At 36.3% G+C, this 135,577-nt stretch overlaps 25 protein-coding genes and 1 non-coding gene across 32 annotated transcripts; 16 read left to right on the plus strand and 10 right to left on the minus strand.

Annotated features, from left to right (window-relative positions):
* Nucleotides 1–6,094: 6,094 nt before the first annotated feature.
* LOC107429688 (ethylene-responsive transcription factor ERF113) lies at nt 6,095–9,349 on the plus strand (the record flags this gene model as incomplete). Its single annotated transcript, XM_048462089.2, has 2 exons — nt 6,095–6,491; nt 8,442–9,349. Coding segments are annotated over 2 exons (1,050 nt in total), but the record flags the coding sequence as incomplete, so codon positions are not given.
* Nucleotides 9,350–13,693: 4,344 nt separating this feature from the next.
* LOC107429696 (uncharacterized) lies at nt 13,694–15,957 on the plus strand. The gene is made up of 5 exons (XM_016040431.4): nt 13,694–14,082; nt 14,206–14,569; nt 14,697–14,767; nt 15,350–15,448; nt 15,594–15,957. Exons 1-5 carry the CDS (start codon nt 13,825–13,827, stop codon nt 15,702–15,704), a joined length of 903 nt encoding a protein of 300 aa, XP_015895917.1. The 5' UTR covers nt 13,694–13,824; the 3' UTR covers nt 15,705–15,957.
* Nucleotides 15,958–16,491: 534 nt separating this feature from the next.
* Nucleotides 16,492–21,069, plus strand: LOC107431797 (glycine--tRNA ligase, mitochondrial 1). Its single transcript, XM_016042795.4, has 9 exons — nt 16,492–17,137; nt 17,481–17,863; nt 18,108–18,225; nt 18,394–18,588; nt 18,673–18,897; nt 19,218–19,277; nt 19,400–19,480; nt 19,568–19,973; nt 20,685–21,069. Exons 1-9 carry the CDS (start codon nt 16,643–16,645, stop codon nt 20,921–20,923), a joined length of 2,202 nt encoding a protein of 733 aa, XP_015898281.3. The 5' UTR covers nt 16,492–16,642; the 3' UTR covers nt 20,924–21,069.
* A 325-nt stretch (nt 21,070–21,394) lies between these two features.
* Nucleotides 21,395–23,901, plus strand: LOC107429697 (cytochrome b-c1 complex subunit Rieske-4, mitochondrial). Its single transcript, XM_016040432.4, has 2 exons — nt 21,395–21,885; nt 23,054–23,901. The coding sequence occupies exons 1-2, from the start codon at nt 21,672–21,674 to the stop codon at nt 23,695–23,697; spliced, it is 858 nt and encodes a 285-aa protein (XP_015895918.2). The 5' UTR covers nt 21,395–21,671; the 3' UTR covers nt 23,698–23,901.
* A 669-nt stretch (nt 23,902–24,570) lies between these two features.
* LOC107429698 (uncharacterized) lies at nt 24,571–27,000 on the minus strand. Its single transcript, XM_016040433.4, has 6 exons — nt 26,664–27,000; nt 26,320–26,572; nt 26,106–26,142; nt 25,719–25,824; nt 25,398–25,508; nt 24,571–24,947 (listed from the first exon to the last, which is right to left on the minus strand). The coding sequence occupies exons 1-6, from the start codon at nt 26,832–26,834 to the stop codon at nt 24,831–24,833; spliced, it is 795 nt and encodes a 264-aa protein (XP_015895919.1). The 5' UTR covers nt 26,835–27,000; the 3' UTR covers nt 24,571–24,830.
* A 2,418-nt stretch (nt 27,001–29,418) lies between these two features.
* On the plus strand, nt 29,419–32,726 carry LOC107431772 (probable beta-1,4-xylosyltransferase IRX10). The gene is made up of 4 exons (XM_016042762.4): nt 29,419–29,866; nt 30,504–30,892; nt 31,281–31,522; nt 32,062–32,726. The coding sequence occupies exons 1-4, from the start codon at nt 29,770–29,772 to the stop codon at nt 32,573–32,575; spliced, it is 1,242 nt and encodes a 413-aa protein (XP_015898248.1). The 5' UTR covers nt 29,419–29,769; the 3' UTR covers nt 32,576–32,726.
* Nucleotides 32,727–34,554: 1,828 nt separating this feature from the next.
* LOC107429684 (uncharacterized) lies at nt 34,555–37,528 on the plus strand. The gene is made up of 7 exons (XM_016040413.4): nt 34,555–34,993; nt 35,086–35,257; nt 35,537–35,586; nt 35,810–36,110; nt 36,409–36,597; nt 36,697–36,879; nt 37,071–37,528. Exons 1-7 carry the CDS (start codon nt 34,809–34,811, stop codon nt 37,314–37,316), a joined length of 1,326 nt encoding a protein of 441 aa, XP_015895899.3. The 5' UTR covers nt 34,555–34,808; the 3' UTR covers nt 37,317–37,528.
* Nucleotides 37,529–38,336: 808 nt separating this feature from the next.
* LOC107429708 (peptidyl-prolyl cis-trans isomerase FKBP19, chloroplastic) lies at nt 38,337–41,687 on the plus strand. 2 transcript variants are annotated; one of them, XM_016040446.4, is made up of 11 exons: nt 38,340–38,568; nt 38,658–38,736; nt 38,824–38,940; nt 39,133–39,218; nt 39,310–39,360; nt 39,661–39,741; nt 39,830–39,874; nt 40,240–40,295; nt 40,852–40,927; nt 41,015–41,155; nt 41,238–41,687. In XM_016040446.4, exons 1-10 carry the CDS (start codon nt 38,479–38,481, stop codon nt 41,114–41,116), a joined length of 783 nt encoding a protein of 260 aa, XP_015895932.2. In that variant the 5' UTR covers nt 38,340–38,478; the 3' UTR covers nt 41,117–41,155; nt 41,238–41,687. The 2 variants fall into 2 exon arrangements, 1 of the variants encoding a protein (XP_015895932.2); XR_001582467.4 differs by lacking the exon at nt 41,238–41,687 and having other exon boundaries at nt 38,337–38,568; nt 40,844–40,927; nt 41,015–41,088.
* A 263-nt stretch (nt 41,688–41,950) lies between these two features.
* Nucleotides 41,951–45,287, minus strand: LOC107431761 (sterol 14-demethylase). The gene is made up of 3 exons (XM_016042748.4): nt 45,016–45,287; nt 44,043–44,522; nt 41,951–43,127 (listed from the first exon to the last, which is right to left on the minus strand). The coding sequence occupies exons 2-3, from the start codon at nt 44,502–44,504 to the stop codon at nt 42,129–42,131; spliced, it is 1,461 nt and encodes a 486-aa protein (XP_015898234.2). The 5' UTR covers nt 44,505–44,522; nt 45,016–45,287; the 3' UTR covers nt 41,951–42,128.
* A 3,416-nt stretch (nt 45,288–48,703) lies between these two features.
* On the plus strand, nt 48,704–52,052 carry LOC107429687 (protein NRT1/ PTR FAMILY 6.1). The gene is made up of 5 exons (XM_016040415.4): nt 48,704–49,469; nt 49,645–49,906; nt 50,000–50,217; nt 50,331–50,911; nt 51,019–52,052. Exons 2-5 carry the CDS (start codon nt 49,660–49,662, stop codon nt 51,902–51,904), a joined length of 1,932 nt encoding a protein of 643 aa, XP_015895901.2. The 5' UTR covers nt 48,704–49,469; nt 49,645–49,659; the 3' UTR covers nt 51,905–52,052.
* Nucleotides 52,053–52,862: 810 nt separating this feature from the next.
* Nucleotides 52,863–55,578, minus strand: LOC107431773 (E3 ubiquitin-protein ligase At3g02290). Of its 4 annotated transcripts, none has more exons than XM_016042763.4 (6): nt 55,402–55,578; nt 55,050–55,086; nt 54,657–54,944; nt 53,597–54,035; nt 53,360–53,469; nt 52,863–53,150 (listed from the first exon to the last, which is right to left on the minus strand). In XM_016042763.4, the coding sequence occupies exons 3-6, from the start codon at nt 54,774–54,776 to the stop codon at nt 53,124–53,126; spliced, it is 696 nt and encodes a 231-aa protein (XP_015898249.2). In that variant the 5' UTR covers nt 54,777–54,944; nt 55,050–55,086; nt 55,402–55,578; the 3' UTR covers nt 52,863–53,123. The 4 variants fall into 4 exon arrangements, with proteins under 4 accessions (XP_015898249.2, XP_024922328.2, XP_015898250.2 ...); XM_025066560.3 differs by lacking the exon at nt 55,402–55,578 and adding an exon at nt 55,251–55,391 and having other exon boundaries at nt 54,657–54,934; XM_016042764.4 differs by lacking the exon at nt 55,402–55,578 and adding an exon at nt 55,251–55,391.
* A 1,067-nt stretch (nt 55,579–56,645) lies between these two features.
* On the minus strand, nt 56,646–57,891 carry LOC107431751 (uncharacterized protein At4g14100). Its single transcript, XM_016042740.4, has 2 exons — nt 57,247–57,891; nt 56,646–57,040 (listed from the first exon to the last, which is right to left on the minus strand). The coding sequence occupies exons 1-2, from the start codon at nt 57,773–57,775 to the stop codon at nt 56,847–56,849; spliced, it is 723 nt and encodes a 240-aa protein (XP_015898226.2). The 5' UTR covers nt 57,776–57,891; the 3' UTR covers nt 56,646–56,846.
* Nucleotides 57,892–58,339: 448 nt separating this feature from the next.
* LOC107431796 (uncharacterized) lies at nt 58,340–64,859 on the minus strand. The gene is made up of 4 exons (XM_016042793.4): nt 62,740–64,859; nt 61,036–61,607; nt 60,733–60,952; nt 58,340–60,217 (listed from the first exon to the last, which is right to left on the minus strand). Exons 1-4 carry the CDS (start codon nt 63,997–63,999, stop codon nt 58,868–58,870), a joined length of 3,402 nt encoding a protein of 1,133 aa, XP_015898279.2. The 5' UTR covers nt 64,000–64,859; the 3' UTR covers nt 58,340–58,867.
* A 1,894-nt stretch (nt 64,860–66,753) lies between these two features.
* On the minus strand, nt 66,754–69,921 carry LOC107431775 (indole-3-acetic acid-amido synthetase GH3.17). Its single transcript, XM_016042766.4, has 4 exons — nt 69,184–69,921; nt 68,980–69,081; nt 68,006–68,856; nt 66,754–67,579 (listed from the first exon to the last, which is right to left on the minus strand). Exons 1-4 carry the CDS (start codon nt 69,471–69,473, stop codon nt 66,981–66,983), a joined length of 1,842 nt encoding a protein of 613 aa, XP_015898252.2. The 5' UTR covers nt 69,474–69,921; the 3' UTR covers nt 66,754–66,980.
* A 5,302-nt stretch (nt 69,922–75,223) lies between these two features.
* On the plus strand, nt 75,224–77,516 carry LOC107428972 (uncharacterized). Its single transcript, XM_016039579.4, has 3 exons — nt 75,224–75,463; nt 76,261–76,409; nt 77,253–77,516. Exons 1-3 carry the CDS (start codon nt 75,364–75,366, stop codon nt 77,328–77,330), a joined length of 327 nt encoding a protein of 108 aa, XP_015895065.3. The 5' UTR covers nt 75,224–75,363; the 3' UTR covers nt 77,331–77,516.
* A 6,140-nt stretch (nt 77,517–83,656) lies between these two features.
* Nucleotides 83,657–85,484, minus strand: LOC132800268 (chaperone protein dnaJ 15-like). The gene is made up of 3 exons (XM_060813598.1): nt 85,211–85,484; nt 85,011–85,061; nt 83,657–84,267 (listed from the first exon to the last, which is right to left on the minus strand). The coding sequence occupies exons 1-3, from the start codon at nt 85,442–85,444 to the stop codon at nt 84,256–84,258; spliced, it is 297 nt and encodes a 98-aa protein (XP_060669581.1). The 5' UTR covers nt 85,445–85,484; the 3' UTR covers nt 83,657–84,255.
* Nucleotides 85,485–87,103: 1,619 nt separating this feature from the next.
* Nucleotides 87,104–87,184, plus strand: TRNAL-AAG (transfer RNA leucine (anticodon AAG)). The gene has a single exon. It is a non-coding gene; the product is annotated as a tRNA-Leu (tRNA).
* A 5,567-nt stretch (nt 87,185–92,751) lies between these two features.
* Nucleotides 92,752–93,971, plus strand: LOC107424606 (ethylene-responsive transcription factor ERF087). Its single transcript, XM_016034452.3, has one exon. It carries the CDS (start codon nt 92,958–92,960, stop codon nt 93,969–93,971), a length of 1,014 nt encoding a protein of 337 aa, XP_015889938.3. The 5' UTR covers nt 92,752–92,957.
* A 1,068-nt stretch (nt 93,972–95,039) lies between these two features.
* LOC107431782 (U-box domain-containing protein 44) lies at nt 95,040–99,484 on the plus strand. The gene is made up of 3 exons (XM_016042773.4): nt 95,040–97,171; nt 97,264–97,561; nt 97,642–99,484. Exons 1-3 carry the CDS (start codon nt 95,954–95,956, stop codon nt 99,192–99,194), a joined length of 3,069 nt encoding a protein of 1,022 aa, XP_015898259.2. The 5' UTR covers nt 95,040–95,953; the 3' UTR covers nt 99,195–99,484.
* A 728-nt stretch (nt 99,485–100,212) lies between these two features.
* On the minus strand, nt 100,213–102,900 carry LOC107431783 (DEAD-box ATP-dependent RNA helicase 21). The gene has a single exon (XM_048462102.2). The coding sequence runs from the start codon at nt 102,755–102,757 to the stop codon at nt 100,535–100,537; it is 2,223 nt and encodes a 740-aa protein (XP_048318059.2). The 5' UTR covers nt 102,758–102,900; the 3' UTR covers nt 100,213–100,534.
* A 4,158-nt stretch (nt 102,901–107,058) lies between these two features.
* LOC107424605 (potassium transporter 5) lies at nt 107,059–110,401 on the plus strand. The gene is made up of 5 exons (XM_048463020.2): nt 107,059–107,320; nt 107,489–107,963; nt 108,065–108,417; nt 108,543–108,657; nt 108,774–110,401. Exons 1-5 carry the CDS (start codon nt 107,135–107,137, stop codon nt 110,102–110,104), a joined length of 2,460 nt encoding a protein of 819 aa, XP_048318977.1. The 5' UTR covers nt 107,059–107,134; the 3' UTR covers nt 110,105–110,401.
* Nucleotides 110,402–113,462: 3,061 nt separating this feature from the next.
* Nucleotides 113,463–119,713, minus strand: LOC107424623 (probable protein S-acyltransferase 7). Of its 3 annotated transcripts, none has more exons than XM_016034469.4 (6): nt 119,037–119,713; nt 117,480–117,711; nt 116,930–117,106; nt 115,954–116,259; nt 114,551–114,784; nt 113,463–114,461 (listed from the first exon to the last, which is right to left on the minus strand). In XM_016034469.4, the coding sequence occupies exons 2-6, from the start codon at nt 117,582–117,584 to the stop codon at nt 114,021–114,023; spliced, it is 1,263 nt and encodes a 420-aa protein (XP_015889955.2). In that variant the 5' UTR covers nt 117,585–117,711; nt 119,037–119,713; the 3' UTR covers nt 113,463–114,020. The 3 variants fall into 3 exon arrangements, with proteins under 3 accessions (XP_015889955.2, XP_015889954.2, XP_015889953.2); XM_016034468.4 differs by having other exon boundaries at nt 117,480–117,735; XM_016034467.4 differs by having other exon boundaries at nt 117,480–117,855.
* A 411-nt stretch (nt 119,714–120,124) lies between these two features.
* Nucleotides 120,125–121,714, plus strand: LOC107424619 (protein vip1). The gene is made up of 4 exons (XM_048462677.2): nt 120,125–120,591; nt 120,775–120,859; nt 120,959–121,060; nt 121,150–121,714. The coding sequence occupies exons 1-4, from the start codon at nt 120,449–120,451 to the stop codon at nt 121,426–121,428; spliced, it is 609 nt and encodes a 202-aa protein (XP_048318634.1). The 5' UTR covers nt 120,125–120,448; the 3' UTR covers nt 121,429–121,714.
* A 3,130-nt stretch (nt 121,715–124,844) lies between these two features.
* On the plus strand, nt 124,845–126,115 carry LOC107431778 (uncharacterized). The gene has a single exon (XM_016042770.4). The coding sequence runs from the start codon at nt 125,250–125,252 to the stop codon at nt 125,835–125,837; it is 588 nt and encodes a 195-aa protein (XP_015898256.2). The 5' UTR covers nt 124,845–125,249; the 3' UTR covers nt 125,838–126,115.
* Nucleotides 126,116–127,501: 1,386 nt separating this feature from the next.
* LOC107431799 (DNA replication licensing factor MCM2) lies at nt 127,502–132,891 on the plus strand. Its single transcript, XM_048462322.2, has 17 exons — nt 127,502–127,995; nt 128,112–128,293; nt 128,429–128,610; nt 128,722–128,911; nt 129,040–129,259; nt 129,346–129,553; nt 129,679–129,813; nt 129,904–130,095; nt 130,185–130,357; nt 130,488–130,676; nt 130,775–130,891; nt 131,191–131,275; nt 131,347–131,499; nt 131,601–131,726; nt 131,820–132,002; nt 132,388–132,552; nt 132,658–132,891. Exons 1-17 carry the CDS (start codon nt 127,769–127,771, stop codon nt 132,772–132,774), a joined length of 2,844 nt encoding a protein of 947 aa, XP_048318279.1. The 5' UTR covers nt 127,502–127,768; the 3' UTR covers nt 132,775–132,891.
* A 211-nt stretch (nt 132,892–133,102) lies between these two features.
* On the minus strand, nt 133,103–135,548 carry LOC107431801 (pentatricopeptide repeat-containing protein DOT4, chloroplastic-like). The gene has a single exon (XM_016042799.4). The coding sequence runs from the start codon at nt 135,249–135,251 to the stop codon at nt 133,251–133,253; it is 2,001 nt and encodes a 666-aa protein (XP_015898285.2). The 5' UTR covers nt 135,252–135,548; the 3' UTR covers nt 133,103–133,250.
* Between the last annotated feature and the right edge of the window lie 29 nt (nt 135,549–135,577).

Genomic DNA, 135,577 nt, shown 5'->3' on the forward strand with positions numbered 1-135,577 from the left:
CTTATGTTTGGCCGAGCTAACGCCGAGTTAACCGATGTCTGGCCGAGCTAAGTTGTGTCTGGCCAAGCTAACCGATGTCTGTCCGAGCTAAGTTGTGTCTGGCCGAGCTAAGTTGTGTCTGGCCGAGTTAACCGATGTCTAGCCGAGCTAAGTTGTGTCTGGCCGAGTTAACTGATGTCTGGCCGAGCTAAGTTGTGTCTGGCCGAGCTAACTGATGTCTGGCCGAGCTAACTGACGTCTGTCCGAGCTAACTGACGTCTGTCCGAGCTAAGTTGTGTCTGGCCGAGCTAAGTTGTGTCTGGCCGAGCTAACTGATGTCTGGCCGAGCTAAGTTGTGTCTGGCCGAGCTAAGTTGTGTCTGGCCGAGCTAAGTTGTGTCTGGCCGAGCTAACTGATGTCTGTCCGAGCTAAGTTGTGTCTGGCCGAGCTAACTGATGTCTGTCCGAGCTAACTTATGTCTGGCCGAGCTAACTGATGTCTAGCCGAGCTAACTGATGTCTGGCCGAGCTAAGTTGTGTCTGGCCTAGCTAAGTTATGTCTGGCCGAGCTAAGTTGTCTCTATCCGAGCTAAGTTGTGTCTGGCCAAGCTAACTGATGTCTGGCCGAGCTAACTGATGTATGTCCGAGCTAAGTTGTGTCTGGCCGAGCTAACCGATGTCTGGCCGAGCTAAGTTGTGTCTGGCCGAGCTAACTGATGTCTGGCCGAGCTAACTGACGTCTGTCCGAGCTAAGTTGTGTCTGGCCGAGCTAAGTTGTGTCTGTCCGAGCTAAGTTGTGTCTGGCCGAGCTAACTGATGTCTATCCGAGCTAACTTATGTCTGGCCGAGCTAACTGATGTCTGGCCGAGCTAACTGACGTCTGTCCGAGCTAAGTTGTATCTGGCCGAGCTAACTGATGTCTGGCCGAGCTAAGTGATGTCTGGCCGAGCTAAGTTATATCTGGCCGAGCTAACTGATGTCTGGCCGAGCTAAGTGATGTCTGGCCGAGCTATGTGTCTGGCCGAGCTAACTGATGTCTGGCCGAGCTAAGTTGTGTCTGGCTGAGCTAAGTTGTGTCTGGCCGAGCTAACTGATGTATGTCCGAGCTAAGTTGTGTCTGGCCGAGCTAACTGATGTCTGTCCGAGCTAAGTTGTGTCTGGCCGAGCTAACTGATGTCTGTCCGAGCTAACTTATGTCTGGCCGAGCTAACTGATGTCTGGTCGAGCTAACTGATGTCTGGCCGAGCTAACTGATGTCTGTCCGAGCTAAGTTGTGTCTGGCCGAGCTAAGTTGTGTCTGGCCATTTTTGGCTTGCGACCACTCGATTCGATCGTCTCTTGAAGAGACACAAGCCAAAGTGATGGAATGGCAGAAACGAGGAACACAAGGAATGGGGCGGGCGAGAAAAGAATGCGTAAAACGATCGGAAAACTTTGAAAGGGCATAACTTTTGATCCGACCGTCGGATCGGGGCCCATAATATAGTATGCTACATTCATTGCCGCGACAAAGGAGTGTCCAGCTGAGGAGACGGCACGGCTATTTTTCAAGCACGTGGTGAAGTATTGGGGACTCCCAAGATCAATTATAAGTGATCGAGACTCAAGGTTCACCGGAAGGTTTTGGACGGAGTTATTCAAGCTCATGGGCTCGGAGTTGCATTTCTCTACAAGCTTTCATCCACAAACCGATGGGCAAACCGAGCGAGCTAATGCATTATTGGAGCTATATCTACGGCACTTTGTGAGTGCCAATCAACATGATTGGGCAAAGCTGCTAGATGTTGCCCAATTCTCCTACAACTTGCAAATGAGCGAGTCCACCAATCGAAGTCCATTCGAGTTAGCCACGGGGCAACAACCACTCACTCCACAAACACTTGTTACCAAGTATGGAGGAAGGAGTCCTGCCGCATTCAAGATTGCCAAAGGTTGGCATGAACAAGTGGACTTAGCAAGGTCGTACCTCCATAAGGCCACCAAGAAAATGAAGAAGTGGGCGGATGTCAAAAGAAGGCATGTGGAGTATCAAGTGGGAGACTTGGTGTTCATCAACATCCTTCCATCCCAACACAAGTCTACCCGAGGGCTACATAGAGGCCTTGTTCGCCGATATGAAGGGCCATTTCCGATCATCAAGAAGGTGGGCAAGGTATCTTATAAGGTAGAGTTGCCTCCTACACTCAAACTTCACCCGGTCTTCCATGTAAGTTGTCTAAAGCCATACTACAAGGATGAGGAAGACCATACAAGAGGGGAGTCCAAGCGAGCACCAATAGGGGTCTACAACACTTATGACAAGGATGTGGATAGTATATTAGCCAATCGAATAGTTCGTGGAAGGGACAACCATCCGAGTCATGAGTACTTGGTGAAATGGAAGGGACTTCCCGATAGCGAAGCAAGTTGGGAACCTGCAACCGCGCTTTGGCAATTTGAAGATCACATCAAGAGGTTCCATGAAGCAAGCTCGACGAGGACGTCGACGGCATAGGTGGGGGAGAATGTCACGGTTGGGGCATTTCATCAAACACTTGGTGAGCATTCTCTCCATTTTGGGCCTTATAATCCATTTTGGGCCTTACAATGGGCCAAGCACCTAGAGTAGTGTAGAATTCTCTAGAACCTTATGGAGAACTCTAGGTCAAGCCATGTACATACCCATTCTAGATGTTTCTTTAGATATTTTTGTAAAGGAGGTGGGAAGGATCTAGACACCCATTCTCCTCCGTAGGATTAAAGCAATCATAGCCGTAGGATTAGACTTTGTATGCCTATAAATAGGTGGAGGCCTCATTTGGCCAAACCATCCAAGAATCCAAGAATTCCCACATTCACTTGTAAAGCTCTCCTCTAAGCAATATACTTTCATTCTCCCAAACGCTCTTTGTGCTCTAGCTTTCTTTGCTTAGCTCTCTCTTTTAGTGGGCAAAAGGCTTACTTAGTTGCAACAAAAGGTCGGAATAGCAACTAAGGCCGCACGGCTTGAAGGGTAAACAAACAAGTCCGTGACAATGTGCACGCATGAAGCATCCCGTGTGAATGGTGACAAGGATCACATGATCATCATCAGCAAGCTAGCTACAGACATATCATAGTTGCATTTTTATACGTATATGCACTGTATATACACTGTTAGTTTTAAACAAAATTTATTTTATGTTATTAATAATAGTTGGATTTTCATCTAAAATTTAAAATTTAACCAAAATAAATCTTAACTTAATAAAATGAGATAATTTTTTTTAAAACTGATTGTGTATTATGTGTGTATGTGTGTGTGCAGTGGGCAAGCCATGGACATATATTAACTTAATTTTAAATTTTTTTTTTTGGGGTAATAATTTAATCGGATCTTTCTACGGGTGCGTGGGATGTGGGCATAAATGTATGTATTTATGAAGGGTACTTATTGATAGAGGTTCTGAGGGATATGATACCTGATGTGTACGGTTGAAATTTGATTATGCATGTACATGAATTTGCCGCGTCACACATGATCGTGTGGCTGTGAATCAATGGAGCATTAGGGACTGCGATGACGATGATAAAGATACATAAATGTGTGATTGCATGTGGAATATTTGTCCATCGATCTTTGCACGAATATTTATTAAGATCGCTATATAAATATATATATATATATATATATATATATTTTTTGCTTAATTTAATATATATGTATATATATATATATATCTTTATTATATATCATGTTTAATTATTATGTAAGGTAAAACAATAATGATATGTGGACTTTATGCTTTGTCCGTATATGTATATATGCATACATGTGCAAGTGGATGTATTCTCTCTCTTATTTTATTGGGGTCAGACAAAGATGTTCCAAGACATGCATGTATGTAGGCCTAAATCAATATTCTCTTTTTATTTATTTATCAGAGTCAAAAACGAAATTGTCCAAAGCTAAATGTATGTTTAAAATAATAATTTATCATTAACCAATAAACAATCATATTATATGATAGCAAATCTTGCATCATCACGTTTGTCTTCAATTTTAAGTTTTTAGGCTGTTTTTTTTTTTTTTTTTTTTTTGACTTTCGATTTAGAACTCACTATCATTCACCTAGGGCAAAGATTACAGTTGCTATTAATTTAATATTTACCATTATTTTTATTTTTTCGTAGGGCAAAAAACCTGATTAAGAAAGTTTTGTTGTATTGCTATGTATTAACAAATATTTTGTCATGGTACTTTCATCAGCTAATTATATCCTTCCCCATGATTCCCAGGCCGTCAAATTGAACACTAACCTTATAGGAAATGAAGCCAGGGTACATATATAGAAAAGCTGCTCGGAAACTGCAATTCCTACACAGTTATCAGCAAGACTCTATATATACATGTGTCTTATGTGTATTCAATGGAGAGATGAGTAGACGCAAAAGATCTAGCTAAGAGAGAAAATGATAGCAAGGAATGTCCATAAATTCTTAATATATATATATATATTATACAATAGTTCAATAAATTAAAAAAAAAATGATTATGTGGATAACTGATAAATTCTAAATAAAGTCAAACATTGATTATATTATTTTATCTAGTAATTAAACTTTTTCAGATATACATTTGGGTTAAATAAGAGATTTCCTAATAAAAATTAAATTTAAGCTTTTTCTAGGTACATATATACAATATTTTCCTAGGTACATATATACATATATACACTCTTAATTTCCAGAGGATGAATCTAGACTATATAAATTTGTCTACATATATATACATATGTGTAAGTCTCCTCAATTTTGTTAAAAGCAGAGATCAAGGTTAAAAAGAAAAGGACAGTGGAAGCGTATAGAGGCACCGCCGGTCTATTTTTTCCTGGCTAGGCTTTTCTAGACTTGATAATTATAGTGGCTTCTGCAACCAATATATGTGTTTTGCCTCTATCCAACTCAGAGATCCAATTTCACACGATTTATTCAGGGAAAAAATAAAAATAAAAATTAGGTAGTCAAGCAACAGTACTAGGAAATTAAGAGGGTCCATTAAGATCTTTGTTGAAGTTTAGGTAAATATATGAAGAGAGAGTGTGTTTGTATAATCAAATTCAATTAGGACTTTTTGTTTTTTTGTTTAGTCATTGTATTAATTTAGAAATTGACATTTAACAATACATATCATTTTTAATTTTCTAAGTTTCTATAAGGTTTATTTTATCCAAATAAAAATTTTAATATATTTTTGAATCTATAATTAACCACTAATTAAATTTTAATCTTAATTTTTAATTAATTTTGATCTTAATTTTTAATGTAAAACTATAAAATCGATTTAATTTTATAAATATAAATACTATAACAATTTTTTTTATAATGCAAATATTTAAATAATTTTAACATACAGACATATAGAGATGACAGTTTTTACAGAAATAACTATCAATATTATCGAATAAAATCTACAATCTTTTCAAAAATAATTGTTTTTATATATATTCACATGTTAAAACGAGAGCCACTCCGAGTTGGATCGAGGGTGCATTGTACTAGCAAAACAACAAAATATTATTATTATTATTTATTATTTTTTTTTGGTTGATAACTAGTTCAAATTTTTTTAATGAAAAAAAAAAAAAAAAAAAAAAAAAAAAAAACGCAGTAGAACTCTCGGTCATGGCTTTCCCTGGCTGAAACCTAGCTAAGCCATAATTAGTTAATTTGGAATGGTAAATGCTATAAAGCAAAATTAAGTGTCCAAAAAGATTGCTTTCTTAAAAGTAAATAGTATACAGGTAGAGAAAATAAGGAATTAATTTTGGTGGATGTAGAAATCCTGGTGCCACTTGTCGGAGAGAAAGAGGGGTTGCACGAAGAAACGGTAGTACACGGGCAGGAAGGAGTCAAAACTCTCAAAATTTACATCTTTCATGTATGTTTGGCAAAGCAAGCATAAGAGGATAAACTAGAACGGAACAAAAACCAATAAAAGCCCTTGTCTATCTAACCCTATTTTTTTCCCTTTTATTTTTATTTTTAGTTTTCCTAGTGCTTTTTCATCTCTTCAATACTTCACTGTTTAGCTCACAAATCCACATCTTGGTTGTCTTTGATCCGATCTTTGTTCCTTGATGTCTCAATCTTAAACTTACCAAAATATTCCCAAAAGAAAACAAAAAGAAAGCAGCAACAGAAATAGATATCAGGTGGGAAGTAGAAGAGTGAAAAAGGTGGATCGGAGGCATGGCAAGCGGCCACTTCCTTCAGAAGCATCGGAGGAGAAAGCGAGACAGAGAGAGACTCATCAGCAGCATGAGTTATTTCCTGCTTCAGCTGCAGCAGCAGTAGCTTATGAATCATCATGGCCTGAAACTGAATTATCAGCCATGGTTTCTGCTCTCTCTCAAGTTATTGGAACCGGCGAAGATAACAATAATAATAATAATCCACCATCCCGGCCAGCTTTGAATTTGGTGCAATCCAATCCTTCCTCGGCTCCAGTCAAACAAGAACCACCCGATCCTTCTCTACCCGTACAAGGTCAAGGTACACAGTGCCACCTGCCTCATAATCACTTAATTTCATTCCCACTTGTTTTCAATTTCATTCCAAGATTTAACTTCTTCATTTATGTTTCTATTCTATGCTTCTAAAAATTTTACTGCGTGCTATTACTGGGTTTTTATATTTTATATACATAGTACTAGCTAGCACTTCTGCAAAATATATATATATATATATATATATATATAAAATAAAGAGAAAATAGAGAAAGAAAGAGATATTCAACTGTGATCTAGTGAGTCAAAATTACTTGTCTGTTAACCTATCACGTAGCTGCATTGTCAAAGTTTTCTAGATCGATCTTTGTACTCTTTCTGCGGAAAGCATAATATGTAGATATGCATAGGATGTAAACCTCGCCAGATGCAGATGGGACATGAGAGACTCTTGTATGGTCAAACTTTCTCACTCCGCATCCATAAAAATCTTTTAAATATTAATATATATATATATATATATATATATAGGAAGTAGATGTGTTTACATTACAATTGTTGCTTGTTCAATGTATCTTGCTTTCCGTAAAGAGCTCTATCTCTCAACTAAAATCGATTGTTATGTCTGGCTAGGACACGCTATAATTTTTTTTCCCTCTGGAATCTTGCCGAAACAAAACATGTACATGTTAACTTGTTTTTATTCTATACGTGTGAGTTGGTTCACGTCACATTTTCTTACATTAGATTACCATATCATATGCATATATATCTATACGCACACTTGAAATAGCTAGGCATATATGTATATTTATATATTCCTGGTTAAAGAGATATATACGACTTCCGTGAGTTACTATCCTGCTATCATTCCCTTCTTTCACCATCTTTAGGTGTGGGCCTTATCTTTTTCCTTCCAATTGTTAGATATTTACCAATTGTTAGATATTTACCTACCTAATCAACCATTATCCGATATTGAAAGTGACAGCGCTTTAATTGTTTTCTGCCATGTTTTGTCCATGTTTGCTTCTTTCTCAATTTTTTGTGTTGAAAGCTTTCTGGAGGACTTAGATATTATCAATATATATATATATATATGGTATTCCTTGCCTTCTACTAAGATTAAGACATTGATATGGATGCATAATTTATATATATGAAGAATATGGTTAGAACGCTTATATATGTTTTCAATAGTTAATTGCTTGGAAAATGAGGAAAGGACTACTACTGGGGGTTGGGGGGCCAATGGTGGAAGACTTAAAGTTGCCCATAAATTTAATGAAAAAGGTTTGAGAGCTAAAGCGAAAAAAGAAAGCTCCTTTTATATCTCTTTGATGGGATAATATTATATGCGCATTGTAGGGTAGGGCACGCACTTGCTGGTGACACAAACACACACACACACATGTTTATATATGCATGCACCAATTCTTGCTTCCTTTATTGAAAGTAGTGCATGCATGGCAAGAATATGGCAACTATATATATATATATATATATATGTGGTAAGAGACGGCATGCGTTCATATATGAAAACATAATTTAGGAGTAATAATATGGAAAAATTCCAACAAAGAAATAAAGCGATTTCTTGTTGAAGCACATTATAGCATTGGCTCTTGGAGTATAGAGAGAAAAACTATTCATTTATATATATATATAGTATCTTATGTATCTTATGTTTGTTTGTTAACTTACATGCCCATCCAATATCACGCAGAACTTAACACATAACTTCCTATTATTAATCATTTATAATCTCTAAGTGATTTGCATTTGTTTGGGAGTTTTGTTCATTTTATGATTTCAACAGATACATATAGTATTTATATCACTTGCTTTATATTTATTCATTATTTTCACATTAAATTTGTATTCATTAATTTCACATTAAATGTGTATATATTAATCATTGTGTCTAAATTGGATGATTGTATGCTAAATTATTAATATATTTTTTTTATGCGTATACAACTGTTTGTGTGTGAAGAGAATGCAAGGAGACGACATTATAGAGGAGTAAGACAAAGACCATGGGGAAAATGGGCAGCCGAAATTCGTGACCCGAAAAAAGCAGCTAGAGTTTGGCTTGGCACATTCGATACAGCTGAGGATGCTGCCATTGCATACGATAAAGCAGCTCTTCGATTCAAAGGCACCAAAGCGAAGCTTAATTTTCCCGAAAGAGTTCAAGGCAAGACTGAGTTCAGCTATCTCACTCCTAGTTCAGCTGATAAAACTACTACTACTGCTACTACTACTCTTCCTCATCATCATCATCATCAACAAAATCATCCTGGACCAGTTACTACTACTCCCCCTCATTCTCATCCTCATCCTTATCCTCATCCAGCTTCCTTCTCACCTGAAGTTTTCCCAGACCTTTATCAATATGCACAGCTTCTCACCAGTAGTAGTGATTCTAGTTTCCCACCAAATTTAAATTACTACTCTCCCTCTACTCTATTCACTCAACAACAAGCTTTTTCTTCTCAGTTTTCAACAACAACATCATCTTCCACATCTTCCTCTTCATCCTCGCATCAACGATGGCAAAAACAGGAAGATGATCACTTTCACAGCGGCTCCAGGAATCATCCAGCAGATGATGATGATGATGATCGCGATCATCATCATCACTAGTACGTACGTACTTAGTATATTTTTATCGATCATAACTTTTCTTCTGTATTCATCACGAGGAAAAGTGAAGAAGGAATTCCATCATGTTATTTATTATGCGGCCATATTCACCTTTGCTATGCATCTTCATTTTTAACTACCGTTTTCAGTACCAATTAGTAATCCATCAAGATGAACTTCATTTTATATATAAACTAAGACTTTCTAGTTTTATTTTATTTTTTTATAAAGCCCTTTTGAAGTTTGGTTGGTCTATTATTAGAGTTTTAAGAGATTGAGTTCAATTTTCCGATCTGGTGGGCAAGGGAAGAACGTTGACATGCATATGATATATTGACATAATATATATATATATATATATATAGGAGGATTATATGGTCAGGACCATCCGGATGGAGTTGTGTACGGTACAAGAGTAAAGCCGACGTTTTTAGAAAAGCCAATATTTTTTTCTCGTGTAATGTCGGCTTTTTCTCTTATGTTTTTTTCTGATCTGCACGCGATTCTTTCTATCTGAATTGTAAAAGAATTATATATATATATATATATATATATATATATACCTATCAGCATAGCCTTATGGTTTTGATATCAGATCTTTTATTATTAGTTATTGAATTACAGAATAAGTTAAAATTTAAAATTAAAAAAATAGTTGCATTTTTATTTAATGGTACATTAAAATTATATTTAAGAAAAATGAACCTTATTAAAATTTGATAATTAAGAAATAAAATAAAAAAAATCTAATATTATTCTTAATAATAAAAATCTGATTGAAGTATAATTAAGTCCATATATATATATATATATATGATAAATCTAGAGTGATAAATTATTTTTATTAAAATTTTGATATCCATAATTTGACAATTTTTAAATGATTTATCTAAAACAATATTAATTTAACACTATTAGAAAACTATCACATAATTTGTTATCAAAATTTTGATAAAACAATTTAATACTTATAGCATCACTTATATATATATATATATATATATATATATATATATATATATATATATATATATATATATGCTGTACTTATATATATATATATATGCTGTACTTAATTTCTCGGCTGGTCCAATTGATTGTAATCAGTAAACTACTACTTATATATATATATATATGCTGTACTTAATTTCTCGGCTGGTCCAATTGATTGTAATCAGTAAACTACTAGTTAGGAAACCACCCAAAAAGGTTCGGGTTTTTAATTTATCGTCTTTTTCAATGTTTCGGCGCTTGATCTCTTTAATAGCGTTGGTTACGTCTTGTGGAATTTGGTATACGTAATGGGACGTGAGTTTTGAAAAATAATTAATATAGACTAGGACTAGAGCTTTTCTTTTTTTCTTTGTTTTAATGATTAATTATGAATGAGCCCAAAAAATGAGGTTCATATAGAAGTCAAATATTTGAGCTTGTTTGCATTTTATACTCAATTTTGTTTTCATATGGGGCTTTCAAAGATTCCTAGAAATACAGAATTCACATTCCTTTTTTCGTTTTGAAATTAAATTTGTTGAAATAATACTTGCAATGATCGACTAGGAAAATGATTAACTTTTTTTTTAAAAAATAAATATTAATCATCGTCAACTTTTGATGTTAAGTGACGGGTCTTCTCATCCAACAGCCATATGTTTAAAGGGATTAAAATTTTCATTGATTAAATTAAATAGAAATTGAACTACTCTAGCTTTCTTTAACCTCCACCGCTTTTGACTGGAAATTTGGGTTCTTTTAATTAAATTAAAGTACGTAAGTGGAGTCTGCAGTCGTCTAGAGACTTTATTGCGTACAGCATTGATAATAATCCCTCAACAGCAAATCCACTGGTCAAGGACTTATCTCTCTCTCTCTCTCTCTCTCTCTATATATATATATATATATATATATTCAAGAAATTGAGTGTTTATATATAAAATGACAATGTCTAATATAATATACGGCCTGATCTAAATAGTGATATATAATTAGCTGGCCTGATTTGAATAGTTGATATATAATTAACATTTAGCAGAATATGTTTTATGATCACGACCAAATCTCAGTCGCATCAAATATAAATCTGAAAATACAAGGTGCTAGCTGTCATTTCAAGAAATCAAAGATGGCAAAAAGAATATTTGATTAGAATTTGGATTCCGGCCAGCTTCAATCAAATCATTAATATAACATACTACTCCTTAAATATGGAACATCCTATATATTCTTAAAAACAAGCACCCCTCCCCAAAGCAAGACCTTTTTTCTTTGGCAGATATTATAGATATATAGAGGGTCTGGATTTAGTCATTGAGTTATAGACTAATTGCGAACGTGGTTGTGAAAATGATCATAATCTCAACTTTTGGAAGCACTTTAATTAGCCGCACGCTTATACTTTAAGATACACCAATCATGAAACTTCAAGCAAACTCATACAAACTTTACAAGGTAGTGCCAAACACATCAAAGTGAAATCGACCTGTGCAGTACTACTTCCCTCATTACTCCTCTACCGCCACACAAAAGTTATGTCATTTTGTACCAAAAAATGGGATTCATGCTCTTTAATAGGCTCCACCTAAGTACTTTATGTGACACATTAAAGTGTGGTATCATTGTGTATGGTTATCAAATTCGTTTATTAAATTTTAAACAACTGATGTCCTTTTTATATTATACATTAATACTCGACAGATCGTTATAATATATTATCATATTAATTATTAATAAAAAAATTTCATTTATGGGTTAGGGATTAATATTATTTGTTAAAATAATTAAAATTAGGATTTCCAGTTGTTAATCTGGTCTCATTATAATATATGTGAATTGGGTCCTGGATCTTTTTACTTTTTTATTTTTTTATTTTTGGGATTTTTTTATTTTTTTTATTTTTTTTTAATCTGTGTTTACAGGGCCAGTACTGTTGGAAAGCAGCTACAAAGATTACGCATGCTAAAGCAGCAGTGGGCCTTTGCCCACTTGTTCTAAAAAGTTGGCTTTAGTGGGCCAGGCACAATCGTCTAAAGCCCAAAAAAGGATGATTTTGCGTTCAATTTCAATTGATAAGAGATCAGAAAACGACAAAAGAAAAAAGCGACATACAAGAAGAAGCTTCTTTTTTACATCGCATTGCACACGCGTGAGCGCTGTCATGTGCGCGTTTATCGAGGTGAAGCATGTTTTTTTTTTTTTTAAATTTAAATTTGTTTCATATTTAGGAGGGAAAAAAACCACTAAAAAAAAAAAAAGGCAAAAAAATTGAAGTTGGTTGGGTAGGAAAAATGTGGGACCAATTTTGACAGTGACGGGGAGAATTGGATTTTTGGTATACTTTCGGCTAACCATGTCAATTTTTGCGGCTCTACGGCCCATTTATTCAGCAAAATGTTCTGAAACTCTAATTATTAGGAATCTTAAATCACTGCCACCACTTTCCACTTCCATCGCTCCCTTTCACATTTATCCAACAATATCAATTTTATTCCCATGTTTGTCTCTGTTTTTACTCGCATTGCATAAAGCATGTCTTCTTACCTTATTTACCTTCCTTTTCATATTTTTTATTTTTCCCTCTATTGCTTAATTTTTAATAAATTATTTTTTTTTACTTTTTATTTATTTATTCTATAAACACCATAAAACATTATTAATAGTGCAATTAATTTCACGTAATTGTATTTTATTTAATAGTTTTTGGTAAGCCTTTTTCTCATTGTAATACAACATGTAATGATTTCTGAGAAACTGCAAGGCTGATATGCACTCTTTGGTACGGAGGGTGCTAAGTTTTAGGCCTATGCGTGGTTACCTTTAATGTTAAATTAAACACACATATAATGTTAAGTAACTAATTTAATGATTGGTGCTTTTTACATAGTACCATTTTATATTGATTAAGGCTGTGTTGTAATGTTATTCAATTCAATATTAATACAATAGCGATGTAGTAATTTCTTCATAGTTATACCCAACAAATTAATTTCACCCTCCAATCTGTCCAATGGATAGTTTTTTTGAGCAACAAAAAGAGATATACTATTCTCTTACTTTTGCTTTCTTATCTTCTCTATGACCTATCAAAATAAGGGGATGAGATGCCAGTCTCTCCTCACCCTTTTCTTCCATTCGCTTTGCTTCTCTATCATACAACGAATAAAATTTATGTTGGCAGAGGGAATCCAATAAACAATGCCATATAAAGAGAATGAAATGGCAAAGAAGAAAGGAAAAAAAAAAAAAAAAAAAAAGGAAAACAAAAATTTGTCTCATTTAGCAGAAAACAAGCGAAATGGAAGTCGAAAGATGATATTGGGTCAAATTAAGTTAAGTGGTCCAAACATCAAAAACAAGCAAGAAAGGTTAGGGACCCGTTGAAAAGGCCCAAGTATTTTTTAGGTGGTGAAAACCCAGTTGAGAATTAAGACTAGCCCAGATAAGCCCAACTTATGGTGCCACTTCCGGAGTGCTCTAAATGGGTTATTGGGTTGAAGCTAAAGCCTAGAAGATTGAATTTGTAATGTTTGGCCCACATGGCCGCATTTCTATCTAAACATCATCTTTCAATTCAATTCGCGAACTCAATTGGATGGCAATCCTTTGCAATCCCAAAGTCCCACTGGATAAATTTATTTTACTTCCACAAAAAGAAAATGGAAGAGGAGTTGGTTTTAAACTTTTAATTAGATTAGGTTCCGGAGCGTATAATAAGATCCGGGTCAGGGTCTGAGATGGCGACCTCCAGATTGCTCTGTTCAACTGCACCAACAATCTTCGTTCCTCTTCCTCCTCCGAAGCTCTGCCTGCGAGCCAGAGCTACCAAAGGCGGCCCACTTCATTCCAAGCCTTCATTCCCTCGCTCATCATCATCATCATCATCATCTTTCAAGTGCAAGGCCGTGGGTGATAGCTCCCAAACATCCTTCGATCCCACTGTTTATCAGGGAATTTACGGTCCTTGGACCGTCGACTCCAACGATGTCCGAGAGGTTATTATTATTATTTTCGTATATCGCTTTTGTTCATGTATTTATTTGTTGCCACAATTATTTTGCCATTTTTGGTGTTGAAAAATGGTTGTGTTTTGTCTTGGGTGGTGGGGCACTGGGCAGGTGATATTATACAGAACAGGGTTAGTAACTGCAGCAGCATCATTTGTGGTGGCAGCCTCTGCTGCTTTCTTACCAGATAACAATTGGGCAACTGATTTAGTGAAGCAGAATCTTGATTTGCTTTACGCAATTGGAGGTGGTGGATTGGGGGTATCTTTGGTTTTGATTCACATTTATGTCACTGAAATTAAGCGCACTCTTCAAGCTCTATGGCTGCTTGGGGTTGTTGGGTCTTTCTTGGCATACACAAACTTGGCTGGACCAGCTGGGGAGGGCTTGGTTCCATATGTTGTTCATAACCCGGTGGCTGTCTGGTTTGTGGGTCCTCTCTTTGCTGCACTCACTGGACTTGTGTTCAAGGAAGGTATTCATTTGCTCCATGCTTATGTTTGCCAAAATGAATTAAGAATTCCTTTCTTTGTGGTGCCTCTGAAACATGAAAGGCTAGCTAGATTATTCTTTGATATTCAAATCCCTGTTATTCCAAATAGGTCTCTGCTATGGTAAGCTGGAAGCGGGACTTCTTACATTCATTATACCCACTCTTCTCCTCGGGCATCTGGTATTCTTATTTCCTGTTGTTTGTACTACTTTCTTTTACCAAGCGTTTGTGTATAAATTTGTGTTGAAGATAAACTTTCAGTGCTTTAAAATGAAACATTGCATTTGCCATGTATCATTGAATAACCTCATTGTAGCATGCACAAGTAAATTCTACCAACAAATTTCATGCTGTATATGTAGTATTTCTTCATTTTTCCTTAATGTTAATATGTTATAATGTGGGGCAGCTTGAATATTGTGGAATATGGGTTCGTGAAGTACATTTCCCATATCTTGTGGCTTTGGTAGCAAGTTTGCAATCTAGATTTCTCTGTATAAGATAAAGATGTAGTGGTGCCTCCCTCAACCTTTCGTCACGAACCTAAAATTTGCTGAATGATAACGAATAGGTCTAACTATTTTCCTTAAAAACTTGTATACCTCCATGCCATATTTGAGCTGATGGTGAGTGTTATAGAATGTCTCATATATCAATCACAGGTTGCATTTTATTGGTTCCTTGTTCCATGATTCTTCGATTGCTAGCTTTTATATTCTGTTTCATCTAGACATTTAATCAGCAACTTCATTGGAAACACAGACTGGTTTGATGGATGATGGAGTGAAACTTGCTCTACTCGGTTCATGGATGGCCCTTTTTATCGTATTTGCTGGAAGGAAGTTTTCTCAGCCCATTAAGGTAGTCAGTCTTCTAAGTTGTAACTCTACCTAAAGAAGATCTGAGTCTTTTCTTCTTTGGTTGGAAAGGATTCCTTTGTAGTCAGTGTTCTGAAAGCAGGTAACGCCCAGTGCATATACACTGACAAGTTGCTGTCTTCTTTCAGGATGACATTGGCGACAAATCCGTGTTCATGTTCAATTCTCTACCAGAAAATGAAAAGAAGGCTTTGATTGAGAAGCTTGAGCAGCAAAAGTTGAGTCAGAATCTCGATTAAGAAGGAAAATGTGAGCCAAAAAGAATGTAGTCTGAATAGGAGTAGCTATACAATTATCATAGCCTAGCCTGCAATGGTTCCTTCATTAGCTTTTCAATCTTTAGATATGGTGCACTATACATACGTACATATTTACCGTTTTAGTGGATCAAGTATTCCTTCCTAAATTCATCACACGAGCACATTTTGATAATGCGAAACAAATGTAATGATAAAGTTTTTGTCAAGTGCATATATATTATCCTTTTTTTTTTTTTTTTCCTCAGTTGCATATTTTCAACAGAAGTCAAATTTAATCCATAAAAACTGGTTATTCATGCTAGTTTCAATAATATTGACTGGAAATTAAAAAGGATCAAAAGTTGTGTGTTATACTTTTTTGTCTTTCGACCAGTTATATTTTCAATAAAGTCTTAAGTTTAATCCATAAGACCTGGTTTTTAACGCTAATTTCAATAACATTGACTGGAAACTAAAAGTTCCGCGGCTCGTTGGGGGAGAAGAATCAAAGTTATATATAATCCTATTTCTTTGTTTAGGACCGGGATTTTTCAAGCTAATGTAAACAAAATTCACAGTTAGCTTAAATTGCTTGGTGAGAAAAAAAATCAGAGTTCGCATTGAATTTCAAGAACTAGTGGGGTTTGGATGGCTGAGGAATGACTTGAGTGGGCCCCGCCGTTATCTACGAGGCAAAATATCGCGTTGTAAGTTGTGACCAACAATCAATAGTTGGCGGGGCAGACCATTTTCTCAGTTGGATTGCGTTAACCCGCTTTCTAAACAGTTTCCAAATAACAAAAAAAATAAACATAAAAAAGGAAAATGTCAAAAAAAAAAAAAAAGCCACTATTTCTTTTTTGTAAAAAAACCCTAGTCATTCAGTGACTAAACGGAAGTGGCCAAAGCTCTCATCGCATCGCATCGCATCGCATCGCATGCGCGTTCTCTCTGCGTTGATAGCCTCATCAACTTCCACTGGTCGTCATTTGTTCTCTGCTCACACCTTCAAATCCCGAGCTTCTTCGCTTGCTCAAATCTTTACGAGCCGCCAATCACCATTCATGGCTTCCGAGGACTCGCTCCGCCAAGCACTGGCTTCTAAGCTGGCTGAGATTGAAGCCCAAGGCAATAATGTCCGGGCCCTGAAAGCCTCTGGCGCCGCCAAGCCTGATATTGACGCTGCCATCGAGGCTCTCAATGGCTTGAAGTTGGAGAGGGGTTCCATCGAGAAGGACCTCCAAGCTGCTGTCAGTTCCTCCGGTGATGGCTCCGTTAACAGGGAGCTTTTCCGTCAGACGGTCGTCAACACCCTAGAACGGCGTTTGTTTTACATTCCGTCTTTCAAAATATACCGTGGTGTCGCTGGGCTCTATGACTATGGGCCGCCTGGTTGCGCCGTTAAAGCCAATGTGCTTGCTTTTTGGCGTCAGGTTTGTTACTAGCTCAACTCTGTTTATGCTGAGGGTTTTAATTAGATTGATCAAAGTTGGATCAGAAAACGGGAATTCATTAAGCAATGCGGTTGGGTTTAGGGGTTTGGATTCGTGGGGTTTGGATTCGTAGGGTTTTAGCAAAGTGAGAAAGCTGTGAGGGAATAGTAGAGATAAGCTGAGAAATTGAAATCCTTAAAATATTATTTAATGGAATGAAAATATTATTTAATGGAATGTCATTTTTCTGTTAGTTTGTTTCCTCTTAACCTTAATATGTGTAATGTAATAAAGCAAGAGAGTGGAGTGCTAAGAGATGGTTTATTTTTTATTTGCGTTGCAGCATTTTGTTCTGGAGGAGAACATGTTGGAAGTTGACTGCCCGTGTGTTACCCCTGAGATCGTTCTCAAGGCGTCTGGTCATGTGGATAAATTCACTGATCTTATGGTCAAGGATGAGAAAACCGGGACCTGCTACCGGGCTGACCACTTGATCAAGGACTTCTGCAAAGAGAAGCTTGAGAAAGATCTTAGCATTACTGCTGAGAAGGCTGCGGAATTCAGACACGTACTTGCTGTGTTGGATGATCTCTCACCTGAAGAGATGGGTGCAAAAATCAAGGAGTATGGGATTCTTGCCCCAGATACAAAGAATCCACTGTCGGATCCTTATCCGTTTAACCTCATGTTTCAAACATCAATAGGTCCCTCTGGCTTGAGCCCAGGGTGAGTATCTTGCATGTTACTTATTAATTTTACAATGGCTTTGGAGTTTTTGGTTTGCTGGATATCAGTATCCAAAGGAGTTAAGAGATAAGTGTTTTTTGTTGTGTTCTTTACTTATTTATTTATTTTATTATATTTGCTCTATCTACATTTTCATGCAGTACAACTTGGATATATTTTGAATGTCAAATGTCGGTAGCCTTTTCTTGGTATTGAAGTTGGTCTTCGACCTCATGTGTGGCAGGTACATGCGTCCGGAAACTGCACAAGGCATATTTGTAAATTTCAAAGATTTGTACTATTACAATGGGAGCAAGCTTCCTTTTGCTGCTGCCCAAATTGGGCAGGCTTTCAGAAATGAGGTTTGAATCCTTCTTTTGGGACTTCAACATGAGTGCACTTATACTTTCATGTGGGTTTTTGTTTCTACAGATGCCAATATAACTTTTCACCCCAAAAACCAATGGATGGTTTGGTTCCTTTGAGCGAAACTGTAACACATATCTCTGTATGTTGTTTTTTATCTGCAGATTTCTCCTCGCCAAGGTCTTCTGAGAGTCCGTGAGTTCACTCTTGCTGAGATTGAGCACTTTGTTGATCCCGAAGACAAATCACACCCAAAATTCTCAGAAGTTGCAAACTTGGAGTTTCTAATGTTCCCTAGGGAAGAACAAATGTCTGGTCAATCTGCAAAGAGAATTCCACTGGGTGAAGCAGTTGCTAAGGTTGTTTGCATAATTTTATGTTCTCATTTGTTCTTTTCCACTCTTGCATGTTATGTGACAATGGCGTGGTTCAATGTCAAATAGGGAATTGTGAACAATCAAACTCTTGGCTACTTCATTGGGAGAGTATATCTTTTCCTAACTCGTCTTGGTATAAACAGCGACCGTCTACGTTTCCGACAGCACCTTGCAAATGAAATGGCTCATTATGCTGCTGATTGTTGGGATGCGGAGATTGAATGTTCCTATGGCTGGATTGAGTGTGTTGGCATTGCTGATAGATCAGCGTATGACTTGCGTGCTCATTCTGTGAGTACTGGGTTTGATATTCTCTAAAATTGATAACACTTTCTAATGTTAGGCCTAGAAGGTTATGCAATCTTTCTTTCTAATGTTAGGCCTTGAAGGTTATGCAATCTTTCCATCGTTGCTATATTGATAAGATGGCTGGAGTTCTAACTTCTGAAAATATATTGATTAGATTACATTTTCTTTTACTTGTCTTTTGGTTTGGATAGCTTGCTATGGTGAATGTTAGAAAAATATATTTTAAGAACATATCGTACTTTGCTGAGCAAATATATGAAGTATAAATACTGATAAAGCACTGCTTTATTATTTTATAACAGGAGAAAAGTGGTGTTGCTCTTGTTGCTGCTGAAAAATTTTCCGAACCTAGAGAAGTGGAGGTAATTTGAAATTCAAATCATGCTTATTGAGTCATTTCGCTGTATTTACTAATTGTGATTGTGAATAACCTACTTGAGAAATGACCTTGCTTATGCTTATTTGACTCTATGTGTGATTTCAGAAATTGGTCATAGCTCCAGTTAAGAAAGAGCTGGGCCTTGCATTTAAGGGGAGTCAAAAGAATGTGGTTGAAGCTTTGGAGGTAAACTAGAGTTACATTTACTTTGGGTCCTTGATTTTGTCTTCTATGGAATGTATTAATCTGTTGATATATTGTTCTTTGTTTCAGGCAATGAATGAGAAAGAAGCTTTGGAATTGAAAGCCAATTTGGAAGCCAAAGGAGAGGTGGAGTTTTTTGTCTGCACCCTTGGGAAAAATGTATCTATTAAGAAGAGCATGGTGACAATTTCCAAGGAAAAGAAGAAAGAGCACCAACGAGTATTCACACCTTCTGTAATAGAACCGTCTTTTGGTATTGGGCGAATCATTTATTGTCTCTACGAGCACTCTTACTACATGAGACCAAGTAAAGCTGGGGATGAACAATTGAATGTCTTTCGCTTCCCATCTCTCGTTGCACCCATTAAATGCACAGTTTTTCCACTGGTTCAAAATGAACAATATGAAAAGGTTGCAAAAGACATTTCCAGGTCATTGACTGCATCTGGCATCTCACATAAGATTGACATTACAGGTATGCAACCAATATATAATTGTCATTGTTTTTTTTCTAGGCATGTAAAATGACTTAAGATGGGGTTAAAAGTATTTTTTGCATGTGCATATCATAGTTGGTGATTTTGTTTTTCATTTTCTTCTTTATCCTTCTTTGGGTTAAAAATGGACTAGTAAATGTAATTTTTTGTTATGGCCTGATTGACTTGATTGCTATTATCAAGTTCTTATTTGCGTTTTCAGTTAAAAGTGCTATAAAAGGAAATATGCAGATGTATCCATTAGTGACCTTGTTAGTTATTTTTACATGGACGATGAGAATCAGGAAAATTTATACCCTGTTAGATGATGCGATACAGTGTTTGCATTAATAAAGATGGTTGCATAATGCATTTCTGAGAATCCCTCAGATTAGATGTTGGAATAGATTAGTTGTTTTCACCCACGTTTTAGGGTGGGATCACAAGTATACTCAGGGAAGCATCTGTTAACTTTTTTGACCATGGAAGTCTAAGGTCATTGTGTTCTGCATAAAGCTTTTATAGCTTGACTGTACAACGTTTCATATTATTGTTTCACTGAATACAAGACTTTGCTTAGTTTGACCCCTTTGGACATTCTGTAATATATGAACTACATATTATTTTTCCCAAATCTAAACGACCTATTTTATATATTTGTGCTACTCAACTTAATGGGGTTACTTTTTTATTTTGGACCGAGTTAACAGGTACCTCAATTGGAAGAAGGTATGCACGAACAGATGAACTTGGTGTACCATTTGCAATCACTGTTGATTCAACATCATCTGTGACAATCCGGGAGAGGGACAGCAAAGATCAAATACGGGTGAATGTGGAAGAGGCAGCATCTGTTGTGAAGGAGGTCACTGATGGATTGAGGACATGGGCAGATGTTTGGTCAACTTTTCCTCATCATTCCTCTGGCTCTGCAGAAGATGATGAATGATTGAGTTCTGTTATTTTTAACACCAAAAGAGATTTAACATGCTACATATGACTTTTGAGTTTCAAACGGTTTGTATGACATTACAAAAGCCTACAATGTTGATGATAAAGATACTCTTTTCTATCTACAACATAAATTGATTGGAATCAGAGTGCAACACATGTTATATGTTCTGTTGAGGCTGGGAGTTCCATCCCAAAAGGTTTAACCCAATAGGGGATTAATCCAGGCCTCTTATATACCCTGTTTATACCATGTTTAGCCCATGTGAGATTTTATTCATACTTAATTTGTAAAATCTAAGATTAGATTTTTGAAATGAGAAAAGTTATTCAGACCTTGGTCTATACCGCAGTACAAGCAGAAAAAGCGGAAAGAGCAGGAAAAAAAAAAAAAAACTGGAATCTTATTCACCACCTCTACTTCCAATGAGGATAACAACAAACAAAATAGAAAGGTAAAAGAAGGCAAAATTCTGGTGAAAAAGAGGTATATAAAGTGAAAAGTTGTTGTGAGAGAAAACGGCGTCGGGGTAGGGTAAGGTAAAGATCATACGACGTAGTTTAGGAATGAACTTAAGCACGGGTTCCTTCCTGACTCCAATGAACAAACGAGAGCCCCGAGTGTTATAATTCGAGTGGGAAGTCATAAAGAAAATTGGCGTTTTGAGTTGGAGGGCCCTTGCGGTGTGGAGAGAGAGAGACAGAGAGAGAGAGAGAGAGCGATAGAGAGAGAAAGAGAAGAGAAGATGCTGAGAGTTGCCAGGAGGAGGCTGTCCCCGTCAGCATGGAGGAGCGGGTCGCAGACAAACCCAGCCCTCGTCTCCTCCACCAGAGCCCATCCGCTAACATCCACTGAAGACGACGACGTTTCCGTTCCATCTCCCCATGCTTCTTCCAATTTCAGATCCCCCATTCATTTTTCCCACCGTGTTTCCTATGCTTTTCCTTCTCTTGTCAAAGGTCTGTTCCTTCCCTCTGATTTAGATTTATCTTGTTGCACTTTCTCTCTCTCTCTCTCTCTCTCTCTCTCTCTCTGCTTCGTGTTTTTATTCCTGTGATCTTTGTTTCTATTTATACCGAAGATGTTATCAGGCTAGTTTTTTAATTGTTCTTGGCTGTTAATTTATTTTCGTATTGGGAATAATTTGGGATTATAGCGTTTCCATATTTTTCTATCATGGGTTGCTCTGCTTTTAACGATTAAATCGAACTGCTCTATATGTAATGTTTTTAATTAGCAACATATTCCCAATGCCAACATTGTGCTGTGAATGATATTTGTCACTAAGAATTAAACGTCTCTTCTTTGAAGCATGCTTTCTTTTTCTACAAAACCACATCGCATAAACAGTATGTTTAATGCCATAATTTCCTATCCATCTTGTGTTTCTTGTATGTAAGCCAGTAGTGAGTTTGTAAACATGTACAATTGTATTATAAAGCTCTCTTTTACCAATACACGAGACAAATTATTATTATTATTTTTTAAAAAAGGTCTTATTTTCATGAATCATATTGGTTCCCAAAGACACTATACAGGACAGCTACGCAGTCCCTATCAAGCTTCAGTTATTAAAAAACTTACTGGTCCACAGCCTCATTGAGCCTCCATGGCTTGCTAACTTGACTACCTAGGCATTTCCTCGAGTCTGCTTGTGATGAAGTGTTGCATTTTAGTTTTTTGAAGTGGCTATGTCAATTGCTGGCAAGCTTGCTTGCCATGCAGATCTAATGGACTAGAGCTTCTATCATTTCGACACTTTCTTCCTGAGTTGTCTTACTGATCAGATCATGTAAAACCATCTTCTTTGCAAGTATTCTGCTTATTGGTAGATTTTACTGCATAAGTTTGTTTGTTTGTTTTTTTCATTTTTTTTCTTTTCTTTTCTTTTCAAATTTAGGCTGAAATTAGTAGATTTTGCTATCTTAGGCTACTTACTGATCAAATTGATTGTTAAATGCCGTGTGGATGTTTAATATCTGGCTTGACCCCCTCTATTCATTGGAGAGACATAATGTTTCTTTATGTATCAGTCTTGGATGTTGTTGTTGTTGTTGTCTTTTCCTTGTAAATCTCTGGTTGCCTATGCTAGTTGGTTAATGAATGGTTTTGGTTCTTTAATTCCAGGGTTTTCCTCTGAAGCTCTATCTCCTGGACATGATATTGGTGCGCTGTCAGAATACTCAGCTACTGTGGCTGCTGTGAAGAACCCTACTTCAAAAATTGTATATGATGAGTACAACCATGAACGTTATCCACCTGGTGATCCCAGCAAGCGTGCATTTGCCTATTTTGTCTTGTCAGGTGGCAGGTTTGCATATGCCTCCTTGATTCGGCTTCTGGTCCTCAAGTTTGTTCTTAGCATGTCAGCCAGTAAAGATGTCCTTGCCCTTGCTTCCCTGGAGGTTGACCTATCTAGCATTGAAGCTGGTTCTACTGTTACAGTAAAATGGCGAGGGAAGCCAGTTTTCATCAGACGTCGAACTGAAGATGACATCAAGTTGGCCAATAGTGTTGATGTTGGTTCCCTTCGTGACCCACAACAGGATTCAGAGAGGGTTAAGAATCCAGAATGGCTAATTGTTGTTGGGGTCTGTACTCATTTGGGATGCATCCCCTTGCCAAATGCTGGTGACTTTGGAGGTTGGTTTTGCCCATGCCATGGTTCGCACTATGACATTTCTGGTAGGATCCGGAAGGGACCAGCACCATACAATCTAGAGGTACCCACTTACACCTTCTTGACTGAGAACAAGTTGCTGATCGGTTGAGAGAATTGATAAGGAATCATTTTATGGAGTTGTATGTCATTATTTGGAGGTTTCATAATTGTTAGTTTCCTCCATACGAGGGAAAGATGACTTGAAAATTTTAAGTTCTTTTTTCTATTCACTGTTCTAAAATTTTGAATTATGTATGTTCTGTCCGGTTCAGGATGGTTTCAAAGATTGAATAATACAACAAATTTTTGTTGAGCTGTTTTGATTAAAATAGTATTTCCAGTTGATTGAACGTATTGTGAAAGCCTGTAAAAGCTGTTCTTACAATATTTCCCTCATTAAGGATTTCCACAGTCAGAATGCATCTACAATACACTTGGACTTCTCAAACCCTGGAGGTGTCATTTGCTTCCAGATTTGCATTATATGAATGCTTTGCCTTGTTGGTAAACAACTGAAAAATTTATATTCACATCCTCAGGATTAGCTAAGGCTTCTGTTAAGATACCATAAAAGTAGTTCCAGTCTCCTGGGCTAATGGAGCCTATGATATCTTGGGTGACACCTTCTGCAACATGTTGCAAGACATTGTGTTGCATAGGATATGTAAGGCTCCGTCGTCCAGTAGAATATTCCCCATCATAAACAGGTATTTGTAATTCCTATCCTTAACTGTGGATCGATTTTAGTTATACATTGGAACCTGAAAGCCCCATTAATTATAATACGGTAAAGTGGATCCTATAATGGCCAAGTTTCAACATAACATGTATGTTGTGGTTATAGGCAACGAACTTTCTCTTCATCATTTCTCTTAATCGGAAAAGTTCTTTGATCTTCATATTTTTGTGGACCTAATTGATCAATGGACTTGTGTCTGATTCCGTAGAACAACTTAATCAAATCTGACATGAGTAGGTACTGTTTGTTTATAATGTGCTTGAGACAGAGGGATTTATTCAACTGCGGAGGCCAAGCAAAAGTACACAGGCGTACATGTATGTATCTCAAATTGTTGTGTAAAATACTAATGCCCTTACAATGGCGTAGGGCCAATAAATAATACCATGTTGACTAAAATAATAATAAGAATACAATTGTATTATGCTATGTCATTGTTATAATGTTAAATCTACTAGGACGGAAATATAGAACTTCTCATGACTTGACACGGAGTCGAGAAGCTAGCAGTCTTGTATAGGAACCAATGGCATTTTGCCGCCGTATATATCAGGGAGCTGGCTCTCGTCAATGTCATCAAGCAGAGCAGACTTCATCTTTTTCTTCTCCAGAAATATTATCTGCAAGTTAGCATATGATGAACAAAGTCAGATAAAGCTGGAAGGCCTGAAGCTACATATCTTCTCATCTTTCAGGTAGTAAATATTAACAAGCTAAAGTGCATGCGAAAAATTTTCATCAGACTTAGCATGCTGGCACCATCTTTGAAAACACTACCTCTTCTTATTAATTGATAAATTGGAAATCTATGAAAAATGTGTTATGCACAGCCAGATTAAATATCTTACTACTAAATTTTATCCTTGAACATATCAAACATGTTCAGGTAGAATGAATGGGATGACAACATATTCTTATTTTGTTTTCTTTTAACAATATAATTGAACTTGAGAAGGATGTGTGGAGTAATTCCAAAAGATGGGAAATTTAGGCTAAGGGATGTTCATGTTGTCCAAAGTTTAGCTAGCATTAATGGAAAATGCGGCTTTAGAAACAAGTTTCTCCTTTACCTTCTTTTTGGTTTTTTTGTCAATAAATGGGTACACCATCTTCCAAGCCGTCATGAAGACGTAGGGAGCATGGACAATAAATAACTTGCCGAGCCTTTCTGGGAAGCAATCCTGTAGCCAGATAGTCCAAATAGACGATATAAGCCTTTCTGGTAAATACTAATTTCTTAATACTACTGGCTATTGCTGCTTAGGTGTTTAATTTAATATGCAGATTTGAGAGCAATATTCCACCAACAAAGTAGTGCAGCACATTTTGTGCAACTAATTTTGAACAATATCAATTATCTGGCATAAACTTGTGATGAAGAAGGATCCAACCTGCAAAATATGTAAAGCTGCTAGGTATCCCCGAACATCGCTATTCGAATATCCCCATCCTTGAAGATCTGCTATGGACACAAACTTTTCCTGTCCTCTTGGCATTCTGAAAGTATAGTATGTAAGTGTATAACATAAGCATAATTTATGCAGTATGCACAACATACCCATTTTAGAAACAAAATAATGATAATATTTTTGACCAAAAATAGGACATTCAAAACAAACTTTTGCTTCTGTTTATACGTATTAGCAATAAAATGATCTAGGAATTGTGTCGAAAATTCACACTGCCATCTGCTCAGGATAAAAGAAGATGGCTTTGTTACTAATTATTGATAGCATTGAAGGAAAGCAGCCATTCAGATAAGAGAAAGTTACCCTTACCCGGAACATATTTTGTCAAGACAGAATACTACAAAACCTGCATAAATTTCGTAAATGGCACGTCAGTATAAACCAATGCACAGCTCAGAAACACATCTTTCGACTAAAAAACTCTAGAGATGTTTAATTCACAGGGAATGAAAACCAGTGTGTGAAAATTTAAAAAAAAAAAAAAAAAAAAAAAAAAAAAGAAAGAAGAGAAAGAACTGGATACGTTTGAAGTCGTCAAGTTTGGCTGCCTTATGCCTGGCACCGAAAACAACGACAATGGGACGTCCGGTCTTATCAACACCTTGCATAAACAACTTGTTATGAGAAAGTTCATCCGGAATTTCTGAGGGAGAGATGGAGCCGTTGGGCACAAAAGATCGCCTCCAGCTTAGGTACTTTAGAAATAGGGCCGAAGCTTTCTCAATGTCCTGATCACGAGCCCTAAGAAATCTCCGGATCATCAAATCATCCTCTTCCTGCCGATAACAATAATGATAATCAATATATATATATATATATATATATATATATATATATTTAATACAATAGAAAATAAAAAATAGAAACCTTGCAAGAGGGATCTTGGGCTTCCACGAAGGCTCTCATTATCCCAACTTTACTCCTCTCAATCTCATCGCTCTCCGTTTCCGTTCCAGTTTCAATTTCCGAGCTGCTGCTTCCGTTCTCTTCCTCTAATTTCCCATTCTCTTCCCAACTTTCTCTCCCTTTGAATTCCATTTCCTTTTCTTTTCTTTTCTTTCTCTCTGTATTTTCTGTTTGGCTTGCGCTTCTTGCCAAGGCCAACTCACTCACCACACCCTCATATTACATATCCCCACCCTCTCTCTGTTTCTCCCTGATTTCTAAATATCTGTGGGACACAGTCTTCCCTGGACTTTAATGCAGAAAGAGAAAAGCAGTTGAAAGATTTTATTTCCATTTTTTTAAGGAAAAAAAAAAAAGACTTTTATTTGTTATTTGTTTATTTTTATTTAAAAAAAAAAAAAAAAAGTGAAAGAAACGTTGAAGAAAGAAACCAAAAATAGAAGCATCAACCTTTTGGAAGTGGAAAATGGGAATGGAATATCCAAAATGCAAATAGGAAAGAGGTTTGGCAAACCAAATACTTTCTAAAGGTAGGTTTTGGAGGCTAAAAAACTTTTCAACTCCATTTGTGAAAATCTTCACAAGGAAATGGGTGGACTGGTGGTGGTCCTTTTGCCTCGTAAATTGTTCGGATTTTTTTCATTAAAATTTCGGCTTACATTTTACAATTATAAAGAGAGTTAGTTTCATTCAAATTTGAGCTGGCATTTCACATTTGGTAGTTGTTCATATTGAATTGAATCGGTTAGTAAGTTTGAGCGGTGTCAGACGCATATACCTTTTAAGATGTTACAATTATGTTGGTCCACTACTCCTCCCCTACCTAATAATATGTATTTATCATAATTACAATACATTATATTATAATCAATCAAATATCATGTCTTATTACCCAAAAAAAAAAAATATATATATATATATATCATGTCTCCCTCAACCATCTGCCTCAATCTTGTTAGATATAAGTATAGAGCTAATCCAATAATAGTGAATTTTATATTATTCAGTGTTGGCCTTGGTGAAGTTCAACATTTGTGGAAATAGTTGTTTTTAGAAATCGAATTCAATATGATTTTAAAATAATATTTCATTATTTTTGTTTGTTCAAGTAAATACATATTATTAAGCTATATGCACATTTAATCAACTGAAATATAAAAACGCAATTTACTAGCACATTCATGTGGAAAAAAATGTGAGAAAGATTGGCTATGTGGATGATGAAAGACGACTAACACTTTTTGTCTTCATTGATGGAATATGCCCCTCAATTTTTTCCTTAAAGCAAAGTGGAATTTGCGCCTCTCACTCAATCACAAAATATGCTTTTTTTTTTGGTATGTACTTTTAAATCCGAATGTGCGTCATATGATATATTCATGTTAAATTGTAGTTAGCATTTTTCTTTTTTTTTTGGGGGGGTATGTGCGTTACTCGGGTAATTAATTGCCAAATCATTTTAGTTTATATATAACGTATCATGTGCACATGAGAATTTCCTTGTCCATTTTAAAAACTGAAGGGTTCAATAGCATGAGTAAAATATTTAAAATCTTACCTAGCTTGATCCAAGCTTTTGAATTGTAGCCATTTTTCTCTTTATATGTATATATTCTTCTGGAACTAGCAGTTACACCTTACAAAAGGAAAGCCATATTGTTTTAGCTTTGAAACCATATCAATCCTTTTATCAGCAACATGAAAACACAAAATTGACAAAAGCAATTAATTATTATTATTATTTTTTTGGTAGTTTTTGCAGCATTTGCTGCACTGCCATTCGAACTTGGAGAAGGAAGGGACAGAAGCATGGATTTGGCCAACTCGGCTGCAACTGCCACGTAAGCAATCAATTAATTAATTAGTACATAAGATGGTGGATTGCATAGTTAATTGTCGAATCTGGCCATCAATAATAATTTAAGAAAATGAGTAATAAGCATAATCCGTGGTAAGATTATTTTCATAGTCAAGCTCAACGTGTTATGATTTATCATATATTCTCGTATATAAATGTGGTTTTGAACGGTTTAAAAAATCTTTATATTCTTGTTTATTTAAATTCTACAAATAATTGTTTGCAAAAAAATTAAAAAAAAAAGGGGCTCTACAAATAGGTACAGATAAACTAGACTTGATTTTGTTGGTCCTCTATAGACTACATCTAGATTTTGCATAATTGTATATTCATATTGTATTTTGTTTTTGATATTGGAAAGAAAAAAAATGAAGAAAAAATAGCCCAATGTTCTTCACCTCCAACCCTCTTACTGCTCTACTAGCAAGTAGCAACTACTGAGATAAAAGAAAACGCATTAAATTCAGTATTGGGCTAGTTCCTGCATATTCATTAATTTGGTCTTGCCCCAAAATAAAAAGAAATATGTTTCATATGCATGTGATTCACGCACTCCATTTTATAAAAAAGAAGAAGAAGACAAAAAAAAGATAACTTTGATTTTAACTATTTTCCAATTTATAAATTCATTTGAATTTTTAGGAACGGTTTGTGTTTTTTAACGGTCTTTTAATATTATGGAGATTAAAAAAAAAAAAAAAAAAAGAAGTACAAATATAGATTTTAATTTTCGTTATAAAATACGTGGATTAATTTTTAATTCTTAAAAAAAGTTTAATTATTTTTATTTTTTAAAATGACAAGAGGTTTCATTAGTCAGCTAGTGAGATGGACTTTCCATCAAACCGGCAAAGCAAATACAGCTTTCAATTACCCACGAAGATTTGTACGTGCTTTCTGCAAATTCATTTGTAGTTTCTTAAAAAACATGTGTGTTCCCCGTTTCTTAAAGCAATTCTTCTTCTTCTTGTTCTTCCTCTTCGTATTCTCTATCAGCGCCCACCTCATAACCTCCCATTTCTTATTCCCTCCCAAAAACCTTCACTCTAAGAAAACTTCCCAACTAATCCCCACATCATGACGTCCCAACCATACTCTCTTCCTCTTCTTATATAATGCATTTCCTGTCCTCACTGCCCACCAACCAAGACCTTTTTTCCTTTTCTGCTCGGTTTTAGCTCTCAAATTTCGTCTCTGTTTGAGGGCAAAATGAGGTCTTGGATTCGGGTTCTTGCTCTTCTCACTTTTCTTGCTTTTGCTTGGGCGATTTCAGCTGATCACAATGTGCGCACTGAGAGAATTTCAGGTGGGTGTATCTCATTCTTCACCTTTAATTTGGTTTCCTAGCTATCCGGATTATTTGTCCGAATTGCATTGGCTTCCGGGTATATTTATTTGGTGGGTTTTTGTTGTTTTGGTTAGCTGTTCTTTACATTCAAACATCTGGGATTCCAAAAATGCTGATTTTATCCGTCTGTTAAACGCATTGATCCCAGAAAACTTTGATTGAAAAGATAACATACATACCATTAATCCAATCGAATATTAGAGAAGAAGACCAAAATATCAAAGTTTTCATGGCCGCATTGTCTGAAATTTTATTTGTTGGATAAGTGGTATTCTGTACTCTGAGTATTAGAGGAACACTAAATTATCGAAGAATGACAAAGTTTATTCTTCTTGACTAAGTTGTCTTCTGTACTTTGAGTGCTTAATTATCTGCGCAATTTCAAATTATCTTGAATTCTTATAGAGGTAACAAAGCTTCAGCACTTGGTAATTATCTTATGGTAACCGAGATGATTCTGATTTTGATCTATTCTGGATACCTTTTCGTGAATTTTATTGGTTTTTCTTGCATAAATCAAGGCACAGTGCAAATTTTCTGGAGAAACTAATCTCCGCCCTTCCCACAGTAAGTCTGATTTATTTATCTGTTGCAGGAAGTGCTGGTGATGTCTTGGAAGATAATCCAGTAGGAAGGTTGAAAGTTTATGTGTATGAGCTTCCTAGCAAATACAACAAGAAGATCCTTCAGAAGGACCCCAGATGCCTCACTCATATGTTTGCTGCTGAAATCTTTATGCATAGGTTTCTTCTATCCAGTCCAGTTAGAACTTCAAATCCCGAGGAAGCAGATTGGTTTTATACTCCAATATATACCACTTGTGACCTTACTCCCACTGGATTGCCATTGCCCTTCAAATCTCCACGGATGATGAGAAGCGCAATACAGCTCATCTCTTCAAATTGGCCTTATTGGAATCGGACAGAAGGAGCAGATCATTTCTTTGTTGTACCCCATGACTTTGGAGCCTGCTTCCATTATCAGGTAAAAACCTCTCGAATATTTCCTGTCTAATCATTTATCTCTCAGAAGTCCTTTTGAGGTGCCTTTATATAAGTGGAAGTTTAGCATACCTTAATAGTTCGTCCATATGTCAAGTAAGACAATCCTTTTGCATTTCAGTGCTACTCTAGCCAGTAACATTTTTGATTTGGTGTGCTTGAATTTCGTACCAACATCAACGATTTATGATGCAATAAGCTACTTTTAGATGAAATGCCTTAACCATTATTAGGCCAGATCTGAAAATTCTACACTCGGTAAATTCAGAGAAATCAAACCTAGCTTAAGCCATTAAAAGTCTGTACCCCTAAAACAAAATAAAAATTTGAGCATTCTGTTGCATTGGACATGCCTAATGTGTACTGTGTAGGAAGAAAAAGCTATTGAAAGGGGGATACTTCCATTACTCCAGCGTGCAACCTTGGTTCAGACATTTGGACAGAGAAACCATGTGTGTCTGAAAGAGGGTTCAATCACTATTCCTCCATTTGCTCCACCTCAAAAGATGCAGGCCCACCTGATTCCACAGGAAACTCCAAGATCTATCTTTGTCTACTTCCGTGGTTTATTCTATGATGTTAATAATGATCCAGAAGGTGGTTACTATGCCAGGTATGCTTGCAGGTCTTTGGTGCACTTTCTGGAAGCATGTAGTTACAAAGAAGTGATAGATTTTGGTTAGGCAATTTTCTTGTCAAAGGAGAAAACTAAGCTGCACGAATTTGCATTGAACATCCAATCTTTCACAAAATGATGTCATTCTATCAAGGCAATAACCAAGTAATTTCATTCTACCTTGAGTCTGAGCTGAAGATAATATGATATTATCTAATGGACTCTGCTAAAACTAATTGGTATGATAATCAAGTTTGTTGCAGCATTGGGGTCTGGTGATCAGTTAGCATAACACATTACAAAGGGGTCTAGTTCAGTCTCAAACCATAAGAACGCTTAGACCTGCACAAGATGTTCCATAGTAAAACTACCTTAAAGTATTAGTCTAATGAATCTACATCTGGAATTGATGCATGCCTTGTACTTATTACTACACCTTCAGTCATCCTCTCTATCTAGGAACGCACTCAAGTATTTGTAGGTTAGTTGTTAATCATAACTCATAAGTCATTTTTGACCTTCCAATTGAACTGCAGGGGTGCAAGAGCGGCTGTCTGGGAGAATTTTAAGAACAATCCACTCTTTGACATCTCTACCGAGCACCCAACTACATATTATGAAGACATGCAACGGGCCATATTCTGTTTGTGCCCTCTGGGATGGGCCCCATGGAGTCCTAGGCTAGTTGAAGCAGTTGTATTTGGTTGCATCCCTGTTATTATAGCTGATGATATTGTTTTACCCTTCGCTGATGCCATCCCTTGGGAGGAAATAGGAGTGTATGTAGCGGAGGAAGATGTGCCAAACCTGGATACCATCCTCACTTCCATTCCACCAGAAGTTATTTTGAGGAAACAGAGATTGCTTGCAAATCCTTCGATGAAACGAGCGATGATGTTCCCACAACCTGCACAACCAGGAGACGCTTTCCATCAGATACTGAATGGACTGGCTCGCAAGTTGCCACATAAAAAGCATGTCTACTTAAAGCCTGGTGAGAAGATTTTGAATTGGACTGCGGGACCAGTGGGTGATTTAAAACCTTGGTAATGGAAGCATTATCAACAATGAGGGAGGCATTATTTTCGTACTCAGTCTACTTTTTGGCCTAGGTCCCAAGTTACATGAAATAGGGAATTTGTTGGCCCGCAACTGAGTTGTAAATTTCTTCTCAATCTTTATTAAATTTTAATATTTTGTAGAGGCAAAGCATTGTGCAACAATTTCTTCATTTCTTGTTGTAAGATAGCTGATTTGAACAAAATGAATAGTGAAAACTCTGTACTTTTTGATATAACAAAATGGTTCATAAATTTTTGGATGCTTATTAAGTTGCCATCATTCCATACACTGTGTGAAAGTGAATGTGAATGTGAAGTGGGAATGATTTTAAATGGCTAGACTGTAATATTTCCTTAATTGAAGGGGGGAGATTGATTGCATGAAAACCACTGTGGAAACCGGTGCTAACCCTTGAGGTATCATAAGGGTCGGATTTAATATCAATAATTAATTGATGGGTTAGATAAAGATAAAAGCCAATTGAAGCATTTGCCCTCTAACTCTTATTAGTGTTTTGACTGTTGTTTTGCGCTGAATTTTGACCATAGCCCCATTGTTATTGCGCCTAACATCTTCACCCGGATTCAGGGTTTGTACATATTACCTACATTTTTATTTATTTATTTTTTTTGGGCTAAGGATTTTATTTATTTTTGTCAACAAAAAGGTTAGCTTTGACGTGCAATTGACGTATAGATTAATAACCACCAAAAAAAAAAAAAAAAAAAAAAAAGAAGGACAAAAGAAAAGAAAAAAAGGAAGAAAAAAAAACTGTAACGTTGCTTGAATGGAAGAGGGCATTCTGGTAGGTAGGTTGGCGCCATGTTTTGGATATGAGGTGAAGGTGAAACATCCTCAGAGTGCTTAAAGCTTTGTATCATTGCTTTTTCTTTTGTTTTTGATTTTTTGTTTATTTATTTATTTCTAAAAAGGTATAAAATCTGGGTGGTTTGAACTTTGAACAAGGTTATATACAAGACTCTAGAGTAGTTGTGTCCTAATTATCAAGGTTTTCCATTAAAGATATGGTTATAAAATCACTTAAGTATATTGAATTTGCGTCTAAATCATACAAGCCTTTCATGTAATCTGATATTTTGTAATTGTAATAATTGCATTTTTAATTTTTTTTATTTAATTTTTGTTTTCTGATATAATGGATTAATTCGTACCATTTCTATCCTCTTCCATATTTTAATAAATTTTCTCTTCAACAACACAAATAGACATGTTCAACTTTCTTTTTTTATTTATTTTAGAAATATATGAATATAATGAATTTCAGATTCCATAATAATAATTTTAATATAACCATGTTTGTAAATACATTAATTTTAATAAATTCAATAATGTAGCTGTTATGGTCTCCTCTTTTTCTTTTTATTTTTATTTTTTCTTGAAATAGTAGCCACAATGACCTAATAAATATATGAAAGTAAAGTAAGAATAATTAATAATAACGAAAATTGGTTGAATCTCCCTTTTGAAAAACTGGAAAAGACTATGCAAAAATATAAGATAAGAATGATCCATTGTCATATAAATTGATATGGTTTTTTTTATTTATATTTGGTGAATATTGAAAATGATTTAGAAATAGAAGAATTGGTATAAATTTGAAGAAAGAGAGGATACGTAAGTCGAATTGAAAATTTCAAAAATAAAAGAAGAAAGAAGTTGAATAGAAAAAAGAAAAGAAATAGGAAAAAGGAATAATGTGAAATGAAAAAGAGACGTAAAACAAGAAAAAAGAAATGACGTAAGAAGGGAGTAAGAGAGACGGCAGCGGAAGAGGAGCAAGGGGCAAGAAAGAGAGAGCCACCAAAAATTACCACCGCCACCCACCTCTCAATGTCTCCACCTGCCCCTACGCCACCCTGGGGTCAACCCAAAGCAACCAACTATATACATATATATATATATTATTTTATTTTGTTATATTATTATTATTATTTTTAATTAAAAAACAAAAAAAAAAAAGCAGAGACAGACTGCAGACAGACGCTTGGGAGTTTGGAATCATTTTTTCCTCGTCTATATCGCATCATATACAAAAACGCAAACAGGAACGGAGAAAAAGTAAATAGAAAAACCCTTCTTACTTCCTTTTCCACTCTTCAGTCTCTCACCAAACCCCTGCCTTCCTCTGTATCTCTCTTGTATTGGTTTTCTCAGTGCCTCTGATCGATCCCCTTCTCCGTCCATATCCATATCCATAACCATGGCTTCGCTGTCAAAGCTTTCCAATCCAAACCCTGCTGCTGCTTCTGTATCGTCTTCCTTCCGCACTAGATCTTCCCACCCCAAGTCTTTCATCGGTTTCCGCTCCCTTACCAATTTCCACGCCAAACTTTCATCTTCTAATCTCTCTTTTCCCTCCGCCTCCGAACCCAAACCCTCCTTGATGTAAGTTTCTATCTTCTTCGTCTTCTCTGCTGTTTCTAAGTAGTTGTTTGGTTTTTATTTAATTTGTTTTTTATATGAATAATATTTTGTAGCGTTCGATGCTCCCAAGTGGATGGTAACGGAAGTTCAGCCAAGAGAACAGTGCTTCATGATCTCTATGACAAGGAAGGCCAGAGCCCGTGGTACGATAACCTCTGCCGACCTGTTACCGATCTGCTTCCTCTCATTGCTAGTGGTGTCAGGGGTGTTACTAGCAACCCTGCGGTAATTTCTTTTCTTTTTTAATTTTTAATTTTTATTTTATTATTCTTATTATTATTATTATTATTTTGACCTTTCTATTATGCTAAGGACATGCAATGTTGTTTCGTCACCAAATTTTTATCTCTCCTTTTTTTTTTTTTTTTTTTAAAACCCCCTTTTAAAACAAAAAGATGGGATTTTTAAGTTTTTTCTTCAAATTCGTGGATACCCAATTATTGGAGTTGTTTCTCAGACTTGTCTTATGAACGTGCTTTTTGCAATACAATGTTGTGATTGCAGATTTTCCAGAAAGCAATATCATCCTCAAATGCTTACAACGACCAGTTCAGGTACTTTCTTCACTCTCATTGCTCTCTTCACCATGATTCCTTTGTTATTAAAGAGAGAAGTATGATCGAGCTCTCTTTTGTATCCATGCACAAATGATTGGGAGATTTAGATAGCTCACCCATTTCTTTCATTGTTGGAAGAGTGAGGGGACGATTTTCTGCTTCACTTTTGTTACAAAAAACTTATTTGACTAATAATAACTTGAACTAATGGAATTTCCAGGGAACTTGTACAATCAGGAAAAGACATTGAATCTGCATATTGGGAACTTGTGGTGAGGGACATTCAAGATGCCTGCAAGCTTTTTGAACCAATTTACGATCAAACAAATGCTGGGGATGGCTATGTTTCTGTTGAAGTGTCTCCAAGACTCGCTGATGACACTGAAGGGACTGTCGAGGCTGCAAAATGGTTACACAAAGTGGTTGACCGCCCCAATGTGTACATAAAGATACCTGCTACAGCTCCATGCATCCCTTCTATTAAGCAAGTTATTTCACATGGCATAAGTGTCAATGTGACTGTAAGTAATTTTACATGTATATAATTGCTTACCGTAGATACTAAGCCTTTAAGAAAGCCAAGTTGTTGAAGATTTGGTCGTATATTTCTGTAGTTTGTCAGTTAGATTGTGAACTGTATGGTGGTGTTTATTCTCATACCATTTGTCCATAAAGCTTGTCTGCGTTATTGTTGTTGGGAAAGAGCACCATCATTGCAGTTGAAAAATTAAAACTCTTTAGGATGTCTATATTCTCATTTGTTGTAAGATATTGATTTTCACATGGAAGTGTTTTAAAGCTCAATATCTTGCTGTGCAGCTTATATTCTCTCTGGCTAGATATGAAGCAGTTATTGATGCTTACTTGGATGGCCTAGAGGCTTCTGGGCTAAATGATCTCTCCAGAGTAACTAGTGTTGCTTCCTTTTTTGTCAGTAGGGTAGACACCCTTATTGACAAGTTGCTTGAGAAGATTGGAACACCTGAGGCCCTTGACCTCCGAGGAAAGGTAACTTGATCTTGTATCCTAGTCATTTCTTTTTGGAACAAGCGATTATAACTGAGAAGGGAGCAATTTGCTGAGATCATGACTCATTGGTTGTTTTAGGCTGCGGTAGCTCAAGCAGCTTTAGCATATCAGCTCTATCAGAAGAAATTCTCAGGTCCAAGATGGGAGGCTTTGGTGAAGAAAGGTGCCAAGAAGCAGAGGCTGCTTTGGGCCTCAACCAGTGTGAAGAATCCTGCCTACCCAGACACCTTATATGTTGCTCCCCTCATTGGACCTGACACGGTGAGCCATCTTGTAGTTGCTAGATTATTATTTATTTATGTATTAGTGTCAGTCGATTTATGTGTATAGGAATAAAGCAGTATGGTTTGTGTACAGTTTTCTTGATGAAAGTTTTATATTTGTGACTTTCGAGCTTCATTGATTGATTTAAATAGATCCTGCGTGATTCTTGTTGTCATTTTCTGATGTAGGTGTCAACAATGCCTGACCAAGCTCTGCAAGCTTTCATCGATCATGGTGCAATCTCAAGGACTATTGATTCAAATGTATCCGAGGCTGAAGGCATCTACAGCGCACTTGAGAAGTTGGGAATAAACTGGAATGACGTGGGTATTCAACTGGAAGATGAAGGAGTAGATTCATTCAAGAAGAGTTTTGACAGCCTGCTGGACACCCTCCAAGAGAAAGCAAACTCTCTGAAACTGGTGAGCCTGTAAGGCATTGAGGTTTAGTTTGAAGATGCGATTGCTGAGCCTACAAAAGCCTGAAGGTTGGATAATTATGGGTATTTCTCAGTGAATGTGAATTAATAATAATAAAAAACTGGCGGGGGTTCAGGGTTGGGATGGTTGCTGTAAATGTAGCTTTGAGTGCTATGTAAGACATTTAACTGATATATGATTTGAGATTGTGGCAGCTCCATTTTCAAGTGAGAGATTTACATTTTATTTTTATTTTTATTTTTATTTATTTTTTTAATAGTTTGGCACTGCGCTTGGTTTGATGTGGATTGGTGCTGTGGCCAGTGGCATTGTTGTTTCCCCTATCTCGATGGGTATTGTTTTGTATGTTGCTTTTCAAATGGGATAGAGGGAGTCATGGGACTTAGGAGTGAGCTGGTGATGAGGCCTTGTCACTTTGCATATATGTATGCGAGAGAGAGAGAGAGAGTTCTTCGTCTTTACGTAAGAATTCGAATATCGGAAAGCTTTTAAAGCGTTGATTTTTGGCTGCCTTTTTTATGTGGGGAACTACTGCTAAATACTTTTGAGTCTCTCTTAGTACCCCAAGCAGAAGCAGAACTTCCGTCGGGCGTGGCCTAGACAACATGACGTGTTAATTCAAATTTATAATTTCATTCAAAATAAACGAATAAAAATTTATTACTTTTATTTTTATTTTTATTTTTGAGACATAACACACTCTTGATTTTGTAATTTTACAGATATGACTTTATATTTATGAAAATGGCATGAGTTTTTTTTTTTTTTTTTTTAGGTATAGTGACGCATTTTTAATAAAAATTTAACGTTCATGTTTTTTTCTGTTTTTATATGGTTACAGAAGAATTAAATAGACATGATTACGAAAAAAATAAAAAAGGAATTAAATGGATCTATTGGATTTTACTCTATATAAAATTCACATGTAAAAGAAAATAAAATAAAATAATTGTGGGTATAATAAAAATGTGATATTACTTTTTTTGTTTTAAAAAAAAAAAAAAAAGAAAGAAAAGAAAAGAAAAGAAAAAGGAAAATGGAATAAGGAGGAGGTTATATTTATAAGAAGAAGGTGAGGCCGTTATCTTCCCGCGAAGCGCAGCAGCAATTTGCCCCAACTGAAGGTAGGGGGTTTATCAGGAAGAAGAGGAGTAAGATGGCAGTGGTGTCACTATCATTATCATTATCAGGCGTTGGCTGTGCAGTGCAATCGCCAATATTATCTGTTCCAAAAGCTTCGTCGCCGGTAGGTGATTCTGGCACTCTACGCTGGGTATGTATGTAGTGAGTAATGTAAAATTGGCGTTTTACTTACTAATTCATAAAAATTTTCAGAGATGGAGATGGTGGCGCAGCCTTCAGGCTCAGTGCGTTCAGGAACCGGAGAGATTTGGAGGGCCAACAAATGGCTGCGGTTAGTGACTTATAAACTTTGATCCATTTACTGATCCGAGATGGTGGAGTTTTTTTAATGGAAATGGATTATAATGATTTATTATAGGCGGAGGAATTGAGCGAAGAAATTTGGTGATATCATGGGCTGCTATGTTAACCGCAGGCCTCTCTAATGTTGCTTCCGCTCATGGAATCGCCGCCTCGGCATCTCAATTTGCCGACAGTAATTCCTTTTTCCCTTTTTGATTTTTTGATTTTATATATTTTTTTAATTCGTTTGGAAAATTATAAGGTAGTTGCATACTTGGAATGTGTAAAAATAAGGTGCAAATGATGATATTTTGGATGCAACAGAAGGTATTGGTTTGATAAGTATTTATAAATCGAGTAAAGTGGGATTGAATTTGAAATACAGTGCCAGCACTTAGAGGGAAAGACTATGGCAAGACGAAAATGCGTTATCCAGACTACAAAGAGACAGATTCAGGTCTTCAGTTTAAGGTTGTTGTTGGAAAGTGTAGCCTCTTTATTCATATTCACAATTTCCATTCTTTTATTGTCTCTTCCAATAACCCCTCTCAGAAAATTGCAGGACTTGCGAGTAGGAGATGGCCGCACTCCAAGTCCTGGAGACATTGTAGTGGTAAACCACCGTTTCTTTCAATTCAGAATCACTCTTTCTACTATTTTATGATCATGAAGAGGGTTTTTTCATTCATTGTGATTTTGCCAACATTTGACCGACAACTATTAGTTTGGCTAAAATTTGAACTGAGTCAATGGAGAAAAGCGCTGGTTAGAGACAATCCTATATGTTATGCTAGCTTAAGCCTAAAGCTTTGAACATACTTTTTCAGCAACAGGGGAAAATTTGTTCTGTCTTACATGCTACTATTTGACCTCTAACTTGGGAAATCAATGGTTTGTATGGATGCTTTTTCAGGTTGATTGGGATGGGTACACCATTGGATATTATGGCCGAATATTTGAAGCTCGAAATAAGACAAAAGGTGGTTCATTTGAGGTACTGAATGCTCCTTTTCCTTTTAAATGGGGATGTTTTTCCATAAGCTTGATTAATAGATTATGCATTGTTGTGTCTCCATTTGCAGGGTGACGACAAGGACTTTTTCAAATTTAGAATAGGATCGCAAGAGGTAAGATATTTGCTGTGGATTTGAAAGAGTAGAAAAATTATTGGTGCCATGTAAAAGCTCTTCTGTGTCTCTTTCGTCTTCTAGTTTGTTTTGCGCTTTAAATCCCCTCTCTGAAAGTTGTCTTTGGTTGACATCCATGCTTGTGCATGGTCTCATTTGTTTACAATAATATTTCAGGAAAATAAAAAAAGGAAGGTATTTTTTGTTGTCTTGGTATATAACAATTTATCCTAAAATTTCACTGAATAGGGAGTAAAAAGGACAAACCAGTCATATAAATGATACTGTCTTCTCTTTTGTGGTTTCCTTAAATTAATAGCATTTTGGATGCTTCTAAAGTTTCTATATGGTTCTTGAATTTTCAGGTAATACCAGCTTTTGAAGAAGCTGTTTTGGGCATGGCTCTTGGTGGCATTAGAAGGTGCTGCATCTACTTTACTGAAAACATATAGTCTTTGCTATTATAAGGATTTGCAAAGCAATTATATAGGAAATATTTGACAACGAATTAATTCAATTAAGGCTGAAAGATTGAAATCTGCATAGGTTTAGTTAGTTGTCGGCCATTTCGGTTAAAGCATCTAGTCTTGTCCAGTCCTCATAGCGTCACCATTTCAGTGTTCGGATGTATCTAGGAATACAGAATTAAAAATACAAAAGAAAGAAAAAAGATAAACTATGGTGGTTTGAAGAGGAAATGTCTTTGGTATAGATTTTAATGTGCTCTTTTACAAACCAAATGGTTGAAGAGAACAGAGGCCGGTAAGGTTTAGAATTTCATTATTAGGACATCTTTCTGTCAATTCATACTTTATGGGTGCAATTATGCTCCGGGAATATCTTAATAGGCATGTATCTCCCTGTCAACCGCTAAAGTCTCAACCCTAGTAATAACAATGGCAAAAGTGGTTGCAAGTGCATTGCAATATAAATCTGTTTGTTATGCAAATTTCACAATCTGGTTCGCAGCGATGCAGGATTATAGTGCCCCCAGAATTAGGATATCCTGACAATGACTACAACAAGATGGGCCCAAGACCAACAACATTTTCGGTAATTCTTGAGTGCGGTTTTCGGGATAATGATTATTATTATAATTATGTAAATTCTGATTTAAGGGGCAATTCTGATTTGTCACAGGGCCAAAGAGCCTTGGATTTTGTGCTAAGGAATCAAGGGCTGATAGATAAGACACTTCTATTTGATATTGAGCTCCTTAAGATCATACCCAACCGGACATAATTCACCACACCACATATAACTATCTTGAGGAGTTTTGAGGTTGTTTTTCATTTTGCACTATCCTGTTTAGTTGGGAAAAAAAGGCTTGTATAGCAAATTTTCAGTTAACTTTTTGATTCAGGATGCGGCTTAGAGACATCAATAAGTTTTGGAAGCCGGTTATTCATCAAAGAGAAAAAGGTTGAGGAAGCTGGTTTGTTAAATATCATCTATCTAGGTGAAAGGGAAGGCTTATTTGGAGTGGGTCTTTTTATTTTATTTTATTTTTGGGTGGGGGAGATGGAGGGTGTTAAGAAAAGGAAGAACATTGGAGCTAAGCTAAGTTCTTTTGTTTCTGAGTTTTCCTTGCTCATCAGAATACCAAGGATATGCAGGGAGCTATATTTGTAATTTATACCCACATATATTAAATTTTTCTGTGATAGTCCTAAAAAAAAAAAAAAAAAAAAAAAAACCAGAAAAATGTTGTATTGTGATAGTTCTGCATCATGAAGGATTATAATGTTTATTTTCTCAATGGATATGGCCAAGGATCGTCATCTCTCATTTATTGTTATTATTATTATTATTATTTTGTTGGAAAATCTTTTGTTGTTAGTGAGAATACCTTAACACAGAAAATACAGAAACATCATTTGCCGGATGGTTACTCCTTAAATGAATTACCATGGAATGGAACAACATCTGTAAAATTCGGCACATATATTGAAACTAGCACATAACTTTTTTACTCTTCACCTCAAGAACTATAACATTAAAGATTTTGAAAGTTCACTACATGAGAATAAATTCAATATGTCCAGAGAACCTTAAAACGACTGAGACAAACTTCAGTGAAAAAACTGGAAGAAAACTTCATTCATCATCATAAATATATTATGGCAACTAAACATCAGCAATGGTCACAATAAAAGCACGCCTTTTTCAAAGATAAAATAGACGACATACGGAAGAGGGCCCAAAAACGTCCTACATAGCAGTTAATGTTGAAGTACCAAGACACCCTTAGCCATTAGTTAATGGAAAGTTCCCTTCGTTTGTATCGAATCATCACCTTTCCCTTCACACCCACCACCATGGCATTCCAGTCGATCTCCGGGAAAGGTGATATCAGCTCCAACTCAAAATTCCTCAGCAAATGGCTCCATATTGCCTTTATCTGCAAGTATGCAAATGGCTCACCAAGGCACCCATGCCTGCCACCTCCGAATGAGATATATGAGAAAGCCCCTGCCACCTTGTCCTCTTCTCTCCCAGCTGCGAATCTGTCAGGATCATACCTATCTGGGTTGCTGTAAATATGAGGAAGCCGGTTAGCAAAAGCAGGTGATGTGGCAATTATGTGGCCCTTCGGAATGTCATATTCTTTTCCATCTCGGGTTTGTACGCTAAAATCACTATGTGAACTTCGCATAAGCATAATTAGTGGGGGATGCAGCCTCAGAGCCTCCTTAATACACCGGTAAAGGACATCCATTTCAGACAGGATATCATGATCCACCCTCTTCCCATGCTTTTCCATCAGGTTCTTCTGCTCCTCCAACACAGCAGATAGGTACTGCTCGTTACAGAGGAGATAGGCCCCGGTCCAAGCCGAGGTGATAGAACTCGTATGCTGTCCTGCAAAGAGAGCAGCAATGAGCAATCCAGTCACCTCAGCTTCAGTTGTTGGGCGACCATCTTTGTACTTCGACTCAATGAAGCACTGCAGCATGTCATTCTCTGATTTTCCACTCTGCTTGCGAGAAGCTATGATGTTTGCAAAGATTTCTGCTAGCTTCTTCCGTGCCTGGTCACGGCGGCGGTGAGCTGGGATGGGTAGGTATGGAAAGATGACACTGATTGGAAGCATCCCATTGTCAAGGTCATGGAACAAGGCAGAAACATCATCAAAGAGCTTGTCACGAACTTCTCGACCCAGGAGACATCTGCTGGCCGTCAATATAATTAGATGCTCCAGTTCAAACTTTAGGTCCACTTCACCACTATCTCCCCATTTAGAGAAGTAATCCTGCCCAGTACCAGAACAAAGAGGAGAATTAATTCTGTGACTTTTGAGGTAGATACACTGCAAAACTTTAAAATCTATAAAAAAAGTTGCTACCTCCGGTCAGGCAATAAACATAATGCAGATACCCAACCGACAGACTTTGAAACTAACAGTCAGTGCCCTTTTTGAAGCAAATTGCCAATTATTGACAATGTGAATTAACGTGTGCACAGTGGTTGGTTGTTCAATTGAACAATTAAATTTAGCACCTTTTAATACCAAATTCAAGTCTTAATTGCTTAGCACATGGTATGGAAAAGCCTTTTGTACATCAGACATCATCTTAACCGCAAATAATCATCTTTCTCTCAAGTTAGTTAAGCAATTGTATATCATACTTGAAGCAAAATTATTACTAAGTGTAAAAGAGCTGTCCAATTGTCTTGATTTATCAAAAAGGGTTCCCAAAGACAAACCACGACAAAATGCAAAGATTTTCCAGCTGAGCCAAGCTTGAGCCGTCTAATTCTACAAGCACCTTTTGGTGGAATGTAGATCTTTCACTCCAAAAAAAAACCAGCAGGTTTGTTGAAGATTACATTATCTATACTCTTAAATTTGAAGCTTATGAATGGGAAGCATATATAAAAATTAAAAAAGTTAGTTAGAACAGAAATTTTCTTTTAATCCTTGCTCCTACCAGAACTTGTGGGATATTTAATGTGGCTGCAGGGTAGCAGTTTTGTTAAGAAAGTGTCCATCCCATAAAAAGAATTCCAAATTTTCAAATATTTGGACTTTTAGGACCTTTTCTACACACACACAAGCACATATATATATATATATATACACACACACTAAATACAAACATGCCAAAACGAAACAAATCAGCCACAAGTTGAAATGCAGAAAAACTATTAAACCCAATTTGCTAACCTCTGCTTCTGTAACCATCTGATCCACATAACCCTTAAGTTTGTTCACTCGAAGAGACTCGGTGAAGAAGCGAAACTGTTCTTGGCGCACCGAGTAATCAACATCAAACACAACTCCAGGTCCAAAAGTGGGCACATTGAACTGGTAAACCTCCTGCTGGCTAAGATCAGACTCGGGGGCCTTGAAGAAGTGGGCTGAAACTTCAGGACCAATCAAGAAAGTGACGTGCTTGTGCAAAAGGTTCAATGTGAACACACTGCCAAGCTTTGGGTACTCTTGGCGGAGCATCACAATTGGACCTTTCAAGAAACGGATCAATCCCCCAATGAAGGGGAAAGCTTTTACCACAGGTGGAAGACGCTTGCCAGATCGTGGCATTATAAGCACTGATACAAGCTTAGCCACAACCAGAGTGGCCACTATGAGCATACCCATTGTGACCACTTCGCTATCCACAACCATCTTTAGGGTACGGTAAATCTGACAGATTTATACAAACACAACTCAAAATTCAATTCATAAGGAAAAAGGAAAATCCAATCACATTTGGAATTAGAATTAACCCTAAAAACAACAGCTTTAACTAATAAGATCTAACACCAATTTTTCACCCAATTGCTGTCAACGTTTGAATGATTGAAATAACACCTCAAAATCGAGAATGTTTTTCAACTCGAGTATCGTATAAAGAAATTTCCCTGATCATTTCCGTCGGTCGACGCAAAAATAATGGAAAAAAAATGTACCTTTTTTCTTCTTTTTACCAAAAAAAAAAAAAATGTCAAAGACATGGAGCAGTAAAATCAGATTGCGAGAATTGAAGGCACAGAAGAGAAAGCCAGCGAAAGAAATTTAGGGAAAAAAGAAGAGCTTTTCTTTTTTTTGACTTTTTTTTTTTTTAATATGTACATATATATATATATATATATATGTATAACAGTATGAAACAGAGACGAGGGGTGTAACAGTATACCTGTTTACGATTCGATAGATTTGTGGGTTTCAAAGCAAAGGGAGACAAAAGATAGGAGAAGATGGAGAAGCTAGTAGCAGAGAGTATAATGTCGTTACTCTCTAGGCTGCTGCCATTAACATCTGCTAACACCCATTAGGCCTAACATCTGCTAAATCATTAAGTTTGAAAAGACTATTGAACCCCTAATAGCATCACCGGCGGCAACGCCCAAAACCCGAAAAAAGAATAGGCAATGGGAATTGTGTGTTTCTGGTACAATGGGTAATTAAGTACATTGAGTTAAGGCTTTAATTAGCAAGTGGTAAATAGTGAATAGAGTCCCAAGAGGATTTGGCTCACTGGATCGGGGAAACGGTGGGTCTTGGAAAAAGGTGGTTTTGGTCGTGGACGTGGCGTTTGTTAATTGGATATGAGTGTTTTAAAATATCCTTGCAGCACGTGCGCAGTTGGGGCGAGTAGAGACTAGGACAAAAACAAGTGGATGGTGGAGTTTGATTGGTGCACAATTGGCACTTGGTGTGCAAGTTTGCTGCTGATGCAAAATGACTATAATTATAAAGGAAGAATCATGGGTACGCAATTGCACAAGTAAGCAATTGCACAAGTAATGGATATGATAAAGGAAGAATCATGGGTACGCAATTGCACAAGTAAGCAATTGCACAAGTAATGGATATGATATATCATATATATATATATATATATATATATACAGATATGGAAATTTTACGGTGAGGACGGTTCATATGAGAACCGTAATATTAGTGACGAGTTTTTATATTATTAACAATGATTTTTTAGAAAATTATCATCAATATTATAAAAAACCATCATCAATATTATGATCTGCATGAGGACCGTCAACACCATAAACGAACTGTATACATATATATATATATATATTGTTGTATACCAAGAATGGTAGCTCAGCAGAAAAAAATCATTCAGCAAAAAGCTTTTGCATATGTAGATTTGAAAATTGAAATTTGAATCTTAATAAATCAATTATTGTTTTGATATAATGTTCAAAAGGCATTTTGAAGATTGAAGAGTAATATACATTAATTAATTTGTTAGTTTCCTTTCAAAGTGCTAGATGTGTATAATAATGCAATTAGTGTCGTATTAAGAATCAAAGTTCTACCTTGTTTTAAGGGGCATGCAAAAGTAATTGATTGCCACTTATCCTCGTATTGTTACAAAAGGCTTGAAAATGGCTAGCTCAGTCAAAATAACAATGATGGTGATATACTTCTCATTCAAGTTCATCAGCGAATACCCAGTGAATTATTTGTGACAATAGCAAGACCAAAAGCATTAAATGAAGAGTTAATGGTTCAAGTTTCAAGCCAAACGGATAGATTCGGTTACAAACCTATATATGTGATATAGGATTAGGTCCTGTATCAACGCTGACTTATTACAAAAACCTACAAACAGGGCTACGTAATGCCATCCTGATTGAGCTATCTAAGTCATACAATATCATTGTAAAGCTTTCACACACCATGGCTTGTATGACGTGGTATTTTCAAAAAAACAAAAATACATTGATTGAATGATACTCACAGCTAGCTAGCTTTCTTTTGGTAGAGGGTCAAGCCAAAAATATGCACAAGCACAAGTGATTTCCTATTGTCATGAACTTGTTTGTTTACCCTCCAAGACGTGCAGCCTTAGTTGCTATTCCAATCTTTTATTGCAATTAAATAAGTTTTTTCCTCACAAGAAGTAAAAGCTAAACAAAGAAGACTAGAGCACAAAAGAGAGTTTAAGAGAATGAAAGTATATTGTTTAGAAGAGAGCTTTACAAGTGAATGTGTGGATTCTTGGTTGGTTTACAAATGAGAGTTCACCTCCTTTATATAGAGGGCTTGGCACGTAATACGAAGATACAACATTCCTAGATAATTCTCCTAGATATTTCTATGGACTATTCTAAAAAGCTATCTTACTACATAATCTTAGAATGTTCTAGAAATGTACATAAGTCCTAGATTGTTTTATAGTGTTCTAGAACCTTCCAGAGGTTTCTTGAATTATCTAGAATTTTCTAGACTTCTCTTGAATCATCTATAATTTTTTAGAATCCTCTTACCTAGAAGCTTCTAGAATCTTTCGGACACTTTTAGATTTTTTTTGAATTATCATGAATTCTTGAGGAGAGTCTAGAATATTCTAGATTTCTATTGAATTATCATGAATTCTCGAGGAGAGTCTAGAATATTCCGGATAAACCTAAAGGATTCTACCATTTTCATACGGAACGTGATACTATGTACCATGCCTTTGATATATATAGACGGCGTTTTTGCCCATGTGATTCTTAACCTTAGCATTTAATTATATATAATTTAAAAGAATATATCTTATAAATTACATATAATTACTTGCAAATGCTTACTATAATCCAACTATATATGTAAATATCTTTGTCAAGTTGTTATGGATGGCCTGTAAGTGTAACCGAGTATAGCAGCGGAATTAACAGCCATTCTGAGCTCCAATCATAAGTTACACACTCACCGCCCATAAAAACATTAATGGCGTCCTACAAATTAAAAAAAAAAAATGGATATGAGCTGCAGCACAGCGCAAAAAAGCCCTGACGAAGCTAACGACAGCATCGCTGAATGTTTCATCATCTTCCTCATCACCCTCTACCTTCTATCCTCTACCCGCCTTAGCCACCTTCATTAATAATCCCTTTCTTTTAATTTAAGCACAGCCAACATTACTTGGTATTGTATTTTCGAATTTTATTTATAATTTTCTCAAATAATCAAATAAAATAGACTAGTAATATATATATATATATATATATATATATATATATATATATATATATATATATGTATATATATGTATGTGGGAACAATTTTTTATTTTACCAATTATATTAATATATGCTATGTACATAAGGTACGTAGGTTGGTATTTAGTGTTGGAGAAAATAAATTGTTTGGGAGTACATACTGCGTAGCATTTGCTTTTATATGTTAAATTAGATAAAAACTAAAGCCGAATATACAGTTAGAACAGTAGAGAACATGTACAAATATGAATGTCAATGGTAATTTAAGGAGCTGCCACTATTGTTCACCAAACCCTACTGGCCCAGCATTCCATGAACCACCAATCCCATACTGTTTAGTGTGTTTACATTAAATAAAATGTTCATGTCCATACCGACACTAACAACAGCGAAGGTTTCAACTTTTAATTGATTACGCGATAGATGCTGTGCACCATCCAATTATATCCCACCAATTTCAAAAGCAAAACGGTTTCTTCCTGCATCTGGCTTTTTCATTGCATTCATTTTTCCACTATTCAGATGAACAGGACTACTCTCAAGTGAAATTTTCAAGTGACTTTGCATACATGAAAAAAAAAAAAAAAAAAAAAAAAAAACTCCAAAAATCTGTTAATTGCATTGCATGATTTCAAACTATACCCTTTCAAGTGTTTAAAACCAACGAGATTTTCTCAGCCAAAAAAAAAAAAAAAAAAAAAAAATCTAAAGGAAAAACCATCAAATTTACAAAATCTAAATGATCTAGCAATAATAGGTAGTTATCTTTCACAGCACTTCTCTATAAATATCCCACTTATATCAATCAATCCTGTGAGCAAATCGGTTTTGAAAAACAATTGCTGTTTGTCTATTTCTACAGAAAGTCAAGAGAGTGGCAAGAAAAGGGAGGGTAAATCCGAATTCAGTTACAGTACATATTGCGTGCAAAACGGATCGAAAAGGCTGTGTGTACCAGTAAATATTGCTTGGCGGATGAGAATTGAGAGAAGAGGTGACAGTAAAACGCGGAGAGTACAGGAGAGAATAACGATGGATGTACTTAATTACTTGAATGCAAAAAGAAGATAAAGATAGGATAGGAGTAGGACATAAAAAAAAAAAAATTATATATATATATATATATATAGCTTGAAGCTTCCGATGAATAAGATTGAGCTTGTTTCTTTCTTTCTTTATTTCACCTTCCAACAATATATCGATCCCAATACGTACACATACTACAGGTGGCTATTAATGCCCTTTCGCTAATCCATATACTTTTCTTCATTTCCTTTTCCCTTTTTAAAACATAAACATTCAATTCCTTCCTTGCAGGTGGGAGTGGGACTGACCTGCTTCTCTCTCTTCTCTTCTTTCTCTCCCTATTTAGTCGTCACGTGTTGGTTGGATCCCATCCACCTCCTTCATTAACTCCCTACATCTTCCTTGCTTTTCCTTAATTTCAATTCAGACATAAACTCGATCTTTTCTTCTTCTTCTTCTACTGCTACTACTACTTATAATCGCTTTTAGTGCTTCACATGTTTCTTCTCAGTATCAAACCCTCCTTTTCTTTTCCTACAATTTACTTACTTCTACTAAAAACTCATCTTTTCTTACTCTCCAAATTAAGTGTTGAAATATATACTCTGAGGTAGTGAACAAATTCTATTTACTTGTTAAGTTTTGGATAAGGTTGTATATGAAGCTAGCTACTGCCACTAGTTTTAATATATATATATATATATATAAAATTATTTTGATTGATAATGACTAATAATGTTCTGAATTGCATATTTCATCGAGTATAATATAATAACCATTATCAGGAAGTTGAGGTAGGCATGGGAACAAGAGAAATCAAGTCACCTGAAGGTGGGCAGGAGACACCAGGAACAGCTAGTCTGGGTGGAGTTTCTGCAGACTCAATCCGGAGAAAGAAACTGGGGATCTACTTCATTGAATCCGATGATAGGCGAACAGCTTTTGGTCGGGGTTACACCGGAGGAACCACTCCAGTTAATGTTCACGGCAAACCTATTACTGATCTTTCAAAGACCGGTGGTTGGACTGCTGCCTTCTTCATATTTGGTATACACACTCTGCCTTGCACAGTTGAAATGTTTTCTGCCTGTGTTTGGAGGTGTAACGACTGAAATATATATATTTTCTATTTTTGTCCAGGAAATGAAATGGCAGAGAGAATGGCTTACTTTGGGCTGTCTGTTAATATGGTGGCCTTCATGTTTTATGTTATGCACAGACCCTTTACCAGTTCATCAAATGCGGTTAACAATTTCTTAGGAATATCACAAGCTTCCTCTGTTCTTGGTGGTTTTCTGGCTGACGCGTATCTGGGTCGATATTGGACTATAGCAATCTTCACAACAATCTATCTTGCGGTAGGATCCATTTACACGTTTTTAATTTGAATTGCTAACCATGTGGCTTAACTGGAATCCAAGAGAGAGACTGATTATTTCCCACACTTTTCTTTTTGTTTTATTTTCTGGAGGGTCTGACAGGAATAACTTTATTTGCTACCATGGATATTTTTTTACCAAACCAAGATCAATGCAGCCAGATATCCTTGCTTTTGGGTAATTGTGAGCCTGCAAAACCATGGCAGATGCTTTGCCTCTACACTTTTCTTTACATAACTGGATTTGGAGCTGCTGGTATAAGGCCCTGTGTTTCTTCTTTTGGGGCTGATCAGTTTGATGAAAGAAGCAAAGATTACAAGTCTCACCTCGATAGGTTTTTCAATTTCTTTTATCTTTCAGTCACCATCGGGGCTATTATCGCCTTCACTGCGGTGGTCTATATTCAGATAGAACATGGATGGGGATCTGCCTTTGGCTCACTGGCAATAGCTATGGGCATATCAAACATGGTATTCTTCCTTGGAACTCCTATTTACAGGCATAGGTTGCCAGGAGGCAGCCCTTTGACTCGGGTTGCCCAAGTTCTGGTTGCTGCCTTCAGGAAGCGAAATGCCTCTTTTTCTAGCAGTGAGTTAGTAGGCTTGTTTGAGGTTCCTGGCAAACAATCTGCTATAAAGGGCAGTGGAAAGATTGCTCATACTGAAGATTTCAGGTATGGGAATCTCTCTGTTTTTGTTCTTTGAAATTGCCTCCTCAGATCTAGGGACCTTTTTCAGTTTCTTTTTCTGGTTCGCTTAAGGATGTCTGTTGACGTTGTAGATGTTTGGACAAAGCAGCACTGCAGCTAAAGGAAGATGGTGCTAATCCAAGTCCTTGGAGGCTTTGCACTGTAACTCAAGTAGAGGAAGTGAAGATCCTTCTGAAACTCATTCCAATACCAGCTTGCACAATAATGCTCAGTATGATCTTAACAGAGTTTCTGACTCTCTCAGTGCAGCAGGCATATACAATGAATACCCATATGGGTCATCTGAAACTTCCTGTGACATGCATGCCAGTGTTTCCTGGCCTCAGCATATTTCTCATACTTTCCATCTATTACTCAGCATTTGTTCCACTTTCCAGACGCATCACCGGTCATCCTCATGGTGCTTCTCAGCTTCAGAGGGTAGGAATTGGTCTGGCAATCTCAATTCTATCGGTGGCATGGGCTGGAGTTTTTGAAAGGTACCGGAGAAATTACGCAATAAAGCATGGATATGAAACTATTTTCTTAACTCCAATGCCAAATCTAAGTGCATACTGGCTGCTGATCCAATATTGCCTCATTGGAATTGCTGAGGTATTTTGCATAGTAGGATTGTTAGAATTCTTGTATGAAGAAGCCCCAGATGCCATGAAAAGTATAGGATCTGCATATGCTGCTCTAGCAGGTGGTTTGGGTTGCTTCGCAGCCAGCATATTGAATAGCATTGTTAAGTCTATCACGGGGAACCCAGAAAGAGGCCAGCCTTCTTGGCTTTCCCAGAACATTAATACAGGTAGATTTGATAATTTATACTGGCTGCTTACAGTCATGAGCATAATCAATTTCTGCATTTTTCTATATTCGGCACATACTTACCAGTACAGGGCAGAGCAGAAGTTTAAGATGGAAGAGCAGGTTGAAACCAACAAAAACAACAATCCATCTGCAGTTAGCTAGTTAGGAAATGGATATTGTATTAGTAGGATAAGTGCCATTTCCCATGCACAATTCCCTTACAGAACTTACTTCTTGAAAGAAAAGAAACTGTAGCATCTCATGTACTGTATGTAGCCAATCATTATGCAAATGGTGTTTTGACTGGTCACGGTGTCTGTCCTAGTTTTTCATTATCACCGTTTCAAATCTGAGTTCCAATGTTATATCAGACCAATTTCTCTATAACAGCGCTGGAGTTCTTAAAAACAGGATTATTAAGTAGCATTTTCAATAAACCTATATATTCATACCTCAGAATTAATAAAAGTAAAACAGATTGTGACATATGCTATTCCTACTCTGCCAAACCCAACTTTGGCCAACAGATTATCAGTTAACGCTTTGCAACTAAATTTACATTGCGTAAAAATAATATGAAGATTGATGGTTTAAATGACACAATTAAAAAGGCGGTGGCTTGGGCATGCAAAACAAGTTCTGATAAACTTTTGCAAAGAAAATGTCCATAAAGTGCTAACTGATTGACAGACAGCAAGCATGAAGAATAATTGGTTATTCGTAAAGTGCATGCATCTGCCTTGTTTTGTTCAACATATTCTGAAAAAACTTGTACACTAAGGGTTGTTCTATATCCGATGATCTTGTTCAAAAATATAATGTTCACCGACCACAAAATAATTGGACAACGCAACTCTCTTATGAATAAACGTGTGAATCTACATCTATGAAATTTAATTTAAATGTGGGTGAGCTCAAGGTGCAAAAGGACTTTAACAAGACTGTAAAACATCTAACCTGCTTTGCTTCAGATGCATGGCTCCTCACCATATTTTTTTTTTTTTTTTTTGGGCTGCTATAATCAAGCTCAATAAAGGAATTTAAACCCTCTCGTACAGTCAACACAAACTGTTACATGGATTAAGGAAACAAACAGCAAACTAAAAGAAAGAGTTCAAAGTAGGAGAAAGAAGGATTATTTCACAACAATTATGTTTACAACGATTTTATATGATTCAACACCCATTTGTGGAATTATATACATGAAACATAAAACATCCAAACATTAAAACATGGACAAACATCATAAGTTATTTAAGTATAAGGAACTAGTGAACCATTGCTTAACTCTATGCATGCCTGTATAAACAAGGCAACCTTTTTTACAGACAGTTGCTGCCGCTATATTTGCTGTATTGCTTTGGGATCAGAGGCACAAATGTTAAGGACTTTCACAGAACTCCATCTCCTGATATTTCAGAACAAAGTAGGCTGAGTGAGATATGATAAATGAATCCTACTGTCAAATCAAAAAATCAAAAGTTTTGCTCATAGAGCTGTGATGTAGACATTTCTGAGAAAGTGTCCACTAGTTCAGAGGTGGGGGTTTTCTAGAGAAGTCTTACAAACTAACCCTATCCATGTATTTTCAAACTAAAAGAACAATGCCATGCATACCTGGCCACAAATTGGACAACTTTCACTTCTTTCCAGCCATTCATAGATACAGCCAAGGTGGAAATGATGAGAACATCGGGTTGTGATTTTAGGATTTTCTGGAGTATATTCTGCAGTAAATAATTTAACATCTTAATGTAGGTTAAGAAGCTTTATACAAATTAATTTTTAATTCCAAAAAATCCAGTTTATTAATATGGTTATACGAGTAATGGAATATTAACATGGTCAAATTACCATCAAGACATGTAGGGCAGACATCTTCATCTTCAGAAGATGGTTGAGTGTAAGTTAGTCCACAAGCAACTTTTGTTGCTAAAGCCTTTTCCGAGGATTCTGAGTGGCAAACTTTACAATCTTCTTCGGCATCCACTCCATTCCATTTCTTCCCGAAACCCAGAGATTCTATTCCAGAACTACTCATATTTCTTCTTAGTTGTGAATCCTCTTGCAAATGAGTCAATGACTTGTCACGTCTAGATACCAAGCCATCACGCTGTGAGCGAGAGTATCGCTGATCATTATCATATGCTAATGGCCTGGACACTGAGATTTGACTGTCACTTGAGGAATTTTCTGATAGTGTTGGACTTATTGCTGATGATGCCAAAACGTTAGCACCATGGACAGGTGATGAAACTGAACGGGCATCAAGTCTTTGAAACATTGCACCATACTGCATGTGCATGAAGAATGGAGTACCAAAGAAATGGATTACATTCACTTTAATGTAATTATAAGTAGCATATTGGATAGGGAATCATCAGGTAAACTAGTAAACACTATGTTAGCCAGGGAATGTCTTAATTCCTAAGTAAATTTTTGTAGGTAATTGGCTAACCAGTTCAGAATGTATAGCCCAAAAATCAATATGATAGCCTAATTTGGACGATTGATGCACACACTATGACTTGCATTAGTGCCTATCTTAGTTTGACACATTGTCTGAAAAATTAAGAATTTCATTGCATATGCATATCCAAAGTAAAATAATTACTAAATTATAGGCTGCTTAGATTAACCCTAAGTAAAGCCTAAGCAATTCCGATGTAGAAAGGGAAAGGAAAGTTCAGATTCAGTAGTATTTCAGGGATGCCTAACGTTTCTCTGTCTCAAAAGAAGAATGTTTAGAAACGGAATTCCTTATCCGTGAAATGTGCAGCAACCAGACAATGTACCAGTGAAAGCAGGCCAATCAAAAGATTCAAAACTACGATATTTGTTTACAATATTCCATGCAGGTAACTTGAACAGAAAGTGAAATAATGCCCAGTTAGCTCAGACATATAACACATACCCCACTGAAAAGCTGGTGAAGAAAGAATCTCAGGCATATGCAGTGCCTGTGCATCGGATTGCTAGGAAGTGCATATTCGTCAAATTCATCCCCACATGGACAGCAGCAAAGAGCACCCATCTTTTTTGCTTTCCAAGTGACAGTTGAACAAGCAATGAGCAGCAAATTGAGAACAGAAACGATATATTACAAAAATTCTTGGAAATTTCTAGTTTGAGAAAAGCTCAGATCAGAGAAGTCCACAGAAACATGTTAAACTCCAAACGCTGGAATCATCCCTGCAAAACGCTGGAACCATCATGAGAAGATAATTAACTTAACGAAGTGGAGAATAGAAACGAAATTAAAACCAAATAACAAAATCTTTTCATCAAGACTTCAACTTTACAGTACCTGAAAAGTTCCACTTCTTCAGCAATTAAAAGTGAATCTAACAACAGGAAAAAAGAAACTGATTTCAGTTTTTATTTTTTGGACTGCATTGTCATAACGAGACCCACTTAGCTAAACATACATAAATAGAAACCACAACATCAAATTCGAAGTGGGTATAGAGAAAAATAGCGAAATTCCACTCTCATATCGTAGACCCACCTCCAGTAAAGGCCAAAGCATAAAAATGGAAAATTTAGAAATGGGTTTGGTTGTCCAAACGCTAAAATCAGTTTCCCCCGATCACAGAAACGAAGAGGAAGAAGAGGAAGAGCGATTGATTGGGTGTGCAGTTTGACGGTCGTGAGTTTACCTTATTAGTTATAGGGATGAGACATCGACGAAGAAGATCCCCAGAGAATGGGAGTTTGTGCTCAAGGTCAAGTACGCGCCATTGTACCATCACTTTCCACTTCCACCAAAACAAACACAGGGCAGGCCTTCAGTTTCTGATTTCGGGAACTTTCTTGGATGAATAAATATTTTATTTTTTAGCTTTAACAAATATTTTATTTAATACGTTTGCAGGTGAACGGAATCTTTTATATTTTTATCAATTATTATTATGTGGTAACTGTATTCCATTCCAAAAAATTTTAAAAAATAAAAATAAATATGGAAGCCAGTCCTTTTGCAGCACTAAAATTATTATTTATTTGATCAATAATGCAAATTTATCTTATTTTCAAATTCTTTTTTCTTTTGGAAAACATTATTTCTAAAATTTATAATGTAAAACAATTGTCAAATCCGCCATCCATCAATTCATATAGTATTTCTTTTAAAAAAAAATGAAATAAAAAATTGCTGAATATGTAAATAATTGGATTGAATTAAAAAAAAAAGTAATCCGAGAAGACAAGAGGCAACCGTGAACAGAAACTATTGGTATTTCTTTAATTTGGAAAGATTAATTTAAGTATTATTTATCCTCAAAATAAATGGATTTCTTTAATTTGGAAAGATTAATTTTTAAGTAATATAAATCCTCAAAATAAAACGGCACACAAAAGATTTTTATCATATTAAAACTGATATATATTATTTTATCTTTCACCAACCTTAATCCTCTTCCTCTCTTTTACTTCCTTTATTTTCACATTTGGAATGTATATTCAAATTATAAGGTGAATATACAATATAATAATGAAATGTTTGCCACTTTAGTTGAAATGAATAGAAAGGAACCCATGGGCATAAACATTACCCCATTGGGATCCTCAGCGATTGTCAGCCTAATAAGCTCCATTATATTGACCTCTAGTCTCTTCAAGTCGGCCTTCTCATGGTCGTTACCATTTTTTTGGGTTTTTTTTTTTTTTTTCCCACCCATCATTGTTTATCAATGGTGGGTGTTGTTTGAAGGGACAGTTCATCTAATATGTCTAAATATGGAGTTGAAGAGTCCACTTCACTTCAAAAACGGGACAATGCTTGAGCTTATATGTTATAACTATTAATTCCATTAATAGCTAGCTTTACACGTATCCTATACACTACTTTCAGCCCAATTCCGAGTCGGGGATTAATTAAAATAAAAATATAAAAAGACCAAAATTCAGAAGACGATGATGATGATGAGCTTATATTTGCCAAAGACTCAAAAACTGAACACGAAAGTAACTTAAAATACTAAAAAGCATTGTCCGGATAATTGAACATGAAGGAGCAACACACTTGTGGGGGGTTAGGTTTTGCAATTTGGTCCATAAATAATCCAGATTTTATTAACAGTAGAGAAATGCGAAGCTTTGGAATTTAGATAGCCATAGAACCTCGCAGAACCCCATCATGGGGAAAAAGCTGGTGGTGTGGTGGAGTAGTGGGGATGGAAAAGGCTTGGGATTGTAGAAGAGGTTTGTTATCATCATCAAAACAATAAGCAGGGACCTGCCACTTAGAATCCTCAAGCACTGCTCCCACTTCAAATGTCATCACATGAGCTTCCCTCCCTGCAATATTATAAAATTATTGGATAAAAGGATTCCTTTGTATATATAAAATAATTTGCAGTTTCTACAATGGAATTGCTACAATCTTTCAACTTCCAATTTATTTCCAATAAATGCTAAGTCGTAAGATGGATAGATTATATCAAATTAAACTAAGAAAGAAAAGAACATATTATTAATAGGATTAGATTGGTATAAGAGCACACCAGTGTAGAAGACCCAACTAACAGGCCTCTTGGTGAGGACGTCCTCATAATACCAAATGAAGTCGACCTTCTCCCAGACGTTGCAGAGGAAGCCATCCACGTGGCGTTGACCCAGATAGTTGGCGCCGTCGAGCCAATTGGGGCGGAGGATACCCACCTCCAACTGAGCGGATCGGCACTCTCTGTTGGAGTCCAAGGTGTAGAAGAAGGAGGTGCCGTTGTTCCACTCCAGGTCGTAAAGGAGCTTACCCAGCTGGTGCTGAATTATGTTGAAGTTTCGACCATTGGGCCAGTCGTACCACAGGTCGATCACCTGCAGGATTCCGCTCTTGTTCATCACCAGTATGGAGTGGAATTGGTGGGGCCACGGCGTCGGCACCGGGTCCTCCGACGACACAGCCAACGTTGCCGTTGCCATTGACAACCACAAGAAGCAGACTATCAAGTACTTGGAGTAGGAGAAGGCCAAGGCCATGGTTGCTTTGCTTTCAAAGTTCAGAGAGAGTGTTTTGAGAGGACGCGTGGTCATCGTGATGGTGGTGCAGATGGTGGGTAAAGTTTTATCTATTATTCATTTAGTTATTTATTTTCGCTATTTGATACATCTCACAATCACAATAAAATCTTACAACACTTATGGATATCACTTCCAAAATCCAAACTGCCCGTTACTTTTTTTGAGTGACAGACCAATGACACTGCTTGTGCGTACATTAGCATTTCGTCGACAAATCTCAGGTTTACCAATCCTCTCCTATTTTCTCCTATTCCTGGTTGCCATTTTTTTGAAGCAAATCAAATCGGTACTTGCACACTTTTTCTCTCCCTTTCCCAACAATTTTATTATTGTCATTATTATTATTTTCTCCAATGAAATAATGTAGTTAACGACTTCCTTTTCCTTCATTTAAAAAGAAAAAGAAAATAATAATAATAAAAATAAAAATAAAAACTATTTGGCATCTTAATTTCTGTTTTCCAGGGAGTCGTTATTGAGAATGTAAAATACTCATAGAAATAGAAGATTGATTTTTAACAGTATAATATGATTTTATGTCGAATCCTACACCACAAACCATCCAACACAGAATACTGATTCAATCCTGTCGTTAACTACTTTCTTTCCTTTAATAGATGCAAATTAAATACAAACTACAACAACGGATCTCAGCATAAGAGAGTACATATACAACATTTCATAACTATATTTAAAATCTTCCAGCCAAAGTACTCATAATCAACATCCATGTTATTCCAGATATGGTACTTGGGGCAAACCTTTCTACATATTAACAGATGATGATAAACTCTACCTTATGCAAGGCATCCAATTACTGCACCGTCTAAGAAAAAGACGCTCAATCAAGTGGCAGATCACGCATATGAAACCAACAAAACCCATCAATTCAAATGGCTTCAAATTTTAATTCATATATTTGAAAGTTTTGTTGTCATCATGTCTTTGCCATATTAAATCAAAGGGTAGTGTATGGTTCAAGAATTTTTGGCGCATGCACAACACCAAAGAAAAAGATAAGAACCGAAAATGTGAGAACAAACCTGAACTTTCACCTCACTTGAAAATTGCCCAAAACATATTGTACAGAGTATGTGTTTTTATCTAAATATACTTTAATCCTGAAAGGTACTGCTGTCTAGAGATTAGATACTGGGCCAGGGAATAAATAATTCCTAAGAGCCCCAGTATCCTAACCTTAAGCACATCTGTTATGATGGCAGACGGCAGATTAAGGGGCATGGTTATCAATGGTGTAGAGTCTGTCTGCTTAGAGTAACTCCACACAAACCTATTGAAAAGGATATGGCTGGGGAACGTGAGAATGAGGAGGGCCAAATTCTTTACAGCAAAGAACCAATCTGGCCCCCCAATGTCCAAGCCCCATCCTGCATTCCCATGCCACACATCTTCCCATATGCTGTACAAGGCTGTCAGTACTAAGTAGGCTGATATGACTACTGTGACAGGAAAATACCTCTGTTTGTCCCCAAATCCAGCAACAAAATCAGAGTCCTGGTTGAGAAGAAGCAAGATAGGTGCCAGGAAGAATATTGCACGGTTTGAGCCACCTGTGAGATTAACATTCAAGATTAGGCATATAGCAAAGCACATTACAGTAGCAACGTTACCCACTGCTGGCATCCAGGCTCCCTCAGCAGTCATCCTCTTAATTGTAAAGGTTGACACAGAAGAGGCCCGCCGTTGTTGCATGAATCTCATTCTTGGAGGAAAACTAGCAGACGTGCTTTGACCATATTGACTATGTCTAATTCCACCCCTATCCAAAGCCTTTTCCCGTACTAGTGATGCAAGTTCAAATTTTATCTCCAAGGCTATAAGCATAAAGATAGCAGCATACAGACCAAGAAGAGATGTCCTTGCACCCTCAACAGCCAGTAGAGTAGTGAGCTTCTTCTCTTCTTCTCCCATGTCTCCAACTCCACTATCTCCAAGGATGCTTTTAATTCTCACTTGGCCTTCTAGAAGATACGTTACAGGGAAAAGAGCCACAAGTAAAGCAAAAACCCATGGTAGGAGCTTGGTACTTGAGGCAGAAGGAAAATGAGTGAAGACTACAAACACTGAGGCACTAACCATGGTTACAACTATGAGGGCCTGCAGGACCGCTGCCTGAAGGAAGTACTCAGCAGAAATGTAGACTCCTAAAGCAATACCCATAGCTATTGAGTAAAATACTCTCAACTCAACCATGTATTTAATGGGTATGATGGATGTAACAGCTGCCAGAGTAAGCATGATAGCAACAATAAGCAACCATGATGGCCATGTAGGCTTTGGTGCCACAAAGCCATAGATGGAGATATCATCGGTAGATTGCCGGGCAGCTTTAATCAGATCAGATCGGTAAGTCCACGTCAACGGAATAGGTGGTTCCATCAGGATAAAGAGCAGACCTGTTGCAACTATCAGCACTAGGCATCTCTTAGCAGTCTGCAAGATGACATGGAAAAAGAGCATGATTAATATGATGATAACTGGTGAACTGCTCTTCACAATGCTGTACTTTCAAAAAAGTATTTACATATTACTACCTAAAAATAATCATTAGTTCACCAACAGTGAATAAAAGATAGTAAAGGAAAATTTTCCGACTAATTAGGAATTAAGTTATTCAGCATTGACAACACATTCTGGTTCTTCCAAATAGTACTTGTGTTCAAATAAAAGCTCAACTCTGCATAAAACAAGCACTGGACTATCAAACCCACAAGGGTACAAGTGTCCTTGATAAATTTCTTGAATCACATCATGCTATTTGCAAATATACTCAGGAAGCGTGATAAATGCACAGCTTAATTAATGATTTGAAAAGAATAACAAATTGGCATTCACTTTCACTTTGAATTTTTTTTTTTTTTTTTTTTTTTTTTTAAAAAAGATCTATGTTCAAGGATTAAAAAACATAGTTAACAAAAAAGGAAAAGAAAACAAAATACGGCATATACCAGAGAATGGGAAAAGTGGAGCGCAACTATTGGTGCACAAGCCAAACCAGTCAAGACAATACAGAAACCCAATAGCAAACCGTCAGATGGAGGTCTCCCATTCCACCATTGAAGGGCTTCAAAGATTGTTTCACGACAAAACCACACAGACAATGCAACCACCGCAGCATGTACATAACCTTGCCAAACTTTCATCTTTGAGGCAGTTCTTGACTTATCCCTGGAGATCCCAAAAATTGAGAAGATTAGCAATTTTGATCAATCCACACTAAAGAAGAACACCAAGTTAAACAGAAAGCATACTTGTAAAGAAGCAGTGGAGGAGAAACAGCCAACAAGAGGACAGCCGAGACCCATACAACAGATTTTGATGAAATAAACAACATAGCAAGCTTGGAAGAATACAGGCATGTCAAGATCCAAACTGCCTTTGGGCCAATTCGATGATCCACAGATAGTCTTCTTGTGAGGGCCACACCCACAAATGTAGTCAAGATAACCATGTAGCTTGGATACATCACATCATCCTCAAAGCCATAATAGTATATGCCAGAATAATTAAAAAACCTATTCTCAATGTGGCAAAGTAGCAATGCATGGCTGATCAAACCAATCTCGGCCAAAAATTGAAGTTTCGAAGGTAGAAGTGCTAGACCAGGTACAGCCATTGCCAAGACAAAATTTACAACTATGAGTTTACAGAAGGATTTAAGAGGCATGCCTGCCATCCAAATATTTAGATCCCAGAAATTATGCATTATAAACCACATAACCATCAAGCTCCCAAGCACAACAGAGGCAAAATATGACAGCAGACACTTCTTTGTAAAAAAACGAGCCAGGTAGAAGCCAGCAACTGAAGGCAGTGGAAGGAACTACAGGAATGAGGACAAAAAGGCAAAAAAAAAAAAAAAAAAAAAAAAAAAAATCGTTAATACTAATTGAACATTTGATGAGAGTTCAAAGAGGTACTACAGTACTATAATACATTAGAGTCACACATTCAATTTCCAAATTGAAAAAGCTAAAATAGACAATATTATGGCCTCAAATTGCGAAAGATAACCAAGAAATTATCATCACGATCCAGTCAGGAAGAAGCACATCATGACATCAAGTGACAACACTTTTCCATTGGCAATGGAAATACTGCTGCATTGGTGTCTTGTACACTAACCTCATAAGCATAAACTATTCTGGCTAAAATTTTCCAACAGCATAGAGGAAGTGGTAGATGACTTCATTTTTTATGATCATCCAAAAATTTAATTAATTTTTTCAGCCATCCAAAAATTTGATTGTTCCAGAATAATCAAATTTCTCATAACAACAAAGTTTGTGGCTGCCAAAAACCAGATTGTTATCTTTGATCATATATGCTGCTGCAGATACCATAATCTAATAAGCATTGATTATCCTAAGCCAGAGGAGTAATCCAACTTAAATTTGAACATTAGAGATAGTTTATCTTAGCAAATGTATTTGAACCTCTAATCCCTTAATTAATGCAAACAAATTTGAAAGCTACCATTCAAACTATAAAAAGATTCGGCCACCTCAAACAACTTTTTCTTATAGATTCACACCCGGATACATAAAAAAAAAGCAGCGAGTGCTGATGTTGTAAGTAGAAAAGACCAGTTTACCAAACAAAAATTGATCGATGAAACACACATGAATGTTTGCTTCCAGTAAGCCCACGAAATTTCAACCATGGTTCAAAGAATAGGTACAATGTCATCATTATCAGGGCAACAGATACCAAGATCCTTCAAAGTTTTTGGCAAAAGGTAAGTAATAAGCAATCATTCTATTCCAAGATCAATATCAAGCCTGAATAGGTATGCCTTACTTGATGGAAAGCTAATTATGTCCAATCAATAAAGCCCGGTATTTGCACTGAAATTAATTATGACAAAGAGCAATCTTTTACGATGCCAATGCAAGGAGAATCTGATAAAAATGTAAAATATTAAAACTGAAGAGCAACAAGTTTGAAATGCATACCATTATCGGAAAGCCCACAACGATAGCTCCAGCAGCACTAGCTACTACAGCTAACGCGGTGAAAGCCATGGAGCTGAATGCATCAGAAATCATACCCAACGCATACGCACCAGCCGCAGCTGCTCCTCCAAGCATTGTAGTCGTCACGAGAAGGTAATTCAGCGGTGGCGGTACCTGAATGTATCGCCCAAATGAATGGAAAACAACTCTAATCTCCAAGCAAATTACGACGACAACCAAAGCAACAGCACCGTTAACCACACGAATGCTATGCAGGTGGTGGGCATTCTTGGTGACCCACCAAAGCCCACCCCTGGTGGACGCATACAGTTGGAACAGGAAGGGAACGAAGAAGAGAAGAAAAATATCAGAAAAAGAAGCGGCGGAAGAGAAAATGACGTTGTGGTGAGAGGCAATGTGGAAGAGAAGAGGAAAGAAAAGCAAATAGAGGGTGTGAAAACAGCTCTCGAGAGGGCCAAGTATGAAACTATCATCTGGAACCTGGCCGCCGTGGTACTTGGCTTCGTGCTTGGTTTTGAAGGAGGAAACGCGAGGAATGGAGTAAAGCCAATAGAAGAGGCAGCTGAAGGCCATGAGATAGTAGGATGCATGGTTAATGCCGAGGGCTGCGATTGTAGCCCAAGTGAAGATTGCGGAGGCGGCCAAGGGAACGCTGGCGAAGAGAAGGCGCTCAAGGGCAAGAACAATTGAAGGGTTCTCGATTTGAATCCACTTGAACTGAAGGGAGGCCCAGACTCCTATTAAGAAGTTGGTCTCGGCGCAGAGGAAAGAAGCAAGAGTGGCCAGAGGAATGGAATGGAAGGTGACGAAGATAGAGGAACTGAAGAAGAAAGCGATCTGAGCGAAGAGCAGGGAAAGCCAGACGCCGAAGAAGGCACCGGACTTGAAGTTGAGGGAATCGACGATGTAGGAGATCATGAGGCCCAGGGTGAGAGTGGCGATCACCGGCGTGCCGCCCAGGTCGAGGAGGAAGGCGGCGCAGGGAGCGAGAGCGATGGCGATCCTGGTGTTGTGAGCGAAAGACGCCGGAGCGAAGCGAGAATTCTTGAGAGATCTAGAGGAGGAGGAGGAAGCACCGGGGTCGTGGTGGTGGTGCTGGCCGTCTAAGCTAGGGTTAGGGCTTAGACTGGCGTCGGAGGAGTAGGGGGAGCCATTGTTGAAGGACGTGAAAGAGGGGGCGCTGACGGAGGCCGAGATGTAGGGCCGGAAGGAGCGCGATTGGAGCTCCGGCGGCATCATTTTCTTCGCCGGTGGGTCCAATGACACCGGAGATTTGTTAAACTCAACTCACCACTCTGTCTGTGTGGGTGTGGGTGTGGGTGTGGGTGTGTGAGGGTGTCAGTTTGTGTTTTCTTCTTCTTCTTCTTCTTCTCCTGTCTGTCCGATTTTCTTTTCCTTTCCTTTTTTCTTTTCTGATGGATGACGATGGGGTTTAGGCTCAGCGTAACATTGTAGAGCATTCAAAGTTGAAACCAAAGTCAGCTCCAGTGGCGCTGTTGAGGTGGTGGGCTTTTGACACTTGCTTGGGACAATGGGACTGGACACTAGAATTTCCATTTAGAAAGCGCCCGCCATGAATCATGATCCGTTTGGAATTCGCTATTCGTTCGGTATAAGGAGTAGGACTTTCTTCCGCTTCACTTTGACTTGGATCAATATTATTATTGGGCCAATCGTGTTAGAAAGATCCTTATTTATTGGGCCTGATTATCTTTCCCACGTTTCTTCATTGGGACGAGAGTGTCTATCTGCAACCTTTGGACACTATATACACTCATCCCATGTAAAATCATGTAGAGATTCCAAATGGTATTATTGCTTGCATGAAGAACGCGCACACACACACATGTTATTGGGAGTTTGTTTTCACTTTTGTTTTGGTTTTAACTGGAATTTGGAAAACCTGTAATGGTGTTAGGTGTTGACTTTGAATGTTATGTGGATAAAGAAAAAGCAAATGGTAATTAGAGAAACAAGAGCTTCCTTTTTTGCCTTCTGGGGACATAATCAGTAGTGGTGTTTGAAGTTCGATTAGAATTCAAAGCTGAATGCTTCAGCACATGCCAACTCCACAGAATTGAATTGAACGATAAATGAAAGCCCATGGCCTAGTTTAATTTAGTATTGGTTGTTGAAGAGGGTAGAGGAATTGGAGAGGAGCCTGAGGGAATAGCTAGTATTGTAGTTTTGTCGCTTGCAGTACTAGTAGCACATATGAATCATGATATGGGTGGCTGTGATTGAAAAACAGAATATGGATAGGATAAGTTGAATGTGGCAATGGGTAACAGAGGGTTATTAACATTGCAGCAAATGGAAATTAAAGAAGCGGGTGGTGGTGTGTGTAATGTGTATAATGTATATAATAATGTAGACAAAAATAAGCAACAAGGACCCCAGAGGCTCATTGTCCAATCACTTTCAGTACATGAGGATGCGTGAGCTAAGGGCCTTATCCCCGGGGGAGGCAACCTAGATCCAAGAAAAGTCCCTATCTCACTTGGTTTCTGGCAGATGCATGGGATTGGGAATGGGGATTGTAGGCCTATAAAAAGGGACGCCCAAGTCCCAACCCTCCGGGGGATTCATATTATATATTTCTAAGTCAAAACAGACAGCTACGGAATCCCAACACACGTGTGCCCTCTCTCTGCTTTTCCTACCTCTTTCTCTTCCCTCTTTTTTAACTAACTTCCAAATCCTCCACTCTTTCCATCGTTTTCCACTTTGTGGACAATATTCATTAATATCCATCTCCTCTCCTCCTGGACCTTCTTCATTCATTTCATTTCTAAGGTGTCATCCCCATCCATCACTCTTTCCTTTCAGCTCACCTCCAATCACCATTTGCCATGTCATTTCTCTTCTATTATTACCTAACTAATTTATTATTTTTTTAATTGAACATCCATACATATATAAAACTTTATTATTTAATTTATTACTACTACGTTTAAATTAGAAAATAATCAAATTTTAGGAAATTAGAAGAAATACTCGGTGAAGCCATGAGATAGTTATGTATACGTGAAGGGAGGAGGAAGTCAGTTTGAGATTGGAGGTGAGTGGTGAATTATAATGGGCGTGAGGGGGTATAGGTGGTGGTGGTTAAGACCACATGTTCCCCATAAATGCAAGGAGACAGAAAGCAAAAGGCTTGGCTTATGCAGACTTCTCACCCTTGCTTGTACAGTTCTTTATGTCTCCCTTGGGTTGCTCTCACTGTCCCCATCCCCATCCCATATATGCTTGCTTATGTATTTGCCTAATTTCCTATAGTCGTGGAGCCATGTTAGCCTTTGCCTTTCCAATCTCTCTTTCATAAATCCTGTTCTATGTATGCCCGCTTCTTTCATTTGCTTCTCTATTTTTACCATTACATTTTTATTTATTATATATCTTAATTATATGTGGTAGCTAGAGCTTCCTCTACCTCTACACGATGGATCATCATCATCATCATCATCATCCATCTTCCTCATATGATCATTTTCTGTCTCTCTATCTCTTCTTTTTTCAAAAAATAAAAATAAAAAATAGAGGAAAAAAAAAGAGGGTAATTATATTAAGGAATTAATATTACTCAAACATAATGGCTTTTTTTTATTCTCCTCTCTTGCCCTCTCTTAAGAATTAGAAACGAGGGGTATTCTTGTAGAAACCGCAGTAGTCTGTTTTGTTATATATGGTTTTGTTTGTGTGTTTTATAAGGCATGCACAAGAATTATTTTGATGTGAATTTGTTCATATAATTAACACAGTAGAAAACGATAGTTTTAGAAAGCGACAGTGAAATGACACTTAGAAACCACATGAATTGAACATTATCAATCCATGCATGCGCATTTGAGCAAGCATGTGCTGGATGATCGTCACTTTCCTCGTGTGTATCATCAATATAAATACAGCTAGCTAGCTAGTTGTAGTTCTGCCTGTTAGTATTTCACACGCAAACGCAATTTATTTTGCAGTTGCATGAGCACAGCCATCATATCTAAAAACTCTTATATATCTCTTTTTCCATACAAATCCAAAATACACCATCTGAATTAGGCAAACATAGAATAGCGACAATATCTTTTACAAATTTAATGTTTGTTATTAAAACTCTTAAGAAAAAAGAAAAGAAAAAGGAAAAAAAAAAGAAAGAAAGAAAGAAAGAAACATGGAATGCAATGCAATTATCCCATACCATTACATGAACATGTGGTTAACATATATTACTCAGAGATGATATCCATTCTAAAAGGCTCCCAAGAAGGAGTTTTTTGACTAAAAAATCTTGCCACCACCCTTGAGTCCAAAATCCTGATGGCTTCCTCGGATTTAATGCATCTGGGCGTCTTGTATTGGTTAACTGAAGACCCCTGACACACACAAAAGTCCATCAGAGCATCAAAACCTCCCTGCTTCACAACTCTTATCTCTAGTGGTCCAATCGACTTGTCCTTTTTCCTGCATCTTCTATAAATCGAATCCAGCCATTCTTCCACCGTGGAGCAGCACTCTTCCATTATATTACCATCCAGCTCTGCTTCCACATTGATGTTTTTACCTTTCATTTTCAGCTCCCAAAATAGCACATAATGGCCTGGGATTGAGCTGGTGTCTGCGTAGCTAGTGTACTCCGTTAGAAGGAACCCCAGTGGCTCCAGCACCAGTTTTGCCTTTGTCACTGCCTTTAAAAGGTCATCTTCACTGGTTTTGTCTGTATCAATGCTTAGCACCACGTTCCTTCGGTGTACAAAACGGAATTGAGGAGCATTGTTGTGGAAACCGGTCACCATTAGAATATCTCCAACTCTGTATCTGTATAGCCCTGAGTGACACATTTTTAAATATAGCACGAATGAGAAAATGCTAGCTAGTTCTTCATAATTAATTTAATTAACTTACAAAGATTCTAAGATCAGTAATTGCCATATCTTTCATTGATTCCTTCAAGCAAGTAAAGTTCTATATGGTTAAACATAAATTGGTGCAGAATGGTTACAAAAGAATATTACTTGTAGCGTACTTAAGTAGAGTGAAGTGAAACCAAGTTGAAAATTTTTTCCATGGGAGATGAAAACATTAATAGAGGGAAAGTAGACTACAAAAGGGTAGTATGAAATACCCGGTTACATATATGGCGATTTTTACAATGATTGAGATAGGTTCTTTCTGCTTAAGAAGAAAGAGAGGAGGAATTAAATGAAGCATGTGGGTCAGATCTGATGAGAGAAAATAAATAAATAAAAATCACCTGTGAAAGTTGTAACGACAAGTTCATAATATTGACCAAGCTTCACATCCACCAGATCAACCAGTTTATCATTTTGGTCCTCCTCTAGGCAATTCTGATCAGAAACAGTACCATTGCAATGGACCACCTGATCTCCAACGTTTCTCTGAACAGGTAAGAACTCGAAATAGGCCATACTGGGGATGAGGGTGTAAGAGACATCACAGGGCTTGCTGAGTGGCTTGAAATTGATTCCAAAGTAGCATTCGGAAGAAGCATACATTGTGGATACCAGAGGGAGTCCTCCACCGAAGAATTCAAGGGTTGGGATGTATTGGGCCATGGACCCTGTAACTATAACTTCAATGAATTTTGTTCTCGGCCAAAGCTTCTTGATTATGCCTTCCCATGAACTCCCACTGCATTCACGCTCAATCAAATCTGCCAAATCTGAATTGGCTTTGTTGAGGAGGAGGATCTCAGACACTGCATTTCTGCAACTGAGGTCCGTGATCCAGTCGCTGACATGGCCTGATCTTATGTTGGAGCACAACTCGTTCCAGTAATCCTCTAAGAACTTGATAGCCCTCAAGAATGCAGATGCAAATACAGCACCGACCCTCAGAACCTCGTCCCGCTGTACCAAACCACAGAGTAACTGGCAGTACATGCTCTGCTTGCTGTCCGAACACAAAATGGTGTCGTCTGGGCTGGTGTATATGTTGAACCGGTTGAAAGGCCGGTTTGTGAAATTTTTGCTCTTGTAGTAGCTGGTTAGGACAGGCCTTGCCATCAAACCAGAGGGTGTTGTAATTTCTGGTTTGATAAACAAAAGGTACATTCCTTTTCCTTTGTCCAAATCTTCTACATACCTGAACTCATTATACATATATATATATATATATATATATATATAGGATACATAAGAAGAATTGTTTTAATTAATATACTGTTACATTAATTATTCAGAAACGAATACAAACTGAACTACTTACTTGTTAAGCACAGGCACAAGGAGATTATAAAAGAATGTCTTTCTGTCCAAGTCTTCAGCAGTGGAAGGCATCATCTTTGGCTGCCCTCCTGAAGTGCCAGAGCTGCGTGATATTGAAGTAACTTTGAAAAATTATGTTGGGAGGAAAATATATATATAATAATTTAAAGCATTTAAGCAATTGGGTACATGTTATCATTCATACCTTGTGAGAAGCTCAGTTATTTTCTGAGCAGAAATGATCTCCGAAGGCTCTCCATTAGCAATTCGTTCGATATAGGGCTTGACATCTTCATAGCTCACAACAGGGACTTTCTTCTTGAAGAGTTGCTTGTCAGATTGGCCACTGAGAAACCCCATCAAATATTCTGTACCTGCATTTGTTGCGAGTATCTGCTGCAATACCTGTTGTTGTATTTGGTATGCATTTGAAGTGAGGTCCTCCAAAAGCTTCATACCGGCTTCGCTGTCATTTGGATCGAAGAGGGGCAACATCCTTCACAGTTTTAGTAATTGATGGAAAACGCCAACTTATGATAGAATTCGGAATTTAATACTAAACTAGTGCTTAATTTTGGTAGCTAAAGGAGTGGTACTGCATACAAGTCATTAACCGCTGCTCTACATAACATCAAAAAGAAATTAATTAAGAAACATATACAAAACTAAATAATTCCAAGTGAGCAAAAAGGCCTTATCTGAACTGAATTGAATCAATTTAATTAGCATGGAATGAGGGAAAGCAAGAGCTGCAATGAGAAACGAACATATGACATTCAGGACGACTTCCTAATCTATCTATCTCACTCTCTCTTTCTTTCTCACTTGGAATTTGGAAGTGGTTTTTGCAGTGTAGCTTCTAAGAGTACTGGATGAGGGGATACGATTAAATAATAGATTCTGGAGGGGATTTTGGGAAATGACGTATATTCAAATTCTTAAAAATAGAGCAAAATTAAAAAAAAAAAAACAAAAAAAGAGAGGAAATGTAAGGGAAGTAGAGGCTATGGAGGTCCTACACACGTGGCCTTGTCTGGTAAGCTGTGAATCTAATAAAAATAAACTATTGGTCAAACTCAAAACCACCTAGCTAGAGGTGCCATTTATTCATTCAATTTTTCCCATTCAATTACTCTAGTATTGCTAGGGGTAGTATTAAAATAAAAATAAAGCTCTCAAAATTTCAAACTCAATCAATGGGTTCGTGTTGTACTGTGTTGCTTTAGATAAGCTTTGGTCAGCAATAAAGCATTAAAATTCAACCCATAAAGAGAATAGTGTGAAATAAAGGAGTGTAATTAAGAAAATAAAAAGTAATAATAAAAAGAAGATAGTTGTGAAGAAGAGTAGCCCCCATGGACGGAAGAAATTGAAGAATGGGACAAAACAATGCCACGAAAAGGGCAATCAAGGAGGACTCGCTTTACAGCTCTGGTTAGTGTGTTGAGCGAAGAGAGCGCAACAGGAAACATATTTTCAAGAGGTGGGCCCAGCTTTCTAATTTTTTTGTTTTTGTTTTTGCCTTTTTGGCTTAAGTTTGAGAGAGATGAAAATCAAGTAAGAAACAGAAGGTTTTGCTAATATTTAGTAAGGGGTTTTAGTTTTATGTGGCAATTGAAATTGATGATTGATGATGTGCAATTGATAAGCATGCAATTGCATATTTGCAATTTGCAAGCACACTAGATTACACAGTCCCCATGACCTCATTAAAGCGTTGGCTGACACATTTTAAGCCAAACATGGTGCTTGGAAACAAGGGGGTGTGTTTGGGCTCATTCCCTAATTGATTTCAGGCTGACACAGGGCGGTTGCATTGAGATTTTGGAAGTTTCTCCTTTCCACCACCACCAGCCATGTCCCCTGAGAGAGTTGAGTCCCACATGAAAAACTAGTTTAATTTTTGTGGCTATAACAAACTGAAATCTTTTTCTTTTCTTTAAACTCTCAAATCAACATGTTATTATTCTTAATCACCCAATAATCCAACTGCAACTTCAAAATCATAACAACTTTATATAAGTTTTGTCAACATCACCAAAACAAAGCAAAAAGCCTATATATATATATATATATATATATAAATTATAATGACTTTCAGTTCCAGGTGGTAGGATAGTCACAATCTCTCGATCAACTTCACGTGTTACACCATATATCTTACAACTTTATACATAAACTATTGTCATTTAAATAGTTTGTTCCTTCATTCAAGTGCCACTTTTACTCTATGTATAATCTATATCCATTGTGTATATGCCGTGAGACAATATACATATATATATATATATATATATATATATATAAGTGTGTGTGTGTGTGAAAGCCAATAACTTTTAACTTCACCCATTAAAAACTATAACATATATACTAGCTAGCAATCGATCATTATAAGACAAGTTCTGTTTTACAGCTTTAGCATTGACATGTTTTCCATAAAAGACAAAGAGAGATGGATAGGAGGATCATATGCAAAAGAAAAATTCAAAAACTTAAAAAAAAAAAAAAAAAAAAAGGTAATATATATATATATATGTTTTCGATGAGAGAGAGAGAGAGAGAGACAATGGTTGTCATGCTAGCGAATCATGTGTCATTTCAAGGACCCTACAATGAAATCATAAAAATTATGATTGGAAACCATTCCAACCAATGAAACAAAATTTATCGGGATCCTGACAAGCAAAGCCTTGTTGGATTATAAATTTATAATTTTGATTGCTACAAGTCAAGAAAGTTTCTGGTTTGCATCTGATCCATTTTGACTTGGTATTTTCAAGGATCCCATCTCAGCCTCGTATTTATTCAACCTTCAAAATTAAAAATACTGGAAATATTTACTCTTCTTTCTAGGCTCTCTCTAGTCTCTTTACCATCTCCCCAAGACGATCCAATATTAATCTTTCTGTCTTTCTTTCTTATGGGGAAAAGCCAATTACACTTGATGATGAATATTATATATAGTTATATATAATCACCCAAAAACAAAAAAAAATAATGATAATATATGTATAGTTGCATATATGACACTAGACACAATCTTTTGGTCCTTCAAAAAAAACCTTTTTATATATAAAGATGAATAACTTTTACTATCTAATAGTGATCTGTAAAGTGTGAGAGAGAAATAGTTTCTGCAAGGAAGATGATTTTCTTCCAAGTGAATCAGAAAAACTCAACCACTGTACTTCAACGTACGTAGAGGGCAAGAAAATTAAAGCTTTGAAGAAGACAAAATTAAGTTAGCTAGACTACCAAGTAAACCTAAAAACATAGAAAATGAACTTCTAATAGTATATATATGGTGCTGAAAACCCTGCCTTTACAACAAGCTAGTAAGAGAAATAAGGGTGGTTGTCATCTAAGCATTTGCTGTAAATTTAAAATATATATGTGAAAAACCATATATATATATATATATATAGCTGGGTAAACACAATGAAGAAGAAAAGTGAGTAAAATAATGGGTGAATGGGTGATATTAGGACATATTGATCGGGATATGCTAGATTTGGTTAGAAGGTGTTGATCATTTATAAAGAAAACAAACAAAGTAGGTGCCTTTTTGAGGGGACAGACCGCCCTTGGAAAGAGCAGGGGAAGAGGAGCAAAACAAGGGTGGGAGCAGTGGGTTTATAAACATATATATATATATATATATACACACACACACACATTAATATGATTTGCTGACCATCAAATTAATGTAAGAGTCTCAACTTCTTCAACTTCTAGCTCACTCACTTGGATTAATTCCACTTTTCTAAGTGCCTTCACTCACATTCAAAATCAATAACTCTCCGAACTATTTCACCAAAATTAATTTGTAAAGAGTGCACTACTACCTATGAGATGGGTTACATTTAGAACCTTTCTCCAAAGTTGCTTCATTAATTCCATGTGTTTTAAATTAATACATGTCAAGTATATATATATATATATATATGTATGTATACACACACATTTATATACTCCTATATAGATCAGTCATGGTTTTACTTTCTGAAGAGTTTACCTAGTCTTAATATTAAAATTATAATAATATAACCATATATATATATATATATGGTAACAATTATTAAGCATTTTTTTTTTTTCATTTGAAACAATAGATATATTAAAAAAAATTCGGTACATCACGGATCTACTATATCACTCACATACTAAACGTTTTATAGATTGGTTGGGTCTCCAAACTTCATTAAATCATTATTCTAGCTAGATTAATATTTGCATGGATAACAACGCATATATATAACTAGAAAGCAGTTAAAATTGAAAATATCTATTAAAGAATAATAAATTGACTGAGAAGTAAAACAAGGGAACATTCTTTAAAACTATAATATTGGTTTCCATACAGCTGATCAGAGCTGAATGGATCATGACTGGAGAAAAAGTAAAAATTGAAATAATATTGTCAAATATCGTGAATAACGTTTTCATTGGAACGTAAGGGAAGAGCTTGAATTCTTGGTTTTTCGAAAAGCTTCTGCTTCTTCATCTCTGTCTCTAGCTAGACTTTAATAAAGGTAGGAGAAAATCAGATACTCCTTGACCTAACCATTCAACATATGTGGAAGATGATACACACACATATATAGATATATCATATATGTGGGTAAAATATTTTCTCACCCACATATATCCATATACAAAATACATTGCCATAAGGTGGGGATGCTTAATTTCAAAAGTTCCTTCGACAAAATAAAGTTACTACAATATTAAATTAAAAGCTAACATTTATTAACTAATGTTTTGAATGTTGAATGGCCGGCAGGCATTTACATATGGAAAAGCAGTCTTTGTTTCATGTACATTCCTCTGAAAGCGATGGAGAGGATGAAGTTTCAACGTTCAAGTATTGACACATATATATAATTAAAAGGAATTTTTTTTTTTTATTAAAAAACTAACCACGAGACCCTATATACAATAATAGAGTATGACTAAATCTAATTTGTTGTTTTTAACCATTTTTGTAGGTAAACAAAGAAAGTAACATAAATAAAATTTTATATATATATATATATGTATGTATATGTATAGACAATGAGAGATTAAGAGTTAATTCAAAATGGTTAATTAGAAATAAAACATGTTTCTGGGGGTGGGATTAGTAATTAAGCAAACATATATATATATATATATATATGGAGAGAAGAAAGTGATGATGATCATCATATGGAGGGAGCCAAAAGTCTCGGCCTCCAATGTTGTTATAATACTAATAAGTGAAAAACAAATAACACCAGGCATATGGGATTGGACGCAAAATAATCATCGTTCACCAGATCCAAGACCAAGAACAAGAAGCCGTTAAATATATACGATAACCCTTCTTCTTCTTGTTCGTAGTCAGCTGCATAACTTCGTATAATATAATAGTAATAGTAATAATAATAATAATAAAAATGTTATTAATTAAAATGGACCACATGAATTCGGAGCAAAGGAAGCTGGGAGATTATTAGGGCGGCTTCTAACATGTAGTAATGACCAGGAGCCCAGGAGAGGACGGTGCTGTGAGTGGTCAACGTCAGTTGATCGTATATATACTATAGTCTTCTGATTTTCTTCTGTGGAAATAATTAATTAGTAAAATAAAGAAGGTCCAAAATCAACTTTTTTTTTTTTTTTGGTTTTTGATAAAGGTCCAAAATGAACTTGAATTGTATTAATCAGTATGTTTGTATATAATTAGGTTAGTTGTGATGATATATGATTGGATTCAGGGTCGGGGGCGTGGTGGGGTTAATTCATAAAGTTAAGGAGATGAGCACATACGCATGTTCGCTTTCCCTTGCTTGGGAAGAAGCTAGTGAAATTGCACATGGCAATCCGCGATTTCCTCGGGAAACAAACATCATTTTCATTTTTCGTTTTCAACCTCATCTTATGACATCTTTGAGCTTACTTTGCAAATTGCATGGGATCATACATTATTCATACAGTTATTAATTATACGTATAATTATATATATATATATATAAAATAAAAAAACCCCTTAATTATATATCTGGGCCACGTGATTTTTCACTTATCGAGCCCACAACAAATAAAAGTTAGAGATTTAAAACCCGGGGAATTTGGCCCAATACCCCTATAGGACCGAGCTTCATGAATTTTGCCCCCTCAATTTATTTCTTTTTTTATCTACCCTTTAATATCCCTTATAACCCTCAAACAAAAATCAATTACTTACATATCCTTTTATTTATTTTAAAATATAAAAAAAAAACACTTGGTGAGCGCCAAAACCCATGGCGTGAGAACCAGAGGCCGTATCATCGAGACCATTTTGTGGAGATCGCGGCTTTTCAGTCAGCCGCCGGCGCGGTACTGTGTGATCTAGCGCAGAGAAAGTTGAAGATTGAAGAAGATGGCATGGAGGCAAATGCTCTTCAAGGGGAGCCCAATTTCTCAACCCCTTTCACCAACTGGGTTCGCTAGATTCTTCTCCAAGCCATCCCCTTATGCAGGTTAGTGATTTTTTTGTCCTGGGTTTAGTAACCCATAAAAAGATTTTCTTACTTTCTGTTCGGTTCCCAGAGCAAGAAAAGAGAATTGATAAAGAAGAAAATTTTTCTGGGTTCTTGTGAATTTTGTGATTTGAACTTTGTAAAAAAATTGTCGATAGAAAGAGAGATCCAAGTAGCTGTTTTTGGCTGCTGAGTTAGAATCGAAATGGGTAAAATTGAATTTTATGTGTAAATCCAGGATTTACAGAGTGAGAAACTTGGCTGGTATTGAAGTTAATAGATTCACAGATAGGAAACATAGAGGAAAAAATGATGAATAAGGTTGATTATGCTTAGTTTCCCGCATTGTTTGGTTGGTGAGAAAGATGGGGAATAAAGGAAAAGGAAATATTGGTTTATAATTTATTTATCATTATTTGAGAAACTTATCTATACCAAGCTGATTACTGAATGCTGAATAACTCTTTAAGTTGGAAAAAGAAATATGGTTTTTGTTTCAACGTTATTATAGCATTGAAAAACCGTGTTCACTCTTGTCTGGTTGCTAAATGACTGATAAAGATGAAGAAAAGCAGAATTTGATGTTCTCCGTTTTGGTGATTTTACTTTTAGTGACTGGGAATTAATCCTACAAATCATGTTTTATGTTGGCTCAAGTGAGCAAGATTCATGCTTCCTGATGAGTGATGTACTTGAGCATGAAAGTTTATATGAAATAAAATTTGTTAGAATTAGATTAGATTACTGTGAAAGTGTTATAGTCAGTAGGAGATCTAAAGTTGTTGCTTTTGTTGCAGTGAAAGTTGGAATTCCAGAATTTTTAAATGGAATAGGCAAAGGGGTGGAATCCCATGCGGCTAAGCTTGAAACCGAGGTGGGCGACTTCCAGAAACTGCTTGTCACTCGGACGCTCAGGCTGAAGAAACTTGGCACCCCTTGCAAACAGGTATTTCCTAAATCTTTATCTACTATATATGCACATACTTGAAGCCCTCTGCCTTTTGGGTATATTATAATTCTTTCAGTATATCCGTCAATACATCTGATAGTATTGCAGATCAGAAAATTTGGTTATAGATTGCTTGCTTAAATCTAAGTGAAAGATTTCATGAAAAGTAGGGTGATTAATTTATGTTTATGGTTTCTTAAACTCTTCTAATGAAGAAAGTTTAGGGATGCTTAAAGGAAACTCTGACTATCCGGGAATGGTTAATTTATCTTTTAGTTTGGCAATGGTACTGCAACTTGAAATCACCTTAGTTCTGGAGTTTTGTTCTTTGTTCTGTTCCAATGGTTGCAAATATTTTTGTTTTACTGGGCAAAAGTGAAAATGTTTCAGGAAGACAGCATGCAGAATTGCTTTGAGAGCTGTCATTTATATCATACTGGTAGAAAGAAAAGATGTTATTTAACGAAAATGTTTACCAAAATTGAAATGCAGTGCCGGAGTATGTGTTGCTTTATATTTGGTAATGATATAAACTTTCTAAATACTGACTCAATGAGTTTAGGCTTCTTCCCTAAGTGATGTAATATTTTCTTGTCTTGTTGTACTGACTTTTGCTTCTGAAATACTGTAGGCCTTGTCTTCTTCTTCATTTCTCTATCTAAGAAGAAAGAGTTAAAAGTAGTGCATATATTTTTTGTTCTGCTACTTGTTAAATTTGTTGGTGAAAGGCGTAATGAAAGTTGCGGTTTTCTTTAGGATTAAGTTCTTTGGGACTTAGCTTCATTTGATGGTTTGAAGAGATTAGATTACTTATATCTGAATATGATTTTTGTTTTTCAGAGGAAGCTGATATTGACACGCACCCACAAGTATAGGCTGGGACTATGGAGGCCTCGAGCGGTACCAATGAAATCCTAACTAGTTTAGGACTAGCTTGCTTATTGAGAATGTATCAAATGTCACATTACAGGTGGAACTATGCGGGTTTTACTTTTGTTTCTTAGTAAAGATGTCATTGCAGAGTGATGTAGGAAACATGCAGAATTTGATGTCATCTGGTGTTTAACGTTCACAATGCCTTGATAAGCCCATTATCATTGTGAAGTTTCGAATTATTTTGATATCCTTCTGGTTCAAATTAATTTGTTTAATTATCAACTTTATCCCGGATAACCAAATAATAGGATAAATGAGTTTTAATTAGTTCAACTTAGTTTAAAAAACAAGTAAGAAGTTGAATTAGTAATGAATATTCATCCAGCAATAATGTTTACAGTAGTAGCAGAGGCATAGACTATGCAATAGAATTCTCCGTTATTGTATTCTGCTGTTTCTGCTACATGAAGAAATAGCTCTTTAAAAACTCGTTACAACCTCAAACTTGGTACTCTGTTCTGTAAGCCAAATTCAGCTCTCTCTGTTTGTGTCTCGAAACATAATACTCATCTAAATGGTAGTCGAACTCGAGACCTTATGTCTAAGATAAATGGAAGAATTCAGAGCTCCTTATCATGCTCAAAGCCAAACAAGTTGCTTTCATCTATAAAATAAAAGCGAAAATCATATAGTAAACTAAGAAGCAACATAGGCATAGTATCTTCAAACTTAATCGGCCTCAAAACTCCAACTGAATGGAGTTGGCTGAATACACAATTGGTTTTAAAGACTGCCATAATGCCAGTGACAACTGATGTACATGCTTGGAGTCTTAGGCACTTCAACATTCTCATCATATCTTTTGATGTATACAAATTCTACAATGGACCCAATAGAGGTACCTATAAGATAAAACATAAGGTAACTTCTGGTTAGAACTCACAAAATCCATGTTAGCAATAGCTGCAGACAGTTTATATGAGAACTCGACCGGTATAGAGAAAACATACGTGGGTAGAGAGGAGCAAGGTCCAGATGGGTTGTTATGGGTACAAAACTTGCTTCATGCCATCGAAAACCACTACATTGCTCCCTGGTTTGTAGTTCGTTTACACTGCAATCACATCTGGAGCAAGTTCCCGAATTCATAAAAAGCCTATTACAATGTATCGTGTAGTCACAAAGATTATAACATGAAAACTATTCTCAAGCTTGCGAACAAAAAACATAGGAGAAAGTACTTGAAACAGGTCATACTCATGAACAGATACACAAAAGGATGACAGAACATTTGGTTGCTAATTCATGCCTGCCAGTGCTACGTGTGGTGACAATATGTATGAGATTGGTTCCCCATACAGCCTGATCGAAAGATGAATTCATATTGCCCACTGGAGTAATTATAAAAGAATACAACAAAAATAAAGGAAAAAGATCGATGGGCAAATCGTACATGAATCCATATGGTTTTACAATTTTGAAGATGAACACAGGAAACTGCATCACATCATACACGAGAACCCAAGATACCTGAAAGTTAGAAAACAAATATACCAATACAGTTATCTTCACCTTGTAAAGTTACCCTAAAACAAGAGACATAACCCCAATAAGCAGAGGTATCTTTACCTTGTAAAATTATCACAAAGCAGAAGATAATGGTAACAGCCATCGCAATCAGGTTGATATTGGGTGATGATACACGTCACCTCCAATTGTAGCACCAATAGTTGGCGCTAAAGATGTTAGAGCTAAAGATGCGTCCAAAGCTGGGGAGCATTCTAGTGGCCCTCCAGATTCTAATTTCAGGGTATGCAATTGATACTTGCACGCAAATTTGTATTTCATATGTTGTACTAATATATGTTGACTTATGTTTTGGATATTGATATTGATTAGCTTGCTTGCTTGGAGGCAAAAGTTGATGAATTAAATAAAGAGATGGCAGCGTTAAGGAAGATGCTTAGTTCTGTTATTGACCAACAAAAGCATCAGGTATCATTTAGACAACTTAGTATACTTTACTTTAGTGCTTCAGCATTATTAAATTACATATTGTAATTCAGCAATTACAATTTTTCCAGAGGGCATTTGTAGTTTCCCGACAGTTTCGTTGGTAATTTCCCGAGGGTGAACAGTCATCAATTTTTTGCAAACTTTGATACACTTTTATGAATTTTTTTGATTTTCTCTCCTTAGTACATTTATAGAATCCATGTTTAGCATGCTTTTTCATTCAACACACCTTAGGGGCCTTGTGGGGTAAAAAAAATTGGCAAAACAATACGTACTGTACATCCTCGGGAAATTACCGACGAAATTGTCGGTAATTTTTCCAGAGGGCATTTGTAGTTTCCCGACAGTTTCGTTGGTAATTTTCCGAGGGTGAACAGTCATCAATTTTTTGCAATCTTTGATACACTTTTATGAAATTTTTTGATTTTCTCTCCTTAGTACAATTATAGAATCCATGTTTAGCATGTTTTTTCATTCAACACACCTTAGGGGCCTTGTGGGGTAAAAAAAATTGGCAAAACAATACGTACTGTACATCCTCGGGAAATTACCGACGAAACTGTCGGTAATTTTTCCAGGGGGCATTTGTAGTTTCCCGACAGTTTCGTCGGTAATTTCCCGAGGGTGAACAGTTAGCTTATTTTTTGCAAACGTTGATACACTTTTATGAAATTTTTTGATTTTCTCTCCTTAGTACAATTATAGAATACATGTTTGGCATGTTTTTTCATTCAACACACCTTAGGGGCCTTGTGGGGTAAAAAAAATTGGCAAAACAATACGTACTGTACATCCTCGGGAAATTACCGACGAAACTGTCGGTAATTTTTCCAGGGGGCATTTGTAGTTTCCCGACAGTTTCGTCGGTAATTTCTCGAGGGTGAACAGTTAGCTTATTTTTTGCAAACTTTGATACACTTTTATGAAATTTTTTGATTTTCTTTCCTTAGTACAATTATAGAATCCATGTTTTGCATGCTTTTTCATTCAACACACCTTAGGGGCCTTGTGGGGTAAAAAAAATTGGCAAAATAATACGTACTGTACACCCTCGGGAAATTACCGACGAAACTGTCGGCACTTTTTCCAGAGGGCATTTGTAGTTGCCCGACAGTTTCGTCGGTAATTTACCGAGGGTGAACAATTAGCTTATTTTTTGCAAACTTTGATACCCTTTTATCAAATTTTGGGATTTTCTCTCCTTAGTACAATTATAGAATCCATGTTTTGCATGTTTTTTCATTCAACACACCTTAGGGGCCTTGTGGGGTCCAAAAAATTGGCAAAACAATCCGTACTGTACATCCTCGGGAAATTACCGACGAAACTGTCGGTAATTTTTCCAGAGGGCATTTGTAGTTTCCCGACAGTTTCGTTGGTAATTTTCCGAGGGTGAACAGTCATCAATTTTTTGCAATCTTTGATACACTTTTATGAAATTTTTTGATTTTCTCTCCTTAGTACAATTATAGAATCCATGTTTAGCATGTTTTTTCATTCAACACACCTTAGGGGCCTTATGGGGTAAAAAAAATTGGCAAAACAATACGTACTTTACATCCTCGGGAAATTACCGACGAAACTGTTGGTAATTTTTCCAGGGGGCATTTATAGTTTCACGACGGTTTCGTCGGTAATTTCCCGAGGATGAACAGTCATCAATTTTTTGCAAACTTTGATACACTTTTATGAAATTTTTTGATTTTCTCTCCTTAGTACAATTATAGAATCCATGTTTTGCATGTTTTTTCATTCAACACACCTTAGGGGCCTTGTGGGGTAAAAAAAATTGGCAAAACAATACGTACTGTACATCCTCGAGAAATTACCGACGAAACTGTCGGTAATTTTTCCAGGGGGCATTTGTAGTTTCCCGACAGTTTCGTCGGTAATTTCCCGAGGGTGAACAGTTAGCTTATTTTTTGCAAACGTTGATACACTTTTATGAAATTTTTTGATTTTCTCTCCTTAGTACAATTATAGAATCCATGTTTTGCATGTTTTTTCATTCAACACACCTTAGGGGCCTTGTGGGGTAAAAAAAATTGGCAAAACAATACGTACTGTACATCCTCGGGAAATTACCGACGAAACTGTCGGTAATTTTTCCAGGGGGCATTTGTAGTTTCCCGACAGTTTCGTCGGTAATTTCTCGAGGGTGAACAGTTAGCTTATTTTTTGCAAACTTTGATACACTTTTATGAAATTTTTTGATTTTCTCTCCTTAGTACAATTATAGAATCCATGTTTTGCATGCTTTTTCATTCAACACACCTTAGGGGCCTTGTGGGGTAAAAAAAATTGGCAAAATAATACGTACTGTACACCCTCGGGAAATTACCGACGAAACTGTCGGTACTTTTTCCAGAGGGCATTTGTAGTTGCCCGACAGTTTCGTTGGTAATTTACCGAGGGTGAACAGTTAGCTTATTTTTTGCAAACTTTGATACCCTTTTATCAAATTTTGGGATTTTCTCTCCTTAGTACAATTATAGAATCCATGTTTTGCATGTTTTTTCATTCAACACACCTTAGGGGCCTTGTGGGGTCCAAAAAATTGGCAAAATATGCCGCACTGTACACCCTCGGGAATTACCGACGAAACTGTCGGTAATTTTTCCAGAGGGCATTCGTAGTTTCCCGAAGATTTCGTCGGGAATTACCGAGGGTGAACAGTATACTTATTTTTTTGCAAACTTTGATACACTTTTATGAAATTTTATGATTTTCTCTCCTTAGTACAATTATAGAATCCATGTTTTGCATGTTTTTTCATTCAACACACCTTAGGGGCCTTGTGGGGTAAAAAAAATTGGCAAAACAATACGTACTTTACATCCTCGGGAAATTACCGACAAAACTGTCGGTAATTTTTCCAGGGGGCATTTGTAGTTTTACGACGGTTTCGTCGGTAATTTCCCGAGGATGTACAGTCATCAATTTTTTGCAAACTTTGATACACTTTTATGAAATTTTTTGATTTTCTCTCCTTAGTACAATTATAGAATCCATGTTTTGCATGTTTTTTCATTCAACACACCTTAGGGGCCTTGTGGGGTAAAAAAAATTGGCAAAACAATACGTACTGTACATCCTCGAGAAATTACCGACGAAACTGTTGGTAATTTTTCCAAGGGGCATTTGTAGTTTCCCGACAGTTTCGTCGGTAATTTCCCGAGGGTGAACAGTTAGCTTATTTTTTGCAAACGTTGATACACTTTTATGAAATTTTTTGATTTTCTCTCCTTAGTACAATTATAGAATCCATGTTTTGCATGTTTTTTCATTCAACACACCTTAGGGGCCTTGTGGGGTAAAAAAAATTGGCAAAACAATACGTACTGTACATCCTCGGGAAATTACCGACGAAACTGTCGGTAATTTTTCCAGGGGGCATTTGTAGTTTCCCGACAGTTTCGTCGGTAATTTCTCGAGGGTGAACAGTTAGCTTATTTTTTGCAAACTTTGATACACTTTTATGAAATTTTTTGATTTTCTTTCCTTAGTACAATTATAGAATCCATGTTTTGCATGCTTTTTCATTCAACACACCTTAGGGGCCTTGTGGGGTAAAAAAAATTGGCAAAATAATACGTACTGTACACCCTCGGGAAATTACCGACGAAACTGTCGGTACTTTTTCCATAGGGCATTTGTAGTTGCCCGACAGTTTCGTCGGTAATTTACCGAGGGTGAACAATTAGCTTATTTTTTGCAAACTTTGATACCCTTTTATCAAATTTTGGGATTTTCTCTCCTTAGTACAATTATAGAATCCATGTTTTGCATGTTTTTTCATTCAACACACCTTAGGGGCCTTGTGGGGTCCAAAAAATTGGCAAAATATGCCGCACTGTACACCCTCGGGAATTACCGACGAAACTGTCGGTAATTTTTCCAGAGGGCATTCGTAGTTTCCCGATGATTTCGTCGGGAATTACCGAGGGTGAACAGTATACTTATTTTTTTGCAAACTTTGATACACTTTTATGAAATTTTATGATTTTCTCTCCTTAGTACAATTATAGAATCCATGTTTTGCATGTTTTTTCATTCAACACACATTAGGGGCCTTGTGGGGTCCAAAAAATTGGCAAAATATGCCGTACTGTACACCATCGGGAATTACCGACGAAACTTTCGGTAATTTTTCCAGAGGGTATTTGTAGTTTACCGAAGATTTCCTCGGGAATTACCGATGGTGAACAGTTATTGACAAGAGAATCATGTACAAAAACTAAAAACAATATCTGAATATGGAAGAAATTGGATCCTTTCACAAATATGGAAGTTTCCTATTTTTTTTTTTCTTTTTTGTTTATTACATTTTGGTATCTTTTTTTCTACAAAAATCCAGCTGAACACAACTCTATAATTCCTATGTTCCAAGATTATGTATAAGATTCGAAACATATTGGATACAAAGTCCTACAAGGTAGCAGACACGGCAAGACTTTGCTGGCATACCTCATGCTGAACCAGAATCCTGATATCCCAAACAAAAATATATAAAAGAAAGAAAAAATTTGTGAAAAATTAAGTGAAAATTCAAACTCCAATGCCTGTTATCAACTGGCCCAGCGTGAAGGATTCTTTTCACATATACCAGGTTAGGCCATCTGCCTCTGTGCTAATAAGCCTTTGCAATTCAAATTTTTTTATGATGCTGAAGAATGATGCCTAAAATTCACACAGCAGCATGCATCTCTAGCCGTCTTCGTGCTAAGATTTTCAAATTTGTTCAGAATGCTTTGAAGCAACCTGTGTGTCCACCGTTCTTGTGTCATGCTTTCTCTTGCTTCGTCTCTTTGATCTAGATGTGCGGGTCTTTGTAGGATGCTTTACAGCATGCTCTTGGATGCCCAACACTACATTTTCATTGGTAGGGAGTTCAGGAGGGGCATCAGGCCATGGTGTGCGTTTTGATGGTACATTGACCTCCAGAGGAGGATCAATTATCCATCTGTAAAGAGACCACACTAATGTCAAATGCATGTGCATAGAAAGAGATTCTGCTAAATGAATTTTAATTAAATAGGCAATTGACTGTCATGATTTTTGTGTGTCAATGATATATATTGAAATTTAGATGGCTTGATGAGGGGTGGGGGGAAAAAAAGCATTTCCATATGACAAAATTATTGACTAAAGGTAAAGATTTGCTGAACCAAAGTAAAATAAAAAGAAGCATGCTACATAAAATCATAGTACAATTATATAAGTCAATTGTTTAAAGGATTGTAGTCAAATTGCAAGTAAGAAAGCCCTTGGGAATGAGGTCAGAGGACTGAACAGAAATACATTGAAATGCCACACCAATACCACTTGACCACTTGAAACAATGCAATGACATTCACTTGAAAAGAGAAGTTGAGCATCATTGTCACATTCACAGGTAGGTTACTAATTTTAAGTTCTACCCATGTGTGATATTCAAAATCACAATTTCACAGCCACAATTTTATGCTTTGAAAATAAATTAGAGACGCATAGTACTTAGAAATTGAAGGATATAACAGCAGAAAGTTTAACATGACAAGATTATTACAAAACATTTCTACCAATTGTATATGATCATTGGCACTGTTGACTCCATCTATGCTTCAAATTTTTTAAACAACCATGACAGCTTTCAGAATGCAAAAACCATATGCACTATAAAATGGAAAATGGATTGGAGACACAATAGGAAAGAAGATATGGTACCTGTAGGGCCAAACCATAACCGCCATTCACATCTTGCTCAAAATAAAGTAACTGGAAAATAAAGCAATTAGATTATAAATTTAATGTCACACCAGCAACACAAAAGAAAATGCAGATGCAGAGAGAGAGAGAGAGAGAGTTCATAGTCATCAAACATGGTATATAAACAATTTAAATGCAAAAATATGAAATATACATACCTTAAATTTGCTTTGTGCATTTGAAGTAACTCTTACTACAATACCACACTCGGCTTGTTGCTCGTTGATTGTAACACCAAAGAAATGAGCATTTTGCTTATCCACCTGCAACAAAACAAAATCAACCAAACGGAAAATTCCAGAAAGAATGAAAGTCCATGATAACAAACATGAAAGCACCTTTCCACTAACTGATGACAGAATGGAATGTATCCCTACTTGGCTGTACTCCATCCAGCATCATATCATCATACATATCTCTCAGCAAGAAATGCCTCCCACGACCGTTATTTAAAAAAAAAAAAAAACCAGAACACAACTTTCACAATTTCTCTTTCACAATTTCTCCCAAAAAAAAAAAAATTCCCAACACCACTAACAGAAAATCAAAATTAGAGCTGTTGCCTAGCTGTTGCTTCTGCTTCTGCTCCTAGGGCTCTCTAAAATCCTGCAGTTTTCTCTCTGAGTCGCCTCTTCACCATCTCCTTCAAAACGCGCAGTCTCCACGCTTACAATCCGGCCGATTCATGAAAGGAAACAGAGGGCTCCTAAGGTCTGGTTATGGATAAAGAGATGGAGGGGAAAAGTCGAAGAAAGGAAAGAAAAAAACATATAAAAAAAAAACACATAAGGGTACTTTGGGATTTTAAAAGATTGGAGGGGTAGATCAAAAAAGAAATGAATTGAGGGGGTAAAATTCATGAAGCTCGGTCCTACAGGGGTATTGGGCCAAATTCCCCTTAAAACCCTGCAGATCCAACATCTATTTTTAGGCCCATAATTATAAATTATAGTTATCTATGAGAAATGAGAGATCACAACTCACGCATGAACTCACGAATCATGCATGAATAAAGGAATTACTAAGAAGAGACCAAAATGATCAAGTTGGATTTTTTTTATTTGAAGTCTAAACCAACAGCATGCACACACGCTGTGCGTTACTGGATGACATCAAAGGCTTCTGATGCAAATAGCTAATTTCATACTAGTTTAAGCTTTATGTTATTTATTTAGGGTAATTGTAAAATAAAATGTGTAAGCAAACTGAAGTGAAATAGGATTAGTAAGGTTTTATTTGATAACAAATTCATATTTCATATTTTCTTTCATTTTTTATAGATATTTTATTTTTATTGTTTATTCTAAATTGTCTCTTATTTTCTTATAACAATAGTTTGTTAATATATATTTTTTTTATGAATAATGGTTTGTTAATGTTAATTAATGGTAATTAAACACCTTTATTAACTATAAATGTAAAGAGAAAAAAATATAATACAAAACGAAACACAATTTAAAATTGCGTTGGTTTTTAATTTTTATTTTTTTCCTCCTTCCTTAATATTTATAGTTAATTAATATGTTTAACAAAATCTAGTTACCATTAATTAACATTAACAAACCATTAAAATGTAAACTATATACATTTTAGAAGGGAAAAAAAAATAAAAAACAAACTTATTATCAATCGGGACCTAAATAAGTAATTAGTTAGACCAAACATATCCAACATAGGTTTGAACATAGAGAATGAAGTTATTGTTACATATGTCCGAACAATGGCAGGTGCACTTAAGGGCACAACCACTATAGTATGATGCAATTTTGTCATTGAAGCAGAGGTAAAAACATTCTTCAAGCGATGTGGAATCAGAATTGGATAGCACATTCTCATTCTCATTGTGCATGCACAGCACCTGCGCTACCATCACAAGGACTACACAGCAACCACACCTGCTTCCTTGCCAAACTCATTACTTACATCGATCGTTTCAGTTAATTCTTTCCCTCTTTCAAAATTAATTAATAACCATATGCGATACATGTAGGTAATACCGATCTGTGATATGTCGTATATCAAGTTCTGTGATAGAGAAAACAGCAAACAAAGTTGAGATGGCCGAGTTGGTCTAAGGCGCCAGATTAAGGTTCTGGTCCGAAAGGGCGTGGGTTCAAATCCCACTCTCAACATCTTATTTTACCATTTCCGTTGCTTCCTTATTTTAAAGTGGGCATTTCTCCATGGGACTGAGAACGAGAGGTAGAGGTAGAAATTAATTTTATTTTTTATTTTTTGAAAGTGGGGGAGGGGGCTTAGGGGCTTTTGTACATAGAAATTAATGTGATTGTGGGCTTCTGTACCCTTTAATTTGCCCCCAATTTCAATTTTCATTTTCATTTTAGTTTCAATTTAGGTTTCATTTTCAAATTTTTTATCCAAAATTCTCAATTTTAGTTTTTCTTACAATATGTATAAAATATAATAAAAATTTTGCTCAAAATAATATCTTATTATAAATCCAAAAATTTTATTAACTTAACATTAAAAACTAAATAAAATTCCAAACCATAAAAGTTAAATATGAAAGCCAAAATTTAAAAAAAAAAAATTGAATGTGGAGGTTTAACTTTGAAACAAAAATGAAAATTGAGACACTTAATTGGAAAAATTAAACTTGCGGCACTCAATTAAAATTGGAAGTAAAGTAGAGACCTCTTTTTTATTTTTTCTTACAATATGTATAAAACTAATTAAAAATTTTCTCAAAATAATATCTTATTATAAATCCAAAATTTATTAACTTAATATTAAAAACTAAATAAAATTCCGAACCATAAAAGTTAAATATGCAAGCCGAAATTAAAAAATGAAAATGGAGGTTTAACTTTGAAACCAAAATGATAATTGAGATACATAATTGAAAAAATTAAAATTGGAGCACTCAACTATAATTGGAGGTAAAGTAGTGACCTTTTTCTTATTGTTTTATTTATTTTTTATTTTAATAATTTTTGGAGGAAGAATTCTTATACTAAGTTTTGAACACATAAACTGGAAATTATCTACAGTGATTATTATCAACTATATTGTTCCAAAAATATATGTGATTGGTTAGTTGACTTTTAGGCTAGATATAGGTATATGTGTATATAAGAATATATAATTAGTTTATTACTTAATAATATTATTTAATGGTTACAGTAATCGAAAACGACATTAATTTTATGCCACATGTGGTGCATTATCAAATCTCAAAGCCGGGGCATGTTCTTCAAACGCGACAAAACATGTTCAAACCAGCAAAACTTCTTCCCGCCCTTGATACAATATGACAACCTACCCACCTTTTTTATTTTTATTTTCAATAATTGTTTTGCTTTTGAATTCAATGTTTCTGCTTTGTCTATTAACCAAACTTAATTCTCTAATTAATATAGATGCATCGCTCGCCCACTCGTAATTTCATTTCATATTCTGACTAGTTACCTGGATATATCATGTATATATAGACATGCATTTATGATATGTTCATATTTGACATTAATTATTCATCTTGCTGTTCTCTACCTTCTTAATTTGATCGATTATGAGGCGGAGCTCTAGCTAGAACGCTATGTAGCTATACTTTTATTTATTTATTTATTTTGGGTACTACGTACATATTCAATTCAATGCCTCTTTTTTTACTGCAAATATATGTGTCTCTTTTTAATTTTGTTATTCTACATTTTTATTAAGTCGATTACTCGGATGCACTTTCTGAATCATACATCCACCAACTTTCAAATAATTTATTCTCTCTATATATGGAGATAGAAAGCCATGCATACATATATATATATATATATATATATATATATATATATATATATATATATAATTGAAAACTAAGGTAATTAAGAGTATCCGGTGATCTGGTGGGCATGAGTCAAAAATATCAGTTAAATGCGATCTTTATACATTAATATTGCAATAGATACTTGGAGCAGCTAATTCAAATTAATGCGAATGTTGTATTATCATCTTCATCTGATTGATTTGGAAGTGAAAAGCAATATTAGCCAAGGCATACAAATTGAGAAAATTAAAGACAAACTTACAATAATTGCTACATAAATCAAGGATGAAAAGGGTCTTGTGTCAAGTGTCCATCCAATATCATGCCTTTCTTAATTTCCTAATTTACATCAACTTGCGTGCTCCTTTCTATACATAATTAATTTAATCTCCCCTTTACCCAAAAAATAATAATTTAATCTCTCTCTCTCTCTCTCAAAGTGGCTGAAATCTTTGACCTACAAGGAACCTAAAACTTCTTACCAAATATATAATACTAATTTATTTAAACTTATACACTAACTTAGTCAGGTCTTAGTAAGTTATACTTTACTTTTTAAAGTAAACTCCCTTCATAGTGGGCATTGCATTCTATATAATTAGGTTGGCCTTATAATTTTATTGAATTCAATATCTATAAAAGTTAAACATCATTTTTTTTAAAAAACATAAGCTATAACTTATATGAATCCGGTTATTGGAGTGTTTAAAGGTTGTTAAATATAATCTATTTTTTTCATCTACTTTAAATTTGTATTTCAAATATCACATTATTTATTTATTAACTTTTATCACATAAGTATCATTGATCTAAATCAGGGATTTTAATTTTCTAATAAGCAACTTACTTTAAATATATAGTTAGGCTAATATCAAGTTGATATGATAGTTTTTGTTTTAAGTCTTCTTTTATTAGTTATTAAATTGTTATAAATCTAAAATTTAAAAATTAATTAATAATTATGAATTTAATAATATATTAAAACTCAAGGATTTTGATTTTATAATAAGAGATTTACTTTAAATATACAGTTAGGCTAATATCAAGTTGGTATGATAGTTTTTGTTTTAAGTCTTTTTTTATTAATTATTAAATCGTTGCAAAGCTAAAATTTAAAAATCAATTAATACCTATAAATTTAATAATATACTAAAATTTTATTTGAAAAAAATAAATTATATAGATACTTAGTAAACCATAAATACATTTTTAAATTTAATCCATGGAGCAATGGTTAATATAAGAAAACTTGATAGTAAAACTATCAAGTGAACTAGATTCATGGTTGTATATATATATATATATATTAGATAAATATGATAGTTTTGCTATTAGAATTTTTTTTAGAAAATCTATTATATCATTTTAAAAATTGAGATTTAAAAATATAATTATAGTTCATTTTACTTTAATAGAATTTAATATGTCAATGAATGCATATTATTAATTGGATTTTAAATTTTAACTATTAAAGCAATCTAATGACAAAAAAAAATAATTTAATACTAAAATCATATGATCAAGTTAATATGAGTTTAACTATGTATATATATATATATATATATATAGCTACACCTTGCATAGTTAATTAATTAGGATTCCTATACTTGTCAGATTTTCTAATAGAGGTATCTAAAGGAGATCCAAAAAGAATTATTGTTTTTTCTTTTTCTTTTTTATTTTAAAACAATTTAAATGAAATAACCAAATGAAGCATTCGATGTACTATCTGGCTGTGAATCCTTTGCTCGATTGTTTATGTATAACATCTTTATGTATGTTCTTTTGGCTTTCCTTTTCTCTAAAAGAAAAAAAGGCCGTTAATTATCATGGACATGCCAATGCAAAACTTGATTATGTAGTAACAATATATATATATATATATATATATATACTAGTTATGTGGATATATATATATATATATATAATTAAATATTTTATGTAAATAATCTTTATATTGGGAATATGAATAGACATACCGAAAGGCCAAGGAATAATGGGGTCCATTTGGGTCAATTAAGTCGCTGTTGATCTTGTTGAAAATCTTTCTTTCTAGTAGTAGTGGTTAATTAATAAACTTATAGGTCTTGGTAGTGATTGTTTTCTTCAAAAAAAAGCATGGCTTTGTGCTTCTTTCACATGCAACCCAACATGGGGTTTTCCATTTGGAGGTGTATGTGTTTTCATATGAATGACCAAAACAGAGGATGATCCTCCTAACTCCCAATTCCTAACTCCGGCAAATAATTAATAATAATAATAATAATAATCCACAGGAAAAGCCATTTCAATGAAAACTAAAATAACATTAAAAGGCAAAACTTTGGGTTTGAAAAGTTAGGGGGAAGGGTGTGGAACGTATCATTATATTATAAGCTCAAATTGGATGCACATGGCTGAGATAATTATATTCCCTATGTGTTTCATGTACGTAAAAAGACCCCCACATGCATTGTATAGGGTAACATGACTAATTCCCCTCCAAAGAAAAAAAAAAAACTTTGTAATATATATGTTAGAAAAAATAAAAAAGGTTTTCGTAAAATAAAGAGATTAATGGTCACACATAATTATTGCATTGGGATGATGGGTACTGACAATTGAATGATGACGGGAATGATAATTAGATTTTTTTTTTTTCAATATATATATATATATATAAAAGAACTGATAAGTATTAGATTTGTGATCATGTATTGGGCAATCATATTGTGCAGGTTTAGTCTTTTTACTTATTAATAATAATTTAGCTTTTTCGGGGGTTTGGATAAAGTTCTTCTTCTGGCGCGTGCATGCTCATAATACTAGTGATTCGATTTGTGTAATCCATGATCAGTACCCCTGATGACATTAATATACATACATATATACATATATATTATAGATAATATATTCACGTCTTTTGACTCTCTATTTCTAATTAAATTCCAAGGGTAACATGGAAGGAACTTATTTTGGATTATTGGATATGATTGTATAATTTTTTGTTGGCACATATATATATATATATATATATATATATATATTCCAAGATCAATTAATCAAGATATTCCGACATATGGCTTGCAAGATATTTCTTCAAACAGATCTCAAAATGTCAATTATGGGTGGGTTTGTAGTTAAGTTGCCATTAATCATGATTTATAATTAATTAATCCAAAATTAATACTGCATATGCATATAGTACAAGTTACTTAATTTTTCACTTCCTTTAAATTACGCAATGAGGAAATCTGGATATTTGAAATTCAACAAGTACTAAATTCGACTTCATCAATATATACTTGTAAAGATGAACTGAGGTTCCAATCATAATATATTAATGATTAGTAAGTAGGTGGGAATTATAATTAATAATTAAAAGAAACTTTTTGAATGAATTTGAGGTGTTTCAGCAGGAGATCTATACACTGGCATAGATGATTAGCATTTGGCACGAGTTTATGATACGAGGCAGATGACCATATGATGGACCAACTGTTGATTCTTCATCAATCATCCGCCTTCATTCTCACACATTTGATTAGCATTCTCTTTTTCTTAAGTACTTTTCCCCTCATCATTTGGAAACTCAGTTCATCATCATCATCAGCAGCAGCATCATCATAATAATAATATAATAATAATAATAATAATAATAATCATGTGTATCTATCAGCAATAATACATGAAAATAGACAATTAATTTCCGAAGGGACAAGTCAGGCAATAATATAATGCCAAATAAAATTAATAGGGAGAGTAGTAGACCCTTATTTATATTTTTTAACTATTTAAGCATGGATCCCTTATAGAAAACAGCCAACCAACATGCAAGTACTCTCCAAGACCCAACCCTAGAATCATTCTCTTCTCATCGTCAGATTTAAAACCCCATATACATTGATACAAAAAAACAACCACTAGTACAAGAGAGGAGAGAAATTAAGACACGCATCCAATCAATATATATATATATATATATAAAAGAAAAATCAAACTACCTTACTCTTTCTTTTTGGAGTTAGTAAATTAACCAACCTGCAGCTTGTGTCTGTCTTATTAATTTCTATCAAATATATCCAACCCAGCATTAATTAGTTTAATTATTATATTTGTTTATTTGATCGATCATATCGTCTGAGATGGAGTTCAACACCTCAAAACCCGACTCCTCCTCGCCGTCGTCGTCGTCATCAAAGAGCAAAAAGAAGCAACAACAGCAGCAGCAGCAGCAGCAGCAGGACACAACAGTAAGGTTTCTGGGAGTGAGAAGAAGGCCATGGGGCAGATACGCAGCGGAAATCAGAGACCCTTCCACAAAAGAGAGGCATTGGCTGGGCACTTTTGACACTGCCGAGGAGGCTGCCTTGGCCTACGACCGAGCCGCCCGAACCATGCGCGGTTCCAAGGCTCGCACCAACTTCGTATACTCTGACATGCCTCACGGCTCCTCTGTCACTTCCATTATCTCACCCGACGAAGCTGCTCGCGAAATGTCCCACCTCTTCTCTGCTCCCCCACCACCCCAACTACCTCCCCAAGTACCCTCCCAACTACCCCATAGCCATAGCCATAGCCATAGCCACAGCAGCAGCCAGCTCATGTTCTCCCAGGACCCCTTTGATGCTTTCTTATTTGGTGGTGGCGGTGGCAGATGGCCGGTTCACGATCAGGATGAGGGTTCTGTAGCTGCAGGGAGCGATCATCAATTTCACCTTCCCATTACCACTATTAATGGCTCTCACTCTCACTCTCACTCTCAGCAAATGCAAATGCTAATGGCCGATGAAACAGAGTTGCCACCTTTGCCTCCATGCGTTTCCACGGCTTGTTATGCAGGATCTGAATCTGATCATCATGGACTCATCATGGATGACTCCCACATCAATATGAATATGAACATGAATATGAATTTGGGTCGACAAGTTTGGAACAACGATACCACCAGTACCACTACCAGTCTTTATGGGTTTCCTCACACAACAACAACAACAACAACAGCAACTACAAATGGGCTTGTTGAATCTCAACTAAGCAGGCCTTATTTGGGCTTCGACTCCAAGGACAATGTGCACCAGAGCCCCTTGTTTTCGGATACGGGTTTCGATGCTTATGAATTTGATTTGGGTTCTTCATCGTCTGCTTACTTTTATTGAAAGCTCCTCCTTTCATTTTTCCAATTTTCCGTCATAAGTCAAGGACTGTTTTTTTTTTTTTAACTGGGTGTGCTTTTTTTTTTTTTTTTTTTTCCTATTTGGAAAAAAAAAAAAGCAGCTTTGTGTACGTAGGGTGTTGCCTGGCCGAAGTCCAAGCCAAAGGCCAAATATAAACGTATGGGCCACTGTAATGTGAGATATTTTGAATCTTTTTATGGGCATTTGTATTATTATTATTATTATTTATTTATTTATTTATTTATTTATTTATTTTTTCGGCCGTTTTATAAACCAAAAGAGCCCAAAATACATAGAAAGCAAAGGAAGTTGGCTACTTGCCACACTCCTCCTGGGTTACAAAGGCATAAAAGCTACTAGAGAGGGAACTTGAGACAAAATACCACAAATATTGTGTTTAATACACCAACTACAGACATAATCGGCTAGGATATTTTCCTCTCTAGGGATCCAAACTAAATGAACTTGTAATGATGAATGGTTCAGAGGATATTATGCAAGTGAGCAAGCAAACAGCATGCAACTACTATATATATATATATATAAATATACTACTTCTGTTCCAGTGTACCTGTATCCAAATTAATATCTATAAATTAAACATCCAGGTCCTAGAGGTCCTAGGATACTTGTTATTATATAGTGTGTTAATAATAGAATTGCAATGTACTAATTAGTTGGTTTGTTTGGAGTTTAGTTTAGTTATGTTTATCTGGACATAAGTCACAATTTTAGGGATGAAGAAGAGAAAATAGAGGTTGAATTTGGAAGTTGAAGACAAATTTGGCATTCAAAAGAAATAGGCACCCAGAAGACGCAAACTTAAACTTCGACAGAGACGGTAAAGTCTTTATCGGTCAACCTGTTAATATTATTTATTTGGAGGCACATGACATCATTTTCTACATCACCCGAGTTCACGCGGAATTGGTCCATATTTTCTTGGGTTACGGAAAATGGAAAATTCCAAGTAAATACAGTTTACAACTGAACTTTAGAAAATGGGAATTGCATGTATATATATATATATATAAAAGAAAAATGTACTCGGTCATCCTTGTATATATATTTTTATTTATTCTTCTTATCCTCTGTAACTTTCAATTGCAAAAGCTCTCGCTTTTTACAGACCAAACACGGTCTCACGCGTCGAGGATAAAGAAAGCCTCAAATGTTCTAAATACGGTGAAATTAGTAGGAAATAGGAAAATAAAACCACATCCACTAAACAAAGGGCTCAGAGGCTGTTTGTGGTGTGTGAACTGTGAAACTTTGAAATTTTCAAACTGGGTCCCGATACCGGCCCCACCATATATGTAAACGCCAAGGCGGACCCCATCATCATGGGGAGGAAGCAGGACCTGAACAAGGTCTTGGATTTTGACTCTGTCCTGCTTTCAATTCCTTTTAATATTATTGCACTGTTATTATTATTATTTTAAGTATTGCACATATTTAATTTCTTGTACACCAGCAACTCAAACTCAGAACTTGTACACCAGCAAGGATCTCTCAATAACTCCAACCACAGACTTCCAAGGTCAACTGTACTCAACCAGATCAAACTCCCATTGAATTCCACCATGAATCATTTTTGTATAATGAGCTTGGAAACCTCATTCTAACACCTCCGAGTCCCACTTCAATCTAATATTTTCTTTCGATTTTCAAAGCTATTATGATGTTATACTGATTACCGAGTCCAATCGCCAGCTTTACCCCCCATCTCTCTGGCACGCAAACAAACAATCAAGAGTTTCACAAGTCGATGTTATATATATATCAAGATCGGCCGGATTTCAAAGCCTTTTGCCGGTGAGAGCAAAGAAGAAGCTGCGGAATAAAGTCAGTCATGGAATTGACTTGAGAAAGTAATCTAACAGGAAGCCTTGCGAAACTTCAGAAACAGGATATCAGATTCTTAATTAATTCAACAGCTTCCAAAGCCAAAGGCGGTCAATTCTATGGACTTTAGTATTGGGCCAGAAGACGTAGCAGCAGGAATACTGCAGGAGCTATGGAATGACGTAGGATGTCAGGTAAGTAAGCTTGTTAGCGAAACAAAAGATGTTGTAGTAGAGAAGAAGAGCTTTCAGGAATTCTCCAGGAGTATTTCTGAGCTTAACGTCCTTCTCAGCACCATCGACACCAGAAAGGTTGAAGCTGCAAGGGGTTCACAACCCACGAAGGCTACGTTAGAAGCCCTGATCACTCACCTTAAAAGGGCCTGCCATATTATCCAACATCATAAATCCAGAAGCCGCCTCCAGCTCTTGCTTAATTCTCGCAAGATGCTTCTGCAGATGCAGGATGTGGCCAAAGACATTGCACATGACATTTCCTTCCTCCAGCTTGTCAATCTTGATATTGCACTCAACTCGAAGACTAAGATGGAGCAGATTATCAACAATCTCTCACGAATGAAGCTCAGGTCTGCATCTGCAACCGATTTTATTGCTTCCGAGATAACCAACTCCATATCACAGAACAGTCACAATAGAGAGAATGCCCAAAAGCTCCTCGAGAAGATTGCAGAAGCCACCGGTGCTAAGATGAGCGTGAGCATGGTTAGAGAAGAGCTCGCACTTCTGAAGCAGGAGAAAGAGGAGCTTGAACTCCAGAAAAAGCAGGCAGATGCACTTCATATATCTCAACTGATGCAGCTCTTGTACAGTACAGAAATCATTGCAAGAGAACACGATACAGAAACCTCCACAAATCACCACCAATATCATCCTTTTGATTCCTTCTTATGCCCATTATGCAACACGATTATGACAGACCCTGTAGCAATTTCGTGTGGCCACAGCTTTGAGAGGACTGCAATTCAGGAACTTTTGAGGCAAGGAGGGAAACACTGTCCAAAATGCAAACAGGAGATTACATCTTCAGATCTCACGCCAAACCTTACGCTTCGAAGCACTATAGAAGAATGGAACAAGAAAGACATGGAGCTGAAATTCCAAGCTGCAGTCCGTGGTATCAAATCCAATGACCATGACAGAAAGAAGGAGGCCTTAGAGGACTTGCAGTATTTGATGGAAAATCCTCAATACGCGGTTAGAGTTGCAGAGGAGGGACTCACATTAACATTCATAGCAATCCTCAAAGACAATGGGCTAGATTATAAAGCAGCATTAAAATGCCTGTACTACCTAGCTAAATTTAATGATGGCCAGAAGGTAAGAAAATCGTGAAAATTAGCTTATCTTACAGACTTTTCACCTTTCATTTATCTCAAAGTAGGAAATTTTTGGTTTCTTTGGGCTTGTAGGACGCCATCATTGAAGCAGGGGCTGTGCGCCGCATTGTAAAGCTTATTTATAAAGGTGGAGAAGAATCTGATGCCATTTCAGTCTTGTTGGAGCTGTCAAAGAAAGAAATCCTAAGAGAGAAAATTGGAAACGCAAAAGATTGCATTCAACTTTTGGTATCTTTACTCCAAAAAAACAACCCTGATGTTTCGGAGAAGGCTCAACATGTGTTGCAGAACCTTTCATCCAACACCCATTTTGTTGTAAAGATGGCTGAAGCAGGGCACTTCCAACCATTTGTTAGTCGCTTCAACCAAGGTACAACAATACCTTTTGATGGAAGCTTTTATAGTTTTATAACATATAATCATTCATTCCCTCTCTGTTTCTGATTTCAGGACCCCAAGAGACCAGAGCATTGATGGCTGCAGCCTTGATAAAGATGCAACTCAAGGAGAATAGCATCAAGGACTTAAAAGACAGGCAATTTATACACAACTTAATCCAAATGCTGTCCTCAAGCTTCCCAGCATCCAAATCTGCTTGTCTCAAATCAATCAAGAAGCTTCTAGCATACCCCAGGATGGTTAAGCGGCTACTGGAAGTCTGCGACACTATACCACATATGCTCAGTGTCATCTCATATGTCGGGTCTGATCCCTACCTGAAACAAGAAACTGCAGAGACTCTAGCACTACTGATTGGAGCCAGTAAGCACCTGGAATTCCAGAAATATCAAGGCTTGCAGGAGCTGCAGTCAGAACACAATGTCAGTCTCCTTCTGCAGTATGTAGCCAATGATGACGATGAAACCAAGATTCAGTTTATGCACCTGCTCGTTGAACTAAGCTGTAGATCAGAGACAGCTCGAGATATAATACGAAATGACAATGATGCTATTACTCACCTCTTCTCTTCCCTTCGTAGTGACAAGCCCAGTGTGAGGCGGTGGGCAATGAAGCTCATATACTGCATTTCTGAAGGACATCCTGGAGGGGTGCCAGTACCACATTCCTCAGCAAAAGAAACTGCCATTAATACCCTGGCAGAAATCCTCACTTCCTCTCCAGACATTGAAGAAAGGTCCATTGCTGCAGGAATTATCAGCCAGCTTCCAAGTGATGATGCTATTATTGATGAGATACTACACAAATCAGAAGCACTAAAAGCCATACACGAGGTCATATGCAGCATGGATGAGGAAAATAGCGGGAATATGGTACCTGTCAGCACTGGAAGTTCACTATTGGAAAATGCTCTTGCAGCACTTTTGCGGTACACAGAACCCACCAAGCCAGAACTGCAGAGGCAATTGAGTAAGCTTGAACTTTACCCATCATTAGTTCGTGTTCTATCTAGGGGAACCTCACTAGCCAAGCAGAGGACGGCCATTTTGCTTGCGCAACTATCTCGATCCAACAGCCACTTTGTCTCTGACAGTAGTACCATGGCAAAGCAAGCCAAGTACTCACTGTCCTTCCATCTCATGAAATGGTGCTGGTCAGCATCATCAGAGGATAGAGGTTCATGTCCAGTTCATGGTGATGCCTGTTCACCAAGGGACACGTTCTGCCTAGTAAAGGCAGATGCAGTTAAGCCACTAGTGAGAAGTTTGAGTGAGACGGAGTCTGGTGTGGCAGAGGCCGCAATAATGGCACTTGAGACATTGCTAACAGACCATAGCACACTATCAAATGCAGCTGCAGCCATTGTGGAAAGCCAGGGCTTGGTGGCTATTCTACAGGTCTTGGAGAAGGGGACACTTTCCGCCAAAACCAAAGCCTTGGATCTCTTCCAAAAGATCCTTACACATTCAAAAATCAGCGATCCAATATTTAATAGATCTGAGAGAATCCTCATCCAACTTCTACAGGATGATGAACTCAGGAAAAAGGCAGCTTTGGTGCTCAGGCAGATGAATGTCATCCCGGATCAGTCTTCCTACTTCTGACGTGACTCATCGTTGTAAGCATTCAGAAAACACCACTACCTTCTTGCAGAGATTTGAAATCAGTTCACTAGCAACTGGCAATGCAAAAACATCCAGCTCTTGCAGCTCAATTGCCTTAATATTCCATCTATACGTGCTTTTGTTTTATCCACAAGTAATTATTTCCATTATTTTACCAAAAAACAAAAAAGTAATTATTTCCATTAGCACGTGACATGTAAATTGACCAATTTTGTTGTTTTAAAATATAAAGGAAAAAAATAAAAAATAATTAATTGTTCACTTATGTATGGCGGGGGTTCGAACAAGCACCGTATCATGCATTACCGGTTAAATTATTAGTTTCTTCCATAAATTCGTGAATGAATCCATTATACATAACCACTGCAACAAAAATAAAGTTTAACAAACAAAACAATATCCAAGCTTTTGACAAGCTTCAGCGCTTCCAGTCATTTCATTTGAACCAGATTTATTCGAATTTGAAATCTTATCATTATCCCTGAGTGTGGGCACAGTAATTGTAATCACCACCACAACAATTAATACTAGGTATTATATCCGTACTGAGGTTATTTGCAGAGGGATGTTAACAAACACAATCCTGCAATTTAGAATATAATAACTAACCAATAATTGCAGATCAAGAGAAATAAAAAAATCAAAATTAAAATTAAAGGGAAAGAAAATGTTAAAAACGCAAAGCAGCATGTTTTGCATTCATTTCATTCTCGTCTTGGGGGAATAGAGCGATTAAGTTTAACGAGTAAAGAGGCCTGCTTCTACCTACACCTTCAAGCAAGAGAAAACTATACCAATCAGAAGTAAATGGAATTCTAACCAACCTCCAGAGTTAAGCATGTCGTCAATAACAGTCAGTCCCCTAACATAACTGAATTCTTCTAGAAGACAGCATCCCAAGCTATATTTCGTCTGGGAGTTCATATGTACGAATTGAAATTAACACTACAATAGGATCGTTTCTACAAATAATCATATTCCCATCTAGCCTCTAAAATATTCATTCCTAATTATGTTTTGCTTGATGTAATAAGCATGGTATCATAAAAAGTTTGGCAGCAACATAAAACAGACAAATTTAACTATTCAAGATGTCATGCTGCCAGCAAATATCATCATCAAATAAACTTCTAGGTCCTAAATAGTTAAAAGGAAAACATTGTATAAAATTTTTCAACCATTTTGAGTCACTCAATTACGCAGAAATTCATGAAAAAAATCTAGAAGAACTAATCCGTCAAAAAGGCGAACTCAATCCCATGCTTGAAGTAAGAAGCAAGCACATATGGCTTCAGCCGCTAAAATAATATGCCGGATCGTCAATGAGCAAACACAGTGTCATTTCTTCTAGGTGGTCTATCAGGAATTGATCCAGGCTTAAACTTGGAAGCCTCGTGTTTTGCCAGTTCATGAGGCACAGGACTATTGCTCTGAATGAGCATTTGCTTGAGATCATAAAACACGTCAGTGTCATGCATTGTCAAGAACGTTGAGGCAACTCCAGTCTTACCAGCACGGCCTGTTCGTCCAATACGATGAGTGTACATTTCGATATTCCCAGGCATATCATAGTTAATCACGTGAGCAACATCAGGTATATCAATCCCACGTCCTGCAACATCTGTTGCCACAAGCACATTATATCTCTTGGTCCTAAAACCTTCCAGGCTGATTTCTCTTTGGTCCTGAGATTTCCCACCATGCAGAGTGGTCACTCTGTAACCTGCCTTGTCCAAATTCTTGGCAACGCTATCTGCATTTTTCTTGGTGTTCACAAACACTATAGCAGTCTTATCACCAAGCTCATCGAGCAATCTCTGCAATCTACCAAATTTCTCAGATTCCCTGGTCATTATAACATTTTGGGTGATCAAGTCTGTTGTTTTTCCAGCGGTGCCAATTGTGACCACAACGGGATTTCGCAGGTACTTCCTGGCAAGGCGCTCCACAGCAGGGGGCATGGTGGCACTGAACATATAAGTGGTTCTGTAAATCTTTTTCTCATCGAGCTCTTCGTCCTCGTTCTCCGGCTTCATGTTGCTGGAGGGCATCGCATCCAACACACCAACGACCTGGGGCTCGAATCCCATATCAATCATCCTGTCGGCCTCGTCAAGAACAACATAGTTGCACTGATTGAGAACAGCATAACGCCTCTCCAAGCAATCGATCAGGCGGCCGGGAGTAGCAATGACAACTTCACAGCCTTGGCGGATCTTGAAGCCCTGCTCCTCAATGGACTGGCCGCCAACAATGGAGACCACTTTGATGCCCAAGTAGTGGGCGAACTTGACAGTCTCATCCTCAATCTGCTGGGCGAGTTCACGGGTGGGTGCCATGACGACAGCATAAGGGCCTTCGGCTTCGTTCTCTTCGCTCATGGGAGGCAATCTGGAAATATAGGTCAACATGGGGAGAACAAAGGCAGCAGTCTTACCGGAGCCAGTCTCGGCAATCCCGATGACGTCGCGCTGCTGCATTCCGAGGGGAATGGCGGCCATCTGAATGGGGGACGGTTTCTTGTAGCCAGCTCTCTCGACGGCCTTGAGAAGCTCGGGACTCAATTTGCTCTCAACCCAGCTCCTCATGGGGCGAGGAATCTTGGAGCCCTTGTAGGAAATATTGAAGTCCTCCCTGAAAATGCGCCAGTCCCTCTCGGTCATCTCCTCAAGCTTCTTCTCGCTCCAATGGCGGTCGACCCTCATGTCGAAGGTGTCGTAGAGATCAGCAGCTTCTTCCTTGAGCCGCTGGGCGGCAGCTTCCTCGGGCTTCTCCTCGATGCCCTCCTTCTTGCGCAGCTCCTCGCGGATATCCTTGTCGTTCTTGACGGCCTGCTTCTTCTGCTCGCGGCGGTCCATGCCGGCACGGAAGCCTCTCCCAAACAAGAGGCGGGCCTCGTGTGGGTTTTGGTACAAGAGATTCATGTCGCGAGAAGTATCCTCGGTGTTCTCCCAGTCGAAAGAGAAGCGGAATTTCTCGCTGGGCTTGATGACCCGCTTCTTGGGCTTCTTGGAACCCAGATACTGCTCTTTTATGGCTTCGATGGCTTTCTCCTGCTCTCGCTCCGCCAGTTTATCTAGGCGAGCGCGCTCACGTGCCTTGGCCTCCTCCTCTCGCTCCCTCTCCCTGTTTCGACGATCGGAGTCGCGCTCCCTATCCCTATCCCTTTCCCTATCCCTATCTCTATCTCTATCTCTATCTCTATCTCTATCTCTATCTTTATCCCGGGAGGAGCGCTCTCTATCCCTATCCCTATCCTTTTCCTTATCACGGTCTCTGTCGCGGCGGTCGGATTCGGAGGTGGGTGGTTTGTGGTGGTTATCATTGTTGTTTGCGGCGTTGGCATCAGAAGACGAGGCATCGGAGCGGGCATGGGAGAGAAGCAGTTGTTGGCGGCGCCTCTGCTCTTCGATTTCCTCTTCACGACGTTGGAGAGCCAATTGCTCGCGCTGGGCTTTCGTCAGGAACACGGGCCTCTTGGTGGCGGCGGCTGCAGCCGGCGACGCTTTAGAGACGGTGATGTCTTCGATTGCGCGTTTCATGGCTTGGATGATAGATTGTATCTCTTTCTCTTTCTGTTTCTCTCTCTCTTTCGCTCGCTTGGTTAATTGCAGGAGGGGATTGGGGATTGGGGATTGGAGACTGCAGATTGGGGCCAATTTCTCGCTGAATATAGAAATCGGGAGAGGGTAGAAGTCTTACTAAAATCTACAACGCCAGGAATTCGAAGTGGGTTTGGGTTTGGGTTTGGATTTGGATCTGAAAAAGACTAAATCCCTTGAGCTTGGCTATTTGGACCCTCAACGTTGTGGTCCAGCAGTTACTCACTCAGGCCCATATTTTGAATTCGAAGGCCTACGTGGCCCTTATCCTATGTTTCCTTATGTTATGTTTGTATAGATAATGGACACGTTCCCGTACATGGGACTTTCCAAATCATCGAACCTTGATCTTTCATATTTCATATTTAATGGGCAATAAATAAGTTAATTATTAAAACAATCAGCTTTTAAAAGTTTAAATCTATCTGATATAAAACAGTTTTGAACTATGGAATGAACATAATCGGATGACTATAATAATTTATCAAATTTTGTCAAAACAGTTTGTCAAATAGGAATTAACCCCGTGTATATATATATATATATATATATATATATTGTATACGAATTTGATACAACGAAGAATTTATAGAGATGAAAAATTCACAGCTGTCTGTAATTGGTTGTCCTTTTTATAGGTCGTTCACAGTTTTTTATCTTATTAAAACTATATATATAAGGGATAAATGATTTTTTAATATCTAAAAAAATAATAACTTTTTTTATTGAGCTGTACTTATTACTATTAATCAAATTTTAAATTCACAAAGATTATGTATGTTAACTATCCTTATTCTATACTTGTGTTTGCATGCTGACCATTCATCCATGTTAAACCCCCATATGTTTGTCTTTTTACTTCTGACTTCTCACCCCAAAAAGATTATTAAAAAAAATAAAAGTTATTAGCTTTTCTAATCTTTAAATTATTAATTCTAAATGTTGCACGTTTTGGACACTGAATTTTATTTTATTTTTGCATTTCAATATTTGAACTTCAACTTTAGGTGTACTTCGGTTATTAAAACTGTCTTTCATATACTTTTTACCAATTTAGAAATGTTTAGCGGTACTCTGTGCAACATATAGGAGTTTTGTGAGATTTATCTAATTTTAAAATTCATTATTTTTTTGTCAATAGATGCCTGCATTTTTCAAAACAATAAAAGTTAGATTAAACGTGGTTTCACAAACCAAGGGTACCAAAATTTAAAGTTTAGACATCAAAATGCAAAAAAAAAAAAAAATGATAATAATAAATAAATAAATAAATAATCGAGGGACTAGAGTGCAACTGTGAATATAATTGAGGGACTAACAAAGCTAATAATCTTTATTAAAAAAATTAAATTTTTTTAATTATGATCAATTTGATACAGTGATGGACTTTTGAAGATGGTAACAATCCACAACCAATATATATATATATATATTTTGCATTATTTGATTGTTATGATTAATTGTCTCTCTATAAATCTCTCACAATTCTTTAGTGCATCAAAGCTATATATACATAAGGGTAAAGGATTTGAACAAGGTTATTGTTCAAAAAAACAGAGATTTTTTATTGTTGGGTTATCCTTGCACAGAATATATGTAGGCTATTAACTTATTAATATTAATGAAGTTTCTAAGTCACGAAGATTATGTATATGAACTATCCTTCCTCTATACTTGTGTTTGCATGTTGACCGTTCATCTGTGTTAAACCCCCGTAAGTTAATCTTTTTATTTTGTACCAAAAAGATTATTAAAAAAACAGTTACTAACAGTGCTAATCTTTAAACTATAACCAATGTTTCAAATTAAACACTGAATTTTATTTAATTTTCACATTTTAATATTTAAACTTCAACTTTTGATACATTTTGGTCATTTAAACTATTTTTCACATACATTTTAGCAATTTAAAGATATAAAGTGTACCGAATATAAGATATAAGGGTTTTGTGAGATTTATCTGATTTTATAATTTCATTATTTTGATTGCATTCTTCTAAATTACTAAAAATTAAATTAAAAATAGATTTAAAGACTAAAGTGTACCAAATCTAAAATTTGAAGATCAAAATGCCTTAAAACAAAGAAAAAAAATACTAAAGTACAACTATGAATACAATTCGCAGACTAACAAAGCTAATAACCTTTAAAAAAAATTCAGTTTTTAATTATGATCAATTATTGCTAGCTAGCAATGAATTGCTATCTCTTTTTATTTTGTTTGTATATGATAAATTTAAAATTTAGTTGATATTCCCAGAAGTCAACTGAGTGAGGCCATGTTGAAGAGTTCAACACTAGTCTGATTCCCTGGCGGCACGGGTGGTTTACTTTTACTAACACTTAAAAATTAGTGGTCTGGTTGAATTGAATGATATTATATTTGTAATAATTGCAATCATGTTGGGTAAAATAATGTTGTTTCATTTTCATGATTCATCACTTTAGACAAAAACCCCTCACCTTTATTTTAACAATACTACTATTAATTAATTAATGCTAACAAAATTAATTACATGAACACTAAATAGTATATGCTTAATTAATCCGGTTCCCATTACCACCTCACAAGTTGACTTTGTGAATATGCATCATCTACCACATATATATATATATATTAATAATATACAGTCTTAATTAATTCCTTAGTTTGGATTTCTGCTTAAACCCTTCTCCCGAAGGAAGTGCATTACAAGTAACATTGCCAAATCATTTTTCTCAATAGTTTTTAATATAAATATAGAACTACACACTAAATATACATGGTACATGTAAACTATATATTTTTAGACTTACATTGTTTCTACTTTCCATCTCCTATACTCATGGCAGTCAACTTTAATACGTTTATGCATCCTAAAATATCCCTAAGAATATTTTCGAAAAAAATAAGATTTAATTCACAATTTGAACAAAGCAAAGAAATGATATTATTTATTAACAATAATGTTCTCATGACTCCTGAATCTTAGTTGGTATATTATGGGAATAAGCCATATACTGAAACTGAAACTTCAACTCCTGATCAACCTACCCAAACATGTCCCCAGCCATTATATTACAAATTTAATTTCTACTATAGTTCTCATGTCTCTTGAGGTGGCGCTTACATTAATATATATTATGGCAGATTAATGATTTCTTTGTGTTGCGATTGCTTATGACATAAGCTTTTGACTTCTCCAATATAAATTCATTATATATACATGCGGAATTTAAATAATTTATCTCTTTCCTTTTTGTTTGTTTCTGAAATGTGAATTCTCTAGTTAATTTAATGCTATACTTGAGTATGTGCATGAACATATATTGTCATCTCTCATCACCACCTATCTTAACTAATTTGGAAAGTAATAATATTTATTTACGGCTAAATAACACATTGACATTTTTTTCGTTTTTGGAAGATACCGAAAGGCTGTCTACCTCTGCTTGCGATTGTGGAATTACTCGATCTCATATTACATAATGCAAAATAAATGCCCTCTGAATTTGCTCGACTTTATTATAATTTTTTCCTATGTGTTTTTGATGGGTTTTGTTTATTTATTATTACTTTTTTTGAAATTGTCAAAATGTTTAAATTGGTTAATAATTACAAAAGTAATAAATTTAAATAAATTTTTGTCATTTCCATTTAATCTAAAGGTTGAAAATAACTTACCTCACTTATTGTTAAGTTACATAACTTAAAAACATCCTTAATAGAGCTTTGTTTATATATATATATATATACACACAATCCGATTCTAATGAAAATACTAACTTAAGAATATAATAAAAATATACAATGTTAAAAATGTACAATGTTGCAGAATGTTATAAGAATTTACATCCTCAAAATGTCTTCAATTTAGCATTTTCACTTAACCTGGTTATATATATATATATATATATATAAAGCAAATACGGATAAAACTATTATTATGAAGTACAATTCCAGTACTTGCGTGCATAGGTGTGCGATCGAAATTAAAAGATGAAGAGGGGGGGGGGGGGCAAAAAAAATTAAAGGGGTTGACATTTTTGCAACTGGGCTGGTATGGTATATAATAATATACGTGATGGATAAAGGAAAAAAAAATCAAAATGGAGAGAAGGGGACGCAGTTGGTGGGCCAGAGAGTACTGGGAATTTAGAAAAATATACAATAATACATAATACATCCAAATATATAATAAATAATAATAATAATGGCCATAATATTGTGACTTCCTTTGGGCTATAAAAACGGAAGCAGAAGAGCAGCAATCCGGAAAGAAAAAGAGTGAGAGTTTATATATCAAAAGTAAACAAGTAGAAGAGGAAAAGGCATATATGGCAGAAAGGCAGGCAGGTGCAGATGACACAACAGAGCAGCAGGGTCAGCAGCATGAGCATGATCAAGAGCATGGCGATGAGAAGCTGAAAGAGAGAAAGGTGTCATGGGCAAAGCTGCGCCGCGTAGACTCCCTTAATCTGGAGGCAGGAAGAGTTTCCAACGCACAAAGCCACGCTTCACATGTAAGTGTAGTGTCATTAATTAATTAGTAAATGATCTTTCTCTTTGTTGAGATATATATATATATATATATATATATAATTGGTTCATGCAAATTAATGTTGTACGTTTTAATTAATAATGTAAAATATAAAAATAATTGAATTGAATATGAAAATATGGGTATGCAGGTGAGTTGGGGTAGGACGTTGAGCTTGGCATTTCAGAGTATAGGGATCGTGTACGGGGACATAGGAACGTCTCCACTGTATGTGTATGCGAGTACTTTCAGCAAAGGCAAAATAGAGCACCAAGACGATATTATTGGAGTGTTGTCCCTCATCATCTATACCATTGCACTAGTCCCAATGCTCAAGTATGTATTCATTGTGCTCTGGGCCAACGACAACGGCGACGGTGGAACTTTCGCTCTCTACTCCTTGATCTGCCGCTATGCCAAGGTCAGCTTGATCCCTAACTACCAGCCTGAGGACAGACAGCTTTCCAACTACCAGCTTCAGACACCGTCCAAACGGTTGGGACGCTCTGAAAAGATCAAGCACAAGCTGGAGACCAGCAAAGCTGCTCAGATTCTGCTTTTTCTCATTACCATTATGGGAACTTCTATGGTTATTGGGGATGGGGTTTTGACTCCTTCCATTTCAGGTGATCATCAGTTCTCTCTCTCTCATTTTTTTCAAAACAACTAATTATTATTATTATTTTAATTTATTTATTACTAACCTGGCTGGCCTGTGCATATGCAGTCCTTTCTGCTGTGAGCGGGATCAAGTCGCTAGGCACAAACACTGTGGTGGGGGTTTCAGTGGCAATCTTGATCATTCTGTTTTCCATTCAACGATTCGGGACTGACAAAGTGGGGTTCGCCTTTGCTCCCATCATATTTGTGTGGTTTTCTTTCATAGGCGGCATCGGCCTTTATAACTTATTCAAACATGATATTGGGGTATTACGTGCCTTCAATCCTTTATACATCATAGATTTCTTCAAGAGAAATGGTAGACAAGGCTGGGTTTCCCTTGGTGGAATTTTTCTTTGCATTACTGGAGCCGAGGCCATGTTTGCTGATCTAGGTCACTTCAACATCAGAGCCATTCAGGTAGGAATTAATTAATTACAAGAATTTTTAAAAAAGTTTAATTAATAATTAATTAACCCACTGGAACTGGTTATATTAATGAATTGTCTGTCTATATAAATAACTGATTAATTAATTAATTGCAGATCAGTTTCTCTGGGATCGCGTTTCCTGCATTGTTAGCTGCATATTCTGGGCAAGCAGCATACCTCCACAAATTCCCTGATCATGTGGAAGATACCTTTTATGATTCGATCCCAGGTAATTAGTGTGTGTATTGGATTAATATCATTTTTAAAGTACGTTGATCTTAATTTATTAAAAGTACTTGATATTTCGATTAAATATCATACGTTAATATTTAATTAATGGTGCAGACCCATTATACTGGCCAACATTCGTGGTGGCAGTAGCTGCTTCGATCATCGCCAGCCAAGCAATGATATCGGGGGCATTTTCGATAATAGCACAGTCTCTAAGCTTGGGATGTTTCCCAGGAGTGAAAGTGATTCATACTTCGGCAAAGTATGAGGGTCAGGTGTACATCCCCGAGATCAACTGGTTGCTCATGATTGCTTGTGTGGGGGTAAGTGCAGGGTTCAAAACCACAGAAAAGATTGGCAACGCATATGGAATTGCAGTGGTAACCGTGATGGTGATCACGACATGCATGGTGACTCTAATAATGCTGGTCATATGGAAGACAAGCATGTGGCTGATCGCGCTGTTCTTCGCGGTGTTTGGTTGCATAGAGGTGATATATTTGTCATCCGTCATGTACAAGTTCACGCAGGGTGGCTATCTTCCACTGGCGTTTTCTGCTGTTCTCATGATGATCATGGGGATTTGGCATTACGTGCACAAGCAGAGATACATGTTCCAGTTGCACAACAAGGTTTCCAGCGATTACATCACAGACTTGGCCACCAACCCTGATATCAATCGGATTCCAGGAATAGGGCTTCTATATTCAGAGCTGGTTCAGGGCATTCCTCCAATATTCCCTCACTTTGTGAACCACATTCCCTCCATCCATTCTGTGCTTGTTTTAGTGTCCATCAAGTCCATCCCTATAAGCAAAGTGGCACTGGAGGAGAGGTTTCTTTTCCGGCATGTGGGGCCCAGGGATTTCCGGATGTTCCGCTGTGTGGTGAGATATGGCTACAATGACTTGATGGAGGAGCCAAAGGAGTTCGAGCGGCAGCTGGTGGAACAGTTGAAGGAATTCATCCGCCACGGAAACTTCACCATCGAAGGAGCTGCAGCTGCTAGCAGTGAGACTGCTGCTGCTGCTGCTGCAGCAATTGGGGGAAAATCAAGAGGATCATCAGCAAGAATCTCAGCAGTCCATGTTGAGGAATCAATAGCTCAACAAGCAGCTGAGACATCGCGCGTGTCATCGTCATCGGGATCCATTAGGTCATTCAAAGTGGCAACGTCAGCAAACACTTCAAGCAGAAAATTTGTGCCGGCACCACTTCAGGGAGCAGAAGAAGAGATGCTGTTCGTTGAGCAGGCAAGGCAGAAAGGCGTGGTGTATCTCTTGGGGGAGACAGAAGTAATGGCTGCACCAAAATCGTCATTTCTCAAGAAGATGGTTGTCAATTATGCTTTCAACTTCTTGAGGAATAACTTCAGGCAAGGGGAGAAACTCATGGCTATTCCTCGGGCTAGACTTCTCAGGGTTGGAATGACCTATGAGATATGAATATACTATTCTTCTATGATACTAAAATTGAATAAAGGCCTGCCTTGAGTATATATTTTTCTCATTTGCTACTGGTTTTGAGCAAATGAATGTTTTTTTCTTTTTTCCTTCATTTGTTTCTTTTGGTGTGACTGGGGTTTTCATTTTGTAATATTAATCTTGGACGTATAACCTAAATTAATTTGTTTTATGGATATATGTATATATATATATATATATATATGGTGCATGTGTATGGGGCCGGGCTCCAACTCCAATTGTTATAAGCGATTGATTGTCATGGGGGTAAAAAATATATCCATTTTGAAGGGCTTATTAGCCTCGTTTGAAAATATAGCTACTATTTTAGTTAAAACAAATTTGTTTTTTCACTTTTAAATACAGAAAGTTTTTTCTTTTTCCTTTTTTTTTTTTCACTAATTAGTACGTAAGTAAAGCAATTGGTTTTACGTATTGATTTAAATTGATTATTTGAGCATTTAAAGGAAAATGTCAATTCTAATGAGACATTAGATATGACAGGAGATTAGTCCATAAAACTAGAAAATAAGTATTAAATGATGAAGGTAAAGCCATCAAAGTCGGTTAGCACAAGGACATTTAGGAATGACAAACACAAATTTGACAGAATGATAATGAGCAGGGATTGGAGAGGTGGTTCAACTTCAATGGAAGCAGGTAGCTAGGCATGCATGACAATTGACAACATCTAAAATCATTGATCCATGGAAGGCCGAGCTTGTGTCTTCCTTGGCATTCTCTCTTTTGTCTTTTCTGCATTGTCTGCTCATATTATTTAGCTTTCAGTGCCAACTCCTTCTTAAGATAAGGACCAAGGACAAGAATAAAATTACTTTTTTAATATGCAACCCAATTCCTCATCAATTAAAGTTGAAGTTGCTAGTAGGATAAATAGACCCCAATTGTTATGTAACTAATTCAATTTCATACAATAATGCTGCTGTCACATAATTCTCTTCTATAATTACATTCCATGGTCTTTGATTCGGTTTTCTTTTTCCTCAGCCTACTTCTCTGCACGTGACTTGATAATCCTCCCAAATATATCAAACTTTGTTCACCAAATTGACAATAATGGAGCAGTGTTCCAAAGCACCATTATTAGGGTTGGAAGTGCCATTAATCTTGCTGAAAATGGTGCAGACGTCTCCACTCCTTCCAACGCTAGATCAAAAATGAAAAGACCAGGGAATCCAGGCAAGCAGAACATGTTTCATTTTTTTCATGGTTTACGCAAACATATCTATTTGGGGCTTTTTATATTATTATTATTATTATTTAGTTTTTATTTTTATTTTTTTTTTTTCCCGTAGGAATAGACAAATTGACAATTTGGTTTGATCTACATATATGGGACACAGTATACATAACTAAGCTAATTGAATCTTACCAACCTTAAATTAGTGAGCCAGGCCCGTGGTGCATGTACACTTGTAATTGCGCAGACCCCAATGCAGAGGTTGTGGCATTGTCACCTACAACTCTAATGGCAACAAATAGGTACATTTGTAAGGTATGCCATAAAGGTTTTCCGAGAGATCAGAACCTTCAGCTCCACAGAAGAGGGCACAACTTACCCTGGAAACTGAAGCAAAGGGCAAAAGCTGAGGTCAAGAAGAGTGTATGTCTGCCCTCATCCAAATTGTGTGCATCATGACCCAAGCAGTGCTCTAGGTGACCTAACTGGCATTAAGAAACACTTCTGCAGAAAGCATGGAGAAAAGAAATGGAAATGTCACGAGTGCTCCAAACGTTACGCTGTTCAGTCAGACTGGAACGCACACACAAAGATCTGTGGCACCCGTGACTATCATTGTGATTGTGGCACCATTTTCTCTCGGTATTTATACATAATTGACAACATACATGATACTAATATAGTTAGTACACTCGGGATTACATATTTATTGGTAACTTCACATGGTTTAACCTTTTGAGATTAACCCATTTTCAATTTCCCCATAATTTGTTTCATGAGGTTTCCTTCAATGTTTTGGTACAGGAAGGATAGCTTGTTACACATAGAGCCTTCTGTGCAAAAATGACACAGGAGCATTACAAAGTGAACAACCAGAAGCATATTGTTTCCCCTGGAGCAGTAGTAATGCAAAGCCAGGTGCAAGAGCTTTTCACTTCATCCTTGACCACCGGCTCTACTTTTTGCTCCAATCCCAATGAGATTACGGACAATTCAGCTGAGCCATTGTCCCCAAACTCGAGCTCAGCTGGGATTTTGAATACGGATCCAAGAACAAATGCCTTTTCCATGGACATGGCCTCCAGTTATACATCCGCTACAGCCTTGTTACAGAAAGCTACGACAATGGGTGCTAAAATCAATAACAATTCAGTGGCTCCACTACGCCTTAGAGGTTTTGCTAGTGGTAATACCAACTCATTCAAATGTGCCCATGGGGGTTATCCAGTAGTTGGTAACGGTTTGGCATCTATCACTGCCACCACCAACAATGGTTCTTCTTCTTTTCCTTCAAGTGTTGGACATCAGGAACAAAGGCCTGGTTATGCTGCTATAATTCAGAGTGGAATGCCTGAGTCGCCATTATTTGTGATATCAGACGATGAAAACGATGAAAATCATTTGGCAGCTGGAGAAATGTACAGGGATAGCTGTGAGAAAATGACAGTTGATTTCTTAGGTGTAAAATTGGCAGGACATTCAGGAATCTACAAGAAAACTAGTTACGATCTGCATGCAACAACGTGGGGTTTAAAGACATGAGCATGCAACAAAGCCTCCATTGTTTGCATTCCTAGGATACCGAATATGCTAGTGTTTCTGATGTTGTGTGCTTTTATCTCTGTTTCAATTAGTTGTCAAACGCAAGCCAAATCCTGAACCATCTTTATTGAAAGCAATTGGCCAATAAAAGGGGGTCATCTAATTCTCGCTATCAATTAAAAGCTAATAATTGTGCAATTATTCACAAGGCAATGGAGAATATAAAGAAGCACATAAATTCAGCAAACAGTAGGACTTAATTCAGTGCCTGAGAATATAAAGAAGCACATAAATTTAGCAAACAGTAGGACATATTTCAGTACCTCTAATTACATTTCATGCCGAGATGTTAATCCCCCTTTTATCCCTTGTTAACAGTCCGCTGTAATCTCACTAAATACAGCCCTTGTTTTACCCTTCAGTTTTTATTTTTTATTATTTATCTATTTGCTTATTTAAATTATCAATATTGCAAAATTTTATTATTTTTATTTTTCAATTATGCTTATGTTGGGTTCAAATGTCAACCATAGCAATTTCCAACAACCATTACTAATTATTGCAAACCTAAATAAATGAAAAAACAAGATAAAGACATATAAAGTAAAACAGCTTGTCATTAAAATAGACAAGCTCTTCTTTTGCCTGCCGACTGAAACTGAATTGCAATCAATAAAGACTGAAATAGAATTAGGGTTCTCCCCCCCCTCCCCCCCCCCCAAAAAAAAAAACACAAACCTTTTTCTCCTTTTTGTTTTTTTTTTTTTTTTTTGTTTTGTTTTTGTTTTTGTTGTTGTTGTTGTTGTTTCTTTCCTTTACAAACTACTACCAAACAAATTGAGATAATATATAAACACCAGCCAATTCCCCAGAAAAACTAATACACAATATAGCACAACACTTAAAAGACCAAATACCCATGGAAATGGAAAAGAGTTTGATGCATAACGTGCCTCTGCAAAATAATAGCTGTGAACCACAGCATTCCTTCCTTTATCGGAGAAGTCAGGTTTCCAAACAAGCTCCCAACAATGGAGTTCAGTGTGACGTCTCCCACCAACTCCGATAAGCTAGTGAGTGACCATTATCACTCCCCTGGCCCTAACATCAGAAACACCGCTCAGACAGTAGTTTAGGCCTTAAAAATGTTTAGTTTTAAAGGCTTCCATGAATTTTCTGTCTGTCTGTTACACCATATCCCATTCCAAACTCAGCAGCCAAAATCTGTATATCAGGTGTGATCTCCCAGTTAGCTTTAGAATCCCAGTCTGTATGTCTTGGCTGGGTTCCACACCTCTCCATTCCCTCAACACTATCAATCTGTCTATGTATATCTGTGAAATCTTCAGCAGCAACAGCTTGTCGTTTCCCCATCTCTATGTCAAAACTTGTTTTCGCCATCTCTGGGCTCATTGAATGTCCCAGTGTAGTTGAAGCATTATAGACAGAAGATGAATCACCCTTCACCATTGCTCTGAAGTTGTTTTTAGATTTTGGAATTCCAGAGAAGAAGATTTCCACAACATTGCGAGCACACCCATGATTATAAGGATTCATTTTTCCCTCATATCGATACCGAAAGTTCTCATATGTTGTCTGCAGAAACAATAGTTAATTTTTTACTCCGAGGGAGGCAAAGCAATGAGAATAACAAACATACATAAAGTAAAAGAGGATATAAGAACCTGATTTGTGCAAATTAAATAGAGATGAAATGTGGTGAGACCTCCAACAAACCAAGCAGCTATAAATGTATACACGATCAGAATTACAGAAACAGGAGATTTTGCAAAAGCCCTCCAGAGACTGCATTGCTCATCGTCCGTTATATTACTGATGTTTACCCAGCAGAAGGAAAAAACATAAAGACACAGCAAGGTTGTTGATGATACAAACATGAAAAAGAATCTGTAATTCCTCTGTGAACAAAACACTTCAACCCAGTTAGGCCTATGTAGGGTAAGAATGCATCCATCAACATCAGGGTATAATCAGAATACTTGTTTCCTAGGATTTGAATGAAGAAGCAGTATATAAAGTAAATACACTAAACACATAAGCACACACATGAGACCAAAGGATGAAGAATAAGTGAAGGGGGAGGAAGAATTAGATAAAAGCAATTAGCAAATGATAAAGAATCAACCATTCATTATGATTGCTGTTCCCATTTTCAAATAAGATAAAGGCATACTAAGATGTTTTTTTTTTTTTTTTTTAATATTTCCAATGAATATACTACAATTCTTCATTTTAAGTTAACAAGAAAATTCTTAGATTCTTCCGCATTATCATGGAAAGCGAAAAACCAAGCCAACAGCTAGAAGCAGTGAAAGATTTATCATAGTGGCATCTCTCAACTTATCATAAATCTCCATACAATGAGACACTCAAACATAGTATATGATTACCCAATTAAGAATAATATGTAATTAGCTATCATGTACTTTTTACCTAGGAATTACTGAACGCATATTATTCAATATGGATAGAAATAATTAATTTTGGAGTGTGATTTGTCTTGCTTTATGGGAGGTCATAAGAGTAAAGCATGATATAAGCATCTGATGAGAATTCGAGGTGCATCAGACTTCATAATCTTTGGACCCTTCAGATAATAAACATATGGTGCTTCTACATCATTATACTTAACTATAATAAACTTATTAAAAGTGAAAATTTGATGATAAATTATTATCTAGAAAACAGAACACAAAAGGATTTGTATTATATAGACAATATTAGAAACTGCAGAATCACAGTGCCCTTTTTATTTTATTTTTTTTTTCCAAATTAACATACTGTTCCTTGCACGACCTAAAGAAAATTCAGACAGACTTCAAGTCAGAACTGCAAAAACATACTTCAGGAGTAAGAAAGTCGCATGGAATACAAAAGAACAACTAATGACAGCTACAGCTGACTCATAGGTCCATCAAAGTAGAAGCCATAAACATAACCAGAACTATGGTAAGCTTTACTTTATAATGATTATGATACTTTTTCTCCAATGACACTCAAGAAATATCAAGAAGAGGAGGACAAAACTAAATTCAATCTTTACACCAGAGGATAATTAGATGGATACCTTCCCAATACATTGCCCCACCCATGGACAATGGTGATCGAATCGCTCAACACAGTTATTGCATATTGAGCAATGAGAGCATCGTGGTGGACGATATAGCATGCATGTTTGACAATACTTGACTTTGACTACTATTCCATTAACTACAACATCTTTCGTTAGGGGTAAACTTGGAGCTCCATTATGACTTGATGGACAATCAGAAGAGACTGTAGAGCCATCAACCTCTTCTGGTTCTGGAGGATGCTCGTTGCGGGGAATAATGCCAGGATCTCTTCCAGATGTAACTAAGAGGATAAGAATATCCTGCAACAATTAATTAGCCAAAGAGTTAAGCTAGGAAGTTGCTTCAAATATACAATGGTGCAATGATATGCAAGCTCTAATAAGGAAAGTGGAGCAAAATTTTGAAACTTCTAGACTCAATTGAAAGATACATACAAAATGTTAAAGAAAAAGTGTCATCAAAAAATTACTTGATATGTAAGATCATTTATTATTTCACAGCATCCACATGTTTGGGGCACAAACTAATAACAAAAGTTTATGTCTGCCTTTAAAGCAGAATGCTCAATGTTGGGCTTCATTTGAATTTCAGAACTGGAGCTGCCTATTTTGGTTTTCACAAAAGAGTACCTAAGTCAGAATCATGTAAAGCTTTCAGATTAAATTGCGATGAGATTTTAACTTTCTTAAGACAGAACAGTGAAGTATGAAAGATGCAATTTCCTCTCTTATCCTCAGTTCCTTCCAATATTTGCCAATGTTATCAATGTTTTTAACGAAATATCAGGTGAAGTAATATGCTTATCTAAATGATTAACATGGCTTTAATATTATCTATAGCAGGCCAGTGTTTAACTACCTTTACCTTAATGCCATGATAGTTTACATACTATGCAAAATGTAACAAGAATAGAAACTTATAAGCCTTTATGGAATCCAAAATAAAGAAAGTTAAAAAGGAAGAACTTACATAAATGGTGAAGACAACACATATAATTACGATAAGTTCACCATGATTGATATTGTCAATAAGTCTATTAGAAACAAAGGCACAGAAAAGGATCACCGGGGCCACTATTAGGAACACTGTAAGGAATAGTGACCTCACATCTGGACCAAATATAAGCCTTCCTTTGAGGCAAAATCTCTGCAACATTAATGTAACATGAGTAAGTAGTTGGGTTTTATGGGAAACATACATATAGCTTGCACATTTTAGATCCTCTAGTATAAAATATGCATGTTGTTTTTTATAACAAATTTAAAGGATATTAGTACATGCAGAACTTCATAAAAATTATATGAAGCTTTATATTGAGATGAATAGTCTATCAGCTTTATATTGTTTTCTAATTAACTTTAATATCAACAAGCACATAACATTGAAATCTTTCCAGAGTATCCACCAACAAAAGAAAGTTTGTTTGATGATTCCACGGCATTATGTGACATACAATAAAGAGGAAATCACCATTCAATTGGCAAATAAAGAGGGGGAAAGCCGAAGATATAGAGCTTACATTACTTCCTTTCCAAACTTGATAAACTCGAAGGGATGGGCCAGGCGTATCTATAATGCGGCGGTTGGAATCAGACAGCTGAGGAGGCAGGGGGGTTGTGAACATGCTTGGCTGCAAAATGACCTAAATATTTTTTTTTTTATTTTTTATTTCTGTAATGCTCCCCGTACAATATTCTGAAGATCAGAGTAAGCAAGGCATCGTGACCACTTGATTTTCAACTGTACAGACACTGTGCTAGATGTCAACGCCCAAACTGAAAGAAACAGTTGTAGCATGGATGATGAATCAAGCAAGTACAGTCAGCATAAAATTATAGGGTACACTGTGCATGACCTCAACTGCTTAACTTCCAAATGATGATATATGAGAGGGCCTTGTTGCAATAATTTACACATAAAAGAAAAATGAAGAAAGTCAGGCATGTTATTCAAAAACAATAAGAAATTTAGACAAATAAATAAAAGATCAAGGTAGAAATAAATCCACAAATTCATGACTGGTAGACAGGGAAAGATACTGAAAACCTTTCATCTGGAGAACAAAAATGTATGTGGCGTGGTTTCTGATAAAATGTTCCACAACATAATTAAAACATAGGCTTTTTTTCTGAAAAATAAGAGGTGCTCCAGGTTGTTTTCAATCAAAACTTGAAAACTGTTATCGCGATAGCAAAAAACACAGAAAACCCACATGCCATTAACAACAAAGAGAAGTTTGCAGGTTCCAACTCCCGATTATTTATCTTTCTAAATTTTGCCAATATTATCCATCTAATTGACTAAAAGTTGCAGCACCTTGTTCAATTAACAACAAAATTGTTCCAAATTTTACAAATTTAAGAGAGGAATGCATCATTTAATAGTTGTAGCATGGTGTCAGATTCATCAACTTCATTTGTAAGTCGCCCAAAATGATGATATTCTCAGACAAAATAACATGAGCGGTATAGTGGATTACGATAAAGTTGCAAGAGCAATGACAGCTTGTGGAGGAAATATGCAGTAAATAACTGAGTGCATGAGTTATTTCATATGTGTAGATTATTAACAGTGTGAGACTACTTGACTATGATAACTAACTCGCAAACGAAGAAGCTCAAATTGACGATTACTGCAAAAATTGTAATCAAAATTCCAACGTTAAGAATATATATATATATATATATATATATATATATATATATATATATATATATATATATATATATATATAAATATATATATAATAATTATCATAATATTCCCTAAAAAGTTGGAAACTTTCCATAATCTCTTTTTTTGGGTCAATAATGAGTTTTCAAACAGCATTTCCATTTGAAAACAACAAAAAATTGTTTTCTCTTGTCTGGTTTCTGAAAATCGTCCCCAGAAACGATTTTTCTGAGAAACAGAGCAACAAAACGGGTTGTGCAGAACTGATACCAACTTGCATTATAACAATCATCAAGGCGAGAAAAAAGAAAGGAATGGAGACAAAAATGACAATGTAGAACAACGATCGGAAAATTAAAACACACAGAAAGAAGTAAAAAGATGATAGAGAAAAGAGGAATACCTGAAGAAGAAGAGAATGAAAGGGGTAGGGAATAGGGATCGAGACTCAGGGTTTCCGGAGTCCCGAAAACCCAGAGTCTGAGGAACGGCCCACACCGGAGGTGATTGCAGAGTCAGAGAGAGAGAGAGAGACAGAGACAGAGACAGAGAGAGAAGGCCAAATGCTCCGGTGGTTCTTTCCCGCCGCGCGAGTCGGATCCCCGAGTTTGACGAACTTGTCGCTCTCTCTCTCTCTCTCTCTGTTTTTTTTTTCTTTCTTTTTTTTGGGTATATGGTTTTTTATTTATCCGTAATGTATATTTTTGTGTTTTATTTTTCAGTTAGTTTAGATTCTTTAGAATTTAGACAATACACGCAGCGAGAGAGAGCAAGAGTGGGAGAAGACGACATGTATGCACTGCGAGTTTGCGCACCCTCTGCTCTTTCTCTCACTCTCTTACTTTTTTTTTTTTTTTTTTTTTTGTTGATAAATGGTAGTCTGTCTCTTATTAAATTAATAATAAATTTAATTGATGTGTCTTTTACTTTTTAAGCTTTTGTCTTTCAAGCTTTGGGTTTGGTTGGACATGGCCACCGGTTGTAATCGATGAGTTGCCTCCACACCACCATGATTTGTGTTTTGGGCGTCTTCCCTTTATTTATTTATTTTTTGGTTCTTTTTCCTTCTTTTTTGTCTTCCAACTTCGACCCCCCACAGTGAGAGGACTCAGAATCATAATGGAGTTTATGTGCATGTGAAATGACTATTTAGTGTATTTAGAATCCATTGCAACGATGCATCCAGGGCCTGTTGAACGCAAGTCTATGTGTAATTTTGTCCAGGTAATATAAAAAAAAAAAAAAACAAAAAAAAAATAGAATAGAATAAAAGAAAAAAAAGATGGTCAAAAAGTAATTCCCCGACACGACAGCTAGGCACTTGCAGCTCCCAACGTGTCTTTTGAAGAATCTTTGGCTACGAAAGCGACACGCTATCTCTCTTTCTTCTATCATAAATTCGTATAAATTCATGAGTCATGACTTGATGAATCATGATTCAATGACCAACTCAATTCATCATCCATCTTATCTCTAAATTATTCATAATTTTTAATTTATCAGTTTGTATTTTCTAAGAAGTAATTTCTCATTTTAATTGCATAGTTTTAATCAAATGGATGGTTGGATGGATGATTCATCATGGTTACTCTTTCACTTTCGAGCAGCATAAAAGATATTGAAAGAGGACCGGTCGAATAAGAAGCATATGTAAAAGTTAGTTTTAGTTTCAAGGATTTCTTCCATTGGCACAGCGCAGGATCGGATTCCATAATCCAATAGCCAAATACGCAAATATGGGGTTATAATTAATGTGGAATACTAAAACTAGCTAGCTGGAGTGGGGAAATTTATTCAGATGAGACGATAAACACAATGTCTAGTGGTAGTAGCAGCGGCAGAAGGATAATACAGGAGTTGACTGTTCAGGTTCTGAACTTGTCTCCCAAGGTCACTGCTGCTGACCTTGATCACTTCTTCTCTTATTGTGGAAACGTCCAGGAACTCTGCATCTTCAGGTCTCTCCACTTCTTTTTACTTAATTTCATCATCTTTATTAAACCTATCCGCTACCTGCCTCGATTCCATCCTTCCTTTCTCTCATCATCCGTTTCTTCTTTCTTTTTTCTTTTCTTTTTTTATTAATTGATTAATTAATATATATATATATATATATATATATATATATATATATGTGCCAGAAATAAAGACCAGTCCTTCAGTCAGTACTCTGCTTTAGTGACATTCGCCCACCCTTTTGCTTTTCAAACTGCTCTTCTCCTTGATGTAAGCAAAACCAACACCACCATTAATTCTTAACAATGGATATTATGCTACTTTATACATATCAAATTTCTACACAATATATACACGCATGCATTGCAGGATGCCATCCTCGCAGACCAACCAATTCGCGTATTGCCTGCCCTGGATTTAGCAATTCCTATTATTTCTGATGATGACTACGCCAGCAGTACCACTCTCCAGGTTTTTCCCTCTTTTCGTCACGCCCTCCTCCCTATTATATTAAAAATATCGTAAGCCTAACCTATATATATATATATATATTATAACAGAGGAAAAAGATCCAATCAAAAAAGGAAGGAATAGGATTCATCCCGATACTGCAGAATATAGCTTCTGAAAGCATTGACATATTGAACAAGAGCAAAGACATGTTGGAGGAAAACTACAAGGTCTCAGCTGCCAGAGGTAGAGCGGTGGTGGAGCACACAACATCAGCAATATCATCAATCATCACCAACCACTCTAACTCTATACCAACCAGCGCAGCAGATTGGCTGTCTGATGTAATAGACAAGGCCTCCAAGCGTGCCTCTGGATCTCACAACTAAGAAGACCGACAACCTCAACTCCAGAAAGTAGAAATGAATTCACCCTCCTCTACCTGCTTCCGCCTACCTACCCACCTATTGCACTTGCACTTATACTGATTAAGGATGTGCTTCTTTTTTCTTTTTTCTGTTTTTTCATTTCGTTCGCTGGTTTTAAAAGCATAACATACAGAAACTCTTAAAACTTATGCTTATATGAGTTTATGAGACTTTTTAATATTTTGGATGAAGTATAATGTGATGTACTTAGACAATGAGAATTCTGGTTAAAGAATTTTTATGGAGAGATTTGGGTTCAAATATGCTTATCATTTAGGCATGTGTGGCAGGCCGAACAAAATATGGGCCTAAACTAGAGTATCCAGCATGCCCCATTTGATGTATATATGACCCAAAAAAACAAAAAAAAAATCCAAGAATTTTAGCATTTTTCATTCCAAAAAACATAAAAATGCCATCCCTTTCAGCCCACAAAAAAAAAAAAAAAAAAAAAATGAAATTGTCCACTTCTCTTATTTTTGATAATTTTTTGTCCACCTTTTACTTTTTCTATCCAATGAATTATCCAAAATAGTCTTATATATCACCTAGCGTAAACCTACAAAAACATAGATTTGCTTTGTAACTTTCATTATCTTCAATAATCTGTACTTGTAGCTTTACTAATTTTTTTTACTTTAATAATAATCTTCATTTTTATTTGTAAATTGTTATAAGAAAATATAGAAAAGAATAAGAAAAATATGAAAAGAAAAAAGAAAAAATAAAGAAAAATGAAAGAAAAACCATGTTTGAGCTTACGACACACCTCTATCATGGGGTTGGAAGCACGAAATAGACATAATCAAGTCAAAATATTTTGCTTTCATCGTTGATAGGGTTTTTCCATAGCGAGGATTCCCTCCTCATAGAATGAGCCCCTCCCTCTGTCCCCTCCCTATAAAAGGGGTTCCATCCCTTATGGTGGTGTGGTATTCCGACTAAAATTTGTCTACACCCTACCTTCTATCTGATGGAAGAAGGCTACCTCTTTAATGGGGACGAGATAATATTACTTGATTTTGTCTATATCCGTCCCATGGTAGGGCTCCCTCCCAAACGGAGGCAAAGCGTATTGCTTTCAACTTCAGATTAACATCTTTTTTTCTTTTTTATTTTTATTTTTGTATTTTCCTCTTCTTTTTTTTTTCATATTTTCCTTTAACGATGTATAAATAAAAATAAAGATTATCATCAAAGTTATATAAAAAAAAAATCCAATAATATTTCATTAAATAGCTACACAATTAACAGGTGCATAAATTTTAATATTTACCAATTTTTAACTAAAAAAAATATTTTGATGAATATCCGAATATATATATGTATGTGATAGAAAACAATTAGGTACCATTATTCAAAAATCATAGTAAAGCTACAAGTGTTTGTTATGCCAATTATATTGTTGAATTTTTTGATAAGGTTAAGCAATAATGGTGACCATAAAGTAAATTTATTTATTTATGAGTTTATTTGGATAATATGATGAGGATATTTTGGATAATTTATTATGTAAAATAAGTCAAAATGTGGGTAAAATTATTGAAAATAAAAGATATGAGCATTTTTCTTTATTTTACTTGAAGGGTGGGTATTTTTGTGTTTTCCTTTTGTTCATTTATGCTCTCTATCTTATATATGAAATTAGCTCATTTCCATTGGCATATCGCCTAAATAAAGGTTTTATTACATGTGATCCATGATTATCTCTGCTAAATTATGTGTAATGATGAAGATGGGTAGTAGACAACATTTATTTTAGAGGTAAAGTTCCACATATGCCAAATAGAAAATATAATGATTATTTCTTTGAAAAGAAAATGACTACTTAATACTGAAAAAAAAAAAAAGAAGCAAAAATTCCAAAATACAACTACATATCGTTCTTTTGGTTGAAACTTATAGGAGTGAACTCAAACATAATATGCACTCATCTTGTGAATGGGATCACAAACTTTGTTCTATATTCATTGTTTTGAAAGAATAATGGGATCGCAAACTGGGGTTAGGGTTTATGTAAATTGGAGGGTAGTATTATTAACTTTATGGGCAACTTGGATTATTAGGAAAAAAAATTATAATAATGAATAATAATAAATGAAAATATATAAAGGACAAAGAAAAAAAAGGCCACTTGGACTTGGAGGGAGAGATAAAATGTATTATTTATTAGGCAGCAAGTTCATTATATTTGCTGAGACATCCTCAGAGTCGTAAAATTATTTTCACGATTGCCTTTTACAACACGACAAATAGTATGACTAATTTTAGCAAATTAAAAAGCAGTCCCTTTTCTTTTCTAACGACAACTAAAAAGCCAGGTCATATTATTCAATCTCATCCTTGAAAAAAGGAAAGGAAAAGGAAAAAGAAAGGGAAAAAAAAATAAAAAACAAAAAGACCATGCTAATTATATAAATAATGTCTGTTCATCTTCTGGGAAAGGACCAACATGTATAAAGACTAATAAAAGAAAAGAGTGTTAATTTTACCAAATTGGCATCCTGGTTCAGCGATTATTCCAATCACTCACCCAATTCATTTCTCAAGTCCCAACTTTTCCCTTAATATCTTAAAAGTGAAGCGGTTGCTATCAAATTAGACCTTGGCTTTTCGTCTATATTAATTAAAAGCATTAATATTATGTTTTTCATGTTGTTAAATTAAGTCACTCAGTCTATGATGTACATTAGATGATCTTAGAATTATCTAATGATGTTATTCATAGGATAAGAAAGTCAGAGTTGATGTAAATGTTTTCTTTTGAAAATCTTTCGTGCATGCTAATTACTTAATATAATATATATATAGATATATATATATATCAATTCTGCAATGGTCTGTATATTAAATATTTATCATAACATGTACGTTTTATATAAAATAATTTGTTATCCGATATACCACAGAAAAATTATAATATAAATATGTATGTATATATAATATAAATTAAGATGTATAAAAGGTTATTGTAGGTAGCTAGCAATAGCACAAACCAGGTGCATGGTGATGCAAAAGAATCCAGGGTCGATTGCTTTTTCTGCCATCACTTTTTAGCGAGACTTTTACTTTCACCGCCTAAATTAAAGTCCTTTCTATATTTTAACTCCTTTTGTTGGTTATTAAAATGAAAAATGTGCAGAAGAATCTCTTTATCCACCTGCATGCCATTGCCATCGCCATTACTCAATCTGTTAAGGCCGGGATATAATGGATCTGTCTTTAAGGATCTCCTAAACCATATAAAAATACAATATTATATATGTTTGATGTGTCGACCAAATTAACTTAGTGCTGCGCTCCATCTCCATGGATTAATTCATGAATCATAGATATATATATATATATATATACATAATCCACGTGGGTGGGTAGTATGGAATTGCTGTGCTGGGAAGCTTCTGTGTCTTGATATTTTATCAGCCATCACTTTTACCATCCCGTCCCCCCACTTCACCACCTAAAAGTAGCATGCATCTTTTTGTTTTCCTTTATACATATATGCCTAAGCCCTTGGTTTTCCTTCATGCTATGCTAAGCTCCCCTTATTTGCTAGCTGCCAATTAAACCTCATTTCCAGTATTAACTCTGCTACATACTCTTCCTCCTCCTCCAATATCAATGTCCTTTTCTTTTCGATTCAGTTCCGAATAAGGCTGCATATATATACATACATACATATATATATAGGTGCGGAATTAACTACATATATATATATATATAGAGTACGTGCGTGCTAGCTAGAATAAAAAGAAATTCATCTCATATACACATTAAAGATCATGAAGAAGAAGGTTTCGGCTCTTGTGAAACGGATCGTGTCCGTTTTAAGTTCAATAGCTAAAGCCAAGTCCATGGCCATCAAGAGCAAAACCAACGCAGTAAAAGCCCGCCTTATAATGTTCTCATTGATGAAGAACAAGAAGGTCCTTCTGGGTTCACTCTCCAAGAAAGTTCATAATCTCCTGCAGGGACCGCATGGCGACGATGACGAGGATGTTATTGTTGGGGATCAGCGCAAGGCCATTATTCTCTACAATGCCAAGCCCAACGCCAGCTGGCAGAGCCACACCCACCTGTTGGCCGTGGATGATGATGATGATCATCATCATGAAGATGATGCAAAATACCCAGATCTAAGGCACCGCCTATTCGATCAGGATCAGGATGATGATGATGATGATCTGCAGGAGGGTGGATCTGTGATTGATATGGTGAGGAATTCCAAGGAGGAAGGACAGGATTTCAAGCTGGAAGACGAGATTGATCATGTTGCGGACTTGTTTATTAACAGGTTTCACAAGCAGATGCGCATGCAGAAGCTCGAGTCCTTCAAAAGGTTCCAGGAAATGCTCGAGAGAAGCCTTTAATTTCTTCTCTAAACTGGCTTATATAAGCAGGCCTTCCCATACCATCCCAGCCCATCCGTCCCATCCCTCCTTATTACTATATATATATATATATATATATATATATATATTTGGTATATTGGGATATTAATTTGTTGATTTGGTGGACCTCTTCTCTTCTTTCGTTTCTGTATCGTACGTATTTCTTATGTTATGACTTGAAGATATTAACTAATATGCATGAATACATTAAACATATTATTATTACTCGAATAATATGTTTCTGCAGCTTTCCTTTCTGTTAGTACTTTATGATTGATTTCCACGTCCTTTACAGTATAAATTTTTAATTAAATTCTTGAAACATGACAATTAGCATCAACCATATATGACACGGATTGGATGTAAGGCTTAACAAATATAATATTGTATGTATTTGTATGTTTTTCCCAGCTAAAGTAGTAGTTTTGTCTTGTGATTTTTGATTGAGATAGAACAAAACGAAAGGCTCTCACGTTCGTACTCCTGCAAATGGAAGATTAATTCGGGTTCAAAATTAGAAAGGGTTTCACTATACACTATTCAACCACAAAAGTGTACGTGCTTAATTTATTAGATGGAGCTTATATACAACTACAAATTAAAAGGGTCTTGATTATATTGGTATCGCTAATATTATTATTCATGCCATACGTTTTTGATTATCAAGTTGCTTGATTAATTAATTAGAAGTTAATTCCTCTATCTTTTGATGTGTGTCCGTGTATATATATGTATAAATCTGCATCTGCAAATAAAGCAGTCATTTCACGTGCCAAGCCACAAAGAAGATTCTTATGCAGCTATAAATTTTGCAGCAAACAACAAATAGGTAGGATTTTTACTGTTATTGTTATTTATTTTTGTCTATTTTTTGATACGAGGTCAAGGATTTAAACTCAAAACATTTGTATGAGAAAGTAATATTTTGTTGTTAAAGTTTATTATTATTGAAAAACAGAAAAAAATTTAATAAAAATATATAGATCCACGCATATATAATATTATTATACAGCATAAATAATTTTATATTTATCAAATTAATTTACCAAATAATATATAATAAAATATTATATATTAATTTTATAATATAAATATGAATAAATAAATTTTGATTTGAATAAATGAATAAAAAAATAATTATGTATTATTATATTATTTATCATATTATTTAATAAATAAATTTAATTAATATTTCGATAATATTAACAGTACTACTATTATTAATAAACATAAATACTTTAATAAGTATAATTTTTTTTATCTCAGCAGAGCAACCCATTTTTTTGGCTTTCCTCTATATCCCAACCTGATAGATTCGAGTTCATGCTCTATTGGCATGGGTGACAGTGCTCAAACTAAGGGAATTACCCATAATGACTGTTTCTTTAAACAATGACATAAGTTCGAATTCTCCTATACTCATTATCAAACAAAAGGGAAGTAAGCTTTTTTTATTATTTTTATTTTTTTTAAATAATACAAATTCCTTTTAGGAAAAAAAAAAAAGAAAATGAAAAAAGAAAAAAGAAAAAAGAAAAATGGAAATAACGCAAATTCAGATTGATATTGAATGAGGATTGCACCCATGGGAATAAGAACAGGTAATTACACGATCACGATTTGCTTGTGCGTCATTTTCTATTTTGGGTCTTTGGGCCTCCACCAGACTGAGTGACTACCCAAAATAACGGTTTTTATGGCCCACTAACAATCTGGGAGAGTACGACCGACACGTCGTTGGAAGGTGGTGGGCCAGATGACGTGGATGAGAAGTTGGCGGGAAAATTTCCCGCCAAAGAAACAACAGATGGGGGATGGGGGTATTAGTGGTTACTCCCACTGAGGTGGAGGCCAAAAAAAAAGAGAGGAGTGAGTAGGGCACAATTGGATTTCTGAAAAATTGCAAAGAAATGGCGGGGAACTCTAGTAATCCAGCGTCGACCCCAGAATCGCCGACGTCGGGTGGGGCTTTCAACACGGATCAGTTGCCATTCACCAGCCGCACCTCCGATCACTTCCCATCCTCCTCCGATGACGATGAGGCTGCCGTCGACCCCCAAATCATACGAGACGAACCTGATGATATCCTCGAGGAAGAAGAGGAAGGAGAAGATCTCTACAACGACAATTTCATGGAGTTTGTTCCGAATTCTCTTCTTCTATTTTCATGATATGTATTTCGGGTGTTTCTATTTTGCAAATGAAAATCAACTCAACTCGTTTTTTTTTTTTTTTTGGTTTTGGTTTTTGCAGCGATTATCGGCAGATGAATGGTCAGGACCACTACGAATCGGTTGGGCTGGATGACTCCCTTGAGGACCAAAGGGATTTGAGTCAGATCATGGCCGATCGCAGGGCCGCCGAAATGGAGCTCGATAACCGAGATGATGTTCGCCTTACCTCCCGCAAGCTCCCTCAGCTTCTTCACGATCAAGGTAATAATCTATAACCTAATCTCCAAATGCAACAAATACCATCCTAATACCATGTTCATGTTTGTTTATACGTAGAGACAGATTTATGTTGAAGATTGACATTTTTTTTTTTTTTGGGGTTTGGTTTAATTGCAGACACTGATGATGACAATTACAGGCCTTCAAAAAGATCTCGGGCCGATTTGAGGCCTCCACCTCCTCCTCCTGCGGCGGCACCTAGGAGCTACGATGACATGGATGGAATGCAAAGTTCACCAGGCAGGTCACAGCGGGGTGATTTTCCCACTACTGATCAAACCGATGACGAGCACTTCGAGGTTTTTTTACAGTGATTATTTCGCTTCTGCTGTGCTAAACTCAATCTGATGATCATATTGATACTCAGTTTCCTTATTCCATTTGCATTTTTGGTGTTCATTGTTTATCAGGATGAAGATGACGAGGAGGGCGAGTTTGAGATGTATCGTGTTCAGGGTACACTTAGAGAGTGGGTTACTAGAGACGAAGTTCGTCGTTTTATAGCCAAGAAGTTCAAGGAATTTCTACTCACATACGTCAATCCCAAAAATGAACATGCTGACTTTGAATACGTGCGTCTCATTAATGAGATGGTCTCAGGTATGGTAATAATAATAATAATAATAATAATAATAATAAACTGTATCTTTTTTCCTTGGAATGTTGATGTATGTATGTATGTTTAGGCTTGCATCTTGCTCAATCTTGCACGCATTTTTTATTTGCAGCCAACAAGTGTAGCCTGGAGATTGATTACAAGCAATTTATCTATATACATCCCAATATTGCAATTTGGTTGGCTGATGCCCCACAATCAGTTTTAGAAGTTATGGAAGATGTTGCCAAGAATGTTGTCTTTAATTTACATCCAAACTACAAAAACATCCATCAGAAGATTTATGTTCGAATTACCAACTTACCGGTATATGATCAAATTCGGAACATTAGGTAATGTGAAAGTTCTTTTTTATTGCTTTTCTGCTCCTTATTTCTTCCCCCCTAGGGTTCCAATTTTTATTCTCGGATTTGTGCAGGCAGATTCATTTGAATACGATGATCCGCATCGGGGGAGTTGTGACCAGACGTTCTGGAGTCTTTCCCCAGTTGCAACAGGTAAAGTATGACTGCAACAAATGTGGGACAATCTTGGGGCCCTTTTTTCAGAATTCGTACTCCGAAGTCAAGGTTGGTTCTTGCCCTGAATGTCAATCAAAAGGACCATTTACTGTCAATATTGAGCAGGTAATTACTACTTCCCCAACTAATACGATTTTTTTTTTTTTTTTTTTTTCATTTGTGGTTTTGTCAGCAACCGTGGAACACATGTTTGAGCATACCTTATTATCTTTGCTTGCCTTCATTTGCAGACTATATATAGGAATTACCAAAAGCTTACTCTCCAAGAGAGCCCGGGAATTGTGCCTGCAGGTCGGCTTCCAAGATACAAGGAAGTGATACTGTTGAATGATCTGATTGATTGTGCTCGCCCTGGGGAAGAGATAGTAAAATACTTCAAACTTGGTTATTTGTGGTCTCCCTTTTGTTTTGAATACTCGCTGACATCTGTTTCTGCTCAATATAATTTATTTCAGGAGGTCACAGGAATTTACACGAATAATTTTGACTTGTCTTTGAACACAAAGAATGGCTTTCCTGTATTTGCAACTGTAGTTGAGGCAAACCATGTGACAAAGAAACAGGACCTCTTTTCTGCTTACAAACTTACCCAAGAAGACAAAGAAGAGATTGAAAAGTTGGCTAAAGACCCCAGAATAGGAGAAAGGGTTTGTTATAATATAGTCTCTTCTTTTCAATAGTGTCCCTCTGCAATATCATGAAGTATATCTATAATGACATATCATGTGAACTACAGATTGTCAAGTCTATTGCTCCATCTATCTATGGCCATGAGGACATAAAAACCGCAATAGCCCTTGCTATGTTTGGAGGCCAAGAGAAGAATGTAGTTGGGAAGCATAGGCTCCGAGGAGATATAAATGTACTTCTTCTTGGTGACCCGGGTACAGCCAAATCGCAATTTCTCAAGTAGGTGCTAAAAGCTTAAAATTTCAAAGTGATTCCGTTTTCTACAGAAAAAAAAAAAAGAAAAAAAAGAAAAAAAAAGAACATGCATTTATTCAAAGAAGGATCCTTTTCTTTTCTATTTTCAATTTAGGTACGTTGAAAAGACTGGACAAAGGGCTGTTTATACTACTGGTAAAGGGGCTTCTGCTGTTGGGCTTACAGCAGCAGTGCACAAGGACCCAGTCACAAGGGAGTGGACGCTTGAAGGAGGAGCACTTGTTCTAGCAGACAAAGGAATATGTCTTATTGATGAATTTGACAAAATGAATGATCAAGACAGGTGAGGAAACACAAGTGTTAATGTAATTTTCTCAGTTTCTATAAGTGTGCTCAACCGCAGAAAACAAGTGTCAATGTTAAGATATCTAATTACATCAGGGTGAGTATACATGAGGCCATGGAGCAGCAGAGTATTAGTATATCAAAGGCCGGAATTGTCACTTCTCTTCAAGCACGCTGCTCTGTTATTGCTGCTGCAAATCCTATTGGAGGAAGGTATGTAAATAGCGAAATTAAAAGGTTATGTTTTATAGTAGAATTCTTTAAACTGCGTGAATGTGCGAGGAGCACCTATTGATTGGTGCATATTTGTTGATAAGTTTCTAAATGACCTATACTCAAGTATACAAGTTTGAGAGCTTTTTGGACAGATTTATATTGCACACTTGAGATGCATGAATGCTTCTTTGAGTAGACATATCTAATCTCAACATTTTTTATCTCCCTACTCTCCTTGTCATAATAGCATTCACTTTCTTTTCTAAGAATTTTAATATAGCTATTTTATATTCCAGATATGATTCCTCAAAAGCATTTTCACAAAATGTTGAGTTAACAGATCCCATCATCTCCCGGTTTGACATCCTATGTGTTGTTAAGGTAATTGTGAAATCTCTATTCTTTACTCAGTTTTATTTGTTGGTGCTAACATGAAAGGAAATGCAATCCAGGATGTAGTGGATCCTGTTACAGATGAAATGCTTGCGAAATTTGTAGTTGATAGTCATTTCAAGTCGCAACCCAAGGGAGGTCACTTGGATGAGAAGTCCTTAAATGAATCCCAAGAAGATGTGCAAGGCTCCTCCAACCCAGTAGATAATGAGGTTTATACTCGATATTCCACCGTTACTGTCTTCTCATTGCTTCTATATATTTTCTAATTGTGTTACTGTGTATCATTGGAGTATTACCTTCCATTTTCCAGATTCTTCCTCAAGATTTACTAAAGAAATATATTACTTATGCCAAACTGAATGTATTCCCGAGGTTGCACGAAGCTGATATGGAGAAGCTCACTCATGTTTATGTTGATCTGCGGGAAAAATCCAATGTTAGCTTCTCTTCACACTTTTCTTACAAGGATTTTGATTGATGGTTTATCTGAAACCTTGATATATAAACTCTCTTGCATTTTTATATGTAGCATGGACAAGGAGTCCATATAGCAGTAAGGCACTTAGAGTCCATGATACGAATGTCTGAAGCGCATGCAAGAATGCACCTCAGACAGCATGTCACACAAGAAGATGCAGACATGGCAATTCGAGTTTTACTCGATTCATTCATCTCAACACAAAAATTTGGAGTACAGAAAGCTCTACAGAAGGTATGGAAAGAGTTCTTACCTTAATTAATGTTCTACTATACATTCTTTGCATCCGGATTCTGCTGCACGTTATTCTCAAAGCATATCCGGTGTGCTTGTCACGTTTGATTCGTTCTCTAATTTTTGGATACTTTGCATTATGTCACCTGATGTCTAGTGCATGCATGATACAAGTTTATTCTAGCATATTGTTGTATAAGCACTTATGCACTAGGCATCAGGTTGTCACTTCTTGTTCCCCTGTGCCTCTCTTGAGCAGCATTAGATTTTAGAAGAAAATATTCTAGCGGGCTTTACTTTAATTATACATAATTATTGGCCTTGAATTACTTTGGTGGTTGATTTCTGAAGAGTTGGTTTTAAAAATATAATTTTTCTGTTGCAGACCTTCAGAAAGTACATGACTTTCAAGAAGGATTACAATGAGCTGCTCCTATATCTTCTTCGTGAGCTTGTGAAGAATGCACTGCACTTTGAAGAGATTGTTTCTTCTGGGTCTACTGCAGGGCGTACCCATATTGATGTGAAAGTAGAAGATTTGGAAAACAAGGTAATCTCTAGGATAAACAGTGGAAGATCTTTTCTGTCTGTATTAATTGGTTATATATAGCCTTTGACCTTTGACCTTTTTCTGGTTTGTTTTCAATCTGTGCAGGCACAAGAACACGAGATCTACGATTTAAAGCCCTTCTTTACTAGCACCCTATTTTCAAGAGCAAATTTTGTTCTGGACGAACAGCTTGGAGTAATAAGGCATCGTCTTGCAAGATGATGTCCGAATATGTAATTGGGATGTTGAATGGCTTATTTAAGTCGAACACGAACTATAATATTTAGGAGACTTTAGAATTGCATAGAGATTAATTAGATTTGCTCATGATGTTCTTTATGTGATTGATGTGATAAGACAAACAGGCTGACCTAAACTTAGGAGAATACGACCAAGTGTGCACGGGGAAAAAAGAAAAAAAAAAAGAAAAGAAGAAACTTTTTATTTCAGTTCGTCTATAGTGCCCATAAATAAAAAGTTCAACGACGAGCAACGATACATGTAATTTCATAGGAGAATACGACCAAGTGTGCAGGGACCAAAAAAGGAAAAAAAGAAAAAAAAAAAAACTTTTATTTTAGTTCGTCTATAGTATCTATAAAAAAATGAAAAAAAATAAAAAGTTCAATGACGAGCAACGATATGTATAATGTTATCCAGCAACACATTGCACCCTCAACATCTCCCTGAAAAACAAATCACCAACAATCACCACACGAGCAAAACCCATCTTGAAAATGATGGAAGCGATTTGGGTCTTTGAGTATGATTTCTCGTTGTACAAACTTGGATATAATCTTTGCACAATCATGGCAGTTGCGACACACACGAAGGTTCTTTGTCACCCGAATGGTTGAACCTATATGTGTACTAATAAGTCCAAAAGAAAGAGCTAACATTTCACTATGCCCAATCTGAATGCATTCTCTCTCTTCATCTACGTCATGGAGACTATAATCCTCACTGGGCCTATATCCTTCATCTTCTATTTTCTTCATCAAACACTGTAATTCCCAATAAATTCTTTCCGACCTTGGGTGGGATACATCCCCTGTCCCAAACACGTGAATTTTATTTCTCAATTCTATCCAACTGTAAGCTTTCTTAGCCTTCAATCCCAAGTCTATAATGGTTCCATACAATTTATCAACCATGCCCCATTTAGCATTAACGGCGTACCAGTTCGAGAGCAATACATAATTTTCTGGATTAAGAGATTCCAATTCGCAGAGCTGCTCAACGACCCACTTACCTAAATTCTTTTTCCGGTGGATCCTGCAGCCTTCAAGCAGTGGTCGCAGAACCTCAGCATTCCTTTCAACCTTTTGCTTCTTTATGAAAGCCATTGCCTCATCAAAGAGTCCGGAATGAGCTAGAAGAGCCACCATCAAAGCCAAGTGTGTAACTTCAGGTGTCATGATGCAGTTGAAATAGAATTTTCCCTCCTCAACAAGACGTGCAGTACTGCAAGCATGCAGTACAGCACCATATGTCACTTGATCTATCAGAATGCTGGAGTCTTTTTCCATTTCTCGAAACAAATCAACTCCAAGGTCTCCTTGTCCATGTAAGCTGTACCCCATTATCATTATGGTCCATGAAACAACATCTTTCCACCTCAACTGCCTGAACATTTTTGAAGCAGAGTTGATACATCCCGACTTCGCATACATGTCAATAACAGCGTTAAAAACGGTGACATTCAATTCCATGCCATTTCTAAGTAAGTAGCCATGAATTTCTCTGCCTTGCTTGTTTGCAGTTACCCTTGCACAAGCTGGGAGAATGCTAGAGATTGAGAGCTGATCTGGTTTTAATCCATCCTTAACCATTTGGCGAAATAATTTAAGTCCCTCGTTGAACCCTCCCTTCTTCACATATGCATGAATAATTGAGGTCCAGGAAATGATATCTTTTGAAGGCATACTATCGAAAATTACCCGAGCTTCTTGGATGCTGCTGCAATCAATATACATTTTCAGGAGAGAATTACTCACCAACACATCAAACTCCAATCCACAATTTCTAGCAACTTGATGGACTTTCCTACCTTGTTTCAGAGACTTTAATGATGCGCAGGCAACAATTGCTGTCGCCAGGGCGACGGAATCTATCTCAGCTCCAAAGTCTAACATTTGATAGAACAAATGAATAGCCGAACTGGGTTGACCTTCTTCGATATATAATTTGGCTAGCAGAGTCCATGAAACCGAATTCCTACTAGGAGAGGACTTGTCAAGTAGCCATCTTGCAGTATCAACAGTATCAAGACGACCGTAAATTTCCAGGAGAGCGGTCACTACATACTGGTCAGATGAGAAGCCAAGTTTGAGAGCTTGGCCATGAAGTTGTTTGCCAAGAAATAAATAACCTGAAAGGCGAGAGGCGGCTAGGACCCGAGGAAGAGTGTGTCTATCGGGGTGAACACCCCGAAGAAGCATTTGGTGATAAGTTGAGAAAACAAGTTGGAAATCTCCATGGGTGAGATGAGTTTGGATAAGATTGTTCCAAGCAAAGGTGTCTGAGACAGGAATTTCGTCGAACGCATGGTGGGTGAGCAATAATTCACCGGATTTGAGCTTTATAGGCACTCTAGTGTTGCAGTGAAGATAAGGGGAATGGTTGAGTTGGTGGGGTGTATGGGAGGGTACGACAGTGGAGACGAAACGGTGAATGTGAGTGGATGGAAGAACATCCATGTCAATGCTCAGAGGGGGGAGTTTTCATTTCTTGTTGGATGGTTTGACTGACAGACATGTTGGGTGAATTTCATTTTTCTTATATTTGGGGTTGCCATCCGAGCTCCAAGTTCCGGCCAATCACGACAGAGCACGTCAGGTTCGAGTATGAGATATTGGATTTTTCGGACTTTAGCAATCAGCATACAGTTTTGATTTTCTAAATTTATTATATTTCTTTCCAAGGAACAAAGCACCACCAGAAATGAAAGGAAAGACAAAGCAACAGTAAAAACCAATTTTTGTAGGCGTTGGTGTGTATATTTTTAATTTTTTGGGAAACAAAT

The sequence above is a fragment of the Ziziphus jujuba genome, chromosome 12, assembly GCF_031755915.1.
Source record: "Ziziphus jujuba cultivar Dongzao chromosome 12, ASM3175591v1".
Taxonomy (NCBI): Eukaryota; Viridiplantae; Streptophyta; class Magnoliopsida; order Rosales; family Rhamnaceae; genus Ziziphus; species Ziziphus jujuba.

Bases quoted from the DNA above. Each gene is read 5' to 3' on its own strand.
- LOC107429696 (XM_016040431.4), top strand. From the start codon at position 13,825: ATGGCGACCTCCAGATTGCTCTGTTCAACTGCACCAACAATCTTCGTT. The intron at 14,083-14,205 runs GTTATTATTATT...GGCACTGGGCAG, and splicing joins ACTCCAACGATGTCCGAGAG to GTGATATTATACAGAACAGG. The intron at 14,768-15,349 runs GTATTCTTATTT...TTGGAAACACAG, and splicing joins CTCTTCTCCTCGGGCATCTG to ACTGGTTTGATGGATGATGG.
- LOC107431797 (XM_016042795.4), top strand. From the start codon at position 16,643: ATGCGCGTTCTCTCTGCGTTGATAGCCTCATCAACTTCCACTGGTCGT. The intron at 17,138-17,480 runs GTTTGTTACTAG...TTTGCGTTGCAG, and splicing joins TGCTTGCTTTTTGGCGTCAG to CATTTTGTTCTGGAGGAGAA. The intron at 19,974-20,684 runs GTATGCAACCAA...CCGAGTTAACAG, and splicing joins ACATAAGATTGACATTACAG to GTACCTCAATTGGAAGAAGG.
- LOC107429697 (XM_016040432.4), top strand. From the start codon at position 21,672: ATGCTGAGAGTTGCCAGGAGGAGGCTGTCCCCGTCAGCATGGAGGAGC. The intron at 21,886-23,053 runs GTCTGTTCCTTC...CTTTAATTCCAG, and splicing joins TTTTCCTTCTCTTGTCAAAG to GGTTTTCCTCTGAAGCTCTA.
- LOC107429698 (XM_016040433.4), bottom strand. From the start codon at position 26,834: ATGGAATTCAAAGGGAGAGAAAGTTGGGAAGAGAATGGGAAATTAGAG. The intron at 25,825-26,105 runs GTAAGGGTAACT...CTATACTTTCAG, and splicing joins CTTGACAAAATATGTTCCGG to AATGCCAAGAGGACAGGAAA. The intron at 25,509-25,718 runs GTTGGATCCTTC...ATCTGGCTACAG, and splicing joins CAGCTTTACATATTTTGCAG to GATTGCTTCCCAGAAAGGCT.
- LOC107431772 (XM_016042762.4), top strand. From the start codon at position 29,770: ATGAGGTCTTGGATTCGGGTTCTTGCTCTTCTCACTTTTCTTGCTTTT. The intron at 29,867-30,503 runs GTGGGTGTATCT...TATCTGTTGCAG, and splicing joins GCGCACTGAGAGAATTTCAG to GAAGTGCTGGTGATGTCTTG. The intron at 30,893-31,280 runs GTAAAAACCTCT...TGTACTGTGTAG, and splicing joins GAGCCTGCTTCCATTATCAG to GAAGAAAAAGCTATTGAAAG.
- LOC107429684 (XM_016040413.4), top strand. From the start codon at position 34,809: ATGGCTTCGCTGTCAAAGCTTTCCAATCCAAACCCTGCTGCTGCTTCT. The intron at 36,111-36,408 runs GTAAGTAATTTT...CTTGCTGTGCAG, and splicing joins GCATAAGTGTCAATGTGACT to CTTATATTCTCTCTGGCTAG. The intron at 36,598-36,696 runs GTAACTTGATCT...TGGTTGTTTTAG, and splicing joins CCCTTGACCTCCGAGGAAAG to GCTGCGGTAGCTCAAGCAGC.
- LOC107429708 (XM_016040446.4), top strand. From the start codon at position 38,479: ATGGCAGTGGTGTCACTATCATTATCATTATCAGGCGTTGGCTGTGCA. The intron at 38,569-38,657 runs GTAGGTGATTCT...AAAAATTTTCAG, and splicing joins TTCCAAAAGCTTCGTCGCCG to AGATGGAGATGGTGGCGCAG. The intron at 38,737-38,823 runs GTTAGTGACTTA...GATTTATTATAG, and splicing joins AGGGCCAACAAATGGCTGCG to GCGGAGGAATTGAGCGAAGA.
- LOC107431761 (XM_016042748.4), bottom strand. From the start codon at position 44,504: ATGGTTGTGGATAGCGAAGTGGTCACAATGGGTATGCTCATAGTGGCC. The intron at 43,128-44,042 runs GTTAGCAAATTG...GGTACTGGGCAG, and splicing joins AGATGGTTACAGAAGCAGAG to GATTACTTCTCTAAATGGGG.
- LOC107429687 (XM_016040415.4), top strand. From the start codon at position 49,660: ATGGGAACAAGAGAAATCAAGTCACCTGAAGGTGGGCAGGAGACACCA. The intron at 49,907-49,999 runs GTATACACACTC...ATTTTTGTCCAG, and splicing joins TGCTGCCTTCTTCATATTTG to GAAATGAAATGGCAGAGAGA. The intron at 50,912-51,018 runs GTATGGGAATCT...TTGACGTTGTAG, and splicing joins GCTCATACTGAAGATTTCAG to ATGTTTGGACAAAGCAGCAC.
- LOC107431773 (XM_016042763.4), bottom strand. From the start codon at position 54,776: ATGGGTGCTCTTTGCTGCTGTCCATGTGGGGATGAATTTGACGAATAT. The intron at 54,036-54,656 runs GTATGTGTTATA...ATGCACATGCAG, and splicing joins TTCACCAGCTTTTCAGTGGG to TATGGTGCAATGTTTCAAAG. The intron at 53,470-53,596 runs GTAATTTGACCA...TATTTACTGCAG, and splicing joins CTGCCCTACATGTCTTGATG to AATATACTCCAGAAAATCCT.
- LOC107431751 (XM_016042740.4), bottom strand. From the start codon at position 57,775: ATGACCACGCGTCCTCTCAAAACACTCTCTCTGAACTTTGAAAGCAAA. The intron at 57,041-57,246 runs GTGTGCTCTTAT...ATAATATTGCAG, and splicing joins TAGTTGGGTCTTCTACACTG to GGAGGGAAGCTCATGTGATG.
- LOC107431796 (XM_016042793.4), bottom strand. From the start codon at position 63,999: ATGATGCCGCCGGAGCTCCAATCGCGCTCCTTCCGGCCCTACATCTCG. The intron at 60,953-61,035 runs GTATGCTTTCTG...TGGGATCTCCAG, and splicing joins CCTCCACTGCTTCTTTACAA to GGATAAGTCAAGAACTGCCT. The intron at 60,218-60,732 runs GTATATGCCGTA...GTCATCTTGCAG, and splicing joins TCCACTTTTCCCATTCTCTG to ACTGCTAAGAGATGCCTAGT.
- LOC107431775 (XM_016042766.4), bottom strand. From the start codon at position 69,473: ATGTTGCCCCTCTTCGATCCAAATGACAGCGAAGCCGGTATGAAGCTT. The intron at 68,857-68,979 runs GTAAGTAGTTCA...TAATGAGTTCAG, and splicing joins CTTGTGCCTGTGCTTAACAA to GTATGTAGAAGATTTGGACA. The intron at 67,580-68,005 runs GTGATTTTTATT...TGTGTCACTCAG, and splicing joins TGTCGTTACAACTTTCACAG to GGCTATACAGATACAGAGTT.
- LOC107428972 (XM_016039579.4), top strand. From the start codon at position 75,364: ATGGCATGGAGGCAAATGCTCTTCAAGGGGAGCCCAATTTCTCAACCC. The intron at 75,464-76,260 runs GTTAGTGATTTT...CTTTTGTTGCAG, and splicing joins CAAGCCATCCCCTTATGCAG to TGAAAGTTGGAATTCCAGAA. The intron at 76,410-77,252 runs GTATTTCCTAAA...TTTGTTTTTCAG, and splicing joins TTGGCACCCCTTGCAAACAG to AGGAAGCTGATATTGACACG.
- LOC132800268 (XM_060813598.1), bottom strand. From the start codon at position 85,444: ATGGAGTACAGCCAAGTAGGGATACATTCCATTCTGTCATCAGTTAGT. The intron at 85,062-85,210 runs GTATGTATATTT...TTTATTTTCCAG, and splicing joins ATGCACAAAGCAAATTTAAG to TTACTTTATTTTGAGCAAGA.
- LOC107424606 (XM_016034452.3), top strand. From the start codon at position 92,958: ATGGAGTTCAACACCTCAAAACCCGACTCCTCCTCGCCGTCGTCGTCG.
- LOC107431782 (XM_016042773.4), top strand. From the start codon at position 95,954: ATGGACTTTAGTATTGGGCCAGAAGACGTAGCAGCAGGAATACTGCAG. The intron at 97,172-97,263 runs GTAAGAAAATCG...TTGGGCTTGTAG, and splicing joins AATTTAATGATGGCCAGAAG to GACGCCATCATTGAAGCAGG. The intron at 97,562-97,641 runs GTACAACAATAC...TTCTGATTTCAG, and splicing joins TGTTAGTCGCTTCAACCAAG to GACCCCAAGAGACCAGAGCA.
- LOC107431783 (XM_048462102.2), bottom strand. From the start codon at position 102,757: ATGAAACGCGCAATCGAAGACATCACCGTCTCTAAAGCGTCGCCGGCT.
- LOC107424605 (XM_048463020.2), top strand. From the start codon at position 107,135: ATGGCAGAAAGGCAGGCAGGTGCAGATGACACAACAGAGCAGCAGGGT. The intron at 107,321-107,488 runs GTAAGTGTAGTG...ATGGGTATGCAG, and splicing joins CACAAAGCCACGCTTCACAT to GTGAGTTGGGGTAGGACGTT. The intron at 108,418-108,542 runs GTAGGAATTAAT...AATTAATTGCAG, and splicing joins TCAACATCAGAGCCATTCAG to ATCAGTTTCTCTGGGATCGC.
- LOC107424623 (XM_016034469.4), bottom strand. From the start codon at position 117,584: ATGTTCACAACCCCCCTGCCTCCTCAGCTGTCTGATTCCAACCGCCGC. The intron at 116,260-116,929 runs GTAAGTTCTTCC...TAATTGTTGCAG, and splicing joins GTGTTGTCTTCACCATTTAT to GATATTCTTATCCTCTTAGT. The intron at 114,785-115,953 runs GTATCCATCTAA...TTTTGTTCACAG, and splicing joins TGGGGCAATGTATTGGGAAG to AGGAATTACAGATTCTTTTT.
- LOC107424619 (XM_048462677.2), top strand. From the start codon at position 120,449: ATGTCTAGTGGTAGTAGCAGCGGCAGAAGGATAATACAGGAGTTGACT. The intron at 120,592-120,774 runs GTCTCTCCACTT...TATATGTGCCAG, and splicing joins CAGGAACTCTGCATCTTCAG to AAATAAAGACCAGTCCTTCA. The intron at 120,860-120,958 runs GTAAGCAAAACC...CATGCATTGCAG, and splicing joins AAACTGCTCTTCTCCTTGAT to GATGCCATCCTCGCAGACCA.
- LOC107431778 (XM_016042770.4), top strand. From the start codon at position 125,250: ATGAAGAAGAAGGTTTCGGCTCTTGTGAAACGGATCGTGTCCGTTTTA.
- LOC107431799 (XM_048462322.2), top strand. From the start codon at position 127,769: ATGGCGGGGAACTCTAGTAATCCAGCGTCGACCCCAGAATCGCCGACG. The intron at 130,892-131,190 runs GTATGTAAATAG...TTTATATTCCAG, and splicing joins GCAAATCCTATTGGAGGAAG to ATATGATTCCTCAAAAGCAT. The intron at 131,500-131,600 runs GTTTATACTCGA...TCCATTTTCCAG, and splicing joins CCAACCCAGTAGATAATGAG to ATTCTTCCTCAAGATTTACT.
- LOC107431801 (XM_016042799.4), bottom strand. From the start codon at position 135,251: ATGGATGTTCTTCCATCCACTCACATTCACCGTTTCGTCTCCACTGTC.